This window comes from Dendropsophus ebraccatus, chromosome 9, assembly GCF_027789765.1.
Source record: "Dendropsophus ebraccatus isolate aDenEbr1 chromosome 9, aDenEbr1.pat, whole genome shotgun sequence".
Taxonomy (NCBI): Eukaryota; Metazoa; Chordata; class Amphibia; order Anura; family Hylidae; genus Dendropsophus; species Dendropsophus ebraccatus.
Window position 1 is genome coordinate 104408997 of NC_091462.1, and position 137960 is coordinate 104546956.

At 45.1% G+C, this 137960-nt stretch overlaps 7 protein-coding genes across 17 annotated transcripts; 4 read left to right on the plus strand and 3 right to left on the minus strand.

The window, feature by feature from the left end:
- Nucleotides 1–5975: 5975 nt before the first annotated feature.
- On the minus strand, nt 5976–16788 carry NUBP2 (NUBP iron-sulfur cluster assembly factor 2, cytosolic). 2 transcript variants are annotated; one of them, XM_069984163.1, is made up of 7 exons: nt 16699–16788; nt 15701–15819; nt 10581–10779; nt 8880–9034; nt 8677–8787; nt 8472–8541; nt 5976–6381 (listed from the first exon to the last, which is right to left on the minus strand). In XM_069984163.1, exons 3-7 carry the CDS (start codon nt 10732–10734, stop codon nt 6239–6241), a joined length of 633 nt encoding a protein of 210 aa, XP_069840264.1. In that variant the 5' UTR covers nt 10735–10779; nt 15701–15819; nt 16699–16788; the 3' UTR covers nt 5976–6238. The 2 variants fall into 2 exon arrangements, with proteins under 2 accessions (XP_069840264.1, XP_069840263.1); XM_069984162.1 differs by lacking the exon at nt 16699–16788 and adding an exon at nt 16445–16530.
- On the plus strand, nt 16636–26942 carry SPSB3 (splA/ryanodine receptor domain and SOCS box containing 3). 6 transcript variants are annotated; one of them, XM_069984157.1, is made up of 7 exons: nt 16636–16740; nt 18472–18615; nt 19624–19798; nt 20428–20615; nt 21390–21492; nt 22268–22393; nt 25284–26942. In XM_069984157.1, the coding sequence occupies exons 2-7, from the start codon at nt 18478–18480 to the stop codon at nt 25643–25645; spliced, it is 1092 nt and encodes a 363-aa protein (XP_069840258.1). In that variant the 5' UTR covers nt 16636–16740; nt 18472–18477; the 3' UTR covers nt 25646–26942. The 6 variants fall into 6 exon arrangements, with proteins under 6 accessions (XP_069840258.1, XP_069840262.1, XP_069840257.1 ...); XM_069984161.1 differs by lacking the exon at nt 16636–16740 and adding an exon at nt 16788–16895; XM_069984156.1 differs by lacking the exon at nt 16636–16740 and adding an exon at nt 17165–17217.
- Nucleotides 26943–29119: 2177 nt separating this feature from the next.
- Nucleotides 29120–38679, minus strand: EME2 (essential meiotic structure-specific endonuclease subunit 2). 5 transcript variants are annotated; one of them, XM_069984151.1, is made up of 10 exons: nt 38324–38679; nt 37276–37368; nt 36555–37180; nt 35069–35205; nt 34819–34911; nt 34161–34273; nt 33135–33243; nt 31904–32019; nt 29952–30141; nt 29120–29487 (listed from the first exon to the last, which is right to left on the minus strand). In XM_069984151.1, exons 3-10 carry the CDS (start codon nt 37063–37065, stop codon nt 29251–29253), a joined length of 1506 nt encoding a protein of 501 aa, XP_069840252.1. In that variant the 5' UTR covers nt 37066–37180; nt 37276–37368; nt 38324–38679; the 3' UTR covers nt 29120–29250. The 5 variants fall into 5 exon arrangements, with proteins under 5 accessions (XP_069840252.1, XP_069840253.1, XP_069840251.1 ...); XM_069984152.1 differs by having other exon boundaries at nt 37276–37372; XM_069984150.1 differs by lacking the exon at nt 37276–37368.
- An 85-nt stretch (nt 38680–38764) lies between these two features.
- On the plus strand, nt 38765–44292 carry MRPS34 (mitochondrial ribosomal protein S34). Its single transcript, XM_069984164.1, has 4 exons — nt 38765–39010; nt 40466–40669; nt 43498–43540; nt 43770–44292. The coding sequence occupies exons 1-4, from the start codon at nt 38897–38899 to the stop codon at nt 44054–44056; spliced, it is 648 nt and encodes a 215-aa protein (XP_069840265.1). The 5' UTR covers nt 38765–38896; the 3' UTR covers nt 44057–44292.
- An 8366-nt stretch (nt 44293–52658) lies between these two features.
- Nucleotides 52659–55730, plus strand: NME3 (NME/NM23 nucleoside diphosphate kinase 3). The gene is made up of 5 exons (XM_069984165.1): nt 52659–52768; nt 54466–54596; nt 55053–55154; nt 55239–55351; nt 55549–55730. The coding sequence occupies exons 1-5, from the start codon at nt 52723–52725 to the stop codon at nt 55664–55666; spliced, it is 510 nt and encodes a 169-aa protein (XP_069840266.1). The 5' UTR covers nt 52659–52722; the 3' UTR covers nt 55667–55730.
- Nucleotides 55731–61736: 6006 nt separating this feature from the next.
- On the minus strand, nt 61737–116941 carry MAPK8IP3 (mitogen-activated protein kinase 8 interacting protein 3). The gene is made up of 32 exons (XM_069984166.1): nt 115737–116941; nt 100799–100919; nt 98399–98469; nt 97252–97343; nt 93903–94047; nt 91122–91356; nt 90899–91001; nt 90696–90814; nt 90278–90289; nt 89090–89107; nt 88090–88147; nt 85856–86008; nt 85710–85764; nt 85225–85373; nt 84920–84976; nt 84130–84300; nt 80896–81022; nt 80307–80402; nt 80058–80216; nt 78211–78376; nt 77931–78116; nt 77142–77325; nt 76295–76414; nt 76125–76205; nt 74889–74956; nt 74387–74535; nt 73001–73172; nt 72533–72646; nt 70874–70912; nt 66600–66785; nt 64905–65051; nt 61737–64440 (listed from the first exon to the last, which is right to left on the minus strand). The coding sequence occupies exons 1-32, from the start codon at nt 116043–116045 to the stop codon at nt 64316–64318; spliced, it is 3987 nt and encodes a 1328-aa protein (XP_069840267.1). The 5' UTR covers nt 116046–116941; the 3' UTR covers nt 61737–64315.
- Nucleotides 116942–123062: 6121 nt separating this feature from the next.
- LOC138800451 (lysosomal dipeptide transporter MFSD1-like) lies at nt 123063–135419 on the plus strand. Its single transcript, XM_069982125.1, has 14 exons — nt 123063–123157; nt 123278–123316; nt 126237–126337; nt 127081–127193; nt 127423–127478; nt 128313–128456; nt 128625–128783; nt 130221–130336; nt 130453–130553; nt 131960–132071; nt 132171–132308; nt 132559–132698; nt 132844–132955; nt 133327–135419. Exons 2-14 carry the CDS (start codon nt 123295–123297, stop codon nt 133447–133449), a joined length of 1437 nt encoding a protein of 478 aa, XP_069838226.1. The 5' UTR covers nt 123063–123157; nt 123278–123294; the 3' UTR covers nt 133450–135419.
- Nucleotides 135420–137960: the final 2541 nt, after the last annotated feature.

The window sequence follows — 137960 nt, forward strand, 5'->3', positions numbered from 1 at the left end:
ACCTCAAAAGAGCGGCCAATCCAACCATTCACAAGCGGGAAACTCTCTGCCCCTGTATACAAGGTCTTAAGCCAATCAACAAAAACCCCCGGCAGGCCATATCTCAGAAGGACAGACCAGAGGTACTCGTGGTTAACCCGATCAAACGCTTTTGCCTGATCCAAGGACAGCAAGTACCCCTTCCAATGACCCGCCCTACCCTGCTCCACAGCCTCCCGGACACCGAGCACAGCACTAAAGGTACTGCGGCCTGGAACAGAGCAATGCTGGGCCCTCGAAAGGAGCTGGGGTGCAAACTTCACCAGCCGATTAAACAGCACTTTTGCCAGAATCTTTCTGTCCGCATTGAGAAGCGCTATGGGACGCCAATTCTCAATGCGGGACGGGTCTTTACCCTTTGACAAGATGATCAAGGCTGACCTCCTCATTGACCTCGGCAGAGTGCCCGAGGAGAGACACTCATTGAATACCTCAGTCAAGAGGGGAACCAAAGTGTCCTTAAAGGTCTTATAGAACTCAGATGTTAAGCCATCTGGACCGGGTGACTTCTTGAGGGCAAGACCATCAATAGCCACCCTGACTTCCTCTTCTTGGATCATCTCTGTCAAAACGTCAAGAGAGGGGTCTACCCCTGGTTCAGGGACGGTTTCAGTCAAGAAAGCTGAGGCCTTATCCCGATCTAGATCTTTCCTCCCCAAGAGGTGCGAGTAAAAGGATCTGACGACCTCCAGGATCCCTGATCTGGACCTTTTCAGGGATCCTGTACTATCAATCAGTCCTGAGACGATTTTACTATTCACTGACATCTTGCAGTTTCTGTAAGGGTCGGGCGAGCGGTACTTCCCGTAGTCCCTCTCAAAAACCAAAGATGCGTGTCTATCATACTGGCACCTCAGTAGCAAGGCTTTCACTCTGGAGATATCATCACGACTACCTCCAGTCGAGACAAGACGTTCAAGTTTCTTCCTCAGGCCCTGGTACAGGCGATACCTGTCCAGACTCCTGAGGCTCGAGAGCTGGCGGAAGAATCCCGCAACCCTTTTTTTGAACATCTCCCACCACTCTGACTTACTGCTACAAAGGCCCAGCAATGGTACCTGGCTCTGAAGAAAATCCTCAAAGGACTGTCTTATTTCCGCTTCTTCCAAGAGAGACGAATTGAGCTTCCAGTAGCCTCTACCCATCCGGGGGGTCTCTGTAACATTCAGAGAAAACAAAATTAAACAGTGGTCGGAGAACTCCACCTCAACAACGGACACCGCTGAAGAGACGGCTTCCTCCTTTAAATAAAACCTGTCTATCCTGGACCTACAACTACCCCTATGATAGGTGAATCCCGCGTGGCCTGGTGTATGCCGTATGTGGACATCCACCAGGCGAGCCTCACTAGCTATACTATTCAGGGCGACGCCATCATAAGTCAGCTTGTCTCTGGAACCTCCCCTATCCTGGGGCCTCGTGACAGCATTGAAGTCCCCTCCAAAGACCACCTGCCGACTTGTAAAAAGATAGGGCTTGATCCTCATAAAGAGACACTTCCGATCCCACTTGGACTGTGGACCATAGATGTTAATAAGGCGAAGTTCTTGTCCCTTCATGAGGACATCTAGAATCAGGCACCTCCCCATTTCTAACTCAATAACCCGTCGGCATTCTACCGGTGCGGCAAAAAGGACCGCCACCCCGCTATACGGCTCGGCCGCAAGAGACCAGTAGGAGGGCCCATTCCTCCATTCCCTTCTGGCTTTAAATATAGATGACATGTCTGTTAGCCTGGTCTCCTGCAAAAAGAAAATATCAGCATTAATGTGGGCAAAATAATCATAGGCCGCAAATCTAGCCGTATCTGACTTAATGCTGGCTACATTAATGGAAGCCAGCGTCAACGGAGAGGGTGCCGCCATCATGGGTGATTGAGTTAGACGGCTTTCTTTTTCCCACTATCCTTTCCATCCTGCCCGCCACCTTCCTCATCTGACGATGGTTTACCCCTCTTTAGTGAAACAGATGTATCCATATCCCCTTTATTTACATTTTCCTCGTCCCCCGACTCTGGGCAGATCCTCCCCCCAAAGGAAATACGTTCCCCAGGGAGAGAGGATTCGACGTCCCCTGCAGGCCCCTCAGTCACCGCGACAACCAGAACCTCACCCTGTGCCTCCTGCACCTCTGAGGAGGAAACATCTTCGAGGGTTTGGAACCGGTTTGAGAGACCAATCAGAGGGAGGATGGTTGTACCTTCCTTTGGCATCTGGGGGGTGGGAGAAGATCTTACATCTCCCCTTTTCTTATTCTTTTTAGTACCCCGCTTGTGCTCCACCCATCTCCCACTATCCTCATCCGCGCTCTCACCATGGGAGGACAGTGGAGAGATGGCACCTTCTTCTTTCCGAATCCTCCAAATCTCCTCATCCAGATCACTGTCCCTCAGAGCCTCAGCAGTAAGATTGGCCTCAGGGATGAGATCAGAGGTCACCACAGTTGCGCAAGGCTCCTGAGACTCCCCCATCTCCCTCTCCCTTTGGCGCTTATCCCGACGCCTCAGTTGGGCTGGCGTCTTTTGCTTACTTTTCTTCCCTGGCTCTTTTACTCCTTCACCTCCGCCAGCTGCCCCCCCAGTAGATTCCTCCTCACGACCTTTCTCCACCGGGGTAACAACTGCATTGGCAAAGGAACGAGGGCAGCGACTGAATGGGTGACCTAAGTCACCACACAGGTGACACCTAATCTCCACACAGGATGCAGCGAGATGGCCTATTTCCCCACACAATGAGCACTTCATCACTGTGCACCTAGCACTGAAATGTGTGGGGTCACCGCACCTGTGACAGAGCTTAGGCTGACCCTGGTAGAAGACCTGGATTCGATCCCTTCCTAGGAAGGTGGCAGATGGTATGTGGGTAACGGTGTTTCCTGAATATCTAAGTTTGACCATAAAGGTCCAAGCCCCTGACCAGATGCCATATTCGTCCCTGTTCTTTTTTGGGACTTCCACCACCTCTCCATACCGGCCAAGCCACGTCATGATGTCAATACAAGAGAGTGATTCATTACGGGTTAAAACGGTCACTCTCTTGATGTTATTTTGGCGAGACACCGCCTGAATGGCAAAGTCTCGCCAGCCGGGCTCATCCTTTATCAGCTCATAGTTCGACCAAAAAAGCTCAAGCCCCTCCGGCCGAACAAAGCTGATATCGAATTCAGGGGTACCAAAGGGATGTATCAAGGCAAAGATGTCGGCTGCCTTGAAGCTCATCCTCAGCAGGAGCTCAACAACTTTAGATCTTGGGGGACATGTATCACTGCCTCTCCACCTCAGACGGACCACATTCCTTCGGACACCACCCGGCCCGGCTGTTGGGAGAGACCACACAGTTTCCCTACCCCTTTCCTCTCGGAAGGCTGCAAGGCCATGCCTTTCTATCAAGAAAGACAGATCAACCTCCCTACCCTCTACATTGATTGTTCTCTCCCCTCTCTTTAAGGCCTGCAGGACACGTCGATGCAAGTCACCATCCCCAGGGCCCGAGGACGAGGAAGGCACCCCACTTCCCCCAGCGGCAACATTTGCATAGCTGCGTACCGCTGCTGCAGCCGCTGGGGGTGCAACTGGACCAGGCCCTATGCTCCCACCACTAGTCTGTGCCCCTTCACCACCCTCCTCCACATAATCCATACCCACACCAATACCACCTGTCACACTGCCCCGACCACCCTCCAAAGCCCCAGACAGATTCCTCCCCACATTCACTCCTGCTTTCCCCCCCACATTAATTCCCCCATTCACACTGGGTGGACCGGTGTTTTCTGGGACAGAAAGAGATTTTGTACCATCAGCGTCATTGGGTACCAGGACCGGAGCCACCTCCACAGGACAGGCCACTGGTCCCTTTAGAAAGGACCGAACAGCCTGCCTGGACTGTTTAGAGGCAGCCCCTGCCCTATTTCTGCTGGTACCCTCTGCCTCATCAGTACTAGACTCCTCCGCACGATCTGGTCCAGCAGCACCAATACAAAATAAAGGCTTAAGTCCAGTCTTTCTTTTGGGAGGTGAAGACATCTTAGCCCCGGCAGCATCCCGACGACGACACCGCTGCCCCAAAGGAACAGCAGCGCCAAGAGCCACCGGAGCTCCCGCAGCTGACACCGGCACACACCCGCTCCCCCCTCCCGTCAGGGAGCGAGCTGATGCACCAGTGCCTTTAACGTTACTGCCCACCGCTGGGCCACCTCTCCTGCCACTGCCCGCCACTGGGCCAATATCACTGTCCGACCTTACGGCCGGTTCCTCACCTGCTCCACCTCTGCTACTGCAAACAGAGATGGAGCTTACCGCCATACTAGACTCCATACTCTCCCCATTCTCCTGCACTGAGTCCACAACAGAACTCAGGCCGGGCTGAGATATGGGGTTCACACAGTGAGCTGACCCTGAGGCCAGTCCGGGGGGCACAGGGAGGGGGGAATATACAAATGTTACCTGCTCCTGAAGCTTGGTGGTCTTTACCTTGGTCTTTCTCCCAGGCGCCTCCTCTGGTAACTCATCTCCGAATACGAAGTCCTGGAGGCGCCCTGGTGACTCCAGGAGCTGGATCTGGGCCATCAGCGCCCCTCCCTGGTAACTGGTGTTGCTTTCATCCCCCGAACAGCGGCTAGATGACAATGCTGCTTGCCCTGCAGGGAGCCCACTGTATGGGGTCTGTTGTTGCGGACCCCCGGGTGGATTCGGCTCAACATCACGTACCTCCGCAGCGTCTCCTTCCTCCTCCACCCGGCTCTCTGGCTGGAGCCCTCTCAGCCTTCTCTGCCTTTCTCTCTCCGTTTGAGCAAAACGATCGTCGTTCTGAAGTTTCTCTTTAAACGGCCCACTGTTCTCCAAAATAAAAGTTCTCTTTTTCACTATTTTTTTGATGTCAGCTTTCAGAGATTTAATTTTCGCTGATAACTCAGCCTTTTGCTGCTTAGCAGCAGTGTCCATCAATGCTTTTACAGCACATACCTCCTCCTGGAGCTTGTACAGCTGGTTCCTGGCTTCCTCATACCCACAGAGGCTTGCAGCAATCCGTAGGCCATAGGTCTGCCCCGTCTCTTGGGACCGCTGCACCCCCCAATCTTCCTCCACACCTTCATGGGCAGACAGCCTTGCTCCAGGAGGAGTGTCACTGCACAGATTTTCCTGGCTGGTTTCCACAGTTGTTCCAGAACTTCTGGCACTTGTAGTTCCACAACTTGCTGTAGCCTTGCGGCTACCCTTTGTTACCTCAGGTTCAGGGGTGGCTGGAGAAGCATCGCTGCACCTCCTAGTAGAACGCCTCAGCCCTTGGACCTCTGATGGTATTCCCTCTGTTGGTCGCTGGATTCCTCTGCCCCCCACGGACCTGGTTCGGGGGGCAGGAGTTGGGACTCTCCTTGGCTCGCTCATGCCTGAAAACCTGCTCCCTCCCTGGGGAGGAGAGAGCAGGCCCAGGGGCAGATCTTCCTTGCCTGGAGCTCAGGAGCAGCAGACTTGCACAGCCTCACACAGCAGGACCACACCCAAAACTAATTGGATCACCACTGCAGAGCTGCACTCACTATTCTGCTGGTGGGGTCACTGTGTACATACATTACTGATCCTGAGTTACATCCTGTATTATACCCCAGAGCTGCACTCACTATTCTGCTGGTGAGGTCACTGTGTACATACATTACTGATCCTGAATTACATCCTGTATTATACTCCAGAGCTGCACTCACTATACTGCTGGTGGGGTCACTGTGTATATGCATTACATTACTGATCCTGTATTATACTCCAGAGCTACCTGTAACTAACTCATGCACCATAGATAAGCTGCCAGCCTTGTGTTTACAAGGGGAACCAGCAGAAATGTGAATGCAGCTCCTGAGTATAATACCGGCTGTAACTCGTGATCTCAGCATCTCCCGTGCTGGTAGCCCAGTTCATCCAAACATAGAAATTCTGGACCACTGGATTTTGTAGTCATGTCATTTTACTGCACTCTCTTTAAGCAAAGTATAATAGGGTAAAGGCACAAAGAAAGTAACATCCTTCTATGAAATCACAAATGATATAGAGTCCAATGCAATCTCGCTGAAGACATATTTGCAGGAGGTTCATCTAAAGTCAGGCCGAAAGATTCCCAGCAGGGGTGTGAGGTCCCCGGAGCTGATGAATGAACTGTCTGTCCTGCATAAGTGTATGACATAAGTCCTGGCATCCCTGGAATCATCAGGGTCAGGATCCTCGGGTAACGCCGTCCAGGATCTGCTGAGCAATGCTTGTGATGGACGAGTAGGCCGCACTCTTGGGGAACTCCTGAATAAAATCCTTTCCCTCCTCCAGACTTTGGGTCAGAATGGGATCAAGAGGGACACAGCCTGGAACAAACAAAAGTTATACTGTTGATATTTTTGGTAAAGTAAAAACGTAAATTACATACAGACATATTGGGGGAGATTTATCAAACATAGTGTAAAGTGAAACTGGCCCAGTTGCCCCTAGCAACCAATCAGATTCCACCTTTCATTCCTCACAGACTCTTTGGAAAATGAAAGGTGGAATCTGATTGGTTGCTAGGAGCAGCTGAGCCAATTTCACTTTACACAATGTTTAACCCTTTCACATCCTGAGATCATTGATTCCTCAATGCCCAGGTCGTTTTAGGACATCAGCTTATGGGATCATAATGATCCCATAAGCTGATGTCCCTGTGTCTGCCCCCTCTCCTCTGTCCCCTGCCGCTGTTGCTATCTTGTGACAGTGGCAGGGGAGAGAAGGGGCAGAGCTCACGGGCACATGCCCCGCGCGCCCAGCCTTCCCTCCCGACCCCTGCCGGCTTCCGTAGCCAGGAAACCAGAAGCCTGAGGCTTCTGGTTTCCATGACTACCATCAGGGCTCTGCGGTCACTTCGCAGAACCCCGATGGACAGCAGACAGAGAATTCTCCATCTGTAGAGGGAGAATTCTCTGTCAGAAGCCCTATAAATGCTGCAGTCGTGCTGACCGCAGTATCTATAGGGTTAACTGTCAGCACCAGAGCGTGTCTCCGTGCTGAAAGTTGCGGCGGGTCTCCAGCTATCCTGATACCCGGGACCCACTGCGGATGACACAGGCGTCATCCTGTGGCGTGAATTAACGTCGCTGCAGCATCAGGCATAGGCTGCAGTGACGTTAATTTACTGCCCAGCAGCAGGAGGTGGTTAATAAATCTCTCCCATAAAGCAAAGGATATATTTTTAAAGGAAATCTCCACCCTTGAAAACCAGATTTCTGATCCTGACCTACAGATCCCCTATACATAGATAAGGTGATCCCTTTCTTTCTGCCTGCAGTCACCACCAGAGGGAGCTGACTGTGTACTGTTTTATTATTAAGAACAATGAAGGAAAGAATGGCAGAATCTTATCACTTTCCACGCAGCAGCTCACTCCGCTCCTCAGCTGTCAATAAAACCTGACTATTTTCCTTCATTACAGTCTATGGGGCATAGGAGTCAGATGACCCTACCAGCTGTGGAGTGGAGAGCATAATAAACAAGCGCTGCTTACCTATCCTCATGCCACTGCATAACTAGCTTACTGTTCCGGGCCCCCCGCTGCATCTGCTTGTAAAGGGACGACGACTCATCTAATGGATTGCCTGCTAAGCCAGTCAGTGATGGGATGGGACACCACTGCAGTCACTGATTGGCTGATGGGGCAATCACAACTTGAGGGAAAATTAGTCCCGGCCAGGATCCTGGGGCCTGTGACACAGCACTGCAGTCAATTAAGGTAAATAGTGCTTCTTTATTATGTTCCCCCATGCCTCCTGGGAAATTATGCTCTTCAACTGAGTTCTCCTTTAAGTGTCAAAAAAACTGTGTTGACATGGCCTGGGAAATCTTACTGAAAGCAATGGGAGTCAGACTCCTGGCGGACATTACAGTTAAAGGAGGAGAAGTACAGTCACCTGCCTGTGTGTCTGCCTGTCCTCAATCATATCAGAAGGTAAAAGATGGAGACACTGACAGACACAGAATGAAAAACTTAAAGGGGTACTCCAGTGAAAAATTATTTATACAAATTTGTAAATTCTGTCCATTTAAAATCCTCCAGTTTTCCAGCATTTATGAGCTGCTGTATGCCCCGCAGGAAGGGGTGTATTCTTTCCAGTCTGATACAGTGGTCTCTGCTGCCACCTCTGTCCGTGTCAGGAACTGTCCAGGGCAGCAGAAAAACCTCTCCTGCTCTGGACATTTCCTGACATGGACAGAGGTGGCAGCAGAGAGCACTGTGTCAGACTGGAGACAATACCCCATTTCCTTCAGGACATATAGAAGCTGATAAGTACTGGATAGATTAAGATTTTTTAATAGAAGTAATTTATAAATCTATATAACTTAATGATACCGGTTAAAGTTAAAAAAAAAAAAAAAAACTTTTTTTTTGGAGAGCATCTTTAAGAATTTTTAGAATTTTCCTACTTACCCAAAAATGGGACTCCGGCGTGTTTCGCCAGCTCCTCACCACCTCCTTTGGAAAAGATATTAGTGCATTCCTAGGGTTAAACAGAGTAACCATTTAGAAGTACAGATAGTTCATCCTCACATATCACATATATGGGCCAATCACAGGATCTCTTATAGATGGGTGTCCCTGCATCCATATCCTTTATATTCACTCTGTAACTCACTGTGCAGTGGGGACAAACAAAGCCGCTCATATTCTCCACAATCCCGACCACCGGAAGGCCCATCTTCTTACAGAAGGTCAGCTCCCGTCTTACATCTCCAATAGATACAGCCTGCAACAAGACGCGTCGTCAGAACAACCCGATCGCTATTCCCGACAAAGTATCTATCACATAGAATAGTGCAGGGAATCAATACACAGTACCTGAGGAGTAGTGACCAACACGGCTCCCATCGGGTTAAATGGTTTTAGAGCGTCCACAGTGGAGATGTGCTCATCGGAGGTCCCAGGCGGAGTATCAATAATAAGGAAATCTAGATCTCCCCAGGACACATCACCCACAAACTGCTTTATCATAGCTAGGAGACAAATGGAGACAGACACCCTTAAAGGGCAATACCAAGATTAATACTTACCACCTATCCCCAAAAACTATCTAATCGGGGGAGGGGGAACATCCTGTTCTCAGTTCAGCCAACTTTATTTTCAATATTCTATAGGATTCCTTTAAAAGGGTACTCCAGCGGGGGGGGGGGCACTTCTTTTCTGGGACCGGTTCCAGCGGCGGGTCCTGCCCGGTACCCGGTTCCCGGCCGCTTACTGGTGTCTGACGCGGGCCCGAGACGTGACGTCTCAGGTCCACTCAGCCAGTCAGTGAAGGAGGCGGGATCCGTTTCAAGTCCGTGCAGATCCCGCCTCTGTCACCGACTGGCTGAGCAGACCTGAGACGTATCGTCTCGGGCCCGCGTCAGACACCAGGAAGCGGCAGGGAACCGGGGACCGGAGTGCCGCGATGCGGGACCCGCTGATGGAACCGGGGAGGTGAGTGGACGTCTTTTCCCTCAGCCACCTCCTCCCCAGTCCCAGCAAAAAAGTGCCCCCCCCCTGCTGGAGTACCCCTTTAAAGCGGTATGCCACTCAAACATAACTTTTGATATGTTGCTGTCCATGGTGAGACAACAATCTCATCTGTTATTATTTATTCAGTCTCCTTCCCCTAGTTCTGAGCTGCTGGTTTCTGCTGAAGACACAAAAATTTGTGTGTGAGCCTTTTTCTCTGTCTCTCCCTCCACCCCCTCCCTTCTGAGACAGCTGATGTAAACATGCCCCTGACTGGCTTTATCTGTAACATTGTAGCGTCTTTGTAATGCTGGGAGGGTTATTCTGAGGTCAAGTTGCTGATGAACTCGCTGTGATTATCCCACCTAGCATTACAAAGAAGCTACAGTGTTGCAGACACAGCCAGTCAGGGACTTGTTTGCATCAGCTGTCTCAGAAGGGGGAGGGGGAGACAGAGAGAAAAGCTCACACACAGATTTTTGTGTTTTCAGTAGCTCAGAATTGGGGGAAGGAGATAATAAGTATGCAGGTATGAAAAGAATGAAAACACAAAAATCTGTGTGTGAGCTTTTCTCTCTGTCTTCCCCTCCTCCCCCCTCCGTTCTGAGACGGCTGATGTAAACAAGTCCCTGACTGGCTGTATCTGCAACATTGTAGCTTCTTTGTAATGCTGAGAGGATTAATCATAGTGAGTTCATCAACAACTTGATGTTAGAATAACCCTCCCAGCATTACAAAGAAGCTACAATGTTACAGATAAAGCCAGTCAGGGATGTCATATCAGCCATCTCAGAAGGGAGGGGGGGGGGAGGGGGAGACAGAGAGAAAAGCTCACACACAGATCTTCAGCAGAAAGCAGCAGCTCAGAACTGGGGGAAGAAGACTGAGTAGGTAAAAACAAGTATGGAAGGAATTGTTTAAGTGAAATACCCCTTTAAGGCTCTGCAGTCTGAGTTCAATTCCCGAAGAGAACCGCATGTGCAGGGTTATGTTTATAGGACTGTAAGCTGCCCTGCTACACACAGTGATGACAAGAAGAGAATAGAAGCATAGGAGCCTCCGTACCATTCTTCTTCGGTCCCCTCCATACTATGGCATCATCAGGGCGTTCCAGCAGAAAACCAATAGACATGAGAGAGATGCTCTTCTCCTGATCCACGTACACTGGTACCCAGCCGCTGTCACACTGATGGACGTCCTTCCTGTGGGCATTCAGCATGCGGGGTATACTGGGCCCACACAAGTCCACATCCAGTATACCAACCTACAGGGAGACCCCGGATGGAGAGGTCAGTCACATTATATCACGGGCATATATGAGACACGGGGCTAAAGTGACAAATATCTGGTAATAGGGGGGTCCATCGATACGTTTCAGGATATAGTCACACACAGTATTTTGGGCATTTTAAAAAAACATCCCATAAAAGGCGGGGTTTTTTTGAGTATTAAGTTTTAACTGAACTGATCAACCCCATTCTGAACATCCCCCGAAAAAAAAAAATTATGTCTGTAGTCCTCTCCTTGATCATGTCCGCTCAGTACTTCCTGGTGGATCAGTTGTTCATTGCTACAGTTCCCAGAATGCATTGTATCCCCATTAAAGGGGTTATCCATCACTACAAAAACATGGCCACTTTCTTCCAGAGACAGCACCACTCTTGTCTCCAGTTTAAGTGCAGGTTGTGTAACTCACTTCCATTGAAGTGAATGGAGCTTAAAGGGGTTATCCAGCGCTACAAAAACATGGCCACTTTCCCCCTACTGTTGTCTCCAGTTAGGGTGGGGTTTTGAAACTCAGTTCCATTGAAGTAAATGGAGCTTAATTGCAAACCACACCTGAACTGGAGACAAGAGTAGGGGGGGAAATTGGCCATGTTTTTGTAGCGCTGGATAACCCCTTTAACTGCAAACCACAACTAAACTGGAGACAAGAGTGGGGCTGTCTCTAGAAGAAGGTGGCCATGTTTTTGTAGCGTTGGATAACCCCTTTATAGCCCTCTCAGTTCCCCGAATAAAGCTGCTGCAGACTATCTCTCCACAAAGCAACTCTGCAAGAGCTGCTGTAGTATTCCCTGTCTCCTCTTCTGCCTGTGGCATTATTTAACATAAGGCAGCATGCTGTAAACATGTAACTAAATTATATAATATATATATATATATATATATATATATATATATATAGTTACATAGTCAATACGGTTGAAAAAAGACACATGTCCATCAAGTTCAACCAAGGAGGGGATGGATACAGGGAAGGGGGAGCGGTGATAGGTTCTATACATATGCATTTATATTATTTTGGTCTAAGAACTTGTCTAGCCCTGTCTTAAAGCCCTCTACTGTTTTTGCTGTGACCAGATCCTGTGGTAGACTGTTCCACAGATTCACAGTTCTCATGGTAAAGAAGGCTTGTCGCCTCCGGAGATTGAACCTTATATATATATATATATATATATATATATATATATATATATATATATATATATATATATATATATATATATGTATATATACAGGCCCGCATCTGCCATGAGGCGAAGTGAAGTCTTCGCCTCAGGCGGCAGCTCCCACGACCCTGCAGGGGGCGGCACTGGCCGCCCCTGCACAGTGAGCTTTCATGCATATATTATATGCATGACCGCTCACTGACTACAGGAGCAGAGAGATCAGCCATAGACTGATGTCTCTGCTCCTGTATGCGTATTCCGGGGCGTGCTACGCTAATAGCGTACCGCCCACGGAATATACGTGCAGAAGCAGGGACTCCAGTGTGATGCCGGACTCCCTGCTTCTGCACTATAGGAGCGCCCCCTGCTGTCAGCTGTGTCTGTGTCCTTATTAGGAGGCACACACAGCTGACAGGAGGCTCAGAGCAGGGAACTAAGAGTTCTCTGCTCTGTGCCATTCACTTCTAGGTCGCAGGCTGTGTTAGTGCTGCGATCTAGAAGTGATCTGGAGCAGCCAGTGATGTCTTCCTGGTCAGGCTGCTCTATGAGATCTGTGATCAGCCTGACCAGGAAGCGACCAGGAAGCATCAAGGAGGCCACAGGGACTGCGTGGGAACGAGTGGTGAGGTGAGTAGCTGCTGGCCTGTTTTTTGTTTTACTTTGCTGAGATGGGGGGGGGGGGGGGGCACAGGAGATGGGGGGACACAGGAGATGGATGACACAGGGGGTGATTGTGGGGAGATGGGGGACACAGGAGAGGAATGATACAGGGGGTGATTGTGGGGAGATGGGGGACACAGGAGAGGAATGATACAGGGGGTGATTGTGGGGAGATGGGGGGGACACAGGAGATGGAGGGACACAGGAGATGGATGATACAGGGGGTGATTGTGGGGAGATGGGGGGGGGACACAGGAGATGGAGGGACACAGGAGAGGAATGATACAGGGGGTGATTGTGGGGAGATGGGGGGGACACAGGAGATGGAGGGACACAGGAGATGGATGATACAGGGGGTGATTGTGGGGAGATGGGGGGGACACAGGAGATGGATGATACAGGGGGTGATTGTGGGGGGACACAGGAGATGGATGATACAGGGGGTGATTATGGGGAGATGGGGGGGACACAGGAGATGGATGATACAGGGGGTGATTGTGGGGACTTGGGGGGACACAGGAGATGGATGATACAGGGGGTGATTGTGGGGACTTGGGGGGACACAGGAGATGGATGATACAGGGGGTGATTGTGGGGAGATGGGGGGGACACAGGAGATGGATGATACAGGGGGTAATTGTTGGGGGGACACAGGAGATGGATGATACAGGGGGTGATTGTGGGGACATGGGGGGACACAGGAGATGGATGATACAGGGGGTGATTGTGGGGAGATGGGGGGGACACAGGAGATGGATGATACAGGGGGTAATTGTTGGGGGGACACAGGAGATGGATGATACAGGGGGTAATTGTGGGGGACACAGGAGGAATATGAGGAGATGGATGATACAGGGGGTGATTATGGGGGGCACAGGAGGAATATGAGGAGATGGGAGGATTATGGGGGGCACAGGAGGAATATGAGGAGATGGTGAGACACAGGTGGGGGGGATTATGATGAGATTGGAGGATTATGAGGAGATGGGGGACACGGGGGATTATGACTACAGGAAGAGATGGGGGGATTATAACTGCCTAAGGGGGATTATGACTACATGAGGAGAATGGGGATTATAATAGTGTGGAGATGCAGAAGGGATCTTCTAAATTGTGGAGCCTAAAATGTCTGTCCAATAGATGCTGCGGGAACAAGTCATGGCTAACAGAAGTCTTCATGATGGAGTCGGATCTGAATGTAGAAGAAAAGAGAAAGTGAACAACTCTGATGAGAGAAGACGTCACTTGTGAGTCACTGGATGTAACTGTACCCTGATCACTTTACTGTCACTGTGTGGGGGTAATGCTGGACTCTATACAGTGTTTTTTATTCAGTAGCACTACTGGTGGTATTGATCAGTCAGTGGTGGAATTTTTCCCTTGTAGTGGCAATATTGGTAATAGTATTTAGTCACTATGGAGTGCTGATATGCAGTCATCATGTGGTGGAATTATTTGGTGTTTATATGATGTTGATCTCAGTTGAGGGGGGGGGGGGGGCGCTATTTCAGTTCTCGCCTCAGGCAGCAGAAGAGCTAGAATCGGCCCTGTATATATACACACTCACCGGGCACTTTATTAGGTACACCATGCTAGTAACGGGTGGTCTTCTGCTGCTGTAGCCCATCTGCCTCAAAGTTGGAGGTACTGTGCGTTCAGAGATGCTCTTCTGCCTACCTTGGTTGTAACGGTTGGCTATTTGAGTCACTGTTGCCTTTCTATCAGCTCGAACCAGTCTGCCCATTCTCCTCTGACCTCTGGCATCAACAAGGCATTTCCGCCCACAGAACTGCCGCTCACTGGATGTTTTTTTTTTTTCGGACCATTCTCTGTAAACCCCAGAGATGGTTGTACGTGAAAATCCCAGTAGATCAGCAGTTTCTGAAATACTCAGACCAGCCCTTCTGGCACCAACAACCATGCCACGTTCAAAGGCCCTCAAATCACCTTTCTTCCCCATACTGATGCTCGGTTTGAACTGCAGGAGATTGTCTTGACCATGTCTACATGCCTAAATGCACTGAGTTGCCGCCATGTGATTGGCTGATTAGAAATTAAGTGGTAACGTGCAGTTGGACAGGTGTACCTAATAAAGTGGCCGGTGAGTGTATGTATATATATATATATATATATATATATATATATATTGAGCTCAGAGACAAGATCCAGCCCAGAGACAAGATATATACCGGGACCTCGCTTGTAATCCAAATCCACTCTTAAACCAAAGCAAATTTTTCCATAAGAAATCACTGATATGCAGACAATTGGTTCCACATCCCAAAAATAATGATTTTATATTCTGAATAACATGTAGAACAGATGAAACAAACAATTATAAGCAGCTGAATATGTGATATTACGAGTTAGTATACAGTATAGTAATCAGCATGAGGAGTATAATGTATAGTAACTGCATAACCCTGATAACACAGCAGCAGTTTGTAGATACAGGATGGAGCTGCAGATCCCCATAATGCAGTAGTGTAGTACAACAAGCTAGAATAGAGGAGCAGGGCTGCTGTCAGAGGTCTGTGTGGTCACATGACAGCAATGGGGAAGGGGTGTGTGTGCTCAGCATGGACCAATCAGGACTGACAGAGACTGCAGGGAGCATGAAGGAATGAGCAGGGCAGATATGGGCACAGTATAGCAGCGCTCTCTGTCTGGGGAGAAAGGGAATATAGCTATGGAGAGATTACCTCCACAGTCATGTCCCCTGATGTAAGCCCCAGCCTGAAGTGGATCTGATATGATTTGGAAGGTGAGGGAGACCCCGCTATGCAGATCATGCCCCTCCCCCACTCGCGCTCCCACCCAGTACAGGGAGCTCTTAAACCAAAACAATGCTCTTAAACCAAGTCACAATTTTGAAAAACTGTGAGCTTTTAAACCAAAACGCTCTTAATCCAAGTTACTCTTAAACCAAGGTACCACTGTATATATATATATATATATATATATATATATATATTGAGCTCAGAGACAAGATCCAGCCACGCCTCATTTGACATCAGGAGACGATGTCTTGTCTCAATATGGACACAGTGTGTGGAAAAAGCCTTAGGCACTCACCTTCTTCCCAGCATGACGCAATGCCAGGGCAATCTGAGTGGAGATGGTACTTTTGCCAACGCCTCCTTTCCCTGATAATACCAGGAGGATATGCCGCACACCGGCCAGGTTACTGCTGTCTGCAAGTAGACATATTACACATGTAGTATTATACACATGACAGTATTCTAAGCTGTATAGAATCTTACAAACAGCTCCTCATATCTCACCTTCCTGGACTATGCTTCTGCTATGTATAGCTGGGCAATCTACAGTCAGGTCTTAAAATCAATTTAAAGGGATTGTCCAAGAGTGGAAAAAGGTCTAATTTCTGAAACAGTGCCACACTTGCCTGAAGACTGAACACGGTACTGCAGATCAGACAAGGCTACATAGAGTAGAAGCGCTCTCCCTGGACTATAGCATACCTACATGCACCCTAATGCCGTCCATATCAGTAGTGACACAGCTTTTCCAGAATCCTGAATAGTAATAGCTCCCTGTTTATGTAATAGTGGGGATGTATGGCTGAATAAGCAGACAGGAAGTGGAATTGTGGCCATGACAGTGGTCACCCAGCTTTCCCAGCATCAGATAGGATTAAGTCACTATAGAACTGTATTTTGTGCAGTGCAGCTCATAGACTTACTATATATCAGTGACCCAACCCGTGTTTTCCCCAAACTACAACTCCCAGCATGCCTTTGCAGCATCTAGGTTTGAGGCTTACTGTAATACACCACCAATACTGTAAGAAGGGCTCACCGGGTGCTGTATCCATGCTGGACACTCACTTCCGCATAGGATAAGATTGGCATACATTTTGCCCAATGAGCAACAAGTATACGATTCTACTCTTCCGCCATTGGTTTATTTCGCCAATTAATAGAAAAACGTCCTTTCAAGAGGCGGGGACTATTGTAACCAATCACGTGAGCGATTACAGTCATGTGCCGCCAATACTGTAAACGCGAAAGAGAAGGCGGTCCTTTGCTGTAAAAGGGCTTGAAAGAACTTACCAATCAGCTTCAGGAACCACAGGATGTGTCCCGCCTCCTTAGGTAGACTGGCAGCACGTTTAGCCAATAGTAAAACAAGCTTGATAGATTGGCGTTGCAGGCTGCCCAATCAGGGCCTAGTGCTCGTCGGCTGGGCAGAGGTAGTTCAGGGGTTATTGTTGACGTCTGTGCGGCTGTGGGTCCGGGCAGGAAGGCAGGTATGTGTCCGGGCTGGGTGAGGGGATCCTCCAAATTGTTGCTAGGGTGCAAAGGAATAGGCTTAAAGTAATAAGAGTGGGGGGACAGGTAGAGCTGAGGGGGAAGGGCATTTGGTCACAGCTGTTTAAGCATAGGTATAGCCATAAATAACCAGGGGGTGTTGTCATGGGGACATGGGGCTTCTTTGTATTGTAGACAATGGCTGCTACATCACCACTGACCTTTGACCCAGCTGATCTGCCACAGGTTACTATGGTCACATGATGTCACCAGACTTGGGACAATTTGGGGGTCATACAGGTTGCTATGGACGCCATTGTGGTAAAGTCGCATAGCCGGACCACAGTGGACTACAACTCTCAGCATACTGTACCAAAAGGGGGTATTCCCTCATATGGGGTGGGGGATCCTCAAAATAAGAGGGGGACCATGGCGTTTCCAGGGGGTCTGTGTTCTCTGAGCACTCAAAGTGACGTCATAGTCCAATTGCCATGACCAGAGGGGCCACCGGGTGTTTCTTCTCCCTTCTTTCTACTCCAATCACTTTCTTTGTTTATCTCATAGACAAGTGGCCCCATCCTTCCTCTTAAAGGGGTACTCAACTTAAACATAACTTTTGATATGTCGCTGCCCATGGTGAGACTAACAATTCCTTCCATACTTGTTATTATCTATTCAGTCTCCTTCCCCCAGTTCTGAGCTGCTGCTTTCTGCTGAAGACACAAGAATCTGTGTGTGAGCTTTCCTCTCCCCCTCCTCCCTTCTGAGACGGCTAATGTAAACAAGTCCCTGGCAGGCTGTATCTGCAACATTATAGCTTCTTTGTAATGTCGGGAGGATTAATCATAGTGAGTTCATCAGCAACTTGACCACAGAATAACCCTCTCAGCATTACAAAGAAGCTACAATGTTGCAGATAAAGCCTGCCAGGGACTTGATTACATCAGCCGTCCCAGAAGGGAGGGGGGAGACAGAGAGAAAAGCTCACACAAAGATTTTGGCGTTTTCAGTAGCTCAGAACTTGGGGAAGGAGACTGAATAGATAATAAGTATGCAGGTATGAAAAGAATGAAAACACAAAAATCTGTGTGTGAGCTTTCCTCTCAGTCTCCCCCTCCCCTTGTGAGACGACTGATGTAAACAAGTCCCTGGCTGGCTTTATCTGCAACATTGTAGCTTCTTTGTAATGTCGGGAGGATTAATCATAGTGAGTTTATCAGCAACTTGACCATAGATTAACCCTCTCAGCATTACAAAGAAGCTACAATGTTGCCGATAAAGCCAGTCAGGGACTTGTTTACATCAGTCGTCTCCGAAGGGAGGGGGGAGGAGGGGAGACAGAGAGAAAAGCTCACACACAGATTTTTGTGTCTTCAGCAGAAAGCAGCAGCTGAGAACTGGGGGAAGGAGACTGAATAAATAATATAGGAATTGTTAGTCTCACCATGGGCAGCAACATATCAAAAGTTATGTGTGAGTGGAATACCCCTTTAACATTGGAATCAGGAAATAAACATTTGGGGCAAAAAATAAAGTGCATGTGATTTCTCATCTATCTTTTATTTTATCCTTTAGACATCAATGCGTAATATGGCTCGCCGGCCCCGCAGTAGTCGCGCCTGGCGCTTTGTATTGAGTGGGGTACGCAGAGACCAGGACAGCAGAGCGCCAGCGCTGCCGGCAGGAGATGACACCTGGGGATACGATTCTGATGGACAGGTAATCCGCTAACCCAGTGTTCTCCAACCTGCTGCAAAACCACAACTCCTATCATGCCCTGAAAGCCGAAGGCTTTCAGGGCATGATAGGAGCTGTGGTTTTGCAACAGCCAGGTTGTTAAGAGGTTAACTCAGGTTAGAACTTTTGTATTGTATCTGGTCTACACAATAGACCAGATATCAGCATAGGTAAACGTATGAGCTCACAAAGGATTGCCCAGATGAAGTACAATTTCCCATAGAAAACCTCTCCTGCTCTGGACACTTCCTGACATGGACAGAGGTGGCAGCAGAGAGCACTGTGTCAGACTGGAAAGAATACACCACTTCCTGCAGGACATACAGCAGCTGATAAGTACCGGAAGACTTGAAATTTTTAAATAGAAGTAATTTACAAATCTGTATAACTTTCTGACACCAGTTGATTTGAAAGAAAAGAGCATTTTGCCCCTTTAACCTCTGGATGTAAACTAAAATGTTTCTATTCAGGGGATTTTTCTCTAATTTAACAAGATTATAAGGGGATGAGGGCAGAAACATGACGCTCTGTGTCCAGTAATCCTTTACTATGCTTACTACTGTGCATTGGAGGCAGACATCACCATTAAAGGGGTTGTTCAACTGGTGCCAGAGATTTGTAATTTACTTCTATTAGAAAATATCAAGTCTTCCAGTACTTTTCAGCTGCTGTATGTCCTGCAGGAAGTGGTGGATTCTTTATAGTCTGGACAGCAGGAGAGGTTTTCTGTGGGGATTTCGTACTGCTCTGGACAGTTCCTGACATGGACAGAGGTAGCAGCACTGTATCAGACTGGAAAGAATACACCATTTCCTGCAGGACATACAGCAGCTGATAAGTACTGGAAAGACTGGATATTTTTTTTATAGAAGTAAATAACAAATCTCTGGCACTTGCTGGGAACAGTCATGAAAATGTTGGCACCATATTAAAAAAAGTTATCCGTACATTAGGATCACTCCTCAGCTTCCAATTTCTTGTCTCCTACAGCATAGTAACAGCGAGTCTGAGATCGAGCTCCTCCACCTGCCGCCTTCCATCCCCAGCGCGGTGCCCGTCATGGGCGAATCGTACTGTAGCTGCGACAGACAGAATGAAGCCTTCTGCTCCAGCCTGCCCACCTTCCACCACATCAAGAACTGCCAGTGCGGAGAGGAGGATGACTGTAAGGCGTCGGTCTACAGCAGGACCCTCTCATCTGTCCTTAAAGTGTCACTGTTGTATTATTTCTTTTTCTTTTTTTTTTTCAGAAATCAATAGTCCAGGTGATTTTAAGAAACTTTGTCATTTGGTTTATTAGGCAAATATGCCATTATCTGCATTCAAAGACACTTTCCCCAGCCCCCCCCCCCCTCTCTCATTCACTGCTCATTATCAGGAAATCTCGACTCTTTTACATCAGTCGAGCCCTGTCTGTTCTATGGAGAGGGGAGGAGGGAGATTAGTCGCCAGCAGAGAACTAAGGATTACACAGCGGGAGCTGTGTGAAAGCCGGTATTCAGAGGTCAGTGCTGACTTCAGAGGAGATAGCCTAGTCATGAAGCTGTAAATTAACTCTTTGTTGTCCTATTTTGGTGCCTCATCTCCCTCAACCCCTCCCCTCTCCATAGACACCATGAATACAGGGGGGAGAGCTTCAAACTGCTTTTTCATGATAAAAAATCATTTTTCGGCTAATAAACCCAATTACAAAGTTTCTTTAAATCGCTTGTGATTTCTGCAAAAAAAAATTTAAATGACAGTGACACTTTGAGGATTTTATTTTTTTTATATATTTTTTTTTCCCTCTTGCAGATTTTGACTGGGTGTGGGACGACTGCAGCAAATCCACAGCTACCATGCTGAGCTGCGACAACCGGAAAGTCAGCTTCCACATGGAGTACAGCTGCGGGACTGCGGCAATCCGAGGCAACAAGGTGCTGGGGGAAGGGCAGCACTTCTGGGAGATTAAGATGACCTCACCCGTCTATGGCACAGACATGGTATGTACTACTACTCACATGGTATAGACTAGTCCCATCCACTATAATATTTACTGCTATATTTGGATCTGGTAAAAGGGAACAAAAGTAATAATGTGCCACATGTCTAATATACCATGGGATTAATGCAGGAATGGGGAAGCTTCGGCCCTCCAGCTTCACTTTGGCTGTCCAGACATGATGGGATAGTAGTTTTGCAACAGCTGGAGGGCCGAAACTTCCCCACCCCTGGACTAATGTGTCGCCATTTGCGGTATAAGCCTGTATAGTCACTGGCATCGCTCGGAGGTGAGGAGATAGGGGAGTGGTGCTTTCCTTATAAACACAACAGTCAGTACTGATTGAGGCTAGCCATAAGATCGGTGATAAATGGATGGCTGCTGGGACCTTCATGGAACTCTAGAACAGGGGTCCTCCTCATTGCAGCTACTCCATACTCCCCTCCTCGTCCCCACTTCACACTCCAGTATGTTTAATTGGTTAGTATAAAGGTAGAAAGGCAGGATCAGACTACACAGGGTTTGTTTGTTGTCTGTTACCATAGAGACCCATTTTTGAGGCTTTAGAGATATATATATATATATATATATATATATTATTTTTTTTTATTACCTCCTGTTACTTCTTTTCTCATTTTCGATGTTTCAGGACAATAAAACAAATGATAGAAAAGGTGGACGTAGCCTTTCAGTGATTTTTATCAGGGAATAAGGCCTGGTTTTCTAAAAAGTAGATTATTACATCTTCTAGAATATCATCTCTCTCTATTCTCAGATGGTTGGTATCGGAACTTCAGATGTGAACCTGGACAAGTACCGGCACACCTTCTGCAGTCTGCTAGGGAAAGATGCTGAGAGTTGGGGTCTTTCGTACACAGGTAATAGTAGCGCTGCATTTGTTCACCAGCACAACCCATACGTGTGAAGTCTTAGGGCCCTATTACACGGAGCGATAATCGTCTTGATGTGGCCAATAATTGCTCTGTGTAATAGAAACAATGATCAGCCGATGAAACGTTCATTGGCTGATTGTTTCTTTAGGTCCAGACCTAAAATCGTCCGACGGCCGTGCATCGCTACATGTAATAGTGATGCACCTCTGACAGCTGAGGATTGAACAAACAGTTATTACATTACCTGTCCACGTTCCCGATCTCCTCCGGTTCTCTGCATGCTTTCCGGCACCATGGCTGCAGCTTCCCAGTGGCCTCTCTGAGATGACCGACCACTCAGCCCCGGTCAGTGATTGGCCGAGCAGCCTGTCAGCTCAGAGAGGCCACTGTGAAGCTGAAGCCGCAGACCGGGAAGCATGCAGAGAACAGGAGGAGATAGGGAGTGTGGACGGGTAATGTAATAACTATTTGGCCAAGGACTGCACGGACATCACTCTTTATGTGCAGCCCTTGCTAAATGATTATCGGACTGTGTAATAGGCCCAGCCCAATCTAGCAGATCAGCGCTCATTTACATTATTGATTGGGCCTTCATCTGCCCGTGTAATAGGACCCTTAGACAGGACACCTTTCTGTGTGCCAGGGAAAAGAACCAATAGCAAGCAGAAGCTCTGGCAAATTCATACCTTGCGGGTATAGATTGCTATTCATTTCACAGCCTGCCACGTATTAGTACTGATCTCTCTTTTCCACCTTTTAGGCCTCCTCCAGCACAAAGGTGACAAAAGCACCTTCTCCTCACGCTTTGGCCAAGGCTCAATCATTGGAGTGCATCTGGATACCTGGCATGGAGTACTCACCTTCTACAAGAACAGGAAGTGTATCGGTAAGTAGGGTTTTAAGCCTTTGAGAAGTCTAGCCCCAGTCATCCCACAAACTTTTATCCAGCAGAATGTGACCTCATGAGAAGTACTGATATCCCTTCAGCTACATGTGAAGATGGGCATAGACCTTCAATAACTATCGGCCAATCCCTATTTCTCCCCATCCTTCTCGTACCCAAAAACCATTGGTGCGGCTGAATATTCCAGTGTTCTCTATGGTGAGGAATAAGCTACAGCCAGACAGCCTTGGCGGTGGCTTTTCTCTCCTAGAACAAAGGAGTCTGGTCGTAAAATTCCTTCCCCCTTGATCTTTCTCTGACATCAAATGATGTTATTTGAGTCTCGGGATAGCTCCGTACACTTGGCCGACATACGGTAAGTATAAAGGGTATGGTGACCTTACAAGGTTTATTAGGATGTCCAACGTACAGCAATATTGGATTGCCACCATATGGTGATATAAAGTTCCATTGCCAGTCAGTCCCCTCTGCTTCCCTGTTCCTGCAAAAGTGGTTTGTATAGATTGCTTTTTAGGTAATGCTAAATGGCCATTCATATGTAACAGCTGAGTGCAAACACCCCTGGAGTGCTTTGGAGTGTAAAATAATGCTGTAACAGGAAACAATGTTACTGCGAAGGGGTTGGGTTAGAGCGTTTGCCTCTTATTGTCTGGGGGGAAGGGACTGTGTGTCCATTTACCTTTAACAGCTGTTGGCTGAACGCTTGTTTGGATGACAGCTATATCCTTCCTATACATACGCGGGAAGAGAGGGGTAAGCCACTACTGAATACCTCACGTACTGTCCGCCCTGAGAACAGAAGGTTGAGATTCAATATGCCTGACCTTGTTTTGGTTGCTACATTTGTTTCTAGAATGAGACTGTCCCATAGACTTAAAGGGGTTGTCCGGCGATAAAAAATTATTCACAGAATAACACACATTACAAAGTTATACAACTTTGTAATGTATGTTATGTCTGTGAATGGCCCCCTTCCCCGTGTCCCAACACCCCCACCCGTGTACCCGGAAGTGTGGTGCGCTATACATTACCTGTCACGTGCCGACCACGGTCTCCGATCCTCAGCAGTGACGTCTTCTTCGGGAGGCCGGCGGATCTTCCCGAGTGCCGGCCACCCTCTGCAGCATCATCCGAAGCTCAGCCGCGATTGGCTGAGCATAACTGTGCTCAGCCAATCGTGGCTGATGACGCGGCCACATCATCAGCTGCTCAGCCGCGATTGGCTGAGCACAGTTATGCTCAGCCAATCGCGGCTGAGCTTCGGATGACGCTGCAGAGGGCAACCGGCACTCGGGAAAATATGCCGGTCTCCCGAAGAAGACGTCACTGCTGAGGATCGGAGACCGTGGACGACACGAGATGCGGTGAGTATAATGCACCACACTTCCGGGTCTAGTGTGGGTGGGGGGGAAACACGGGGAAGGGGGCCATTCACAGACATAACATACATTACAAAGTTGTATAACTTTGTAATGTGTGTTATTCTGTGAATAATTTTTTATCGCCCGACAACCCCTTTAAGCTCCATTCACTTCATTGGAACTAAGTTGCAAAACCTGCACCCAAACTGGAGACGAGCGGTGCTGTCTCTGGAAGAAAGTGGTCACGTTTTTGTAGCACTGGATAACCCCTTTAAATTGAGCAGCCAAGCTGCACAAATGATCCTTTTATCGTTCATGCAGTGATAGAAACTGACAGCACGGATATACATATATTCATGCTGTCAGTTTACAGATCACATAGCAGTACATACTTACCTCATGCGCTACTGCTGTGATCTGTCATCCTGCTGCTGTATCTTTAGGCCCCTCCTCCTCTGGCCTTCAGTCATTCTGGAGGAGGTGGCAGTCTGAAGATACAGCAGGTGGCCGTAAGAGGCAGAGAACAGGATTCCAGATCACAGCAGCAGCGCACAAGGTAAGTATGTACTGCTGTGTGATCTGGAAATAAACTGCTCGGATATAGGCATATTCATGCTGTCAGTTTGCCTTTGTTGTTATCACAGGAAGACGACAAAAATTTTTAAAGCCTGCTGTAAAGACCAGGCTTTTCCCCCGTTCTCAACAGATCGCTGTGCCTTTTACACGGGCCGATTATTGGCCACTTATAGCAGCGCCAACAATAATCGGCCCATGTAAAAAGCCCTTTCTACTGAAAGTCCATTTGGTCATGTGACAAGGAACAAAGTTAGTGCCCACTTCTATCCGCTCATTCTGGCCATCGGTCTGAACAGCCAGACCCTAACAGATCAAAACTTTTGTTGTCAGAAGTTTTTTAAAGTGATGGTGCCCATTTAATAGGGTATTCCACTGAAACAGAACTTTTGATATGTTGCTGCTCATGGTGAGACTAACAATTCCTTCCATACGTGTTAACTATTCAGTCTCCTTCCCCCAGTTCTCTGCTGCTGCTGCTTTCTGCTGAAAACACCAAAATCGGTGTGTGAGCTTTTCACTCTAGTCTCCCCCTCCCTTATGAGACAGCTCATTTAAACAAGTCCCTGGTAGGCTGTATCTGCAACATTGTAGCTTCTTTTTAATGCTGGGAGGGTTAATCACAGTGAGTTCATAAGGAATTCAGAATAACCCTCCCAGCATTACAAAGAAGCTACAATGTTTGTTTACATCATCTGTTTCAGAAGGGAGGAGGGGGAGACAGAGAAAAAAAGCTCTCACACAGATTTGTGTGTCTTCAGCTGAAAGCAGCAGCTCAGAACTGTGGGAAGGAGACTGAATAGATAATAAGTATGACATGGATTGTTAGTCTCACCATGGGCAAAGCACATTAATAGAGGAATATTTAGGCCTCAGTGGTCACATAAATTATGTAGTAGAACAGACTGGTTGCCTCAATTGTCCTTCTTACCTTCCAGGTGTAGCAGCCACGCAACTGCGGAACAAGAAGTTCTTCCCCATGGTCTGTTCGACAGCCGCGAAGAGCAGCATGAAAGTAATCCGCTCGTGCTGCTGCCGCACCTCCCTCCAGTACCTGTGTTGCGCCCGCTTACGCCAGCTCCTTCCTGACTGTGTAGACTCTCTGGAGGCCTTACCTCTTCCTCCAGGTCTCAAACAAGTGCTGAGTAACAAGCTGGGCTGGGTATTACAGATGGGAATCAACCCATCCAGACAGCGCAAAAGTGACACCGCAGCCACCGCCTCTTGTGGGAGCAACTCAGACAGCGGCTGCCCGATGGGACCGGAGGACTGTCAGCGGAAACGGTGCCGCAGGGTTTAGCAGCAGCAGCTAGAGACAAGAGGTGCCGCCACGGCGCCCACCGTCTGCCATAACATCCCACTGTGAACTTTTGCAAGGACAGAAAATTAAAAAAAAAAAATTAATGAAATGACCTCCTAGATGGACATAGATCATGAAAGGACTGTGGACACAGGAGCCGCGCTCTCATCATGTCATTGGGTGATCGTGGACTATAAGAATGATGGTGCTAGAGGAAGACAGCTGAAGCCTGGGGTTTGGTTTGGCTTCACTGTCTTTCTGTCATAGTTGGGGCACAAGTCTTAACATTCAACCTGCAAGTCATTATAAGGTATACAGGTCGTTGTGGTTGATCGAGATTTTTTTTTTTTTTTAAATCCTTAAACAGCGCCCCCTTCTTTTCCATTGGCTGTGTCGGGTATTTCAGCTCATCACTGTATAAGGTAAATGCTGCAGTATGGCACCCAGCGCATTGACAAGAGGGGCTTGTTCTAATCTTGGACAGATCTGTATCCTTATAAATGTGGACAACCTTTAGCTACAACCCCAGAAAAAAAAAATCTGGACCACCCTTAGAGAATGACCCCCCACAAATTACTGCTATGATACAAAACAATGTTTAATAGCGCAACATTCATCTTGCAGACACACAAAAGGAAATTTTTATTTCTTGGAATATTTTTAGCCACATCAAGAAGAGGGGGGGAAAAAAATCTGCAAGTGATGTGGAGATTTCTAATTTTCTATCATGGTTACTAGGGATTGTACCAGCACTTTATCAGGATCCTTCCCTGTGTCTTTGCTAATACAGACTGTATGAAGACTGTACCCACTGATCAGTGAACGGTTACTACTTGGACCCATCAGACATCAGCTCTGTAGACATTTCAATGGCCTGCAATACTTAGGGCTGAGCAAAAAACTTTTCTGGGACCTGCACACCCCCCATTCTCCATTAACGGGTTGCTATAGGAACAGCCTACATCATAAAGGGACAAGTGCGGCTATGAATGAGTCCCATCCAGTCACGGTAGAAACCACATCCATATACTGTATCCGAATTACTGTTCATTGTACGGACCACTTGTCCTCTCCATACCAGTATCCTATTTACAGATGTTTTCCTTACCTCCGCTTCATATGGACACTAGGAGTCGGATGGGTTTGGGTTGTGGTGTAGTCTGCTTCATATGTTACGGCTAGAATCTCATGTAGGCTTCCTATTTAACACCTATATATCAATCAATGAAAATCACGCTATGAAATTGAGCTTGGATTGCTTTATATATCTTCAATGAAGTGGATATGTTTTCTTATTCCTTGTTGTGTAGTTTGCAGGAAAAAAAAAATGGCTTGCATTATATATAGAACTGGAGATGAGTGAATCACAAGCGCGCTCCTGGCCGTTGAAAGCCCAGCATGCAGCGTTTGATAACTGGTGGCTGAAGAAGTTGGATGCAGTCCTAAGGCTGCCGGGAAAACATGGATACAGCTATAGGCCATTTTCATACGCTATAAGAGACGGGCCGTTCCGTGACCCAGCCTGGTCACAGAACGGCCAGTCTCAGCGCCGCTGAGTTCTGATGCGGGTGCATCCGTGCGTGCCTGCATCAGAACTCCCCAATTGCCACTATGGAGCGTGCAGCTGGAGCCGCTCGCTCAATTGTGTAAACTGACAGGGTTTTCTGTGGCCGCTATTCATTGAATGTCAGTTTTCTACGGCGCTACTAGGGATCCCGTCCGGAGTGTATACACTCCGGCCGGGATTCCCTCAGCCTCCAGCACTACGTAAGTACCAAAGGAATCACAGCCGTTGTAACAATGGCCGTGATTTCTGTGGAACTTAAGCAGTGTGAACATAGCTATAGGATGTATCCATGTTTTCCAGGACTCCCTAGAGCTGCATCCAACTTCTTCAGCCACTGGTATTCAAACGCTGCATGCTGGGGTTTGAACGGCCACGAGCGTGCTTGCTCATCTCTATATATCAGCAAAGATTGCATTGGACCCCATCATGGGAGTGCAGTAAAGCCTTTCCTAAAGGAAAGCAGTAGTGACGCTCACTGGTAATATTGTTTTCTTGAGCCGTGACAGGAAACCTGGAGAATAAAAGGGAAGGCCATTCTCTCCAGACCCAGAAGAGCCTTCCTCTATCACTATATATGTGTTGCAGTGAAATGATAGAATCCAGGGATTTGATGAAAAGGCCGCGCTGTTCCATCATTTCCCTGAAGAAAGTCAGGGATTTGATCAAATCACAGACCCCTTTCAGGGAAATGATGGAATGAATTCTATCATTTCCTCTTGCGACATACCTCCCGCCAGGCACCACAACAGGAGCAGGAGGGCCTGATAGCACGCCGACATCCTCTCACCTTCCAGCAGGCACCACAGCAGCAAGTGGGCAGACAGCGAGCTGGAGGACCAAGATGGTGCCGGAACACCTCCCCGGACCTCCCAGCAGGCATGGTGGCCATGGCGGATGGGGAGCAGGAAGCGATACAGTAAGCAACTTCTATGTTGCAGGGGAAATGAGCGGACGGAGAGCAGAGAGGTGGCAGAGGCAGACTGGGAGCAGAGCGGCACACCTCCCGGCAGGCATATGGCAGTGGACGGGGAGCAGAGCGGCACACCTCCCGGCAGGCATATGGCAGTGGACGGGGAGCAGAGTGGCACACCTCCCGGTAGGCATATGGCGACAGAGGTGGACGGGGAGCAGAGTGGCACACCTCCCGGTAGGCATATGACAGCGGGGCAGACGGAACAGAGCGGCACACCTCCTGGCAGGCATATGGCGGTGGGCGGGGAGCAGAGCGGACAGGCTGGGGGAGCAGGAGACTTGTTGCAGGGGAAATGAGTGGACGGGAGCAGAGAGGAGGCGGATGGGGAGCAGAGCCCCCCTGACCCCGCACACAGGTGGCCATCACCTTCTGAGCTGTCACTCCTGGTACCCAGGACCCTGCACACAGGCCACAGTCACCTCACTGTTTGCCAAACAAGAAGGAGGCTACAGTGTGTGGAGTCCGGAGGGCCAGGAGTGACGGCTGAGGAGGTAACTTGTGCATGGGGTCCAAAGGGCTAGGAGTGATAGCTGAGGAGGTGGTGGCAGTCTGTGTGCACGGTCCGGGGGGGGCTAGGAATGACAGCTGAGGAGGCTGCAGGAGCTGGGGTCAGGAGATGAAGGTTCTGCTGCGGAACCAGGACTGCACCGAGAGGTAAGGACAGCTCCAGCCCTACTACTACCCCCAAAATAATAATACTACAGCTACTACTACTGGAAGACTGAAGATTTTTAAAGACTAGTAAATTACAAATCTATATAACTTTCTTACACCAGTTGATTTGAAAACAATTTTTGCTGGAGTACTCCTTTAAGGCTGGACATAGCTTGTCTGAGACCCAGGAAGGGCTAATATATGAAACAAACATGAGGATACAAGCAATGACCCACATGAGAATATGACTGGTTATCATCCCCCACACTGAGAACTTACATAATTGCATGAATATCTTTAATTTCCTTTAGTTCTGAGGAAATCTCAGCACCAGATAAGAGACTTGTAGTGTTGTACCTACGGAGATGACATACGCCTCCCCTGCAGGTTATGTACCTAGAGCGCCATGTGCTATGAATTCAGATCCAACACTAGTTCAGGATTTGTGGCCGTCATGAACACGTAGACCCGTCGCGATAAGTCTGGACCAATCCGTCTCTCCTTCCCTGCGGCTGGTTCATCACTTTGTGTGCTGCCAGTATCCTCGTCCGGGTCATCACCCTCCTCCGTGGCCTTAGTGTTACGTGGCACCCGCAGATCAGAGAGGAGAGAGAGTTTCTCCCGTTCGGTATTACATGCTGCATAAGCCTGGAAGGGAACGAGAGACAGAGACATAAGCAATAAGAGTTATGGCTATACTCCAGGTAGGGCTGAGACTACATAGATTTATATATTGATTCCTATAGGCAACAAATGTGCAAGAGTTAAAAGGGTTCACAAAAAAAAAAAATGGTGCCAGAGATTTATAATTTACTTCTATTAAAAAATCTCCGGTCTTCCAGTACTTATCAGCTGCTGTATGTCGTACAGGAAGTGGTGTATTATTTCCAGTCTGACACAGTTCTCTCTGCTGCCACCTCTGTCCATGTCAGGAACTGTGCAGAGCAGCAGCAAATCCCCATAGAAAACCTCTCCTGCTCTCACGGCTAGAAATAACTACCACTTCCTGCAGGAAACACAGCAGCTGATAGGTACCGGAAGCCTGTAGATTCTTGATGAGCAACCCCTTTAACGCTGAGAGTTATAGTACTACAACAGCAGGAGTTTCTTGCCTGCATGAGGAGCTGTGGTGAAGGATAGGCCTCAGTTATGGCCGCTGCCATTGCCGGACTAACTCTGTTCAACTGTTGGATTTGCCTTCTCCAAACCAGAGGTAATCCTGTAAGTGATCCTCGAGGACCCCACCCACGCCAGCTCCCCGCCGAGGTGCAGAAGGAGTACGACTGAGCTTCCCAGTGTAACCTGCACAGAGAGAAGTGATTGTGTGACATAACTAAACGGGGCAGGGGCACCCCATGCCCACCCCCTACAGCCCAGCGTGGTCTTATTCTGTGCCTAATAATGTCTCCCCAAGAACAAAACAATATTATTGCAGAAATCAATAGTACAGGTGATTTCAAGAAACTTTGTAATTGGGTTTATTAGCTGGAGAGGGGAGGGGTGAAGGGAGATGAGGCACCAAAACAGGACAACAAAGAGTTAATTCATAGCTACATCAATGGGCTCTCTCCTCTGACCTCTGAATACTGACTCTCATACAGCTCTTACTGTGTAATCCTGTGTTCTCTGCTGGCGACTAATCTCCCCCCTCCCCTCTCCATAGGTTACACAGGGCACATCTGATGTAAAACAGTCGAGATTTCCTGATAATGAGAGAGAGAAGGGGGGGGGGGGCGGGGGAAAATCTTTTTGAATGCAGATAATGGCATACTTGCCTGATGGACCCAATTACAAAGTTAGAATCGTCTGGACTATTGATTTCTGCAAAAAAATAAAATAAAATATATGACAATGACACTTTAATGGCACTTTATAAACAAATTTAATAATTAGAGCAGTAATCCCCAAACCTTTGCCAGCTTTACTCTAAATACTTAAGGGGTAGTTCACCCAAAAAAAAAATACTTTCAAATCAAATTTGTAATTTACTTATATTAAAAAAAAATCTCAAGTCTTCCAGTACTTATTGACTTCCGTATGTCCTGCAGCAAGTGCTGTATTATCTCCAGTCTGGAGAGCAGGAGAGGTTTTCTATGGGGATTTGCTCCTGCTCTGGACAGTTCCTGACATGGACAAAGGTGGCAGCAGAGAGCACTGTGTCAGACTGGAGAGAATACACCACTTCCTGCAGGAAATGCAGCAGCTGATAAGTACTGGAAGACTGGAGTTTTTTTTGTAGAAGTAAATTGCAAATCTTTAGCACTACTGGAAACAGTTGATTTGAAAGAAAAGAAAAATTGGCAAACAAACCCTTTAAAGTGTACCTAAAATTTTATTCATATAATAGCGCCATGTCATTGGTGGACTGGTTACCCCCACTGATCACAAGAATAAAGGGACAGGAGCCTTTGGCTTTGGTAAGCCGAGCACATGGACTATGGATGGATTTATCAAACTGGTGTAAAGTGAAACTGGCTCAGTTGCCCCTAGCAACCAATCAGATTCCACCTTTCATTTTCCAAAGAGTCTGTGAGGAATGAAAAGTGGAATCTGATTGGTTGCTAGGGGCAACTGGACCAGTTTCACTTTACACCATGTTTGATAAATCTCCCCTCATAAGTCTATGTATCTCAGTCATGGGTCTGTACAAGGAAAACAACAGAAGGGACTAAGCTGAGTGCATGTGTTGCTTTACTGTAGTGGTCTGTGGGGGTCTTAGAAGACCCCGTAATAAGCCGAATAAAAGTTTAGATACACTGTAGGGCTGTGTTCACACCACTTAGTTTTTATGACAAGAATGGCCATTGTTTTCAATTAAAAATGTCTTTTGAACAACGGCCGTGGGAATAATTGACATGTCAATTATTTACGGTTGTTGTGCATCAATTTTAATGTAATTTTCGATGCAACAACAGCCTTTGTTTGACACTCACTACAACGGCCGTTGTCTATACCCTGTGTGAACATAGCCTAAAGAAGATTGCTTCTGTATAAAACTACCCCTTTATGTGCAATAGTCAGCAGGGACCAAAGATACCCGGTTGAGTATTTGCCCACAACTTACCGAAAGGGGCGCTGAGCCACGCTCTTGGTCACGGCACATACATGCTGCCCCAGCTGCTTCCATGTGTCCAGGTTTAGCACCTCCATGTTGTAATACAGCTGTAAAAACACCAGGGCCTGGCCCCCCCACATACAAGAAGCCAATATCACAAGTAAATTATCCATCATTCATAAAGGAGAAAGCTCCATAAGTACATACGGCCTGCAAGTGATCCATGCCCCCCTTTATGAAAGAAGACCCCATAGGCTAGCCACAACATTGCTATGGATAATGCTGCGTTTACACGGAACGATTATCGTGCAAATTCGAACAATAATCGTACGTGTAAATGCAGCGTACGATCAAGTGACGAGCGAGAAATCGTTCATTTTGATCTTTGAACATGTTCTCAAATCGTCGTTGGCAAAAAATTCGCAGATCGTTCCGTGTAAACAGTCGTTCACCGATTTAACTTATGTGCAAGATAGGCTTATGTGATCGCAAAACGATTTTTTCGTACTATATATCGCAGATAGTTATTAAAGAAAAAAAAAAATAGTTACTTCGAAATCGTTCATCGTACGATCGGGTGAATTATTGCTATGTGTAAACCCAGCATAACAGGAGCCAGGCAGCGATAGATCATGGCTGTTTTCACCAAACCCATCAACAGGTGTGCAGTATGGTGATTCAACTCACTCATTCAACCCCGTGATTCACATCAACTGAGCTGATCTGCAATGCCAGACACAACCACTGAATAGGTGTGGCACTGTTTCCAAAGAAAAGCAGCCATATTTTTCTAATCTTCTACAATGGAGGTTGTAGTCCAGGGACTGGGAAGCTTTCACCGTCCAGCTGTTGAAAAACTACAATTCCCATCATGTCTGGACAGCCAAAGCTAAAGCTTTGGCTGTCCAGACGTGCTGGGAATTGTAGTTTTGTAACTGCTGGAGGGTGAAAGCTTCCCAGTCCCTGGACTACAACCTCCATTGAAGACTATGGGGGAGATTTATCAAACATGGTGTAAAGTGAAACTGGCTCAGTTGCCCCTAGCAACCAATCAGATTCCACCTTTCATTTCCCAAAAAGTCTGTGAGGAATGAAAGGTGGAATCTGATTGGTTGCTAGGGGCAACTGAGCCAGTTTCACTTTACACCATGTTTGATAAATCCCCCCCTATGTCACAATTTCCACAACTACTGGAATATCCTATACGTATAATAAAACATGGAGAAACCAACTACCTCACCTCATCTATCTGCCTCCAGGTCACCCAGCCATCTTTCAGGTCATCTCTAGCTTTTGTAGATTTTGCCTCCAGTGAATGTCTCTCCATTTTGTGAGACAATCTTTGACACCTATGAGGGAAAACCACCCAGGGGTAAAAAAACAACAACATAACCTTCATCTAAAAACAGCACCACACTCGCCCAAAGGTTGTATGTGGTATTGCAGCTCCACCCCATGTACGTCATTGGAGCTGAGCTGCAGTACGAGACACAACCCATGAATACTCCTTCTGGAAGAAAGCGGTCATTTTTATATAAAACCTAGACAATGCTTTGTATATCAGTTACTATATATATATATATATATATATATATATATATATATATATATATATATATATATATAAAAGGGCCCAGGATTTTTATGATTTAACATTTCATTTGAAATAACTTAAAAGGGGTACTCCAGAGGGGGAAAAAATGTGGTGTCAGAAAGTAATACAGGCGTGTAAATTACTTCTATTTAAAATTCTCAAATCTTCCAGTACTTATCAGATGCTGTATGTCCTGCAAGAGGTAGTGTATTCTTTCCATTGTGACACAGTGTTCTCTGCTGCCACCTCTGTCCATGTCAGGAACTGTCCAGAGCAGGAGAGGTTTTCTATGGGGATTTGCTACTGTTCTGGACACTTCCTGACATGGACAGAGGTGGCAGCAGAGAGCACTGTGTCAGACGGGAAAGAATACACCACTTACTGCACGACATACAGCAGCTGATGAGTACTAGAAGACTGGAGATTTTTAAATAGAGGTAATTTAGAATTAATATAACTTTCTGACACCAGCTAGAGTACCCCTTTAAGTTATTTTACATGAAATGTTAAATCCTAAATCCTGAGGCTGCACTACTGGGAGTGTCTGATGACATCTGTCGCTGTCACACAGATCTTATATGTAGTTGACAAGCCCCGTTTGGAGGAGGTGCCCACGTGCTATATGATTGCTGGGCACAAAAAGGACTCCTGGGCTCCAGGACTATTACTTGCCTAAGAAAGTCTCTCAGTCCCAAAATAACCAATGTGACCTTCTTATCGGGGTTTTTTTTGCAAAATCCAAAGACAGCCCCCGGGATCTCAGTATTACTGGAGGGTACCGGCACCTGCAATATATACAGAGAAGCTATAGTATAAGGTGTCACCATAATCCTGGAGGTTACTGCAATCCCATTGGATGCTGCCCTTCATAGACAGCAAACAGAGAGCTCGAAGATGATGATGATGGATAAATCGCTAGTGATGAACGGACTTGCCGAACTGTTCAGGCTCGGCAACGATCTTCGAACCCAAACACTCAGCATTTGACTCCCAGCGGTTGGAGAAGTTGGATGCCACCCTAGGGCTGCAAGGAAAACATGGATACAGCCATAGACATTCAACTTCTCCAGAGTAGAGATGAGCGAACCTGCGGGTGTTCGGGTTCGTATGAACCTGAACTCTCTGCGTCTGATTCCCGCTGTCTGCAGGCTCTGTGAAGAGGGTGGATAAAGCCGGAGGACCTCCTGGAAAACTGGGAAACAGCCTATGGCTATGGGCTACTCCAGAGCTCGGGAGTCAATTGCAGAGCGTTGTGGTCTGGAGAACATTGCTGAACCCGAACAATCTGGTAAGCCTACTCAACACTTCTCCTCACTCATCTCCATGTTACCTGGACATAACAGTGAACGCTGGTGAGAAAATCTTTCGGCTCCATCAGGATCAGCATTTCATCTTCTTCTCCCCTGCAGAGTTCTAGACCCTCCTGCAAAACATGGTGGAGATCTATGAAAACGGTGAAGTGGAGCAGTGGTGCAACTAAACAGTGAGAAACAAGCTGGGATGATGGGCCGCTATGGGCAACTAACCCCCTTTACACCAGTTTTTATACATCCCCCCAAATGTACCAAGGCTCGGCTCACCATACAGGTCCAGTCTCCGGGCATCTCCCTCCTCCAGGTGACGCTATAAGGAACAGAGTGCGGCTCTATAGAGAAATTATAACCGGACGATCTCAAGGAGTCCAGCAGATCTTCACATCCGGCGTCCTGAAGGAGACCTGTGGAGTATAGCACATATGTCAAACTCAGGCCCTCCAGCTGCTGCAAAACTACAATTACCATCAGGCTTCGAATGCCAAAGCAAAAGCTTTGGCTGTCCAGGCATTATGGGAATTGTAGTTTTACAACAGCCGAAGGACCTAAGTTTGACACCCTTGTAATATAGCATACCATATACATCTAGATAGAGACCCCTCAGAGTCGGCCCTGTTTTGGAGCTCTTGGGTGGCAGGGGATTGGGGCGAGACTTAGCCCAAGGCCGTTTTTTAATACACATTGTGAAGAAGTTAAAGCATTACTGTGACTTGTAATAACTTTTGATATGGCCGATGCGATCAGTCATTTTTGACACGTCAAAAGTGTTAACTCAACACTAAAACCAATTAAATAGTGGATGGTTCGAGGTGCCAATCCCCAGCACCCACACCGGTTAGCTATATGGCAGAGTCATGGTGCTTGTATACGCTGTAAGGCCCCGTTCACACTGAGCAAGAACGTCGGAATTCGGCGGCGGAGAGAATCCCCCCGTGCTCTGTGTGCTCCTCCGCATTCTCCCATCTCCGCTCAAAGAAATGACATGTCATTTCTTAGAGCGGAGATGGGAGGTAGCGGACGCGTGGAATTGCATTCTGCTTGAATTCCGCTTGCATTCTGCTCCTATTCTGCCACAGCTGAATAGGCGAGGAATTTCAAGCATAAAACTTTCCTCTACAATTCCTCAGTGTGAACCTACCCTTTATAGAAAAGAAAGCGAACAGTGCCATATATCATGTAGTGGCCATACTGTGTTACTGCATCTCTGTTCTCTGAGAAGAAGCTGAGCTGCAGGATCCAGCATGGCCAATACACAGTGTATAAAGCTGTCTGCTTCTGGCTCTATTCTTTGTATATACAGGCACCACAGCTCTGCCAAACAGCTGATCAGCAGAGGTGCTGAGCATCAACATATTACCCGGCAGACATCGACAGCCTGCAGACAGGCCATCAATAAGTGTTCACTGGAAAGCCCATTTAAATGGGTTTTCCCACCTTAGGCTTCTAAGAGTTAGGGGTTGCATTCTGCCGGCAACAGCACTACTCTTGTCCTTAATTTGGGTGTGGATTTTGTTACTCCGTTCCATTGAAATGAATGGCGCCGAGTTGTAATACCACACACAGACTAAGGACAGGGGTGGCGATGTTTTTGCAAAATGTAGCTGTGGGGGGTTTTTAACCCCTTTTAGAAGAGAAAAGTAGCGAGAACAAATGCAGAGAAAACATATACCTGATAGGACTAGTTTCTATAATTCACGTTTCCAGCTTATGTCTACACTGGCCTACGAGGCTCAGAGCTCCCAGCACGTCCTACCTGCATCCAGTTGGACCGTCATGTATTTCCCGCACTGATCTGGTCTCAGGAGCTTCAGCGCCAGTGCAGACTCTTTCCGCTTCTCCTTCTCCTCCTTTTCCTGATTCCGCCTTCTCTCTTTCTCCTGCTTCTTGGCCTCTTTTTCCTTCCTCCGTTCCTCTGCTCGTATCCTATCCGCCTCCAGCTCTTCAGGGCTCTTTTTCCTTCTTGTTCTCTTACTTGGACTGGGGGTTGTGGAACCAGATGGGGGTACAGGTAACATAGATGCACTCTCAGAATTGGTTTTCAGATCAAGATTCTCTTGTCCACCCTGAGACGTCTCATAGGCTTCTGACTCTCCATGAAGACCCTCAAGGTTGCTTCTTGGCACTTCTGTAGCCTTGGTGTCATCCCTCTGGACACTAGTGGACTCTTCCTCAGTCTCAGAGTCAGATATCTCCCAGGTTTTGGCCCTTTTCATTACTTTCCTTGGGGACCTGGAAATAGATCCTTTATCCTGTTCTGATTCCATTTCTTATCTCAATTATGATAAATCGGATTTAGTATTCTGTCACATTCATTTTGTCATTCACTTTATAGCAGGATCTCAGTCATTGCTGAACCGGGTTGGTTAAAAAATAGGAAGACTAAGAGAATAAAAAATATTATATTATTGGCTAATGGTGCGTTTACACGGACAGATTTATCTGACAGATTTCTGAAGACAAAGCCAGAAACGTACTATAAACAGGGAACGGGTCATAAAGGAAAGACTGGATTTCTCCTCTTTTCAAATCCATTCCTGGCCTTGGCTTCCAGAATCTGTCAGATGAATCTGCCTGTGTAAACACACCATGAGAGAGAAAGATGAGATAGGTAGATCGATCTGCAAGTTCCAGCTAGACCACAAGTCTGATGACCTGCAGCCAGGCCATGACATGCTGCCGTAGTATGGATACACACAGATCTGTATTATGTTAGTGTGAACCCAGTCTAAGAACTGCTCTTGTATAGGAGCAGCACAGTGTAAAATGCCAGACACCTGATGGACCCCACAAAGGAGTATTCCAGCCACTAAAATCTTAGTCCCAATTCACAGGATAGGGCATAAGCGTCTGATCGTGGAGTGTCTGACCTCTGGGACCCCAACAATGTTGGGAACAGGGCCCCAACTCTCCCCCCTGAATGGAGCAGTGGGTCAGCTCAGCCTCCATTCACTCTCTATAAAATTTCTGGAGATAGTCGAGAACCTGTGTATGGTAATGGAGTCCATCAAGTGCTGCTGGTGTCCAGGGAATAAGGCAGGGGTAGGGAACCTTGGCTCTCCAGTTGTTGCACAACTACAACTCCCATCATGCTTGGACAGTAGGAGCTTTAGCATTGTCTGTCCAGGCATGATGGGAGTAGTAGTTTTGCAATAGCTGGAAAGCCAAGGCTTCCTACACCTGGTCTAAGGGATCCGACCGCACCATTATTCTCGCCTGATGGAGCAAAGTAATGAGATTACAAGACAGATGTGAACCAGGCCAATGGTAAAACATGACTGTGCATGTACGTCCTGTAAGAAGGAATGCTTATAACAACGTCACCTGATTTACAGGAGCGTATGGTCGGCCGTCCAGGTATACACTCCTGCATGATCAGGCGGTGTGAATGGAAACCATACATTATCCTAGCTGGGCGCCAGATGGTTGCCTTGGTAACCCAGCATGCAGCTGCACCTCTCTGTGAGGGCATGCCTAGACACTTCTTTAACACAAACAATTAAGAAATTATTAGCATCAACTTACAACATGGCAATATCTACAACCAAGCACCAGATGAACTCCCTTCTATTTCCTTCTTGCACAACCCCCATCATCCTCATGCTATGACTCCATTGTAGATTGGTCTTCTTCAGCCCAGAGCTCTGAAGGGCTCCATTAAAATGGCTCCTGCACAAAGACAACTTCACTCATTCTCCTCCTATACAATTAATTAGTCATGGCTGCATCACGTGACCATGAAACGGCTCTCAGCGTCCATATTTGTTGCGGGCAGGTGTTTTATTCCCCACTTTGATATCATAATTGTTATGACACATCATTCACGCGACGAACTTCTATATACAGACAAAACTGCGGGCGTGGGTTGTGAATTCTGTGTATATTTGGCGCCGTGTTTTTTCTCCCTTATTGTAAATAAAGCTCGTTGAAAGAAAAAAACAAAACAAAAGAAGAACGGCTCGATGATGCGCGACGCTGCTGGAGGAGGTCGAATCACGTGATTTAGTTGACAGCTCGCTGACGTCATCAGGCCGCGACGTTGCCGGAGATTTTTGGGGTCACCCTCACGTGTTTTGTGTTGTGATTACCGGAGTGATCATGGCGAGGAAGAAGAAGTTGGGGCTCATTGCTGAGATGGCCCGAAAGATCCGGGCGTACAGGGAACTGAAGAACCGGCCGAGGGACTCCCAGCGATATGCACTGAACTATGAGGTCTCTATATACTATACTCCAGCTGAACCTACAGCTCCCATCGCTGTCAGGGCATGATGGTGGTTGTAGTTTTGCCACTGGCTGGGGAACATACCTTTATACCAGAGATGGGGAAACGTTGGCTCTCCAGCTGTTGCAAAACTACAACTCCCATCATGCCTGGACAGCCTTCGGCTGTCCAGGCATGATGGGAGTTGTAGTTTTGTAACAGCTTTATACAGAGGGATATCCTTCAAACTACAACTCCCAGCATGCCCAGACAGGAGTTGGACGGCCAGGCATGATGGGAGTTGTAGTTTAGCAACAGCTGGAGAGCACAGAAGGCTATGCTAAACTGGGGCCTCCCCACTGTTTCCATTGACTAAGTGTGCCTTTACACAGAGAGATATATCTGACAGATTTTTGAAGCCAAAGCCAGGAATGGATTTAAAGAGGAGAAATCTCAGTGTTTCCTTTATGATCTGATCTCAGTTTATAGTCTGTTTCTGGCTTTGGCTTCAGAAATCTGTCAGTCAGATAAATCTCTCTGTGTAAAGGCAGCCTTATTGAACCGATGATCACTAATGTTAGCCAATTGTAGCAGAAGATACCTAATTGGCTTCCAGTCATGTGACCTGATGCAGGCATGTAGTGGACTGTCACGTGACGTTGATGCTGTATGATAGTCGTCATATTGCATTGATTTCCATATAGGTAGATTAAAGATTGTACATAAATTACACAATGTAGTCCACATTTTCTTTCCCTGAAACAGTGCCGCTCTTGTTCTTAGGCTGTGCCTGGTATTGCAACGGAGTTTCATTCAAATATAATCTACAGCTTCCCATATACATGCATGCTCAGCTTGAGGAAGCGTACGTGTATATCTAACAAGGAGAGGCGAATAAGTCATAGGCAGACACCTCTGTCCTCTCCACACTCCTCTAAGCAGCTTATATCCAAAGCATCGGGCTTCTTAAAATTGAGCATGGCAAAGCCCCCCGCTTCAACATCGGGATGCCCCCATACATGTTAGATCAGTGTTCCCATCCTACCCTGACAGCCTGGAAGAGAGTTGGGACACCCCATACACAGTGGAGGAGATTTATCAAACATGGTGTAAAGTGACACTGGCTGAGTTGCCCCTAGCAACCAATCAGATTCCACCTTTCATTTTCCTATCTGTGAGGAATGTATAGTGGAATCTGATTGGTTGCTAGGGGCGACTGAGCCAGCTTCACTTTACACCATGTTTGATAAATCTCCCCCTTGGTGTTTCCCAACCTGTGGCTCTCCACCTGTGGCAATACTACAACCCCCATCATGCCGTGCCAGCATTCATTCCTTGTGCCCAGTCTAATAGATGGGAGTGTCCTGGGGGTCAGGTCTTCCCATACCGGTGTATTAGCAGGTTGTGCCTGTGTTCTGGTCGGCTGCATTGTCTTACAGTTGTATCCCACCTTTTTCCTTTTACAGACCATGACTCGACCGTTCACCGGGAAACGTCTGCCCGTTCTCGCCTGGGAGGATGTGAAGAACGAGAAGAGGCTCTTCACTTTGCTTTCTGGCATAAGAGCGTTTGGAGTGGGACGAATGGTGACCAGGAAGTCGTGGCTGGAGGAGTATAGTGAGCCCTGTTACTGGACTATCACAAAGGTCAAAGTGGACTACACAGCTGAGGTGAGACTGCGGGATAGAACGTCTCACTGTTGTCCTATCACAGAGACATGGGAAAAGTTTTCATTGGTCAGGGAGAAGTATGCAGCCTAGCGCTTCACTCCCTGACTTGCTGCGATGGGGCAGGCTCCATTATAAGTCTATGGAGCTAGTCTCTGTGCTTCTCCCACTTGTTTTAGAGATCATGGAGATGCAGACGCTCAGACCCTGACCAATTAAAACTTTTTACGTCTCTGTGATGTCAAAGGCTTTTCCTTATTCCAGGTGAGATCCTCTTCTATTCATAGGATGGGTGATGGGATTCACAGGGTTTTATGGAACAACTGTATACATCATTCATCATCTATGGAACTACTCCCCTCCACTGATATCCCCCGTTCTAAGCATTATTTAGGGTCCCATCAATCTATCACATAATGCTAAATGCTTTAAGATTCAGTAGTACCCAATAATGGAGACTGAGGGTTCCAATGTGGTTACATCTGCATCCTTACTACTTATGCAAAAGAAAAGCCTGTGGAGCCTCATCAAAGAGTCTCGAAACACAGGACTAGCCAGATATCTCTCCGGGAAGGACCCAGCCAAGGGGTGTCTCCTGTTAGGAAACCACCAAAACCACCATATTAAGTGGCCCTATAAGTCAATGTAATGACAAGGGAAAAACCAAGGCCAGGGAACCATCCACATACAGCTGTTTCGGGGTGTTGCCCCTCATCAGTGTGGAGCAGGATTCTGGCTAGGTGGGAGCAATGCCCAGTAGAGCCATTAGAGAAACAGATCGCTGATCTCAGGGAGACCAGCCAAACGACAACACTGCCGGCTGCTAGTGAAAGCGCTCAATGCAGTGAAGTCCTAGGTGCATTGCCCCCTGGGAAACATGAATATGCAAAAGAAGGGCCAGTGGAGCCTCATTGAAGAGTCTCGAAACACAGGACTAGCCAGATATCCCTCCGGGATGGACCAAGCAATGGACCACTTAATATGGCGGTTTTGGTGGTTTCCTTACAGGAGCCACCTCTTGGCTAGTCCTGTGTTTTGAGACTCTTCAATGAGGCTCCACTGGCCCTTCTTTTGCATATTCATGTTTCCCAGGGGGCAATGCACCTAGGACTTCACTGCATTGAGAGCTTTCACTAGCAGCCGGCAGAGTTGTCGTTTGGCGATCTGTTTTTCTTATCATTACTACTTAGAATATGTATATATAGGAGTCCAGTTGTTTTCCCTTCTAACATTATTCTGTGATTAGACCTGAAGGAACAGAATGAAAAAGTATTTCTAGAAAAAAAAAAATATTTTATTTCTCCTAGTAACAGCACCACTCATGTCTACAGGCTACATCTGGTATTGCAGGTCAGCCTTTCTGTAACAAATAAGGCACGGGTGAAATACCAGACAACTAAAATAAAGCAGCACATGGGTTAAAGCCTCTGTGCCTTCCTCTGACCGTTCTCTTTTCTGCTACACGGAATGGTGGGCATCATTTATGTATGAGGAAAGGCACCCGAGGACTGTAGGACATTATGTTCAGACCCAGAGAAGTGACTGATCTGAGAGTTCTGGGAATTATTTATACCAGGAAAGGTTTTATCCGTAGTATTGGCTGCAGCAGAACATACCCACTCTGACGTCTTAAAGGAGAACTCTGAAATATGCAGCATAAGAGATACTGAATACTCTAACACTCTATGTGCAGATATAGTTTTATAAAGCTCCTGAGCTGAATGCTGCCGATTTCTAAATGCCCAGTCATGGTGCCAATGTAATAGTAAGACATGGCTGGAAGAGACAAAAAAAGCCTCTATCTGTACTAAAAAAGCAATTTCCAAGCCTTCCCCCCCCCCCCCCCCAACTTCTTATCTGTGCATTATCAGGCAAATCCGTCTTCATTACAGAGAAGCCAGTGAAGACGGGATCTGCTGTGTTCATTATATCCTAAGGAGGGGGGAGGTGCCGAGTGAGATGAGTGAGAAGGAAGAGGAGACATGAAGGTCAGCTGTTTGTAGACTCTCTGGGCACCTAAAATGCTGGATTCAGGGGTCAGAAAGGTCATTGCTTATCTAGGAACTTGCTGAGAGAAGATTGCAGGGTGTTGTGCTGTGCAGGACTCCTCTGTGCTCACTCACTCCTCAGCCCCTCCCCTCTCCATAGAGCATAATGGACACAGAAATCCTGCTTCTTCTGAAGTGAGGGGGGAGCTAGGAAAACTGCTTTTTCACTACAGAAGGAAACTCTTTTGAGCTTGTATTGTAGAAATTTATTGTTTTCAGAAAAATGACCCTGAAATGACAGTTACGCTTTAAGGAGTTAGGGCCCTATTACACGGAATGATGATCGGCCGATTATCGCTCCATGTAATAGAGACAACAATCAGCTGATGACAATGATTATCAACTGATCATTGGTTTAGGTTTGGATCGCTCCGTGCAATAGGGCCCTTAGTCAGAGGGACTGTATCCCTCAATAGTACCCCTAAAATACTGTAACAGGGGCTCCAATGATGTGAACATGCAGGTGTATTGGGGGGGGGGGGGTGTTGTCAGCCCATATCTCTTCTTTTATTCTGGCAGCCATAATACACCAGTACAGATGTATAACAGTGTACTATATGAGTGATAAATCCATCGGGAGGACAAGAGTGTCACTGTCTGTCTGGAAGGAAGCAGATATGTTTCTATAATCCTAGATAACCCCTTTAATACTGAGATACTAGTACTATATAATAATTCCTACTAGTACTATATAATAATTCCTACTAGTACTATATAATAATTTGGTATAATACTTAATCAATATATTATATGAACATTAATTCTCTATTTTTTTCCCTATAGAATATGGACTTTGGTCAAGCTTGGGGTTATTTAACCTTTAGGGGTAAGTCTATGCGCAGAATACATTGCTGTATACTGTACAAGATTCATTTAAATTGGGGAACCCCCAACCTGTGCTCCAGCTGATGCCAAACTACAATTCCCAGAATGCCTTGACAGCCAAGTGGTAGGTTGGCAACAGCTGGAGCACCGCAGATTTGGGATCCTTGGTCCAAGTCTTATGTTTTTTTACCATCTCTGGCACTGACTTCCCTCTCCATTCCTACAACCAGGTAAACAGGAGCCTGAGGAGACCGAAATAAGCAAAGCTATGTACCACGATTGGCGTCTTGTACCGCGCCACGAAGAGGAAGACTTCAAGAAATTTACCCCTGTGCCAGAGCCGGAAGCCTTGCCCTGTGTGCTGTACCCTCCTCTGCTGAGAGCCATGATGTTGGCCCAGATGCAGAAGGAAGGAAAACCAATAAGTGAACCTCTGCTGGATCTCCAGAGGAAACGCATCTTCTCCAGGGCAAAGTTTGAAGAGGAGAGGAAGGCTCAGCTGGGGACACCTGTATGATAAGGACTTGTATGGACATTCATGGTGCTGTGGGCCAGATCTTAACTCTGCATCCCAAGTATAGATCCTCCATAGGATGTGATCCTGTATCTGTACCTGTTACCTTCATTGGGGCTACTGTGTCCTATGTAACTGAAACCTGTGGGTTTTTAAAGCGCCCCCTGTACATAGAGGACACTACTCATCCCAGGACTGTTCATAATCACTGACCTGTAATAAACGCCATTTATATATTACGACCCTCCATGGTTGACCACATTTATAAATTAATAGTACGTTCTGGCACTTAAAGTGTCACTGTCGTCAAATTTTTATTTTTTTTTGCAGAAATCAACAGTACAGGCGATTTTAAGAAACTTTGTAATTGGGTTTATTACCCGAAAAATGAATTTTTATTAGGGATGGTCCGAACAGAGTTCGTACGAACCTGAACCATCCGCAATGATTACCGCTGTCTGTCCGCTCCGTGCAGCGGGCAGATCCAGCGGGAGGAACGCCTGGAAAACTAGGATACAGCCATAGCCATAGGCTGTATCCCAGTTTTCCAGGCGGTCCTCCCGCTGTATCCGCCTGCTGCACGGAGCGGGCAGACAGCGGGAATCCGATGCCGAGCGTTCGGGTTCAGCCGAACCCGAACCTCGGCGGGTTCGGACCATCCCTAATTTTCATCATGAAAAATGTAAAAGAGTCGAAATTTCCTGATAATGGGCAGTGAATGAGAGAGAGGAGGGAGAAGGAGGGGGACACCTGGGGAAAGTCTTTTTGAATACAGATAATGGCATATTTGCTTAATAAACCCAATTACAAAGTTTCTTAAAATTGCCTGGACTATTGATTTCTGCAAATAATAATAAAAAAACACAATTGACAGTTTAAGGGTACAAACACACTTGACGTATCCGCGGTGCATTTCTCGCTGCGAATACGCAGCGAAACTCGCTGCGGATCCCGTCCCTGTTTACTCAATGGCAGACAAAATCTGCCGCAGCCCGCCCCGTTAACCCTCTGCCGCCGGAGCTGATACTTTACCTGATCCCGGCCCCGGCTTCCTCCGGCTTGCTTCGGTGCTCCCGATGTCTTCTTGTCTCGCTCAGCCAATCAGTGTGCTGTGGCGGGGCAGCGCACTGATTGGCCGAGCGGGATGTGCCGCTGAAGCAAGCCAGAGAAAAACTCGCTGCAGATACGCCAAGTGTGTTTGTACCCTAAAGGAGTTTTCTATGAAGAATATATAGTGGCTCAAGCAACAGTTAACTGAGCCATAAGCAGATGGCTCCGGACAATGTCACTCAGCTCCCACTAAAGTGCTGTAGTAACCCAGCACAACCACTAGACAGTATATGGCGCTGTCTGCTTCTGGCTCTGGTTACTGTATTTTGCCGAAGCTGCAACTCTGGAAAACCGCTGATTCCATCCTGTATTATCCTGAGGATAGGTTATCAATATCTTTTGCCTTCAAGCAAGGAGTCTTATAGATATAAATTAAAAAATTGTCTTGATCTGAAATCCTTATACAGAGCCCGATCTTTGGGTTAACTGTGTGATTTACCAGAAAAGTTTGGTAATCTCACATAGGAAAAAACAAAATAGAGTTATCTGTTGAATGTAAAACAGTTGTCAGAATTACAGGAATACAGCTCTTGGGTATAATATTGTAATTTGGGATAGTTAAGTCAGCAAAGATAAGAAACTGTAATATATCTTATCAGACAAAAGTGCTTCCTTCTCCTGTTATCAAGCATTTTCCCCCTCCTGCTAAACTGTAATTCACTCTGAAAAAAATTCACTTTTAGTAACAATTTAGTATGCTGCTTAGTAGAGATGAGGGAACCTCGAGCACGCTAGGATTCATCCAAACCCAAACGCTTGGCATTGGATTACCGGTGGCTGAAGAAGTTGGATGCTACCTGGAAAACCTGGACTCAGGCAGGTTATGTGCTTGGAGATCTCAGCACTGACCTTGAACCCATCATGGTTCCTCATGCCCTTTTTGTATAGTCTGAAGCTTTTTCTTACATCTTATGGGGCTTCTCCTTTACTTATTGATTTAATATTTCTGTTTATATTTCTCGGTGTTATAGCTCACAAGCTGCAGGTCTGTTTTCCATTCCTATGATTGTATACACCTATCTGGATGCTGCTGTCGCCTATTTCTTTTACTGTCTACATTTGTCTCATTGCAACAACGTATTGTATCTTTAGTGCTGTGCAAGGAACTATAAGCAGAAAACAGGCAACTAGGAAAGACTGAGATTTCTCCTCTTTTCAAATGCATTTCTCGCATTGGCTTAAAAAAAATCAGTCAGATAATCTGTTGGTGTAATAGGGCCCTAATCAGTCTGTCAACATTCTAAGGGTGCCTTCAGACGTACCGGATCCGCAGCAGATTTCACTCTGTGAGTTTGCAGCAAGATCTGCTGTGGATCCTGGTATAGAGAAGGCCTATGGGGTCACATACCCACAGCGGAATTTTCATTCTACTGCAGATATGTGACCCGGCCCCTTTTTCAATGCTCGATACCAATTCGATACTTAATAAATTATATTTAAAAAAAAAAAAAAAAAACACAATAGAGATCCCCCCGACTGTCAGGTCTGTACGAACCATATTACTTTATAAATAAAGTTTCCATTATTTAAAATAAATGTTCTTAAAAAAATAGCCCTATTCTGATTCCTAACATGGCTGTGGGGCAATCTGTAGTTTTATTTAGTAGCACGTTTTTATGTGGTACTGAATTTGGTGGTTTCTCCGCTTGCACCATTTACTGTGCGTGATCAGGAAGGTGATAATCTTATAATATGCACAATAACACTTAAGCTATCAGGGGGGATGATGGGAACTGTAGTCATGTGATACACTTCAGCTACCAGGGGGGATGGGAACTGTAGTCATGTAACACACACTTCAGCTATCAGGGGGGATGATGGGAACTGTAGTCATGTAATACACTTCAGCTATGAGGGGGAGGATGGGAACTGTAGTCATGTAATACACTTCAGCTATCGGGGATGATGGGAACTGTAGTCATGTAACACACACTTCAGCTATCAGCGGGATGATGGGAACTGTAGTCATGTAACACACTTCAGCTATCAGGGGGATGATGGGAACTGTAGTTATGTAACACACTTCAGCTATCAGGGGGGATGATGGGAACTGTAGTCATGTAACACACTTCAGCTATCAGGGGGAGGATGGGAACTGTAGTCATGTAATACACTTCAGCTGTCAGGGGGGATGATGGGAACTGTAGTCATGTAATACACTTCAGCTGTCAGGGGGATGATGGGAACTGTAGTCATGTAATACACTTCAGCTATCAGGGGGATGATGGGAACTGTAGTCATGTAATACACTTCAGCTATCAGGGGGATGATGGGGGTTGTAGTTGCACTATTCCAGCTGGATTCGGGCGGCAGAGTAACGTGCAGGCTACCGCCCCCCTCCCACTTCCCTTCAGTCGCAGCCAGGCCGACCTTTTGTTCACCCCCCACATTGCTGATGCCGGCCCCGGGAGTGTCCCGACGGTCCTGCCTGCCGCCCTCACCTCACAGCCACCCACCTCCTGTCAGATCTCCTCCCCTCCCCCACCTCCAGCCTTCTCCTGCGTTCTCCTCTCCCGGACCGTGCAGCTCTCAGCCGCTCTCCTCCCTCTCCTGCCGCCGACCCTGTGCTGCCCCTCTGCCCTTTTCAGACACTCACTGGCCCAGCTGTGTCTCATGCTCGGTGCCTGTGGAGGGGGGGGGGAAGGTCCTCATCTTAGCCCATAGGACCCGCAGTTGCCAAGCCCGCAGTGAAACACACGTGTCCCGGGGCTGGCGATGTCAGAGGCAGGAGCGGGGACGGAAAATTTGCTGGCGGCAGCTGCATGGTAGGTGGAAGATCTGGGCACGAGTGAGCACGCAGGGTCCCGGGTCTGTGTCCGCAGGGGTGGCACAGAGAGAACATGACAGGCGCTCAGGTAGCCGCCTGTCATGTTCTCGGCACTATATGTTATAACTACGCTATTTTGTAGTTTAACATAAAGTATCGATACCAGGAAATCCGTTTTTTTGCCCCGAAAATCGATAGTAGTATAGATTTTTCAGTGCATCGTGCATCCCTACTGTGTATATACAAGTCCCCCAGGGGGACTTCCAGTTAATGTAAAAATGTTTTTTTATTAATAAAAAATCCCCTCCCCTATTAAAAGTTCAAATCACCCCCCTTTTCCCATTTTATAAATATAAACAAATAAACATATTTAGTATCGCCGTGCACGTAATTGTCCGAACTATTAATTAATCACATTCCTGATCTCGCACGGTAAATGGTGTAACCGCACAAAAATTCCAAAGTGCAAAATTGCGCATTTTTGGTCGCATCAAATCCATAAAAAATTTTATAAAAACCGATCAAAAAGTTGCATATCAAGTTGCATAATCAAGGTACCGATAGAAAGAACACATCATGGCGCAAAAAATGACACCTGACACAGCCCCATAGACCAAAGGATAAAAGCGCTATAAGCCTGGGAATAGAGCGATTTTAAGGAACGTATATTTGTTAAAAATGGTTTGAATTTTTTAAAAGCCATCAGATACAAGAAAAGTTATACATGTTACATATCGTTGTAATCGTAACGACTTGATAAACATGTGTAACAAGTCAGTTTTACCACAGGGCGAACGGCGTAAATGCAAAACTCCCCGAAATCAAAACCAATTCCTTTTTTTGACAGTGCAAATTATTTTTTTCCGGTTTCGCAGCATATTTTATGGAAAAATAATGCCTGTCATTGCAAATAACAATTGGTTTCGCAAAAAAATAAAAGGGCTCATATGGGTCTCTCGGTGAAAAAATGCAAGCGCTATGGACTTTTAAACATAAAGTGGAAAAAGCAAAAGTGCAAAAACGAAAATTGGCTTTGACCTTAAGGGGTTCAATAAAACCTCTACAGTGTGCGATGCACTGGATATATACTGTGTTGCACACCTCTTATATATCACTAACCTATGTGTGTCACCAAAATCTACACCATCTCCTAGATCATTTTTTAATAGAAGTAATGTACAAATCGGTATAAATTTCTGACACCAGTTGATTTAAATATAATTGAAGTATCCCTCTAAGACCAGCGTACGGGTATAAATCCCCCCATTGTCTGTCAGTAAGGAAACCCCTGCACCTCGGCTCCTCACTCTTCCATAGGTATTAGCCTAATCCCAGATGGTTTCTGCAGCTTTGCATTGGAGTATGTGTAATCCCTGGGATTCTACACACCGCCAATGGGATTAATGACAGCAGGATTGCGCAATGTGCGACCCATGGTGGGAACTGCGTCCGTGTGTGTAAGGCTGGGTTCACACTGCATTTTCAGCATACGTTTAACAGATCCTTTTTTTTCGAACGGACAAAAATAGTGTCAGCAACGTTTTTGTGTCAGTCAAATAAAACGGATCCGTTTTGATCCGTTTTTTTTTTTTTTATAATGGAAGTCAATGGAAAAACGGATCAAAACAGATGCACACAAATGCATCCATTTTTTGCAAAAAACGGATTGCAAAAACGCAGTGTGAACCCAGCCTAACCTGAACTGAACCGCAGTCACAGCTATAGGGTCCGGAATCTTGGCTAAAAACAGACAAAAAATAAGGTGTAAAGTGAAAAAACTTCAAGTATATTGATAATAAAAGACTATAACTCAGACAATCTCTGTACATCGCTACGGAATATGTTGGCACTATATGAATAATGGAATTCTAGTTTTGTATTTGGACCCCACACAGATAGAGGGGGGTCAGAGAGAATGCCAAAGACCATGTATATAACTTGCAGTATATATATATATATATATATATATATATATATATATATATATATATATATATATACATATACACTACCGTTAAAAAGTTTGGGGTCAGATTGAAATGTCCTTATTTTTAAAGGAAAAGCACTGTACTTTTCAATAAAGATAACTTTAAACTAGTCCTAACTTTAACCCCTTAAGGTCCAAGCCAATTTTCGTTTTTGCGCTTTTGCTTTTTCCATTTTATGTTTAAAAGTCCATAGCGCTTGCATTTTTTCACCTAGAGACTTATAGGAGTGCTTATTTTTTGCGAAACCAATTGTACTTTGCAATTACAGGCATAATTTTTCCATAAAATATGTTGTGAAACCGGAAAAAAATCATTTTCGCTGTCAAATTGAAAAAAAAACGAATTTGTTTTGATTTCGGGGAGTTTTGCATTTACGCCGTTCGCCCTATGGTAAAACTGACTTGTTATGCATGTTCCTCAAGTCGTTACGATTACTATGATATATAACATGTATAACTTATATTGCATCGGATGGCCTGTAAAAAATTCAAACCATTGTTAACAAATATACGTTCCTTAAAATCGCTCCATTCCCAGGCTTATAGCGCTTTAATCCTTTGGTCTATGGGGCTGTGCGAGGTGTCAGTTTTTGCGCCATGATGGGTTCTTTCTACCGGTACCTTGATTGCGCATATACGACTTTTTGATCGCTTTTTATTACATTTTTTCTGGATTTGATGCGACCAAAAATGCGCAATTTTGCACTTTGGGATTTTTTTGCGCTTACGCCGTTTACCGTGCGAGATCAGGAATGTGATTAATTAATAGTTCGGGCGATTACGCGCGCGGCGATACTAAATATGTTTATTTATTTATTTATTTATTAATTTAAATTTATAAAATGGGAAAAGGGGGGTGATTTGGACTTTTATTAGGGGAGGGGATTTTTTATTAATAAAAACACTTTTTTACTTTTTTTTTTACATGGACTAGAAGCCCCCCTGGGGGGCTTGTATATAGACAGCACTGATCTCTCATAGAGATCAATGCTGTGTATATACACAGCAAAGATCCATGAGATCGGTCATAGATTGCTATGGCCTGCTGCAGGCCATAGCAATCTACTGCCGAGCCGGGATCAGCGTCATTCCGACGCTGAGGCCCGGCACGGCCAGAAGAACGGATCGCGGGGGGGAAGTCCGACCCACTAGACACCAGGGATGTTGTGCATAAAGCACTTCAATGCAGCTGTCAGATTTGACAGCTGCATTGAAGTGCTTAATTAGTGCTAACAGAGGCACTGCCCGGCTGCACGTGTCAGCCGGGATCAGCGCCGTTCAGAGCGGGGTCCCGGCGGGACCCCGCTCTGAACACCCCCCGCGGCGCCATGACGTATCAGATACGTCATGGGTCGCTAAGGGGTTAAACAAATCCACTCTATACATTGCTAATGTGGTGAATGACTATTCTAGCTGCAAATGTCTGGTTTTTGGTGTAATATCTACATACTGTAGGTGTATAGAGGCCCATTTCCAGCAACTATCACTCCAGTGTTCTAATGGTACAATGTGTTTGCTCATTGGCTCAGAAGGCTAATTGATGATTAGAAAACCCTTGTGCAATCATGTTAACACATCTGAAAACAGTCTAGCTCGTTACAGAAGCTACAAAACTGACCTTCCTTTGAGCAGATTGTGTTTCTGGAGCATCACATTTGTGGGGTCAATTAAACGCTCAAAATGGCCAGAAAAAGAGAACTTTCATCTGAAACTCGACAGTCTATTCTTGTTCTTAGAAATGAAGGTTATTCCATGCGAGAACAACGGTGTGTAATACTCCCTTCGAGGACAGCACAAACAGGCTCTAACCAGAGTAGAAAAAGAAGTAGGAGGCCGCATTGCACAACTAAGCAAGAAGATAAGCACATTAGAGTCTCTAGTTTGAGAAACAGACACCTCACAGGTCCCCAACTGGCATCTTCATTAATTAGTACCCGCAAAACACCAGTGTCACCATCTACAGTGAAGAGGCGGCTGCGGGATTTTGGCCTTCAGGGCAGAGTGGCAAAGAAAAAACCATATCTGAGACTGGTCAATAAAAGAAAAAGATTAAGATGGGCAAAAGAACACAGACATTGGACAGAGGAAGACTGGAAAAAAGTGTTGTGGACGGATGAATCCAAGTTTGAGTGTGACTTTTCATAGAAAACACAAAATTGTTTAAATGACCCCAAACTTTTGAATGGTAGTGTGTATATGTATGTATATATATATATATATAGTGAGAGAGAGAGTAACCCTTATATTAGTATTTATTATTACTGTTATTGTCCAAGTATATAGAATCAGCCATAAATTAGATCATTGATCTCCAACCTGCTGCACAACTACAACTCCCATCATGCCCTGATGAATGGTGGTAGGCTACTATTACAATCTCACCTGTAACTGTATTTATTATATCCAGCTATTGGGGAAGACTATGGGGTACTAGTGATCTATAGGAAGGTATAATAGTAATATTACTAGTATTATAAGCAGGAGAGACCCAGGAGCCCCCCCAGGGCAGCAGCTGCTCTCTGTTATCAGCCCTCTCACCTTCTATACATGACCCACTGGTGGTCAGACAGTGTTTCTAGTGCACAGGCGGATGATACAATGTGTCAGGTGGTGGTCACATGACTTGTGATGACTGACAGGTGATGGGTCCCACTTGTCCCTGAGGTCCACCTCTGTACACTGTCTATATACCGCGCGCTGTATATATAGCCCCATCTCTATGTATGGCTGGGCGATGAGGCGTGCGCGCCCCCGGGAGCCCGGCTGTGGTGACGTGCGCGGCCCCGCCTCCTCTCCGCTCTCGCCATGATCTGCCTGGTGCTCACCATCTTCGCGCACATTTTCCCCTCAGGTGAGATGCTGGGTTTGGGGGGGTACACGCTGGCCACACCGGGGGTCCCGGTTACGGTTAGGAGTCTGCAGCCTCATATACGCAGGGCCAGTGTCTATAGGACTAACGCATTGTGTGTATAGGGGGCTGGGAGGAGCCGCCATACAGCCTTGTGGTGCCATGTGATGCCGGCCGTTAGCTTGGATTCTAGAGAAGGAATTACTGTGGAGCCGTTACCCATAGCAACCGATCTGTTCTATTTCTTCTGAGAAGTGACAAGTTGGAAGCGGTTGCTATGGTGACTGCCCCCTCGTTGTTTTGATACATTTGAATCATGTTTGTAAATAAAAAAATCCATCAGTATAAACAACCAGCACTACGTTTTTGCAATCCGTTTTTTTGTTTTGTTTTTTCAAAAACTGATGAAAAAATTGAAATTGTGTGCATCCCTATAATGGACGTCTATGAAAAAACTGATGCACACAATTGCATCCGTGTTTTTCATCTGTTTTTTTTGCAAAAAACGGATGGAAAAAAAAACAAATAGCAAAAACATAGTGTAACCCCAGCCGAATCAGCCCTCAGCTAATGAAAACTTTAATATGTGACCCTATAATGGCATTTTTGTGGTATCTATTGGGGCTACCCCCCCCCCCCCCATCATCCAGAAATAAGCCCTAGTTACAGCCAGCACCTGTGTCCTGTGACGTCCCAGACCTAGAATAGGCATAGTGTAGCTCCTGACCGTCCTTGTCCTGGACAAGTGCCCTGCTACCTCCAGCCACGGGAGGGCAAAATCCCCTCCTCTGCTTTCGAGTCCCAGGCCAGAATCCTGACTCCTGTCTCCAGAGTCGGCAGATTTGGGCTGAATGTACAAAAATATTCTCCTATCTATAACTGCTATAGTGACCAACCTGAGCTCAAAAAGAAAGAGCCGCAAGAAAGGAATTGAGCATAATGTGTGATGGTGTGATGAAAAAACAGGACCTTCCCTAAAAATAAGTTTTGGAGAAAAAAAAAAACAACGTAAGATCCTGTATTATTTGCAGAGAAACATGGTAGTTATAATAAAGTTTATTGTGACATGTGGCTCCCACCCCTTTAAAGGAGAAGTCCAGCAAAATTTTTAATACAAATACACAATATACATTTATTACGGGAAATGCACATAAAGTACTTTTTTCCCTGCACTTACTACTGCATCAAGGCTTCACTTCCTGGATAACATGGTGATGTAATTTTCTGGATAACATGGTGATGTCACTTCCTGGATAACATGGGGATGTCACTTCCTGGATAACATGGGGATGTCACTTCCTGGATAACATGGTGATGTCACGACCCAACCCCCAGAGCTGTGCGGGCTGTGGCTGCTGGAGAGGATCATGGCAGGGGGACACTGAGGGACACAGGGCACTGGAGGGTCACTGAGCATCCCTCTGCCATCATCCTCTCCAGCAGCCACAGCCCGCACAGCTCTGGGAGTCGGGTCGTGACATCACCATGTTATCGAGGAAGTGACATCACCATGTTATCCAGGAAGTGAAGCCTTGATGCAGTAGTAAGTGCAGGGAAAAAATCATTTTATGTGCATTTCCAGTAATAAGTGTATAGTGGTGATTTGTATAATTTTTGGGGGGCAATACAATACTTTAATAAAAAATTTTGCCGGACTTTTCCTTTAAGGGTGTTATTTACTATTCTGCTTTTCTCTGCAGCCTGGACGGGGATCAATGAGCGCACCTTCTTGGCTATAAAACCCGATGGATACCAGCGGCGTCTGGTTGGCGAAATCATCAGGCGCTTTGAGAGGAAGGGCTTCCGGCTGGTTGCGATGAAATTAATGCAGGTGGGTGGCACATTGTGGTCCTGTATGTATTTGTCTGTGACTCGCACGTGACCTGACTACAGGGGAGAGAAATAAGGGGCGAACGCAAAATAATCTATCGCAACATTGACTTCTATTGTGAAACACTGAGATTGAGATGGAGCCTGAGCAATGCAGCAAGTCGGTTGTGCCATGTAGCTGGTAAGACTGTGAAGAGAAAACCATCCGACTTCTTTAAAGGGGCAGTCCACAAAATAACCATTATCATATACTTTTTGTTCAGGGTCCTCTTAGTTTAGAGAGTGGTTAGAAAGAGTGACCCCCCCCCCCCCTCCTAAAGAAAAATAACCTACAGCTCATCCATATATATATATATATATATATATATATATATATATATATATATATATATATATATATATATATATATATATATTATATAAATTTATTTATATATTTTATTTTATTTATTTGCAGGCATCAGAGAGTCTATTAAAAGAACATTACATTGCTCTACGGGACCGTCCGTTCTATGATCGCCTTGTGAAGTACATGGGCTCCGGACCTGTGATAGCCATGGTGAGAGCTGGCAGCCATTATACCTCCTGTCCTTATCTGGTCCGTTATATGACATTGTCTAATGGGGAAACTTGGTTTGTACAGGTCTGGCAGGGCCTGGACGTGGTGAAGACGGCCCGCCTTATGCTTGGGGAGACCAATCCCGCTGACTCCTTGCCGGGCACTATTCGTGGAGATTTCTGTGTGGACGTCAGCAGGTATGTTGAGTTCCTATTATGTGTTACAGAAGACTGGCAGTGCGGTATGTGGAGTGCCCATGTTGCTCCATACTAGTTATTGGTTGGGTGCTTGCATTGCCAGGCTCCCCGTGTTCTCTAATTCTTTCTCCTGGCTTTCTGCTTATGGTAAAAGGGCTGCTCCATCCCTTCATGACTTTATTTCCTTCTTCCTCCAGGAATGTCATCCATGGCAGCGACTCCAGGGAGAGCGCCCAGCGGGAGATTTCTCTCTGGTTCAGACCCGATGAGATAGTCTGCTGGCAGGACCATGCCGAGAGCTGGATCTATGAGTAGAATATCACCCGGAAAGGATGGATGTAGGGCTGTTACAAAAGTTTTTTTTTTTTTTTTTTTTTTTTTAAGATCATAATTCCAATGACTTGAATGTAAAGTGTCAGACTTGTCAGGGGGTGAAGTTCACCCCAGGGCATTTATTCTGAATTCCGTCCAGGCTGCACTGATATGATCTCCAACATAAAATCTCCCCCTTAAGTTTTGTTCAGTTATAAAGTGACTCTTCAGTCTCCATTATAAGTTCTGAAATACTATGTACTGCTGTGGGTGTTAGACCACTTAAGAAGGGCCAATTGTGCCCATGTTTAAAAGGGTGACCTTTATGCAAAAGCAGTACCACCCCTGTCCTCAGGTTGTGTGTGGTATTACAATTCAGCTCCATTCACTTCAATGGAGTTGAGCTGCAAAACCTAGACCCAACCTGAGGACAAGACATACTTTTTCTGGAAGAAAGCGGCCTTGTTTTTCTAATCCTGGAGATCCCCTTAAATTGTTATTGTCTCTTCAGTTTCCTTCCCCCCCCAGTTCCCATCTGCTGCTTTCTGCTGAAGACTCAAAAATCTGTGTGAGCTTTTATGTCTCCCCCTCTTCCCCCTCCCTTCTGAGATGGCTAATGTAAATAAGTTCCTATCTGCAGCTTTGGTTAGTCACAGTGAGTTGATAAGCAACTCACCTCAGATTAACCCTCCCAGCATTAAAAGCTACAAAGTTGCAGATACAGACAGCCAGGAAGTTGTTTGTCAGCTGTCTCAGAAGGGAGAGGGGATGGAGAGAAAAGCTCACACACATGGAAGGGGAATACACAGGGGAAGGAGACTGAATAGATAATACCAAGAATTGTTAGTCTCACCATGGGTAGCAACATATGAAAAGCTATGTTTGAGTGGAATACCCCTTTAAACAATTGTTATTTCTGGATGTAAAACCCAAATTCTCCAGTTCTGCTTTTGGGACTTACATCCAAAATTCAGATAGTTAAAGGGGTATTCCACTCAAACCTAACTTTTCATATGTTACTGTCCATGGTGAGACTAACAATAAGATACACTAAGAATGAGACAGGAGAAGTCCTAGCTAAGCACTTCTTCCCTTGTCTGTCCTTGCTGCATAAGGTAAAGTCTATGGAGAGAGAAGCCCTGAGCTGAGAGCTTCTCCTTTCTGTCTAGTGACCCCAACCACTCAAAGCTTTTTATTAAAAGTTTTATTAAATGGGAGTAATATACAGCTTGGTAATCACTGCCCATTTCTACAAGACACTGAAGGCTTTTTTTTAACCCTTCACATACCTAGAAATAAGCTAGTAACCCCACTGTAGCTTTCCTATCACACTAAGCATTACTGATGTTTACTGCAAAATCAGATCTCGCCCCCTTAGACGAAGGTCATGATTTCCGTCCTCATCGCCGACCCGTGTACAAGCTTTACCATCAGCCTGGTCACTGTCCTGTTCGTATTTTAATATTGAAAGTCCTAGTACTCCATCTCGCTTTCATGGTAACTCCTGAATGTATCTAGTTCCTGGGATGTTCCAGAACTTTCCTGCTGATATGTGTTGAAGTGACGGTCTCCATATTACATATGCAGGGGTTACAGACCACTGATCAGAGCCTAGACCACCAGTCATGATCTTTATTGATCATCAAACAGCAAGGTGTAATCCTGGGCAAATACTGAAACTGTACAGACATTATAGGTCCCATTATAATCTATGGGCAAATGCACACTACTGTGGTCTGTACATTTGCCTGGAGCCTAGACTGCAAAAAATAGGCCATGCACTTATACGCTCCATATTTGCACTCAAGTAAAGTGGCCTCGACTTTTTTTTTTTTTTTGCCCAGGATCACCCTGTATATAGGGTAATTCAGACAGTGACTGTAACTTGGCACCAGTGATGTGAATGAGTGGCCACCTACCGCCTGCTCTGAGCCATGACTGTGATGAGGGGGTATATGGCACTATTCTTTCTAGGTTATAACACTCACCTATACATTGCTAATGTCCTTGGGCATCACAGGTTAAGTAGATAGAGCGCCTTTCTAAATGTATTAGGGTGGGTTCACTCTACGGAATCCGCATGGATAAGTTCCGGCTGATTCCGTTGCTTGTACCCGCTCATGGCAGTGCGCATATCCGCCCGTCCCATAGACACCATTCTATTTACGGTGGATTCTGCGGTCCGCCAAAAGAATTGACATATAATGGGTCTATGGGACGGACGGATACGGATATGCGTATCACCGTGGGTGGGTACCAGCGACAGAATCAGACGTAAGTTATCCATGCGAATTCGGTAGTGTGAATCCACCCTTAGGCGTGTCAGCCTCAGTTGTCATGCTGTGTATATACAATCCACACCACGGCCTAGTTTCTGCACTTTCTATGTAGCATGTGGAAGGGAAGGTTACAATTCCTGCCCACTTTTCCGCTACTATTATACACTACAGATTTTCTGCATGCAAATCCTGTGCAGAAAATCCTCAGTATATCAGCCCCTTAAACTAAATCAGACTTGGACTGACGTCTTAGGTGACTATAAAGGGTTAAACTAAGTACTCCCTCTGTGCAACACTCAGAACCAAGAGGGGCTATTTACTGCCCCCAGCATGCAACCTAATAGAGCACACACATTGATTCTGGCGGGGTGACAGCAGTTCATAATATGCTTTTCAGATGCTAGACATTGTATACAGCGTCTGAGTTCTTTGCACTGTTACACATAAGGGGTACACCAGCAAAAAAATGTCTTTGAAATCAACTCGTGTCAGAAAGTTATATAGGTTTGTAATTTACTTCTATTTAAAAATCTTCAATCTGCCAGTACTTATCAGCTGTTGTATGTCCTGCAGGAAGTGGTGTATTCTTTCCAGTCTGACACAGTGCTCTCTGCTGCCACCTCTGTCCATGTCAGGAACGGTCTAGAGCAGGAGAGGTTTTCTATGTGGATTTGCTGCTGCTGTGGACAGTTCCTGACATGGACAGAGGTGGCAGCAGAGAGCACTGTGTCAGACTGGAAAGTATACACTACTTTCTGCAAGACATACAGCAGCTGGTAGACTTGAGATTTTAAAATAGTAGGTAAACTACAAATCTATATAACTTTTTGACACAGTTTTATCTGAACCGTAGTATCCCTTTAAGGGCATCATACATGCCTGAACCTTATGTGAATTATTCACAAATACTATTGTGTATAAGGCACAAGGGCCAATATATAGTAGTGTTTTATTCCATATGAAGGTGTGGGCATGCTGTATGTGCACAGGACCCCTGCAGGAGAGACAGGTTACTTACTATAACTGATAGTATAAAGTGATTGTTATTGGGTCCGGAAAACGAATGTACTCTATCCTGAATGTAGGGTCTACCCATTATGTCTTCATCCACCATGATTGAGACACAGCATGGAAGCTGAAAGGGAATCGGTCTGCTCTAGATCATGCCTGGAGCTCAAGTGTCAAAGAGTCCATACTTTCTTCCTCCACTTCCTGTCTTGGCTGATTGACCTACAGGGCTCAGTGCTGGAAGCCAAGCACTGTATATCAGTCATGTAGGGCAGGGAGGAGTCCTGCATCCAGCAGCTCAGCACCACCTCTTTGACCCTTAGGCAAGATCTGGAGCCTACAGATTCCCGTGGAAGTTTCATTGTGATTCCCATGAAATACATTTTGTGACCGTGTCCTGAGGGTCTTGTTCCTGGTGCTTGATTCCCCCACAGGACAGGAATAGACATAAGGACATTGTCGTATCATTCTGACTTTTCGACATTAGCGTCCGATTCTTTTACAGACCAAAGTCTGAAGTTTACATTTTTATTGCGAATGTTCAATTAAAAAGGTTGTTGGGCATGTTGGGTGACAATGGGCCGGTGCGGGGGTGGGGATTATCTGTTTACAGGATGGGGATATGACATGTTTTCTACTGCTTATGCCCCTTTTTGTAATAAAATAGAGTTGTGAAGCTCATGGTATGAGTCTTTATTATGGCAAACCAGTATATTCCATTAATCCGTCTATTTTACGACACTAGAAGCAGAGGGAGCTAGACCAAGAATGGAAAAATGTCAGGGCATGATGGGAGCTGGGTTTGTATCAGCTGGAGAGCTGCTGGTTGGGGAGCACTGGCCCTAGAGGGTATTCTGCATTCTTGTTGCAATCTGCTAAAGGAGAAGTCTGGCCATTTTTAAAAAGGGGGGGGGGGGGAGTTAACGTAATAGTCCTCACTTACCTCTCCCGTGTCTGTGGTGAGTGGCGGGACAAGCCTTGGGACCCCTGCCAGAAGGCATTTTCCCACAAGTTGTGATGACATCACGACTCAAGAGGGGAGGGTGTTGCCTCTCCCGGCTGATGGAGTGGCCGCTCAGCCAATCAGTGACTAGAGTGGTGACTTGCTGAGTGACCAGTCCATCAGCCAAGTCGTGGCGTGTGCAGTCCTGGAGATCCCGGAGCCCAGCGGGGTGGCAATATGGGCCTTCAGAATTGTAAAGTGCTGAGAAATCTGTTGGCACTCTATAAATAAAAAATTATTATATTATTATTATGATTATGAAGAGGCACAGGGAGAGGTGAGCTAAAGAGGAACTCCAGGTAGAGGTTAAAAAAAAAGAATCTTCTGCAGAAGCATATAGCATTACTTACCTATCTATTCCAGTTTTGAAACTACCAAAAATACATTTGTTTTGGGGGATTTTCTGTTTTTCTGGATTTGTGTTTCTGTAGATTTTCTGTATTTGTGTTTCTGTAGATCCTGGTTGAGCAGTTCCAGAATGCAATGCTTTCCCTCAGCTGTTCACCACACCAACACCACACAGCACTCTGTATTCTCTACCTGTAACACCGCACAGCACGCTGTATTCTCTACCTGTAACACCACACAGCACGCTGTATTCTCTACCTGTAACACCACACAGCACGCTGTATTCTCTACCTGTAACACCACACAGCACGCTGAATTCTCTACCTGTAACACTGATATTGGAAAAAAGTAAAAAAAACTTTTATTTTTGTTTTTTTCTTTTCATTTCCATGCACATATTCTGATCAAGCATCTTTTATCTTTGAGGTTGAGCCCCACAATAAGGACTTTATCTGATATTATCTTACATGGGATATACTGTTTATGACAGCTCTGATCCTCTCTGCCGTTTATCAACATTTACTTGTGTTACTGTTATCATTTTTGTGAATACGCTGTAGTACTGCAATGACACTCCAACATGTGTGAACACAGCCCTAATTTCACTGCACAATCAGCAAAATTGCAGCAGCTGCTTCTGTTCGGTCAGAGATGGTGAATCACTCAGGAGATTGGGGGATCCAGCCCCGCCCCCTGTGACATAACACCCCGCCCCCTGTCTGCATCATCAGCCTAATCTCAGCAAACACACACAATGTGAGACAGAAGCATGGAAGACTTGTCTCCTAAGGGGGGAGAGCAGAAGGAGCAGGAGACAATGTGGATTGGCACAGTGGCCATTTTTTTTTTCACTTCCTGGATTTCTATCAGCTACCAGTGTGGCAGAACTGTACAGATATGGTAATACAATGTATAGACACATATATTTACATTGTAATATAAAACATTGATATCCAGGCAGTGTCTTCCAAGCTTTTGCAAACCCACAATTCTCATCAATTCATAATGGATGCTGTCATTTTGCAACAGCTTTAGAGACACAGATTTATAGGGTATTATAGTAAAGAAGTATTCCGCCACCCCAATATCCTGGTGAGTGCCAGGATTCTTCTTCACTAATTACTTGGATTTCGTCTGACCACCAGCACCACCACTCTGCACAGTGCCGCCCTGCTCCTATATCACAGCTATAGGGTATCATAGTCAAGAAGTATCTCGGCACTCGCCAATATCCTGGTGAGTGCCGGGATGATTCTTTACTAATTATTTGGATTTTTCCTACCACAAACACCACCAGTATACAGAGTGCCACCCTGCTCCTATATCACAGCTATAGGGTATCATAGACATTAGATATTTGTAGTCTGTGAATCTCTGTATTCTTAAAAGGGTCGGGGCCCATGACAATGACACGAGGCCGGCTTCTTGCATTCGTTTTGTATTACATTTATTACATACATTACAATTACATGGTGTTCATGTCACAAGGGGGAAGAGAGGAAGCAGAGAGCGTTATTCATACAGCTGTCTTTACATAATGCCACCGATAAGACCAGAAGACGGACGGGACACACTGCGGAGTTTACAAGACTTTGGGAGCAGACACATCAGAGCCCCCCCTTGTGACACCTTCTTTACATATGTCATGGCTGCAGGTAGAACGAGCTGTTAGAGCCGAGCACTGTATACTTTGCTGGCCGATTAGTAATGTGCTTTAGTTTTATATTGTTTAACCCCTGAACTCCCAGAAAATCCTGCAACACTTTGGAGTATTGGAGGCACTCTGGCAGTGCGGGAGCCACAGGATCACATGCAGGGGAGTCGTCTAGGGATATAGCGGTTTTAGATTCATGTCAGTCCCGGCACTACCGTTGGTCATTGAAATATAAGATATGTAACAACTATAATGCAGGTTCCTCCAAGCCTTGCTGCCTTCACCACGGAGGGCATTATACTGAGTCCATTCCTCACATTGTCTTGGTCTTTTCCTATTTGCCATTTGCAATGTTAAGTGCATAAGAAGGCTGGTAGGTCAATATAATGGTAAGTGACACTTACATCTGGCCAACGGATGAGGCACCATAGTGAAGTACAATAAGGCCCACCTCCTGGTGCAGTTTTTCTTATACTTGCCCAATACTGGCAGCACTGTGGGAGATGCTCGGTGCTATACTACCTTCATGGAAACCCAGGGGAAGTGCCCATTTGGGTCTAGGTTGAGGACGGTGGTTTAACCCCAGGTCTATATATAATTATAGGGTATGGTGACTCGCTGCAGATTTGTTATCGTTTTTGACCTATTGAAGTGTACCTGCCACTTTAAAAACTTTTGACGTGTCGAAGAGACATATGAAAAGTTTTGATCGATGGGGTCGGGGTGTTCAGACCAAAAGCTGAACGCTATAATGAGTGGGATGAGAAGTGTGCAGCTGAGAACTTTTCTCCTAAAAGGGGTTATCCAGCGCTGGAAAAACATGACCACTTTCTTCCAGAGACAGCATCACTCTTGTCTCCAGGTTGGGTGTAGGTTTTCTTAACTCAGTTCCATTGAAGTGAATGGAGCTTAATTGCAAACCACACCTGAACTGGAGACAAGAGTGATGCTGTCTCTGGAAGAAAGTGGCCATCTCTGTGCACAACTGAGATGGTACCATACATTACATTAGGAGTCCATCTTGGTCACGGGGCACAGAGCAGTAAAAGAAGTGTTTCGCATACACCTCTCGGCTCTCCAGGTTTAAACACCCAAACCCCACCAATCAAAACTAAGTTTTTTAAAGTGACAATGCTCATTTAATTAGGAAATTGTGGAAAATCTGCATCATGTGAACAAACCCATGTATGAGATTAGAAAAACATGTTTTCTTCCTTAAACAGCACCACACTAATCTATAGGCTGTGTTTGGTACTGTAGCTCAGCCCCATTAAAGTGAATAGCACTGACATCTCATGCACAGTGAGACATCGAGTAGTATATGTTTCTGTATTACCTAGCCGAGGTTTCCCATCCCATCCAACCTTAAACACATAGGGCTTATTCCCATAGAGCAGACAAGTCCGTTTGGACTGTGTTATTCCAGACTAGCGAAAATCTTGCCTGTAATACAATCTTGCCCTTAGTTTTGTATGCAGTTTATAAGAATACACTGCTCTTTCGCTATATCATCTAAAATGTGTGGTTCCCAGTAACTGGCAAGGCAGCAATGATGAGTTCTGCCCTAATGGTGGATCATGGGGACATCCATAGCCATATGGCCATTTGGTCATCCATAGGCGACCAATCAGAGACTGTATTTTATTTTCTCAGTGCATTTTGACACCTCTGATTGGTTCCTATGAGTGACTCAAGTATACATGACCACCGATCACTTAGCACACCTCAGCATCTACAATTTATCAAGACTCTTTCAGCTTTCTTCAAGGATGAGCAGTCACCTCCATCCAACTTCATCTCCTTTAATATAGAAACTTCCTTGAGATTTGATGCAATACGCCAATACTGATAAGACGCTTGGAGTTTAAGCGTGGGGTGCAGGGACTTGCTAATTTGCTTCTATCGAATATCAGTAATTTACATTATAAGTAAATGATTTGGCATAAAAACAAACAAAAATGGATGCTTGGGTCCAGTCCTGCCCTTCTTCAAACTTTTCTGTGCGCATGTTGGTGCATGATCGGCTTTAAATCAATCCCAATTGGAACACAACAAACATTTCAGCGCCAAACCGGATGTTAAGACCATGATGCCACCAGCCTTGAAGAGATGATATTTAGTCATCCAGTTTAGCATTCTTAGGCAAGCATCACAAAAATAAATAGTTTCCAGGAACCTGTGGAAATGGCACCAGGTTCTGGGATGTTCTGAGAGGGTGACGTAGACGAGATGAGAAGACCAGCGAAAGACGGGCCGAGAAATTGCGCAGAAGTTGGGTCAAAGTTCCAGTTTGGTATTTCCAGCGGGTGCAGGGAAGCAAGAGGCGTCTTGGCATTCTCAGGAGAAGGCTAAGGGTGCATTTACTCGGGTATGTAAGAGACCTGCCACACAATAATATGGCTTCGCTCTGCCTTAGAAAGTACTGGTTTGGTCTGGTTGTCACCATCTCCAGAGTGTTCTTCTGTCTCATCATCTTCTCCATCCCCTGAAGAAAAAAAATGGCACATCAACCCTTTGATCCACCAATACTTTGTATCTTCTTGTACTTTGCTATCACAGACATAAGTGGTGTCAGGTGGCCATATCTCCCTCCATAGAAATGCCAACGTGTAGGAAGATGGCTGTTGGCTGACCACCTTGTATATCTATGGTCTCATTCAAACATGAGCATTGGTCTCCAATCTATGGTCCTCCAGCAGTTGTCGAACTACTATTCCTAAAAGGCTGAGGGTTGTAATTTCATAACGGTTGAAGAGCCACAACTTGGAAACCACTGATTTACATCATCCTTGCTTTGTTTTATTGGTGGCTTTGATCATGTATCCTATAGAATTTGTAAAACCACTATTCCCAGGTGCATGCTGGTAGTTGTAGTTATACAACAGGGCATAGATGGGATTATGATAAGGACTATGCGAAAAAACACTTGTTATAAAAGTGAGGACTCACCAATGCGGAAGTCAATGTATCCTTCCCCTCCGCTCAGCACTAGCACATTCTTCAGCTTCTGTTCTTCTGTCGTCTCTGCAGATGGTGTACCTGGGTTCTCGGAGGGGCTGTCCAGCACACTGCCATTAAGTGTGGCCAGAACGTTACCTGGAAATACAGACAGTTGTTACGTTATGGACATGACATACAATCCTTTCAATGACCTGATATAGTTTGGGGGGGTGTGATCTTAAACATGACTTGTATGGCAATATTGTTTAGACCAGGTCTTCTCAAACTTTTTGTTCTTGGCCTCACCAGGCCATCCATGTTGATGCTGGGTGCTCGAGTCCATCCAAACTCGATCGTTTAGCATTTTATTAGCGGTGGCTGCTGAAGTTGGATAAAGCTCTAAGGTTGTCTGGAAAACATGGATACAGCCAATGACTATATCCATGTTTTCCACATAGCCTTAGGGCTTTATCCAACTTCAGCAGCCACCACTAATCAAATGCCGAACGATCGGGTTCGGATGGACTCGAGCATGCTCCAGGTTTGCTCATCTATACACAGCACCAATAAATACTGCTCCACCTGTATAATTCAACACAACACTGCACCAATAAATACTGCTCCACCTGTATAATTCAACACAACACTGCACCAATAAATACTGCTCCACCTGTATAATTCAACACAACACTGCACCAATAAATACTGCTCCACCTGTATAACTCAACACCACACTCCACCAATAAATACTGCTCCAGCTTTATACCCCAATACTACACTGCACCAATAAATACTGCTCCACCTGTATAACTCAACACCACACTCCACCAATAAATACTGCTCCACCTTTATACCCCACTACTACACTGCACCAATAAATAGTGCTCAACCTGTATAACTCAACACCATACTCCACCAATAAATACTGCTCCAGCTTTATACCCCACTACTACACTGCACCAATAAATACTGCTCCACCTGTATAACCCAACACCACACTGCACCAATAAATGCTGCTCCACCTTTATAACCCAATACTGCACTGCACCAATAAGTACTGCTCCACCTGTATAACCCAACATCACTCTGGTGTGTGCCGATGTTGCACCTCGCCAGTGAGTAGCACCTCATAGTTTGAGAAGCACTGGTTTAGACATTGTATAATACTCTTACTAGATATCTGTAAGTATAGGGATGCTATGTGGTCACTGTATGTTGTTATTATATGAGTGATCTATCTAGGATTATACCATGTGTGGTATATTATTATTCGCTGTATATGGTGGTGACAGCACTACGTTACACCCTCACTACACCTACTTACTGTCATTTTAGATAGATCTTATATTTACTCCAGATATCAATTGTTTTCTAGTATGATATATACTGTAGTATGTAAAGTTGTAGATATGTAGCTACTAGAGATGAGCGAACCGGGTTCGGGTTCGAGACCATCCGAACCCGAACGATCGGCATTTGATTAGTTGCGGCTGCTGAACTTGGATAAAGCTCTAAGGTTGTCTGGAAAACATGGATACAGCCAATGACTATATCCATGTTTTCCACATAGCCTTAGGGCTTTATCCAACTTCAGCAGCCACCGCTAATCAAATGCCGAACGTTCGGGTTCGGATGGACTCGAGCATGCTCCAGGTTCGCGCATCTCTAGTAGCTACTGTATATAAAACATTTTATAGTAGTTACCTGGTACAGACACAAAGAACTTGACGGCATCACGGTGACCATGGAAGCAGAGCTGGGCCTGGGCCATAGAGCAGTATGGTATGAAGCTGCCGGCAGACTTTTCGCTGTTTTCATCACTATACACATGGATTACTCCTCCACCAGCCCGGGCTACTTCTCCCGAAGATGTAGGAGAGGTCTTGTTGGCTGGAAACACATACAGATATTTAGTAACGCAATGTGGCCTCTTAGCTGGACAGCTGCCTTCAGGGAAAACTCCTAAGTGCGAAGGCCTACTCTTATGTGGTCCCCTATGGTGTCTTATAATATATGTTATGCAAGGTACGGGTAACCAGGCTGAAACTGAGGGTCCTTGTGTCCCATAGAAGATATGGGAGGCTACATATACATGAATTATTTAAATTAATAAGCTCGGGGTAGGCTCTATTCCCACTACTGCCAGAGGCTCGATTTAGCGCCTCCTCTGCGAATTAGAAGAAAAAAAAAAAAAAAGACCAGCATGCACTGTCATTCTTCTTGTCAAAATGACCAACACCACCAAGGAACTTCATCGATGTCATTGTAAGTCAACAGAGTCCGCCGGATGCCTTTGGTGTCCATAGTTTGACGGGCCCAGCACTGCCATCATGGAGTCCATTATAATGGAAACCAGGAAGGCAGTATGAACAGAGCTGTAAAAAGGAAAAACATTGAACACTGGGAACGGCAGAAAGAATCCCCTGCAATGTCCAATTTGCAGTCCCACCAAAAATTAGGACCGTGGCAAATATGCCATGACTGCAGGGAGTAGCGGGAGCAGTCGGTAATGGATGATCTTGTTGCATCCCTTGTGCCTGGCTCTAATAAAAGCTTAAAATTACAGAGGCCATACAGCAGCCATGTTGTTCTAATCCTTTACCATGCCTTTAACTTTAAGAAGGTGATTTATCTTGTCTGTGGCACTCCGATGGGGTAGAGACTGTAGACAGCTCTCTTGTAGGAGAGAGCACTGAGGCAGACTCTTTTATGGTCCGTATTATATAGTACTAGGTAGCAGGTCTTAAAGGGATGATTCCACTTCAGTTAGAATGGTTCCCTGATAATAAGCTGATTATTAGTCTTGCCCCGAGACCCCCTGAGAAAAAGTTCTACAGCGCCTCCACAGGGGATATGAAGCATTACACAGTGCTCAATGTATCTGAGGGCCCTATTCCACGGGACGAATATTGTTCAGATTATCGTTAAGTCGTTCGAATCTAAATGATAATCATTTGGTTGAATAGCAGTTAACGATTAACGACCAAACGAGAAATTGTTGATCGTTTAAGACCTGGACCTATTTTTATTATTGCTCGTTCGCAAATTGTTCGCATTGAATAAGACGTGGTTCGGTCGTTTGCAGTAGTGTTGTATCGTTTTTATCGTTTATCGTTAACGATTATCGATAACCGATAATCGTCCCATGGAATAGTGCCCTTAGTCTTGTCATTGAGTGTGATCTGTCCCCCAGAGGGAGCTTCGTAGCCGCTCTCTGCTTTGTATAATAAATAATAAACGAGGATGCTGAACACAGGATCCCCTCTATTACATCCCTAATAGGGAATTTTTTAGGTTGCTATATACTTTAGAATTCAGATTTTTTTTTTTCTAACAAAATCTCTTTGGAACGTTCCGTGAAAAACAAATCCAAAGTTCTTTAAAAAAAAAATATATTATTATGTAAAGTAAAATATTCGTCATTACAAAACAGTACATGTGTATTATTAGATACTATTATAAGCATGTTGTATTGTATCATAGGACTCAGAAATTACATGGTAACAGTGCCCCATAGGCTGGGATGGAAAGTCTCTACCATGCACCCAGGTGTGGGCAGCTCAGTAACAAATGCTATTATATCATCCTTTCTGTCTTGTCCAGGAAGCGTTATCATGAGATAACATGCAAAATATGCAAGGCCAAGAATATACATAATCTGTCAGATTATGCTCATGGTAGTTCTTTGTTTTATCATTGTTTTGCATGTGTCACCCTTGGTGATTCTGGGTAGAATCAGGCTCCTTCCCCTTCTGGCAGCTAACAATATAGTTCCTACAGAGGGGGTCTTCTCAGCTATACTGCCATGCTGCTGCAGAGGCCATTGTCCTTCCCTGACATGCGGGCAGAACACTGTTTCTGATAGGTAACATCTAGATGTGCAGTGTGGGGACTGATCGCTGGGACCCCCACCAATCATAAATGTCAAATTTCAGGGTACATGCCCGTCCACCATTCTATTCACTCTTTATGGGACTTCTGAACACGGTTGAATTCAGTGCTTGGTGTATGGAGCAGTGCTGTATTATGTGGTCTTAACGATTGGACTGATCAGCTTGTGTTACCTACTTTTAATCGATCTTTAAATGAAGTAACAGAAGCAACAACCTACTTGACCAACCCACCCCCATGATGTCTGCAGAGAGGGTACAGAGTAGAATATCATAGCCTATGGGTCACTATTACCATATAGCGTAAGAACCCCTTTAAGAAGATATAGACAGAGGAGAGACCAGGTATTATTTCACGGCTTGTCTGAATAACTGCAGATACTGGGGATCATTTATAACAAGTAATGTATAGCTGTCATCTATAATCACATTGCTTCTTACTTTTTTTGTTCATTCCCTGCCATTAAAACCACAACTGACGCCACCCTTATGTGTTATGCTCTCTATATAGCGGACCTGTCAAACTGTTCAGGTTCGGCAACATTCTCCAAATCCGAACACTCGGCATCTGCAGAAGTCGGATGCCGCCCTAGGGAGTCCTGGAAAACATAGATACATCCATAGGCCATAGGCTGTATCCATGTTTTCCTGGCAGCCCCAGGGAATGAAATGCTGAGTGTTCGGGTTTCGGAGACTGATGGCGAACCCGAACTGTTTGACAGGTCCGCTCAACACTAATTAGTAAACAGATTACTGAGCAACCAATCAGAATGCAGCTTTTATATGTTCATGAATGAAAGCAGAGATCTGATTGGACTGGAAGGATTTTTTTTAAACTAAAAAATGGCTGCCTCCACTATGTGTACATTTTAGGTGGAAAAATATAAAATGGTGAATGATAGAATGTGGTAATCTGGTGCTATATAATCTCCATACTAGAATATGATATTGGTAACCCATAGCAACCAATCAGGGCTCAGCTTTCTGTTCTTAAATCTCACTGGAAAAATGAAAGCTGTGCTGTAATTGGTTGCTATGGGCAACAAGACCAAACAAGGCCCAGTGGAAAAGGTTTATTGCCCTGTCTTATAGTCAGATTCTCTGTGTCGCCCAAAGCAATTAATCACCGTTCAGCTTTCATTATACCAGAGCAATGTGAAAAATAAAAACCTGAGCTGTGATTGGTGCCAAGGCCGATCACATGACTTTTTTAAAGTTACAAAAAATTCAACCTATTGGTGTTTTACTTTGGCTATGGCAGGCAATACTTGTAATATATCTCCATATAATATATTTTGCTCTCTGGACACCATCAGCAATGTGCTGTTGACGGATCTTATTATGACATTATGGTTTTTATTCTGATTGTGTATTGTATCATTACGCAGGACATCTATATAAACATTCGGACACCCTGAATAACCAAGGTTACGCTCCCATTGCTTTTAGTCTAGTCCCTGGAGATACATGTCAGGAGAGCTCCACAATGTTTTATTATAAAGATGCTAGAACAAAGGAATTGATGAATCATTGGTTTGCAGATCATTGCATTGTCCTGGTTTATTGCAGCCTTCAAGCCTAGAAAATACCTGGGTCTCTACTCTGAATGATGTCTGTATGATGTGGACAACTTAAATTGGAATTGGTATTCACTAAGAAAGATGAACAGAGCGACTCATGTGTGGATACATGCGGTACATGTACAGAAAGTGACGTCACTATATAATAATGCTCCTAGTATGAAGAAGCTAGCTCTTAGAGGGCAGAGGTGGCAGTCTCAGCCAGGCCCTGGTGTCTCAGGGGCCAAAGGACCCCTCTTCTACATAAGAAGGCACTGGTATTATTCAGGGCCCTGTAATAAAAAAAAAATGTATTGGGGTCCAATGTTCACTGCTTGTTACAAAGCCAAGTGACTACCAATATGGCCGCCATGATGGTCCCCCACAGCTAAGTTTATACAACTATCCAAACACAGTTGGAGAAGTTCTGTCACTTTGTGAATACCACAGAATGATGAAGAATGAGGATGGAGACAGGACATGTTGGAAAGATGGGATGAGGTGACATAGAGTCAGGTCCTGCACTTACCCCTCAGCCCCAGCAGCTGGCCCCGGTGTAGGACTACCGCTAGCGGAGGTGGAAGGGTTGGGAGTATTCATAGGCGAGAGGAGGAGGAGAGGGAATAGGAGGGGGAGGTAGGTAGGGATAAAGCATGAAGAACACAAAGAATAAATTATTGGCAGGATTTGAGGTGGGAAACCTGTATATTGGGATATTCAATACATCAGCCGGAACAAAGTGATATATACAATAGTGCTAGGACAAACCATCATACGGATCTCAGTATTCACAGTCATACCATTCATACAGTGCATAATATAATTTTATTCTTTTTATATAATTTACAGTTATTACATTCACATTTCTCACTTATACTGCAGTGGCAGTCATCCAAAATTATATCTTGCTGCTGCCTATTGCAACCTGTAGGCAATGGTTTCCTGGGGACTGATAGATGATGGCGACTACTGTTCATGTGGACTATTGGGGTATATGGACGTCGTAATAGGGTTTTCCATTCAGGACCCTCTTTTATGAGTCAAAATTGAGAGCTCCTCTGTAATAGCATCTACAGCTCTGGCAGGCCTAGATCATATATACTGTACATAGACAGCGCTCTTCTTTAAAGAGGACCTCTAACCACTCCGGAACTCTCTGTTTTAGCCAATACATGCAATGTCCATGAAATAACAATTCTGCATCACCTATTCTTATAGCTGTGTGTTGTGCCGTTCCTCTGTTATCCCTACTAGAAATATTTGATTTAATAGCCAACTGGGTGTTACCAATTGGGGGCGTGTCCCTACACTGTCTTACATTATCCAATCAGAGCTGACAGTGCTGGACCATGTGGGCACCCCCCCCCCCAATTTGCAACACCCAGTTGGTTATTGAGTCGTACATTTCAAGTAAAAATAACAGAGGAATGGCACATGACACAGCTATAAGAATTGGTGGTCTGGGATTCTTTCTTTGGGAATACAAGGATTTACAGACAGGTCAGGATGGGTTACAGGCTCCCTTTAATGGCAGCCATGTAATGCTACATTTCCTCTGCAGTGGACATTGCAGTTAAAATGTTTGCTCATGGCTTCCCGCAGCGATATGGGTAGGATAAGTTTGCATTATGATGATATACTGGGCTGCCAGACTGCTATAGTACAGCAGCTATGGGGTTAAGTGAGCAAGGGGACAGCATTTTTTTAGACTGGCCGGACAACTATTTATAGGAGGTAATGGCACTAGTGGCTAATCGCGAAACACTGGACTAGCCAGATATCCCTCCAAGGATGTACCTAGCCGAGGGGTAGCTCCTGTAAGGAGACCACCATATTAAGTGTCCCTTTCAGTCATCATCCAACTCTATTACGAGTCTGGGGATATGACAAGAAAATACCAAGGCCGGGTATCCGTCCAATCGGGGGCTGCCCTTTATCAGTGTGGCATAGGATTCTAGCTAGGTGGGAGCGTAATGGGGGTTATATATGAAAACATGGGGTGCTGCACATACCAGCCAATCATATTGCAGGTTGTTACAGGGACTCCTGGGTCAGTAGTTTGTCAAATGAGTTCTGATGATTATCGGTATCCATCCATCATATCATGCAGATACAGTGTTATAGCACAGCCGTCATATTACCACTATGGCAATGTCCCTTTGAGGATTGGTATTTAAGCATGGCTTACTTTCTGTGAGAGGTATTGAGATGACCACTCCATTTCCAGTTCCCACCCATAGTCGATTGCCGGCGATTAGCAGTGCTGTGATTCGTACGAATGAAAAACCTAGTTTTCCCGTGCCTGACAATGACAAGAAGTAACAAGTACAAGAGGTTAATGCTGTATACACCTATAATAAATACATTATGATATATGAAACCACTATACAACACTATCTGCAACACATTATATGTAAGTGCATGAACACATGAATGACAGAACACTGTGTCCTTCATCATCATTTACTGCATACACTCATATATAAATTTTAAGGGACACTCCAGACAAGCCTATTGTATGAACTGTGTGATGTTTTTTGGAGGTTTTGTCATGCTCCGCCCTGCAGTAACTATAACACAATCTATCAATAATGAATCCAACATATTATATCCAAAAAAGCTAATTCTTTATAAAGGACCTGAGGAGGTCACTCACCCAACATTTTACTGACATAAGGCTCAATATCCACATCCTGGAGATGCTGGTGGGTGTGGGCATGGTATAACCGCAGCGTGGAGTCCAACCGGATGGATACCCAAACCCCATCTCCAATCCATGCCAGCTGCCGCACTTGGCTTTCCCTTCTAGGATGGGCATCAAATGATTTCTGAAAGTAGCACATGGAGAAATCATAGTATCAATGTATCATATACAATGTATCAATACAAATACTAGGGTCCACATGTAAATAGAATTACTGTAGAAGCCTAAGATAGATTATAGATAGATAGATAGATAGATAGATAGAACATAGATAGATAGATAGATAGATAGATAGATAGGAGATAGATAGATAGATAGATAGATAGATAGATAGATAGATAGATAGATAGATAGACAGACAGATAGATAGATAGATAGATAGGAGATAGATAGATAGATAGATAGATCATAGATAGATAGATAGATAGATAGATAGGAGATAGATAGATAGATAGATAGATAGATAGATAGATAGATAGATAGATAGGAGATAGATAGAGAATAGATAGATAGATAGATAGATAGATAGATAGATAGATAGGAGATAGATAGATAGATAGATAGATAGATAGATAGATAGATAGATAGATAGGAGATAGATAGGTAGATAGGAGATAGATAGATAGATAGGAGATAGATAGATAGATAGATAGATAGATAGATAGATAGATAGATAGATAGATAGATAGGAGATAGATAGATAGATAGATAGATAGATAGATAGATAGATACAGAGGAGAAAGGAGCCGCACTTCTTCACAGGTGTAGCGGGTGCAATAGGATGTAAATCCCTTGGCTGGGGGGATCCCCAAGTATCACACGAAAATCCAAAGCACTCCAGCATAAGGTGAAAAAAGGTAGTGGTTTATTACAAAAATGTGCAAAAACACAAGATGCGAAAGATGCATCTTGTGTTTTTGCACATTTTTGTAATAAACCACTACCTTTTTTCACCTTATGCTGGAGTGCTTTGGATTTTCGTGTGATAGATAGATAGATAGATAGATAGATAGATAGATAGATAGATAGATAGATAGATAGATAGATAGATAGATAGGAGAGAGAGATAGATAGATAGATAGATAGATAGATAGATAGATAGATAGATAGATAGATAGATAGATAGATAGGGGAGATAGATAGATAGATAGATAGATAGATAGATAGATAGATAGATAGATAGATAGGAGATAGACAGACAGGTAGGTAGATAGATAGATAGATAGATAGATAGAAGATAGATAGATAGGAGATAGGTAGATAGATAGATAGATAGATAGATAGGAGATAGATAGGTAGGTATGTAGATAGATAGATAGATAGATAGATCCCACTAACCGGTATTTGCATGGTTTTAGGCTGAATCACATAGATTTTGTTCTTGTAGCCGCACCATACTCGGTCATATACGACTGCCATACAGCGGATGGAGTGATGCGTATGCCCAAGGTCCATTAAGTAATAATTACTGAGGTCCCACTGTTTGTCTTATCAAGAGAAAATAAAAACAGTTTAATAGCACATATGGACTACAGTGTTCTAAAATTATAATAACCAAGTTCACATTAGAGAAGTTGTCACAACACTGCAGGATTCCATATTTAGGGGTCATGGACAACAGGGGGAGGTGGTCTCAGGACCCCCTCTAACAAAGAAGTCCAGGCTCAGACCAGGAAGCAGCTGGGGACTGGGAACCAGAGCAGAGGACAGCGGACCCCAGCGCTGGAGCCAAGGAGGTAGGTGCATGTTATGTTATGTGTGAGTCTCCACTAAACACAACTCTACCATATCTAAAAGTGGGGTTATCTGATGATAGGTAAAAAGCTGAAAGGTACCATACCTTCTCCTCGGTGGAAGATGGCCAGTGTCCCATCTGCTAGGGCTACTAGAACCCGTCCTTTCACATGCCTGGGAGTTTCAAGAAGGATAGAGCATTTATAATAGAGGTTAATACTGAAGCTTCAAGCAGTGTTGTATAGAAAGAAAACTGCTAAATAATATTACCATGAAGTGTCTCTATACTACTATTATATGAGACTTCTATACATTACTATATAGTGACAAATAAAGGGCCCTATAGAGATCCCATATAACTGTACAACCTAATGAACAGATTTATGTGTCACATAGTGTGGTGCCCAAATAATAAAAATGCTACATATGGTCCAAATAATGATGCCATATACCACCCAAATAATACCATCATACTCATCCTAATAATGCCAGGAAGAGGCTACATGATGATGCCTTTCATCTCCATAGAACAGTGCTATTGACGTAAAACTATACAGTTCTATACAATTATATAAGTACTGTATATGTTGTGGAGAACTACCACCGTGAAGAACAACTAATGTGAAGAACTACCACCATAGAGAACTACTACCATAAAGAAATACCACCCTGAAGAACAAGCACCGCGAAGAACTACTACCGCAGAGAACTACTAATGTGAAGAACTAGCACCGTGGAGAACTACCACCATGAAGAAATTGTGAAGAACCACCATAAAGAACTAGCACTGTGAGGAACTAGAACAGTGAAGAACTACCACCATAAAGAACTAGCACTGTGAGGAACTAGAACAGTGAATAACTACCACCATAAAGAACTAGCACTGTGAGGAACTAGAACAGTGAAGAACTACCACCATAAAGAACTAGCACTGTGAGGAACTAGAACAGTGAAGAACTACCACCATAAAGAACTAGCGCTGTGAGGAACTAGAACAGTGAAGAACCACCATAAAGAACTAGCACTGTGAGGAACTAGAACAGTGAAGAACTACCACCATAAAGAACTAGCACTGTGAGGAACTAGAACAGTAAAGAACCACCATAAAGAACTAGCACTGTGAGGAACTAGAACAGTGAAGAACTAGCTCTGTGAAGAACTACCACCATAAAAAACTAGCACCATGAAGAACTAGCACTGTGGAGAACTACCAATGTAAAGAACTACCATCATGGAGAACTAGTACCGTGAAGAAATGTAAAGCAGGATCAGTTTCCTCTTTTCCCCATAACCCCGCCCTGTCCATACCACTCATGCAGTGTTGTCTATGTTGTATACTTACACAATACTCAGCACCGAGTCCTTCAGCTTTATGGAGTGCAGACATTTTTTCCAGTTGGAGACGGCAGAGTGGACGTACAACCTGAGGTATAAGGAACTCAGAACTGTCAGGGTCTATTACATGGCTATGTCATACACTGCAGGTATCAGCCCAGGGGCTCGGATACATACCAGCCATTCTGTGCTCCCAGCCACATTGTTGGTGCCGCACTACTGCCAGCAGGGATCTCATTGCTCGGCTCCGTCTCTGGCTGCGTCGTGTTCCCTTCAGGCTTTAGGTGGCCATTTTCACTAGGATTGGGTTAAAATGTTGCAATATTAGGCTGAGATTTTGCAAAATTATCTTTTCTTGCATTGTACAGTGATTTATATCCTGCTCCTTTTATAGAGCTAACATATTGTGTAACAGCATACAGAGATGTCCCATTATAGGACCTACATACCTGTGATACCAGACTATATCTATTATCAGGAAAACTACCCATTTACAGACAAATCAGAGCTGGTTTCTTTGTAATTTGTAATTTACTTCCATTAAAAAAATCTCCAGTCTTCCAGTACTTATCATCTGCTGTATGTCCTGCAGGAAGTAGGGTATTCTTTCCAGTCTGATACAGTGCTTTCTGCTGCCACCTCTGTACACGTCAGGAACTGTCCAGAGCAGTAGCAAATCCCTGGAGATTTTTTTAATAGAAGTCAATTACAAATCACTGGTACTGGATGACAATGGATGATGTAATGACATGCAGTACTCGGGGTGAAACCAAAAATGTACACATCCTTGAATAAAAGGAAAAAATGGCAGCACCTCTATGCCTCTGTTCACATTGCAGGTTGCATGCTGCATGTGGCTTACGTACAGACAAAAAAAAAAAAAAAACAGAAAGTGCAACAGCAACCTACAGGTGCAAGTGCTTACCGTTATATACTCCCCCCGGTGTACACACGATAAAAACCTGCTCTGTAGATGTTAAAAAATGAGGATCTTAGCAAACTATTTGATCACATCCTTGAATACCTGCACAGTCGGCCATTTGCTACGGGGGCAGGGTCCGTGAATACATGTTCTGTTAGGGGTCCAGGTCGAACCTGTGCTGGTTCTGCTTCGCTGATTGAGGATTCTGGTACTTCTAGAGCTTCTGTGGCTTCCTCGGCTGATTGATGCTGGGTCAGTTTGCCATTGCTTACCGTGGAGACCTCCCCTGTTAAGAAAGATCACACATCTAATGGCTATATGGCATGCTTCCTAACCATCCTCTTTTTACCAGAATTGTCTATAGTCAACACCATGGGAAGCTAAGGAGCTTAAAGGGGTAGTTCACAAAAAAAATTCTTTCAGATCAACTAATGCCAGAAAGTGCCAGAGATTTGTAACTTATGTCTATTAAAAATCCCAAGTCTGCCAGTACTTATCAGCTTCTGTATGTCCTGCAGGAAGTGATGTATTCCTTCTAGGCTGAAACAGTGCTAATTGCTGCCACCTGTGTCCATGTCAGGAACTCTCAGGAGTAGTAGCAATTTCCCATAGAAAACCTCTCCTGTTCTGGACATTTCCTGACATGGACAGAGGTGGCAGAAGAGAGCACTGTGTCAGACTGGAAAGAATACACCACTTCCTGCAGGACATACAGCAGCTGATAAGTACTGGATGACTGAAGATTTTTAAATAGAAGTTAATTACAAATCTGTATAACTTTCTAGCACCAGTTGATTTGAAAAAATTTTGTTTTGGTGAACTACCCCTTTAATGCGTACTGAGTTACTATTGAGTGCTATGTATTAACTTTATGCAGCAAGCAACACAAACCTTGATTCTTGTCCAATACTGGAGTATCACCACGGGAGGAGCAGTTACTGCGAGGCACATTGCATCTGGTGGCACACCCTACAATGGTGATTCCTGCCAGGACTCCGTCAGTACCAGCGGCGTCCTCTGTATTAGCATCTCCCTCCAGGAATATCTCACCTGGTGGGTAGTCGCTATCGCAGGCAGCTACAGGACACAGAGAAGTACAACATATGGTAATATATACCGTCACAGCCTGAACCAAGGAAAAAGATCAGGTGAGTATAGGCCATTGTCCTACCAGGGATACTGGAGATGCATAATACATGGGCATTGCAAACTGTGAACTGGTCCACCAGGGTGCCAGGCTGGTTGGCATCTATAATCACAACCTTGCTTGTTGATAGAGTGCTGGTTAGTATCCATACACGACTGGAGGTGGCATCTGCTTCATAGAGCTCCTTGGTCTGCAGATAGGGAGGAAGGAGATAACATTAGAAGCAGCACTGGAATATATACTGTATATGTGGGTGGCCCTGGCATCTATAAAGCTGGCCATACACTTCTAACTATCTCTCCTGACTATACAGAGAATGTAATGGTCATGAACTGATCCTATAAAGCAGGAATAGGGAACCTTCGGCCTTCCAGCTGTTGCAAAACTACAATTCTCTAAAGCTTTGGCTGTCCAGGCATGAAGGGTGGAGGGTGGAAGGTTCCCCATTCCTGGTATAAATGATGATACTGTACACATGTGGGGTGCTGGATCTTTGTCTTATGCATCTGTAAGGCCCCTTTTACACGCCCTGAAGAAATCCAGGTAAATTTCCGGACCCATAGGGTTCTACTGGGCACGGATGCTCTTCAGGATGTTTCCTGAAGGGTGTCCATGCTGGAAAATAGCTCTGAAAAATATTTGTCTGGAATTCCGTCAAGGACACCCCATAGAACCTTATAGGGGAATTCTGAACTCCAGACAGCTCCAGATGCACATCCAGACTCCCGGATGCATTGCATGGCAGCCTGGGCCAGCGGTAGCACCCAGACAAAAAACGCTGGGCATTTACACTGGCCCCTTTAATTGTACGTGATCCTTACCAGGAGTGCATACAGTTAAGAAGTCTGGCAAACTCTATTATTAAAGTAATGTATTGCCCCCCCCCCCCCCCCCAAAGTTATACAAATCACCAATGTACACTTATTACAGGAAATGCTTATAAAGTGCTTTTTTCCCTGCACTTACTACTGCATCAAGGCTTCACTTCCTGGATAACATGGTGATGTCACTTCCTGGATAACATGGTGATGTCACTTCCTGGATAACATGGTGATGTCACTTCCTGGATAACATGGTGATGTCACTTCTTGGATAACATGGTGATGTCACTTCCTGGATAACATGGTGATTTCACTTCCTGGATAACATGGTGATGTCACTTCCTGGATAACATGGTGATGTCACTTCCTGGATAACATGGTGATTTCACTTCCTGGATAACATGGTGATGTCACTTCCTGGATAACATGGTGATGTCACTTCCTGGATAACATGGTGATGTCACAACCCGACTCCCAGAGCTGTGCGGGCTGTGGCTGCTGGAGAGGATGATGGCAGGGGGACACTGAGGGACACAGGGTACTGGAGGGACACTGAGAATCCCTCTGCCATCATCCTCTCCAGCAGCCACAGCCCGAACAGCTCTGGGAGTCGGGTCGTGACATCACCATGTTATCCAGGAAGTGACATCACCACGTTATCCAGGAAGTGACATCACTATGTTATCCAAGAAGTGACATCACCATGTTATCCAAGAAGTGAAGCCTTGATGCAGTAGTAAGTGCAGGGTAAAAAGCCCTTTATAAGCATTTCCCATATTAAGTGTATATTGGTGATTTGTATAGCTTAATAAAGCTTTTCGCTAAACTTCTCCTTTAAATGAGATGCTTTGATTGACCAGGCGGGGGCCAGAGTGTCAATCACTCTCGTGGTCGGAGGCAACATTAAACCTCCGGCCACAAGAAGACTCTACCTCCCCCCCTTCCCCTATTGTTGCGGTTCGTGAGTGACGTCACTCATGCACACACAGAACCAGAAGAGCAAAGGAAGATTACATTACTCAATTTACCACTATATACAGTTGAACTCACCTTCTTCTTCTCTGGTGAGGTGTGGGTGCTCTTGCTCTCTCCTTCCGTTTCCCGGTCAGACGTTAATGGGTCTCGTCCAGGCGCTGGTTTCACGCCTGGTACAGTTTCCTCCTCGAATGGCTTCCACCCTGTTAAATCGACTCCGGCTGCGCACCACAACTGCAAAGAAGGCGGCAACATAGCTCAGTCATCATTTCAGTACACGCATCGGCGGAGTCATTGAGGTCCCAGACGCTACAATGGTGGTACCTTCATGGTGGGGTCTTTCTCTACAAGAGGTCTGCAGTACACGGGCACAGGCACATTCTTCATCCGGTTGTCCTCCTGACCTCCATTTGGACTCAGCTTATTAAACAACATATAAAATAGTTCTGTAAAAACGCTTGCTTATGGTAATCATGACTTCAATTGGTTTCAATGGCGTTGGCTTAAATTATTGGTTTTTCCCATTACCTACAAGCCGTAACTCTGAACTACTTATCCCACTGGTTTACATTTAGGGTTCATGGACGTTGGGAGTGGGGTCCCTCCTTAGTGCCCCTCTCTATTAGCCATAGAAGAGAAGCACTGGAAATGGACAGAGGTGGCGGCAGAGAGCACAGTGCCAGACTGGAAAGAATACACTACTTCCTGCAGGACATACGGCAGCTGATAAGTACTGGAAGACTGGAGATTTTTTAAATAGAAGTAAATTACAAATCTGTATAACTTACTGACACCAGCTTATTTGAAAGAAAGACATTTTTGCTGAAGTACCTCTTTAAAATTGGTTCTGCGGCTTTATGTAGGCAATGAGTGTACTGACCACCAGGCTAAGAGCCCATCTAAAGTCACCAACCTGCTTGTACTTAGCAGGTAGGCTCCAGCCACAGGCTTGCAGGCGACCGTCATCATTACGCACGTGCTCCCGCACTTGGCGGTACTGCTCGCGTTTTTGCTCTCGGCGAGCTGTGGAGGTGCAGTCACTGAGGAGAGAAGCCACAGTGTTACTTCTCAATCTGGAAGGAGAGAGAAAAGGGAGAGAGGGTGCCCAGCGTCAGGGGAGAGCAGAAAGCAAAGCAGCAAGGGTTAACGGCAATGTATTAGTAAGATTACTGTATGATCAAGCAAAGCAGTCTGGAAATGATGGTGTAAAGGTGTATCCAGAAGAATCTGCTGTATGAGATAGTATGAGAGTATATACAGCCACTGTGTACTATGGATAGTATATACACAGCCACTGTGTACTATAGATAATATACACAGCCACTGTGTACTATGGATAGTATATACACAGCCATTGAGTGCTATGGATAATATACACAGCCACTGTGTACTATGGACACTAGTATACACAGTCATTGTGTACTATGGATAGTATACATAGCCATTGTGTACTATGGACAATATATATAGCCATTGTGTACTATGGACAGTATACACAGCCACTGTGTACTATGGATAGTATATAAACAGCCAATGTGTACTATGGATGGTATTTGCACAGCCACTGTGTACTATGGAGAATATATACAGCCACTGTGTACTATGGAGAATATATACAGCCACTGTGTACTATGGAGAGTATATACAGCCATTGTGTACTATGGAGAGTATATACACAGCCATTGTGTACTATGCAGAGTATATACACAGCCACTGTGTAGTATGGATAGTATACACAGCCATTGTGTACTACGGACAGTATACACAGCCACTGTGTATTATAGGTAACATATGCAGTGACTCTATACTATGAATATATTGTGCACTATAGACAGTACACATATTGTGTAATGCTGTGTTTTCCAGATAGCTCCACTCGGCAGAAGCAGAATGTATGAGCAATAGGCAAGCATCGGGGAGCAGATGCAGAGGTCATAGCGTCATCTAATTCAGCATGGTTACAGCTTACTACTTAAAGGGGAAGTCCTCTTTTATAAAGTAGAGCTCCACCTCCTATGAGACCTGATATAGTAACATATATAGTCAGGTTCAGTAATAATAGAGGACCCCATTGACGTATATTTGGGTCAGTGAAGATTTCCCCTATGTGGACAGCAAGAACAGCGCTGCATTCAGCGTCCAGTGTGATGGAAACCTTGACAGAAGCCTTATACATGAGTAAAGATGAGAACAAAGCCTTGGTTAGTGGTTAGAATGAAGGAAATGAACCAGGTGCGGGGTATTGTTAGAGCTCGGGAGGGAGGTGTAAAGGAACACGGCATCACAATGAATTAATAATCGTCTCTGATTGCTCAGTAAAACATTAATATGTCCGGAAAATATCACGTCTGGCATATCCTTTATCCGTTATTTTACTATGATAGTAATATCCCTTTAAATGTCTTGTGTGACATTAGAAAAAAGGTTCTGTATTTTCTGCATTAACAGCGCCACTCCTGTCTATAGGCTGTGTCTGGTACTGCAGCTCAATCCTAGTCATATGCATGTATACACTTCGATGATCTTTGGGACGAGAATAAAATCTTATACAATCTATTTAACTCCCATAATACTGGGTGGATGCAAAGGCTCTGGACCCCTTTATATTTAAAGTGTCACTGTCATATTTTTTATTTTTTTTGCAGAAATGAGTAGTACAGGCGATTTTAAGAAACTTTGTAGTTGGGTTTATTAGGTAAATATGCCATTATCTGCATTTAAGAAGACTTTCCCCAGCCCCCCCCCCCTCCTCCCTACTCTTTCTCACCTTCACTGCTCATTATCAGGAAATCTTGACTCTTTTACATCATTCGAGCACTGTCTGTTCTATGGAGAGGGGAGGGGGGAGGAGAGAGATTAGTGGCCAGCAGAGAGCAGAGAACAAAGGATTACACAGCGGGACCTGTGTGAAAGCCGGTATTCAGAAGTCAGAGAGGTCAGTGATGACTTCAGAGGAGATAGCCCGGTGATGTAGCTGTAAATTAACTCTTTGTTGTCCTGTTTTGGTGCCTCATCTCCCTCCACCCCTCCCCTCTCTATAGAGAACCATGAAGACAGGGGGGAGAGCTTCAAACTCCTTTTAAATGCATTTTTCGGCTAATAAACCCAATAACAAAGTTTCTTAAAATCGCCTGTACTTATGATTTCTGCAAAAAAAAAATTTAAACGACAGTAACACTTTCAAAATGAAAGAGAAAATTACATATTTTTGTCATTGAGGGGGTAGAGATGAGCAAACCTCGAGAACGCTCTGGTCCATCTGAACTTGATCATACAGCATGTGATTACCAGTGGCTGAAGAAGTTGGATGCAGCCCTAAGGCTGCCTGGAAAATATGGATACAACCATAAGCCATAGGCCGTATCCATGTTTTTCCTGACTTCTTAGGGCTGCATCCAACTTCTTCAGCCACCGGTAATCGCATGCTGTATGATAGAGTTCAGATGGACCAGAGCGTTCTCGAGGTTTGTTCGTCTCTAGTGAGGGGGCCCTAAATTTCAGGCAAAAAGTTGCAACAACAACAATAAGGACTGTCCCCTGAGATGCACAGCTATTTGACATGTTCAATGTGTTGTCCATGGTGCTGACCACAGAGCTGAAGCTGAACACAGATGTTTGTTTGTATAACTTCTGAACCACAAGAGATATTGCAAATCCGATCGCGGCATTCGATATCGGAAACAATTCTGGTCTTCTCTCATATGTAACTTCCCATCGAAAAAACTCGCCCTTTAACCAGCATGGTGGCTTTCAAGATGGCGGCCATGGTCCTAACATAGCCTAAAATCTAGGCCTCCTCACATATTCGTTATTTATAAATTATCCCATATAGGCCCCCTCACCCATTACATGCTGGTGTATTCAGATATGTCATTATCCCTTTTGTCTCAGAAATAATAGGGGGGCCCTGAGACTATTGACTCCCCCTGTATATGCGATTGTATCTGCACAAAGGGGAATCAGCATGGTAGAAAAGCCCACATGATGATATTCCCCAAGAAAAATATTATCCCTGCACCCTGGAGTGGGGCTTACATCGGGCCCTGGTCTATCGGGGGCCCCCTCACAGTCCTGGAGTCCTATAGGCATGGACCTATGCCAACACTGACCCATAGACATAATCTGAAAGTACTATAGATGGACTTACTCATCAGGGAAGAATTCGATTGTGCGCCCCCCGGTGGATATCTGACACATGGTGTGACTGCGGCGTTGGCTGAACCCGGCTGGGGTGGGTGACTTGTAGTGGATGTTGACAGGGGGGTACGTCCTCTTTGCAGGAGGTGGGCTGGAGGAAGAACTGAACAACCTGCTGAAGCTGAAATAGAAAGCAGAGAGAATACAGGGTTACTTATCATTCTAGGATTAGATGAGCTGCATTTTTATGGGTCTTCATTCATAGAAGGGGCATAGAATAACATGTACCCCCCCGCCACAACCACTCCAAAGTTTTATTACTTAAAGGAATTGTCCAATGAAAACTTGACTTCTCAATGATGAACGTTCTTGTCTATACATATGCACAACCTAAACAGGATCTGTGAATATATATACCACTGATCACATATAGACATGTCCCATCGGAGCCACAGAATAAGTGTTAGCAAATAAAATGTATAACCTTGAGGTTTCAGCCATATTTCTCTAGTTCACTGGGAGATCCCCTTTAAAGAAGCACTCTGGGTTGGTTTGTTTTTGACCATATAATGCATGCCCACCATCACCATTTTATATATATATATATATATATATATATATATATATATATATATATATATATATACCAGTAGCATCACTTGGTCGTGAAAGAGGGGGGGGGGGCCAAGTTGACCTCTCGCAGGCCCAGGAGACATTAGCTACGCCCCTGAACACAGCAATGGAGGTTCTGCGACAGGGACTCAGGAGACCCCTCCTAAATGACACACACTAATACTTACAATTGCCAGATGGTGGATTTCTTCTTCTCCTGGACGGATGGATGTTCCCGTGAGGCCCTGTAATGAGATAAGCAGCATTACTTGTCATGATGGAGATTTGCCTTCTCCTGATACTCTATATCCTCCATGTCAGTGGGTATGGTGACACTATATAGCATGTACAGAATGGAATAGACAAGGTTTAACCCAGAATTGTCCAACAATAAGGGATACTAATACAGAGTAACCAAGATGGCTGCTCAGGTAATATATACATATGGTAAACCTTTATTTCTTCAGTCATAGCTGGTGACTAGGATACTCGCCTGATCATCTCCGTCCACCTCACTGCCTCCTGCAGCTCCATCAGCCTCTCCTTGTATTGGTTTCTCTCCATAAGGACACGAGCCATCTCCACGCGTGTAAACCTCCTGCGTTGCGCAATTGGGATGTTATCTTGTAAGGGAGAGGAGCTCTGCCAAAAAAAAACTAAGATCATATATTTGCCTTCGATTGCATCAATACTGGAGCAGGGTAAAATATGTAGCCTTCTTTATTGTCTGGTACATTAGGAGAGAAGACATCTGCTCATATGACATAATTGCGCCATATAGTGCTATAATATTACTGCCATACCATGTCACATATCTACCACACACAGTGCTGACACTGCAACACCCAAACTGGGACATTATACATACAGTGCTATATGATGAACTAAACTTCCTATATACTACCCAAAGTGGAGGTAATGCCAGTAATCGTAATGGAAACCCTCTCTAATAGTGAATATTAATGCAGGTATACGCACCTCATCCACCTCTTCCTTAGGCTCTTGCATAGCGACAATTGCTTCAGATCTCACCCTTCATATGACCAAAAATAAATAAATGAATGATATTAATGGAAATTGTAGGTGAAGTAGATGTTATAATTCTTCACATTGATCCTTGTTACCGTTTAAGCTCCTCTTCCAGCTCTTTGACACGGGTCTCCATTTTGATCTTGGCCTGCTTCGTGGCCTCCAGCTCTCCCTTCAGGACCTCCTGTTCTCCTGATAGCTGATCCACCTTCGCTATTAAGTCATTCTTCACCACATTTAATGCATTCCTGAAATAGGACAGAATGGCGAATGAAGGATTGTATATAACTCTAGATAGATAGGAGATAGATAGATAGATAGATAGATAGATAGATATGGGATAGATAGATAGATAGATAGATAGATAGGAGATAGATAGATAGATAGATAGATAGATAGATAGATAGATAGATAGATAGATAGATAGATAGGAGATAGAAGATAGATAGATAGATAGATAGATAGATAGGAGATAGATAGATAGATAGATAGATAGATAGATAGATAGATAGATAGGAGATAGATAGGTAGATAGATAGAAGATAGATAGATAGATAGGAGATAGATAGATAGATAGATAGATAGATAGATAGATAGATAGATAGATAGGAGATAGATAGATAGATAGATAGGAGATAGATAGATAGATAGATAGATAGATAGATAGATAGATAGATAGGAGATAGATAGGTAGGTAGATAGATAGATAGATAGATAGGAGAGAGATATGTCATGTCCCACTACAGGTGGTTCTTCTTGTCTTAGGGTCCATTTACACAGAATGATTATCTGACAGATTATCTGCCAAAGATTTGAAGCCAAAGCCAGGAATGAATTTGAAAAGAGGAGAAATCTCAGGCTTTCCTTTATGACCTGATGTCTGTTTATAGTCTGTTTCTGGCTTTGGCTTCCAATCTTTGGCAGATAATCTGTCAGATATTCTTTCGGTATAAATGGACCCTTACACACACACCAGGTAAAATTAGATCACTTAGGTGCCACAGCTAGTGCAGTTAATTGCTGTGTCCTACTGCAGCCACTAGGTGTCTCACTCCCCCTGTGCACAGATGCACTTCGTGCCTGATTTAGCCTGTTTTTACACTCCCTCACACACACACACACACACACTTCCTATGTAGTTAATAGTAGTTGCGGTTTGGCTAGAGAATAGACAACACCTGTTTCTTAAGGGACTCACAACAGCAGTTATGCACTGCTAGACCTAGACTTGGGGTAACTGGATAAATAGGACGCACCCTTGCCTAGGCCGAGGATCTTCACTTCAGGACAGTCACCCCCTAAGAAGAGAGGAAGAGGGACTGATCCGCAGTAGAGCTCAGACTGCAAGTTAGCCACTCTCTAGTGACAACGCTCGACTACGTGGGAAAACTTTAACTAATTACCTCTACCTAAAGACAGAGGCCTGGGACTTGTACTACCTCACAGGACGGTCACTGATACTGTGCAGGCAAAAGGGGGTCAGATAACTCTTCAAGATATACACTTCACACACATCCAGGCACTAATACAGCACTAACTATCCGGCCCCTATCTACTACTTCTTCTTTACTCAACTCATACACTGTCTCTTCCTCAAGTTGCCTTTTGCGACATTGCCTCTATTGTTGCACAGGACCTAAAGCACTGTGATATTTTCTGTATCGCACTGAAGCTTTTAAGCATTGTTTAAGTGGGGCTCTCTGTCGCTGCACCTTGCACCTCACGCCAGTTCTAGCAAAGGTTCGGTGCCCATGTGTCCGGGGGTGGGTATCACTACTCCTGGCCACCGCCATAGGTTGCCCCCAAAACACCAGAGCACACTGGCTGGATCAACACCAGAATCCAGCACCCCAGGCCATGGCAGATAGATAGATAGATAGATAGATAGATAGATAGATAGATAGGAGATAGATAGATAGATAGATAGATAGATAGATAGATAGATAGATAGATAGATAGATAGGAGATAGATGATAGATAGGAGATAGATAGATAGATAGATAGATAGATAGATAGATAGATAGATAGATAGGAGATAGATAGATAGATAGATAGATAGATAGATAGATAGATAGGAGATAGATAGATAGATAGGAGATAGATAGATAGGAGATAGATAGATAGGAGATAGATAGATAGATAGGAGATAGATAAATAGATAGATAATAGATAGGAGATAGATAGATAGATAGATGGAAGATAGATAGGTAGGTAGATAGATAGATAGATAGATAGATAGATAGATAGATAGATAGATAGATAGATAGATAGATAGGACATGGTATAGAAGCATTTCCTGAAAAAGCAGAAATAAAATCTATCATCTTACTTTGTTTCGAGGAGTTGGGAGTTTTCTAGGAGGAGATTCCCCACTTCTTTCTCCATTCCTGTCAGAACAGCAGAAGATTGGGCATCATCCAGCACACACTGGTAAATACAGATAAGCCCCCGACCCCTTCTCCATGGTCTCCTTACTCTCTCTATCCATCTTACATTGCACATTTTACTAGGTTATAACACGAACAGTAACCAACATAAAATAAGACTTTTCAAGAGTGATGTTACTCATGGCTGCCAGGAGAGGGCAGTACTTGGCCTGTTGGGAAAGCAGATTTTTTTCTCAATGCAAAGACCCACAAAGAAGTGATGGCTCGGGATAAGCTCTGGTGGTGACAAATCCCAGTCCCACAAGAGGACATAATATAATAAATGGCTCATGGTAGGTACCGGCCCAGTTACAGGTTTGGCTTTGGCACCCAGGAGGACATCTGTTCAATCAAAGATCTTAAGGTCCTTAAGGGGCACGGATCATGGTGATTGGCATTAATGAACCTTCATGTAGGCCTTCATGTAGATCACACTTCTTCCATTTACACAGGGCGATGTATGGCCAATACCGATCATCTGACAAACAAGCGTTTATCGTTTGTCGGTCTTTTATACAGGTAAGTTATATAGGTCTATTCGCTAGAAAAAAATTACTTATATAAAAGGGTCTTTATTATTCCTTGCAGGTCCCTGTAGTGGTAATGGCGGCCTGCCTAGAAGACAGCAATAGGCACAAACCATAGGAACTATGCTGTGATTTCACTACTTCATATTCACTCCTGAATTCACAAATGTACAGAAACTATAGAGGGAAAATGTAAATTCCCCACCCTATATCTTCATTATAAAGCTATGGCACAGTGTGCAGAATTTCCCCACAAATAAATGAACAGAAAATATATATTTTTTTATTGCAGCAGGACGAAAAATACGAACAAAAACAAACAAACAAACAAATGGGAGGCCTGGACTGATAGGAGGAGCGCAGGCCTCAGCCTTACCAAAGAAATCATCCCTCACTAGGAGTGCAGCCACATGGGAGGAAGAAAGGAAGGAAGCAAAGAGGGTAGAAAAAAACAGAGCAGCTGTTAAGAAGTGATCGGAGATACAGCAGCTATCGCCATGCAGCCCCATGGCCCGATAGTGGACACTGTTATATGTATACTCGTGAGGCCCCACCCCTGCACAGCCCATGAGGCCCCTCCCCTGCACAGCCCATGAGGCCCCCCCCTGCACAGCCCATGAGGCCCCTCCCCTGCACAGCCCATGAGGCCCCTCCCCTGCACAGCCCACAAGGACCCTCCCCTGCACAGCCCATGAGCCCCCCCCTGCACAGCCCATGAGGCCCCTCCCCTGCACAGCCCACAAGGACCCTCCCCTGCACAGCCCAAGGGGCCCCTCCCCTGCACAGCCCACAAGGACCCTCCCCTGCACAGCCCACGAGGACCCTCCCCTGCACAGCCCATGAGGCCTCTCCCTGCAGAGTCCAAGAGGCCCATCCCCTGCAGAGTCCATGAGGACCCCCGCAGTAGATGAACTCAGATTTAAAGAGGATTTCCCACCAAGAGCATGAGTCAGTTTTCCACAGGGTAGGTGATGAGTTGCTGATCAGTGGGGGTCATACAAATTAAGAAAATGGGGGTTCTTTTCCCTTCCCTTTCCCAAGCTGTGGTCAGACATTGATGCTGTTGCTCCATTCATCTTTATGGACTGCCTTTAGGAAGACAGTCAAGCTTCTTAAGGCCCACAGAGTTCAACAGAGTGCCATACTTGACTGCCATTCCATTTAAATAGGGGGGACACAAGATCCCTTCTTGTATATGCGGGGGGCCCCACTGGTTGTCCCAAACCGATCAGACACTTAACCTGCCCTGCAGAAAGGTGAGTGTTTTTGGTTAACTGGATAGTGCCCCTTTAAATTCCCCAGTTCATGCGTTATTAGGCCATTTTTCTTTTTAATCTGTACTGTTGACTTCAGTGGTTGTCACCTACTTTTACCCTTTAACAATGTACAAAGGTGCTGTCCCAGTCTTTATGTAAAGTCCTAGAAGAGCAAGTGAACTGCGGGCTGGTTAGTCAAAGCCATCGCCAAGAAAAGAGGAATCGCCATTCATACGGGGGTTAAATGGGAAATTTGGGGAAAACCGAGGAATTAACAGACAGGAGGCGCAATGATAAAGCATACACACCTGAGAATTCTCCTAGGAAAGGTGTCCAGCGATGTACAGTAACATGAGACGGGGGTGGGGGAGAGAAGGGAAACAGAGGGAAAGACCGGGTCAGTCAGTGACATAATAAGAACACTATCCTATAAACAGTAGGACATGCAAGGGACAACATAACATGCGACAAATGTCCACGACCCCTGCACTAGGAGAATGGAGACTCCGCACTAACAATAATTATATAATGCAGCTTTCCATGTCCATTCATTGGGCCACATGGCACATTGATCCATTGATCTTAATGTTGTAGCTGACCACATGATATGATCCTATAGCTTGGTGGATACACTTTAGAATAAATCAATTGCATTTCAATTGGACATGAGTAAAAACAAAAATCCATGCAGAAAACCATAGACGGGAAGGCCCTTTCTACCCTTACCAAGCAGGTCGGCTCCTTCGTCAACATCTCCAATGACCTCTGACCCTGCTGTAGATAGTTCATGGTACAGAGAATCGGTGTTAATTCCGAAGGCTTTGTTCACAATGCCTTGGGTGGGACTAATGGAAAAAAAAATATGGAATATATTAAAAAAGGTTAAATAGTGGATTGTAATATAGAATATAACATATATAGCGTCATACCTGGCCCCTGCACGTTCTAGTCGGGGGTCCTGGCACATGTCCAACTCTGGGGTTGAGTCAATGATGTCCTGGACGTCCGACCATTCATCGCTGCTACCCATACCTGGGTGAGAACCTCACCATTAGTACTATAGCCATCTTTACTAGCTTATGACTATTATTAAACCCTAGGCCTGCTACCTGGTACTGCTACGCCCATGATAGACATAAATTTAGGTCTTACCTATGCTAACGTTTCTCATTTCCTGGTTCACTTGCACCTCCATGTTGTGGCTGTTCCGCTTCTCACGCGACCTCTTGCTTTTGCTAGTCATGCCATAGTCCTGGAGGGGTTGGAGACTCTCATGCAAAGGGGTTACGGCTGCCGACGGGACGGATGAGGTGGGGGTATTAGATTTTGTGCCAGTGGTGCTTGGGGTGGCAGCCACTGATGACTGGCCAGATTCTGACATTTCATCCTGGCAGAAGATCATAGATATTAACTCGGACGTCTCGGTAATTCATTATATATACATTAATATCCGTATAATTGGTGACTGTGAGGGCACTACTTCTTAAAGGGAATGTCTCATCTATTTAATTTCTCTGGAGGCTGCCATATTAGAGACACACACTTTCTACCTGTATTATCTGTATATGCAGCACAGCAGGGCCTGTGTGCTTTATGGCAGCTGTGATAAATTAAAGTCAATCATGTCAAGAGTGTCTAGATGCAGTCTCCAAGGAGTGATGAAATGTAACCCCTCCCTGAGAGACTGACGCTCTGTCTGTATATATAGTATTACTATCCTGCCTTATATAGGTTTCCAGCAGTACAGTCATTACTAAACTCTCTAACAATAAGGATATGACTCTGCTGACTCTGTTCCTATCTATCTGGCGCAGACAGACCAGAGTCTCATCTATGTCTATAGTGTAACTTTACGACTTTGTCTAGGCCACCAGCAGTACACTGTCCTCAGTTCATCTACACTCTCTACTAATGAGGATGTGACTCTGCAGAAACTGTCCCATTCTAACTAGAAAAGTTGTGTCCCCCAGACAGACCAGAGCCCCATCTGTATATACAGTGTAACGTTACTCCTTTGTCTTGGCATCCAGGAGTACAATTTTCTCTGTCATTACATCTACACTCTCTACTAATGAGGATAAGATTCTGCAGTCTCTGTACCATTCAGACCGGCAAAGCTGTGTCCCACAGACAGACCAGAGCCTTATCTGTATGTATATACGGTAACAGAACTGCTTTGTCTAGGCCTCCAGCAATACACTGTGATCTGTCATTACAGCTATACTCTCTAGAAATGATGATATGACTCTGCAGACTTCTTTCCCATTCTAACTGGCAAAGCAGTGTCCACCAGAGAGACCAGAGCCTTATCTGTATGTATAGTGTAACATTACTGCTTTCTCTAAGCCTCCAGCAGTACACTCTCATCACAACTATTTTCTCTACTAATAAAGATATGACTCTGCAGACTCTGTCCCATTCTAACTGGCAAAGCCATGTCCCCAAGAGAGACGAGAGCCTTCTCTGTATATATAGTGTAACATGACTGCTTTGTCTAGGTCTCCAGCAGTACACTCTGACACACATCTACTCTCTCTACTAATGAAGATGCGACTGTAGACTCTGTTCAATTCTAACTGGCAAAGCTCTTTCCCCCAGACAGACCAGAGCTTCCTCTGTGTGTGTATAGTGTTACTTTACTGCTTTGTCTAGGCCTCCAGCAGTACACAGTCATCACATTTATTCTCTCTACTGATGATGATATGACTCTGTCCCAGTCTAACTGGCAAAGCTGTTTCTTCCAGAGGCCAGTGTAAAATCTAAAAATGAAAACAATCGTGATACATTCGCTATAATATACTTGAGGATGATATGTTCCCCATGACAATGAATTATTACAAATTATTGCACCCAATAAAGTTCTAAAGGTGTAGAACTAACTAAAAACGCCACAGGTTATGATAGCTAATGGAATCAATGAAATTGCTAAAGACTTGACGTGTGAATACTAGATGGAGACGGCAGCAGCGTAATGGAACATATGCCTACTAAAGTGAACATGGAGCACACAGGTAATGAACATGCAGATGCAATGTGATGCAAAGGATCCTGGGTATGGGACATGTTTAAGACTAAGTTCATGGTCCAATATCTAGGAAATCAGATCTGGTCACGGGCCTAGTACCCAGAAGCATCTCAGCAGTTTACTGATTTAGAAGGTGTACAATATGTCGCCACCATGGGTAGTGTATCCACTAGGGATGGTCCGAACTCTCCGAGGTTCGGGTTCTTATGAACCCGAACGCTCGGCATCAGATTCCCGCTGTCTGCTCGCTCCGTGGAGCGGGTGGATACAGCAGGAGGACCGCCTGGAAAACTGGGATACAGCCTATGGCTATGGCTGTATCCCAGTTTTTCAGGCGGTCCTCCCGCTGGATCCGCCCGCTGCACGGAGCGGGCAGACAGCGGGAATCATTACCGAGAGTTCGGGTTCGTACGAACCCAAACCGAACTCGGTTCGGACCATCCCTAGTACCCACCATGGGTAGTGTACCCACCATGCGTAGTATACCACATACTGATTATGGAGGTCAGTCAGAGCTCTACAATTCCCTTTGTAGTACACGCCTCTAGTGACAGAATGTTATCATTTAAAGGGGTTATCCACCGCTACAAAAACATGGCCACTTTCTTCCAAAGACAGTCCCACTCTTGTCTCCAGCTTGGGCGGGGTTTTGCTGATTAGTTCCATTGAAGTGAATGGAGCTTAATTGCACCTAAACTGGAGACAAGAATCTTGTTGTCTCTGAAAGAAAGTGGCCATGTTTTTGTAGCACTGGATAACCCCTTTAAAGGGCTATACAGGACTTGTGATGAATCAGCTGCATAAACCAGCCCCATGACCTCACAGTGACGTCCATTGCAAGGATGGATGAGATGGATTCGGTAATGAATACACATGGAAACTCGGTTCCCATGAATATCTGAGCCAACCTTGTAACTGAAGCTGGACTTTAGCTGGCTGAGGTCACTCAGGTGCCAGTGGTCCGAGCTTGGGGTGATCTTGCCACCCACCTGCCCACGTACCATTCCGTCCGCCAGTGAAAAGACGTTGAGAGAATTTGGGCGCTCCTTTCGGCTGAGGGAGAGAGGATAAAAGAGGGATAGGTGTCAGACGAATAGGAAGAAAGAACATATAGCGCAAAAGCATTATTATTTAGCAGGGCTGGATTAAGGTGGGTGGAGGTCCATGGGCGAAATATTTGGTAAAGGCATGGTTGCCACTTGAGCTCATATTACAACCACATATGGTAGAGGTTGCTGTGTATGTGCATGGTAAAGTCTATGCAACTTCCTTACAGAACTAAGCATGTACATAGACCCCTTACTCGGCTGGTTCCCCGATGGCCATCCAGTGGGTCGATGCCAGGTCCATAAGATTGAGGATTCCCAAAGGCTAATGCCTCATATGCCCTCTCCATAATCCAGCCCTGTTTCTTAGTAACACACACACACACACACATCATCTTTCAAACCTGTTATAAACAGAGATGAGTGAACTTCAAGAAAGTTTGGGTTAGTCCGGACCCAAACTCTTGGCATTTGATTACCCATGGCTGAAGAAGTTGGATGCAGCTCTAGGAAGTCCTGGAAAACATGGATACAGCCTATGGCCAATGGCTGTATCCATGTTTTCCAGGACTCCCTAGGGCCGCATCCAACTCAAATGCTGAGAGTTTGGGTTTGGACTAACCTGAATGTACTTAAAGTGCGCTCATCTTTAGTTGTTTACCCCATTGATGTATCCTGCACAAGCCTAGAAGTTATAAAAATACTACAGTCTATACAGGACGTATACAGACCAGCTTGTGTATATGGAAATGGCTAATACTGCTGCATAAACCAGTGGGTAGGGGCCCCTGCCTGACCAGGATCCTAGTGTGACCAGGATCAGTTCAGTTCCATTGAAGTGAATGGAACTTAATTGCGATACCACACACAACCTAAGGACAGGGGTGGTGCTCTTTTTGCAAAAAAAAAAAAAATAGCTAACCCCTTTAACTCCCTGATAGCGTTGATTGAAGTTGCCCAACTGTTTGGCAAAGTTCTCCAAACGCTCTACATTTGACTCCCGGTGGCTGGAGAAAATGGATGCCTATGGCTGCATCACAACTTCTCCAGCTGTGAGAAGTCAAATGGTAAACGTTCTGGCTTAGAGAACATTGCTGAACCCGAACAGTTTGATAAGTTTGCACAACACTACTGCCTGACCCTTTTGTACTTGGGGAGATAAGCCACAGCCATGGCTTAAAGGGGAACCATCTGCAGGTTAGACGACTCTAACCTACCGATAGCCCCTCACAGCGCCAGGGACGCTGCTGTTAGTTGGGGTAAACTTCGCTCCAGAGCACCATTAGGAACACTGCAGTGTCCTCCACCCCGCCCCCTCCATTGATTATCATTAGAAGGGGTGGCCCGGATGACGCAGCATCACCCCTAAGGGTGCTCCGGAGCGGAGTTTACCTCGATGTACAGTGCAGGAACAGCGCCAAAGAGGAAGGCAAGAAACATACCTTCCTCTTCAGTGTCCCCAGCGCTATAGGGGGCTATCAGCATGTTAGATTTGTCTAAGCTGCTGATAGTTCCCTTTTAACTCTCCTTTCTCCATTCAGCACACATGAACCCCTGACTGGGCCAAACATTCGTGTTTATGGGATGAACAGGAGAGATAGCATGGGCACCTTAAATAAGATGCAAAGAAAAAACAAAGTAGGGATTGCAAGATCAGACTACATTGGGCTTGCTTGTAGTCTGTAACCATGGCAATACCTAGACATAAAACAATCAGAGACCTATTTGCCGTGATGTCTTATGTTCTATTTTAGATGCAAAAGTACAGTAAAAAGAAACGGTTGTGAGGAAACTGTAGTCAACCATCTCTATAACCTTTACAGATAATCGGAAGTTAACCCCATGAGTTGACCCTTATGCCCGCTCACAGAGAGACAGCGACATTTACCTCTTCCTCCATGACTGGCGGTGACTGCAGTGAGAAGTCACAGACAAAACACCCAAAACACAGCGGCCACATCACGAGAAGCAAGACAAGAAAACAGCGGTTAGATGCCCGGTCCATGCATAAAAATGCAAAAAAAGAAATCAAATAAGCAAGCGTGACAGCGGTGCGGCATACAGACATGGCCGTGTGTCAGTTAATAGAAGCAACTAGGGGGCGCTGTCCGTACACAGAAAAATTGTGAGATTTCAAGGGGTACTCAACTGGTGTCAGAAATTTATACAGATTTGTAATTTACATCTATTTAAAAAAAATATTGTCTTCCAGTACTTATAAGCTGCTGTATGTCCTACAGGAAGTGGTGTATTATTTTCATTCTCTCTGCTGCCACCTCTGTCCATGTCAGGAACTGTAAAGAGCAGAAGTTTTCTATGGGGATTTGCTGCTGCTCTGGACAGTTCCTGACATGGACAGAGGTGGCAGCAGAGAGCACTGTGTCAGACTGGGAAGAATACACCACTTCCTGCAGGACATACAGCAGCTGATAAGTACTGAAAGAATTGAGATTTTTAAATAGACGTAAATTACAAATCTATATAACTGGAGTACCCCTTTAATTCTAGTCTCTTTGTGTATTTTGTTCTACACCATGTACTCTATACACACAGCACCCCCCAATACCTTACATGCATGTGTGTCACAGTGTCACATACAGCCATCAGTACATACAGAAATAAAACAATATGCACATGTATAGAAATAAAATTATTTAGACTGTGCAAACAAGTACTGCCTAAAACACCCCAACCCCCGCCCATACATGTAAGATGGTGGGCAGGTCTGTCAAAATCAATGCAAAAAAACAATAAATAAATAACATGGCATGCTCCATTGTATGTCATAGCATGTAGGCACCATACAGAGTGCATAATACAAACCAATCCATATGTTACTGTACAGCAAGGATATAGAACCTTCGCCCCCCCCCAGCTGTTGCCAAACTACAATTCCCATCATGCCTGGACAGCCAAAGCTTTGCTTTGGCTGTCCAGGCATGATGGGAATTGTAGTTTTGCAACAGATGGAGGCCCAAAGGTTCCCTATGAATACTGGACATGAAACATCATGCATGGACCCTAAGACATGACACTGTCTGACCATTGCCCTATAGCGCCATTCCGTCTGTTTTCCTTACTGTGTATATACAGACTCCATAGCTATAAATAGGACTCCAGCAGTGTATCCAAAGCATCCCATATAATGTACTTTAAGGTGATGTATGATATGGATTGCAATATACACGTTACAGATTCTGGAAACTCGCACCTTCTGCCCGTGACGCCGCCATCCGATTGGCTGTTGCCAGGGACTTGCTGCAGTTTGGATCGTTCGATATGTTCCATGTACGTCTGGATCATCTGTGACATAAACACAATGGCTGCTGAGATTATCTAAGACACACCATTGAATCACTTTGCACATAAATTACCCCCTACTCATCCTGAGATACAGCCTGTGTCGTACTCCAGAGCTGCATTCAGAATTCTGCAAGCCTCACTTCTGACATTCCTTGCCAGTTTTTACTGTTTGGCATTTGCAATTTTCATTCTTGTATTGAAGGGGTATTCCACTCAAACATAGCTTTTGATATGTTGCTGCCCATGGTGAGACTAACAATTTCTTCCATACTTGTTATTACTTGTAATTACTCCTTTCCCCAGTTCTGAGCTGCTGCTTTCTACTGAAGACACAAAAGTCTGTGTGTGAGCTTTTCTCTCTGTCTCCCCCTCCTCCCCCTACCTTCTAAGACAGCGGTTGTAAACAAGTCCCTGGCAGGCTGTATCTGCAACATTGTAGCTTCCTTGTAATGCTGGGAGGGTTATTCTGAGGTCTAATTGCTAATGAAATCACTGTTATTACCCCTCCCAGCATTACAAAGAAGCTATGATGTTGCAGATACAGCCTGCCAGGTATTTCTTTACATCAGTCATCTCAGAAGGGAGGGGGAGACAGAGAAAGGCTCACACACATTTTTGTGTCTTTAGCAGAAAGCAGCAGCTGAGAACTGGGGGAAGGAGACTTAATAGATAATAAAAAGTATTGAAGGAATTGTTAGTCTTACCATGGGCAGCAACATATCATGTCTCTCCTTCCTCCCTTCTGAGACAGATAATGTAAACAAGTCCCTGGCAGGCTGTATCTGCAACATTGGTAGGGCTCGCGTACCTCCGCTTCCTCTGCTCTCCACTGAAAGAATTGACTTGTCAATTCTTTCAGCCGAGACGCACGAGCCCTCCCATAGAGACGCTGTTTGATACTGAGGCAGGCAGGATCTCACAGCGGAATTCCGCCACATTTGCTCAGTGTGAACATACCCTTATTATATATACACACAACTGTAAAATGGTGGACATAATCTTTAAAAGAAAAGAAAGTTTCAGCAGACATTATTGTTATTATTTGCTGCGTTTACCTCTGTGTGTCTCTGGTGCAAGGCGTTGTATTCTTTTTTCATCTCCGACTCTCGCTCTTCTAGCCTGGAAACTGTAAGAAATAGATGTCAGCACAATAAATGAGGATTGTTACTAATATCAGGCTATCAATAAGCTTACTGAACAACATGTACAAGTGTACAAGCCATAGCTAGAGGTGGCCAATATGTGTGGTGGGCACCATGGGCGTATGGTCAGCTTTAGGCCCAGTTTACTTAAAGGGGTAGTGCGGCAAAAGAAAAAAAAAATCTTACATTTACATTTCTTTATAATGTCCTATATTTAATAAGATTATATAAGTTTGTAATACATTATTAAAGAAAAAAATAATAATAAATATACAGTGGTACCTTGGTTTAAGAGTAACTTGGTTTAAGAGCGTTTTGGTTTAAGAGCTCACAGTTTTTCAAAATTGTGACTTGGTTTAAGAGCATTGCTTTGGTTTAAGAGCTCCTTGTACTGGGTGGGAGGGCGAGTTGGTGAGGGGCATATTCTGTATTGCAGGGTATACAGCGCTGTACTCTGACCCCTGAAGGCTCCCTCACCTTCTAAATCATAGCAGATATAGCAGGCTGGGGCTTGCATCAGGGGACAGGACTGTGGAGGTAATCTCGCCATAGCTGTAACCCGTCTTCTCGGACAGAAAGTGCTGCTACATTGTGCTCACATTTGCCCTGCTCATTCCTTCAGTCTCCCTGCAGTCTCTGTCAGTCCTAATGGGTCCATGCTGAACCCCCCCCCTTTCCCTACTGCTGTCATGTGACCACACAGACCTCTGACAGCAGCCCTGCTTCTCTATTCTAGCCTGTTGTACTACACTACTGCATTATAGGGATCTGCAGCTCCATCCAGTGTAGCAGAGTGAGAGGGGATAACTGTCAGTCACCATTTGCTTTGCTACAGCACTAGTGACACAGAAATCTTCCCTATGTGTAATGTCTATTCTAACGCTAACATGTTTTATATAGATATCGAGGAGGCTACAACACTAACGACACAGACAGCTTCCCTTTGTGTAATGTCTATTCTAATGCTAAGTGTATTATATAGATATCAGGCAAGGCTACAAGACTAGTGACACAGACAGCTTCCCTATGTGTAACGTCTATTCTAATGGTAACATGTATTATATAGATATCAGGTGAAGCTACAGCACTAGTGACACAGACAGCTTCCCTTTGTGTAATGTCTATTCTAATGGTGACATGTATTATATAGATATCAGGCAAGGCTACAAGACTAGTGACACAGACAGCTTCCCTATGTGTAACGTCTATTCTAATGCTAACATGTATTATATAGATATCAGGTGAAGCTACAGCACTAGTGACACAGACAGCTTTCTTATGTGTAATGTCTATACTAATGCTAATGTATTATATAGATATCAGGGGATGTTACATCACTAGTGACACATACAGCTTCCCTATGTGTAATGTCTATTCTAATGCTAACATGTATTATATAGCTATCAGGGCAAGCTGCAGCACTAGTGACACAGACAGCTTCCCTTTGTGTAATGTCTATTCTAATGCGAAGTGTATTATATAGATGTCACATGGGCCCATTGAGCATGTATAAGTATTCCTTTAGATACCACTTCCTCTAGTGACACACAATGGGTGAATGGATTCGCGCCAGACTAATAAGTGTAAGTAATGATCTTTGCATAATGTGGTTTTAGATTTGATTGGTAAATGGGTGTATAAGTATCCTGCGAAAAGTGTGACTGAGAAATGTATGTTGGGCTTCTTACTACACACTAGGTCTGTAAATAAATTTATTGCATGTCTTATTGGTCGATATTATGGTTCTACAACTATTTGCTCAGATTATCCATAGATGTTTGAACCTCGAGCATGCCCCGCAGTGGCGGACATATCACTTGTGCAGCCTGTTCAGCTGCACAGGGGCCCAGGCCAATAGAGGGGCCCGCCAGGCTCAGACTGTAAAGTGTCAGCTCAGCATGGCACATGTCTGTAGTTGGCCCACTTAGTCACTGGATGCTGTGCCCGCCGGGGCTGGTTCTCCTCCCCTCCTGCACGCTGCTGCTACTGACAGCTGCTCCTCCTCCTGTACTCCACTGTCCAGCATACCTTGTGTGAGGAGGAGAGAGCATGTGATGGTAGGTGCTGGAGAGATCCTGCAGGGTTATGGCTGCCAGGGACGGGACTGTGAAGAGGAGCAACAGCAGCAGCTCTGACAGTGAGTGATTATTGTCAGTGTGTCTCATTCCTATTAGACCTCCTAAGAATCAGGAATGGGCACTTGGTGGTGTCGTACGTCTGTATGATTTATATTGAGCACTGCTTACATAGGTGTAAGGATGGATTTATTATAACAGTAAATGGATTCAGTGAAACCCCTTATAGGATACGTACTCTGGTCAGCGTAGTTTTTGGTCTTTAGCTCCTGCTGCCTGGACTGAAATTCGAGGCTTTCCACTTGGTACTGCAGATCCTTCTTCTCCTGCTCCAGCGCATCTTCAAATTCAATAAATTTCTGCAAGAGAAAAAATTGTACAAAGAACACTAATCACTCGTCATTTTCTGATCAAAAAAGGAATTTTTAATCCAAATGCACATTGGAGATCTCATTCATGGCGGCTGATCAGGCTGCAGTAGTCTAAGAATATGATTGTCATTAGAGATGAGCGAACCGGGTTCGGGTTCGAGTCCATCTGAACCCGAACGTTCGGCATTTGATTAGCTGGGGCTGCTGAACTTGGATAAAGCTCTAAGGTTGTCTGGAAACATAGATACAGCCAATGACTATATCCATGATTTCCACATAGCCTTAGGGCTTTATCCAACTTCAGCAGCCACCGCTAATCAAATGCCAAAAGTTCGGGTTCGGATGGACTCGAGCATGCTCCAGGTTCGCTCATCTCTAATTGTCATATTACAGCCCCTTTATTCTCATTGTCCCACATTGATCAGGTGTAAAAAGGTGATGAGAGGAATACAGGACACAACCAAAGTAACAACAAACCTTAGACTTTCCAGGAGTTACAAAACTACAATTCCCATCATGCCTGGGAAAGGTTTGGCTGTCCAAGTATGATGAGAATTGTAGTTTTGCAACAGCTGGAGGGCTGAAGGTTCCCTGGCCTATACCATATGTAGCTACAGGAGCTATTCTCCTGTAAAAAAAATACTTTGAGGACTAAGTTACTGTATACATTTGCAGTACAAAATGCCTATGCAACTATATTTCATGTTATGTATACCTCCATATAAAACAGAGGTATAGTAAAAATTGAATAAACGCCTATAAGTGCCCTATTATGGCTCCATACAAATCGTCTGTGTACATGAGGCCTAAAGAACACCAGCGTATTTTTCATTTACGTTTTTTTTTTATTATTATTTTATTTCAAATTAAGCTATAGATCCGCAAAAAAAAAAAAAAAAAAAAGTTTTCTTAATGACCACTAGATGTCAGCAGAACAGACTGGTGGAGCAAATCCTCTTGTTTTACAGCCTGTAGTAAAACTGAAATGTATCACCTTATACTCCCCATTAGGCCCCAGGTACACGTCAGAAAGATCTATTCAGATACTTTTTTTGACCCACAGGGTTCTATTGGGCACGGTCATTCTTCAGAATATTTCCGGAAGGGTGTTCATGCCGGAAAATAGGTTATGTAAATTTTTGTACATGCCATCCACATTCAGAAACTGTCCAGAATTCCGGATATACTGCTTGGCCGCCAGGACCAGTGTCAGCATTCAGGCAAGAGCCACCAGGTGCTGCACCTGGCTATTCAACTGTATGCGCTCCTAATTATTTAAATGCACTGCTGTGTTTGACAGGGCCGGAAGCAAATAGCTCCAGGCCCAGTCAAACACAGCGCCACATGTAAGTGTATCACTCCCCTGGCTGGAGGCCGCATTATGCCTCTGACCACAAGAGGCCGCTCTCCCCCCAGTGCTGCAGCGTACCAGTGACATCACTCATGTGCTTGCAGTGCAGGAAGAGAGCGGAAGAATCCAGAGCAGAGCAGAACTGCAGTAGGTGAGTATGACTTTTTTTTTTCACCTCAGTTTTTATGGGCAGGAAATACTTACCTTTTCCTGAAGCCCCCAGAAAGGCTTCCTGATCAGTATTTCCTGACTGTAAAAACGGCCACACACGTGTATGGTGACTTAGGTTGACGGTTAGGATTTCGTACTGCTGGAGCCTAGATAAGAAGGCATCCACAAAGACACTGACACCCAGATACATAAAAAATCCAGATGGAATCACTAAGGGGCCCCTGTGTCCTAATGTCTGGGGGACACATATCAATGCTGTCACTCATGGAGGTTGGCAGGATAAAGCAGAGTGACATGTGACTTGTTCTTGACATGTGCTGAGACTCTACTTCCCCTCTTAAACCACTACTTAGCGGTAATAGTTTTCGCTATTGAACGCCTGTCGATCAGCAGGTCCACTAATATCACTGCGCTTTCCAGCTATAACCGTAAACGTAAGTACATTGATTTTTATGGGACTGAATGAACTTGGGCATTGATTTGCCCTGAAGGCCATTGCTTACGCTCCGCTAGATCTTGACTTTCTATTTGATCATATCACTCCTGCCTCATCTCATCTAATCTGATACTCTGTTTTACGGCCTCAGAAGAGCTGTCGAGGATTAGAGAAACATGGCTTTCTTCCAGAAACAGCGCCATCCCTGTCTAATGGTTATGTATAGTACCGCAGTTACATGAACGGGGCTGAGCTGTGATACCTGGGGACATCTGTGACTATTCTTGTAAGAAAGCAGCCACGATAGATAGATAGATAGATAGATAGATAGATAGATAGATAGATAGATAGATAGATAGATAGATAGATTTGTACGAACCCCAATTCTTGGCATTTGACTCCTAGCAGCCGGAGAAGTTGGATGCGGCCCTAGGGAGTCCTGTAAAACATGAATACAGCCTACGGCCTGTGTCTGTGTCCATGTTTCCCAGGATTCACTGAGGCTACAACCAATTTCTCCAGTCACCAGGAGTCAAATGCAGAGAGTTCGGGTTTGGAAAAACCCAAACTTACTGTAAGTTTGCTCATCTCTAGTGCCTGGCCATATCCAGCCTGCCTGCGGCCACTGGAAATAGCGAGGGACCAATATCAGACAGCTGTATTGCACAATTTGCATAACGCTGCGCTGATAATGTAATTTCCAAATTTCCAAGAGAGCTAAGAAAGAATATAATGTCCGCTCCTTCAAGTGGATAGAGACAAGAGGTCAGCCACGTGTCAATGCTGCGTTCATCAGAAAGAGTGGCCATGCTGACTCCAGCCCCTGGGGCTTCAATATTATCGCATCTCCCATTTATGTCAACAGGACATTGCATAACACCGCCAACATGGCTGTTTTCGGGGCCTGACCTTTTCTGCCAGCTGCAAACAGGCTGGAGATTTGTGGACAAACCCTTAAAGGAGAAGTCCAGTGATAATTTTTATTAAAGTACTGTATTGCCCCCAAAAGTTATACAAATCTCCAATACACACTTATTACGGGAAATGCTTATAAAGTGCTTTTTTCCCTGCACTTACTACTGCATCAAGGCTTCACTTCCTGGATAACATGGTGATGTCACTTCCTGGATAACATGGTGATGTCACTTCCTGGATAACATGGTGATGTCACTTCCTGGATAAAATGGTGATATCACTTCCTGGATAACATGGTGATGTCATTCCTGGATACCAACGTGATGTCACTTCCTGGATAACATGGTGATGTCACTTCCTGGATAACATGGTGATGTCACTTCCTGGATAACATGGTGATGTCACTTCCTGGATACTATGGTGATGTCACTTCCTGGATAACATGGTGATGTCACGACCCAACTCCCAGAGCTGGGTGGGCTGTGGCTGCTGGGGAGGATGATGGCAGAGGGATGCTCAGTGTCCCTCCAGTGCCCTGAGTCCCTCAGTGTCCCTCTGCCATCATCCTCTCCAGCAGCCACAGCCTGCACAGCTCCGGGAGTCGGGTCGTGACATCAACATGTTATCCAGGAAGTGACATCACCATGTTATCCAGGAAGTGACATCACCATGTTATCCAGGAAGTGACATCACCATGTTATCCAGGAAGTGACATCAGCATTTTATCCAGGAAGTGACATCACCATGTTATCCAGGAAGTGACATCACCATGTTATCCAGGAAGTGACATCACCATGTTATCCAGGAAGTGAAGCCTTGATGCAGTAGTAAGTGCAGGGAAAAAAGCACTTTATAAGCATTTCCCGTAATAAGTGTGTATTGGGGATTTGTATAACTTTTGGGGGGCAATACAATACTTTAATAAAAATTCTCGCGGGACAATCGCAATGCTTCTTTCTATATGAAACCCACATGGTGTCACTTTAGAAAATCTGGCTCCCAATTAGGCTGGGTTCACAGCGCGTTTTTTTGCAGTCTTTTTTTTTTTTTCAAAATCATGATGAAAAAACAGATGCATTTGTGTGCATCTGTTTTGATCCGTTTCCCCATTGACTTCCATTATAAAAAAAATTGATCAAAATTCAACGTTTCACGTTTTTCAGTACTCTAAAAAACTCTGATCTGATTTTTTTTTATCCTTTTTTTTTTTTTAATAAAGAAAGTAAATGGAAAAACGGATGCGCACAAATACATTCGTTTTTTTGTTTGTTTATTTTCCGGCTTTTTTTTTTTTTTTTTTTAAAAACAAAACGGACTGCGAAAATGCAGTGTGAAGCGAGCCTTACTAAAGTAATGGGGAAACGTGAAACAAAAAAAAGAAACACCACTTCCTTTCTACACAGTCGACCTCTGAAGTTCCCACTGAAAGCAGCGACTCAGCAGAGGGTTCTGCCTGTGTGAACGTACACTTACACTTAAAGGAGCTAGAACTACAATGGAAGCTGCTGTACTGGTGTCTCCATATAACTTCCACTACATTACCTTGTGGAAATTACCATCCACACATCCCACAGTATACAGTAGGAGGAAGCAGCCAGTGCAGAATCCCCTATGGGAGGGATAATGCGCACAGAGGTAATATTACCTGCCCCCTATTAATAATTCACAATGTGAACGCGCACCACAGCTGCTTCCTCCAGGCGCTTTATACAGAGCAGCCCTCAGCCACCCGATGCCATTATTAACCTCTTCTCCACCATCAGGAATATATCTCCGTGCCTGGTCAATGAGCATCCTGCTCTATGTACAACTGTAGATTAGCCTGGATGGATACCTATCACCTACCATGTGTTCCCGTATTATAAAAGGTAGCAGAGGGGCCCCCTAACTTGGACTGGGGTATTGGGGGCCCACCAGAGGAAAGGATCCTGGGGGCCCACCAATGAAGAACCAGTTAGAAACAACATGTCAGTCAGTGTTTGTGCAGGTTCTAAGGCTGGGGGCCCACCGAAGGATCCTCTGGTCCTCTGATGGGCCAGTCCGACCCTGACTGTGTTCACACGTCATGGTTTTCCACTTGCAATTATTGAATACAAAGTCATCCCCCTCCAGATCAGTATACAAGGAGTAAGCTCTATTACCAAATATCTTTTATTTTTAATAAAAAAAAAAAAATCATATTAAATAAAAAAAAAAAAAAAAGATTAATACTTTATGTATATCATATACACAATAATTTATGCATGTCATATACATATACCTAAATATCTCACCTCCCACTGAGGGAAGAAGAGGGTAAGAAAAAAAAACACTATTCTTATTTTCTGTATTAAACTTATTTATATCTTTTCTCATATAACTAAACACGACATTTTAAATTCTTAAAGGGGCCACACTGTCCCGTATTCAGTCACACAGCTGATGATTTAGAACACACTTTTGCTTGCGTTGTTCAGATGAGCAGTGACCTCTCTAATCTACCCGATGGATAGCGGATGAGTAGATGAAATGGTCGCTGCCATCTAAACATCATACAACATCCATCACGACCAATACTCAGAGAGGGCAGCTACTTAAAGGGGCTACCACAGGGTCTGCAGTCAACGGACATCTCCATCACCATTAGTCATCTTTAATGTGTAGCCTCAAGCTGTTGACCATGCAACAAGCGGCAGGCGGCAGCCATTCATTACCCACAGATGGCAGGCAGCGCTGGCACTCTTCTCGCATCAAGTCGACCCCTTTAATTTATTTCTTACCATGCCACGGTGCAAATGTGCAATTCAATCCAATTCCCTTATGCCCAAGCTAAAAATTGAATTTTCATTTCTTGCGGGGGATGATAAATGGAACGCCGGTTGGGTTCAGACATTTCCATCTTGGAGAACTGAAAGAACTATTATGACCTTGAAGACTGTCACAGTGTCAGAAAACTTCCTGACTGATACACTGTACCAGAATGTATGCAGAATGTGAACATGCACAGTGTACATCCCCCCCCCCCTTTGACCTACCAAAATGTTACATACAGCAGATCCCCTGCTTAGAAGCTGGAAGATAGTATAACTGCAGAATCAGACTACACAGGGTTTGTTTGTAGTCTGTAACCATGGAGACACACAGAAATATTTATAATTATAAGTATTTACCTAGTGGCTTTATTTTCTATGTTAGATCCAAATAAAAATGGGTTGAAAAAGAGGTAAATATTCATTTTCACAGCCAGGAAAGAGGGACTGAATTAATGATCTTTGCAACACAGAGCAGGCAATGTTTACCAGGATACAGCCTTGCAGATGCAATGCAAATAAAACCTGGGTTCACGCTGAGTGTTGTTTTTAGTTTTAAAAATATAAGTCAATAGAAAATGGATTCTACTGCATGGCATGCAGCAGAATATGCTTTTAACATCTGTTGAACACATATATTTTTATTCTTCAGGCCAGGGAGTGCCAAAAATGCAGGAGGTGTGCTCCTCATAGTACATTAGGAACATTTTAGTCTAGTGTTGTTTGGCTTAAATTAGTATTCCTAATTTTTTTTCTGTGTAATTATCTGTCTGGGATAAAAAAAAAAAAAAAAATTACTCACCTTCCCCCAATGCATGTCCTTTTGTTCAGCAAAGATTTGGCACAGGAAGTCAGGATAATACTGCAGCAACTGATTGGCTAGGCAGCCACTTCCCTGTGCTGACTGATAGCATGAAATGCTGAGCATTGGGATTGGGCTCCGTCGGAAAAGTAATTCAAGAGGGCAGGGAATCAGTAAGAAGTGAGTACACTTTTTATTTTCTTTAATATCCAAGAGTAAGTGACTTGCTTGTAAAAAAAAAAAAAAGTAGTCCTCAGAATACCCCTTTAAATTTTGGTTGAGCATGTATGCTGCGGCCTCATTCACTTGCTATGGGACTACTATAGATAGTGCTGTACAGCTCTAGCCCCATAGCAGGCGAATACAAAGGCAGCATGCATGCTTGACCACCAGTGAACAAGGGACCGCATTCTCATGATCAGCGGGGGCCCAGCAGTCTTCCCCCCACCGATCAAATATTTATCACCTTTTCTTTGGATAGTGGAGAACGTATAATTTTGGGATAACCCCTTTAAGCAGCAAACAGGAACAGTGGAGATTAGGCAGACTGGCCATTCGGCAGCTGAATGACGTCCCCTGTGGGAGCTGTAATGGGCGCTATTACCCTCTAAGACAGGAGACAGATTACTGCATACACCATTTAACCCCTTGACAGATGAGGACAACCCAAGGACTAATATTCGATATATTACATGAAATGATGAAAAAAAATGGGGCTTTAAATAAACTTGTATATAATTTTCTCTCTGGATTCTGATGCGTCTGGCTCGGGCCTTGTATACTGAAAGGATCAACAATATAATAAAGACCAAACCAAGCCCGTAGAGTCTCTGGGGACTGATCCACCGACCTTCCTGCACTATGACATCATTGCTCACATTAACCCCTTCAGCCCCAGAACGCTCCACATGATGACCCATTGTCCACGTACATTCTCCTAGCTAGACCATGATGCATTGTGGCTTTTAACTGCAAACCAGATCCATATACAGTAATAGACTGTGAGAGTAACCAGATCTCCCTATAGAGACAGCAATCCTCCCACCAAGGAACAATAGATGTATGTCCGTAATGCGCACATTAAGCACATGATAATCCCCATCAGGAAATTTTATGTAAATTCGGGGATTAATACGTAAATATAACATTTTATTTAAAAAAAAGTTACCAACATTAACGTAAAAAACAGCAAAAACATCTAATATTAAAGGATAAGTACGCTTTTCATTGAATCAGGGCATCTAATATAAAAAGATAAAGCAACCTTGCTTACAGTGTTGAAGAAAACATAGTCTAAATTTCGATGCCTGTCTCCATGGCAACAGACTACAAACCAGTGTTGTGTAGTCTGACCTTGCTGTTATATATATTACACCTACTGCCCATATAATGTAGCTCTTTGAGCCTCCGATTGTATACAGAGGCCCTGTAAGGTGGCCCGAAGAGTCTCTCATTGGATCCCTGTGTCATGCTCCACCCCCTAAGGGTCATTACATAACATAGCAGTTCTGTATCCATGTACAGAATATTGCCCCAACGTCCAGTTTCAGGCCCCGTTTCTACCCCCATCATCCAACATGTAGACTTTTGCTTATGAGATGCAATTATATAATTTGTAGCGGCATCATGAGAAATTGCCACCTTGCAAAATACTCCATCAAATGAGTCCGAGCCTTACAATGATACAGCATGCATATATATTGCTCCTGGCTTCTGTGCCTGTCTAAACCACTTATCCCATCACATTCGCCTAGTTTTTCCTATTCTAAATTATTATAGATGAGTATACTGGTTAAGAAAAATGTCTCTACAGCAATGATACACAGCCGGTCCACCACCACTGCTTCTGCCGGTCACACTGTCACCCTATTGTCAGCCATATTAGCTCTCATGGAACCTTGTCAACTGGCAGGGCTACAACTAGAAAGGGATGGGCCCCATAGCAGTGTAGCATCCCACTGTAAGTAATCCCCCTGTTTGTTAGCCCTTCGCCCAGTAGATAGTATATGTTAGGCATCCGCCCCAGTAGATAGTGCCCCCATGGTAGACATCTCTCCTAGTGGCCCCCATGGTAGACATCTTACCTGGTTTTCCCTTCTGTAGATAGTGTCTCCCAAAATAAACATCTCCCCTAGTATCCTGCCACCCCCCCACCCCCCAGTACATAGTGTCCCCCATGGTAGGCATCTCCCTTAGTAGTATGATGACAGTTCAGGAGGCCCACTGTATTACAGGGATGCCCCATAGCAGTCGCTATGGCTGCTATGGTGGTTGTTACGCTCCTTACATCCGGTCATTCTTGCTTGTTCTTTGTCTATAGAGACACACGAGCTGCTGTGAGCACCTACATGTTTAATAACTTGTCCATAAGGGATGTGTCAGGAAGTCCAGAGTCAGAAAGGAAAGAAACAGCAGCAGCACCAAAGGACAACGTTATAATATGCACTGACCTTCTGCTGAGAAGCTAAGGGGAGAGGGAGATTACGCTGAATAACTGAGAACATATAGCAGTCTGTATACACAAGATACAGCTGCCCAAAGCTTTGTGGCAGAGATAAGATGGAAGCCTTGGTTTACCTTTCAGGAACAGTGTGTATTACCTTCAGCAGACAGACTGCTGCATGCAGGTACACAGCCCAGGCTTTCTCAGACTCCTTCCGGCAAGCTGCAAGCACATTCTAAGCCCTGCCCCAACTTCCTGTAATTTGTCCTGATCTATATGTTACTAGAGACAGATTGACCCTGACAACAAGCTGGAGACAGCAGATTGCAAACAAGCAAGACACCTAGTGTCAAGGACTTTAGGGTTGTTTTTCTGGGGCAAGAACTTATTTTTGGTAAATAAACTGATAAACAAACATGTTGAGAATCACATTGGCCATCAAATGACAGAAAATGGTTTGGAAAAAAGCAGCACCAATTTAAAGGCATAGTAAGGTGAATGAAGGGGATAAGGTAATTTATTGCCATACAAGGTAGCTACCTATAGGAGGCGCTATATACTTATTTCGGGAGGAGAGCTTATTTACATAGGTCAGATATACACTATAATAATATCGTATACAGTGGAACCTTGGTTTAAGAGTAACTTGGTTTAAGAGCGTTTTGCAAGAAGAGCTCACAGTTTTTCAAAATTGTAACTTGGTGTAAGAGTATTGCTTTGGTTTAAGAGCTCCCTGTGCTGTGTGGGAGCGCGAGTGGGGGAGGGGCATGGTCTGCATAGCGGGGTCTACAGCACTGTACTCTGACCCAGGAAGTCTCCCTCACCTTCCAAATCATGGCAGATTCACTTCAGGCTGGGACTTACATCAGAGGACAGGACTGTGGAGGTAATCTCTCCATAGCTGTGTAACCCCTCTCTCCCCGGACAGAGAGTGCTGCATGTATGTGCCCACATCTGTCCTGCTCATTCCTTCATGCTCCCTGCAGTCTCTGTCCGCCCTTGTGTTTCCCATCCTCTCCATTACTGTACAGTAACTTATAATATCACATATTCTGCCGTTTCTAAATGTTTGTTTCATCTGTTTTACATGTTATTCAGAATAATAAATCATTATTTTTGGGGTGTGGAACCAATTGTCTGCATTTTAATTATTTCTTATAGGAAAATTTGCTTTGGTTTAAGAGTGGATTTAGATTACAAGTGCCGTCCCGGAACGAATTATGCTCCTAATCCAAGGCACCACAGTAATTTCTCTATAGTTGGTGTGTACTATTATAATATGCTGAAATTATCCTAATATGTCATTGAGTCCTGGCACCCGTCACTGATGTCTAATGCAGCAGCAGGGGGTCTATGGGGGCTGCACTCCCCTATCGCTCCACACTGGAAGGATTCTGTACAGTTTTCTACACAGACACAGAAAAATCTGAATGTTAATGAGAATAAAGCCAACTCTCATTTGCATAATACTCACTCCGGGACTACGATTTATGTAAAGCTCCTATCCAGCCAAACACAGAGAACTGAGAGAACACAGATAGACTGGGTCACCAGACTATAAGGGACGCAGAAGAGACAGTCACACCTGGGCCCTAGTGTCTTGGGGGCCCAACTGACCTTCTGACACATAAGAAGAGATTAGTATTATACATGACACATGGTAGGTGGGGGCAGAAGATATATATATATATATATATATATATATATATACATACAATATATATATATACAATATATATATATATATATATATATATAGGCTCTGTAGTTAAAAAAAAAAAAAAAGATGCCCGACCCCTAAAAAGATCCAGTGACGTTCCATTGGAGAATCCATATTTTTCTGCAGATCTGTATTTTTACTGCGGACGTTATGGATGTAACATTCTGCAAAAATTGCGTATCCCATGAATTTCTATCGGCTTATCTGTTGCGCAGTTATGGTCAGTACTAGGACATGTCCTTTTTTTAAATAATTTTTTTGCGGTATGAATTGTAGATCCGTAAAAATAAGGATAGTGTGACTAGCGCTATAGAAATCAATGGGCGCCGATTTTGTCCGCAAATTATGGAACGTGTTAGTAAGGCCTAAGGGCCCTATTACACGGGAGGATTATCGTGCAAAAAAACGTTATACCGTTTGAATTTAAGCGATAATCTTTCTGGGTGTATGCTAGCAATAGTCAAACAACTAACAGAAATTTGTTCATATGTCGTTGATCGCATCTTTTGAGCTGACCATAGAATTATTGTTAATCATTTCTGGCAAATCTTTCAGGGTATTTACACGTACAGTGGTGCCTTGGATTACGAGCATAATTCTTTCCGGGACCGTGCTTGTAATCCAAATCCACTCTTAAACCAAAGCAAATTTTTCTATAAGAAATCATAGAAATGCAGACAATTGGTTTCAGACAAAAATAATGATTATTATTCTGAATAACACATAGAGCAGATGAAACAAACATTCAGAAACAGCAGAATCTGTAATATTATTAGTTACTGTACAGTAATGGAGAGAATGGGAAACACAAGGGCGGACAGAGACTGCAGGGGGTATGAAGGAAGGAGCAGGGCAGATGTGGGCACATACATACAGCACTCTCTGTCCAGGGAGAGAGGGGTTACAGCTATGGAGAGATTACCTCCACAGTCCTGTCCCCTGATGTGAGCCCCAGCCTGAAGTGGATCTGCTATGATTTGGAAGGTGAGGGGGACTTCCTGGGTCAGAGTACTGTGCTGTAGACCCCGCTATGCAGACCATGCCCCTCCTCCACTCCTCCTCCCACCCAGTACAGGGAACTCTTAAACCAAAGCAATGCTCTTAAATCAAGTCATAATTTAGAAAAACTGTGAGCTCTTAAACCAGAATGCACTTAAACCAAGTTACTCTTAAACCAAGGTTCCACTGTAGTTCGTTATTACTATTGCTTGTATATGAGAGTATACGAACGATTGTAATTGCAATCATAACTATCGGCTATTGTTCTGTGTACCTTATATTAGTGTTCTCCAACATGTGGTTCTTTAGCTGGTGCAAAACTACAACTCCCAGAATGCCCTATGGCTTTATATTTTGTTGTAGGACAATCACTGGAAAATTCTTGTGCTACACATTGTAATCCTACAGTTGTTACAGAGCACATTACAAGGGAATGTTCACACGTGGCAGATTTGTTACAGATATTTCTGCAGCTGTAAATTTGTTCCATACATGTGAATAGGGTTGATCTGCAGCAGCTGCACGGATGTCCAGATGAATGGGGCGGTCATAGAACGTCTCCTTATTCGCATAACTCTGGCTTGGTGGTTGCAAAACTACAACTCCCAGCATGCTTAGACGGCCAACTGCACGGGTTGGAGACTACTATTCTACAGACTACATATTGGGTGCAGTCTACATTCATAAAACAGTGTGTATTGCCTTATGTTAAAGCCACTCTGTACCCACAATCTGACACCCCCCCCCCCCCAAACCGCTTGTACCGTCGGATAGCTGCTTTTAATCTAACATCTGTCCTGGGGTCCGTTCGGCAGATGATGCAGTTATTGTCCTAAAAAAAAAATTTTAAACTTGCAGTCCCATGCCAAACGGGTGTATCTGTGCCCTAACTATACACCACCCCTCCGTCTCTCCTCCCCACCCTCTTCATCGTTAGGAATGCCACTGAAACATTTACTCTTGTCTGAACATTGCACAGGTCCTTTACAATCCAGCCCATGTTCAGTATTCACACAGGTGAGGAAAAGGAGGCAATCTTCCTGGAGCATTCCTAATGATGAGGAGGGCGGGGAAGAGGGACGGAGGGGTGGTGCCAGCCTAATGCATACACAATCTAGGCCACGCCCGTAGGGCATGGGGCTGCCAGTTTAAAAGATGTTTTTTAGGGCAATAACTGCATCACCTGCCAAACGGACCCCAGGACAGATCTTGGATTAATAGCAGCTATCCGAAGGTACAAGCAGTTTTGGGGGTCAGATTGTGGATACAGAGTCGCTTTAAGAGATTACAGAGGATATGCCATTAAATATACTTAGGCCTCTCTGGCAATCACTTGAGCCCCACCACCATCACCAATTGCAAGGGAACGTTTTTCAAAAGCACTGTAATAATACATAGTGCCGGGGGACATAATAATACAAGGCCAGGCTGGATCCAACTGCCAATACTATCTAAATATTACGGGTCGGGGGTCTATTGCATATGGATAGTGGTTGCCATCAGAACATAACTTTGTCAATTGTTTGGGAAGGCTTGGAAAGACATAGCTGTTCTCTTTTAAAAATAGTGCCATACCTGTCCATGGGTTGTGTCTGATATTGCATCTCAGTTACATAAGAGATATGCTCCAAAACCATACACAACCTGTGGACAGAGGTGGCGCTGTTTTTGGAACAAAAAATAACCATGTCCTTTTAATGTTGTACAGCCTCCTTAAAGGGGGCAAAATATAAAAGTTAGTAAATTGCCTCAATAAATAACTAGATTCCCAACCGCCCCCCTGCTGCTTCTGCTGTGGGATCCTCCGGTTCTGCCAGGTTCTGATGACATCCTGATCCCCTGCTCAGCCAATCAAAGAGCAGGATGTCATTGATAGCTGTTAGTATGGAAGTGCAGCAGGTACCGGAAGATCCCACAGCAGGAGTAGCAGGGGACGAAGGGAGCTACATATGAAACCCCTTTAACCATTGTTTTTTTTTAAAGGGGGATTCCATGTTTAGCTACCTCCTGAAAAAAAGACCTCTGAGTTCATATCTAATGGGGATCTGGGTGACACACTTGAGCCCCTTTCACTTTGATATAAGAAATTTTCCCACATGACTTCCTCGAAAGGATCACTGAGGCTTTGCTCACAATGGGCCGTATACCTCTGACCTCTAGGAGTATATGTCAGACATTGGCTGCTATATAAAACCTCCAAAAATGACCAGAGCAGAGGAGTGATGGCGCCGGGTGATGCACTTGGACCCCTCCAGCTCCACATAACAAAGGCTATGCTCACAGTGGGACGTATAGTCATGCAGTAGCCTATGTCCACCATTGGCCACAATGATGTCCAGTAAACCATACAGTGTTTTCTTGTATCTCATCACTGTATAGAAAACAATACCTTCCTATATGGTAAAAAAAATCCACACACCCCTCACTGGAGGCTAAAAGGTCACCATCTTGGCCTCTCTTGGGACAATAAGGAGGCTATGGCTATGTTCGGTGTACATATTGCGTTCACTAAACTCAGTGTGAACATAGCCAGACTCCAACCTCAGGCCGGGTTCACACTACGGAACTACGTGTCACTTCTTTCGGCGGAATGCGGAATCCGCCCGTGCATAGAATGGTGTCTATGGCACAGGTGGAGAGGCGCACGGTCGTGAACGGGTACGAGCTACGGAATCCGCCGGAAATTCTCTGCTCGGGTTCAGTAGTGTGAACCCGGCCTAACAATGTCCCCTATAAGGAACCAATACATTGTGCTTTTTGGTAACAGAAAGAGGACACAACAGCGTTACCCATAGCAACCAGACACCAGAAGTCTCATTGGTTGCCAATGGCAACAACCCCAATTGTTCCCTCAACCCATTTCTATAAATGAGGTCCCACAGTGTCTCGTATGTGATTTCTCTATAGGAGGAGATACTGTAACATTGAAATCCCCCTTGCACTGGATGTAGAAGTCCTTATATAATAGGGATGGGGAACTTTCGGCCCTCCGGCTGTTGCAAAACTACAATTCCCATGTAGTTTTGCAACAGCCGGAGGTTCCCCATCCCTTCTATATAAAGACTATAAAGCTCTGATGCCATTAACAGTCATATCCTAAATCAATGTGATATCCAGGCACCAGAACAGAGTGCTAGCTCTTGGCCCTAGCAAAGACAATGAATGACCCCAGCACCTACCTCCTCGGCCTGCTTCCTGAGGGCCTTCTCCCGCTCATATTGAGTCAGTAACTGTTCATTATCCTCCTTCAGGAGCTCCAACTCCACCTCATGTTCTTGGTTCTCCGTCAAGACGGCGTCAAGGTTCTCCAGGACGTTGACCACCAGCGGCATCAGCTCCTTCACCACCTCCTCATCGTAACATTGGATCAGGCGCTCAAATTCTCTGTAGATGCTGTTGGCCAACCCCGACACCCGTTCTGACATAACCGACCCCGAACAGTAGTCGTCCTGGTAGACCACCCCATCGTCGATCTGTATCTCCATCATCTTGAAGGGGTTTTTCTTTGACTCCACAGGCAGCTATGGAATTGGGCTACTAACTAGAATCAATGGCTACTAGGACTACCCTTTCCGGGTAGGAATCAGACGCATTGACTTTGTCTTGGTTACGAGTAATATATAGGCTGGTAATGATGGTGTCTTGGTCCCTACATCAAAGCTAGATACCTGGATGCAAGAACATTATTTACATGGATTGTGTATGCACCCAGGGCTCGGGCCTTCTGTCCCCTCCGTGTGGGTTCCTATCGGTGCCAATGCAATGCAGCACCAGTCTCCATCTGCAGAAATAAGAATGACTTCAGTGCCCAGGCCGCTCGTATCACCCCGGATGGATCTCTCCTAACGTCCTATCTGAGTCACCATTATGGCCCTGCCGACCGGCAATTGCAGATTGGAGATGACGAGGAGGATGACAGCTTTGCCTCTCAAGATATATTCTCTATATAGTACCTATATATATCGACTCGAGATCCTTAGCTTACAAGAACAGGAATCCTTCGGGAAGCCTTACTATATACATATATATCCCCCAGCATCAGTAGGGATATACTATATTGCTGATGAGCACTAATCTATAGGGGGATCTCCTCCATCCTAAAGATGGCCAGATCTCGGCCAAGAAAAATGCATTTCGCCTGCTACTCTATAGGATCTATGCACCTGATTCCTTCCTCCCTCCCCCACCCTGCAAGGATACCCTGGGTGACAACTGATTTCGCCGGCTAATATGGATTGAACACACCTGTGTTAGTCGTGGGGTGATCCTTAATGTTGATGATGCTCCCCTACTTGGATGTCAGAGGAACCCCTCCATGTCATTATAGAGGTGGTGATGATGATGATGATGGTGCTAGCAGACAGAGGCACCTCCCAGCTCTGCTGTAAGTGTGGGAATAGGAGGCAGGCAGCTCTCTCCCCCTCCCTGCCCTGACAATCTGACGTCAGGCTGTCTGCATTATGGGTAAAGAATACAGCTGATTCACTCCCTGCTGCCAACCATCGCCTGCAATGCAAACCAATAGCCTGCTGGACCACAATACAGGAGGAGGCGGGAGGAGGGGGGGAGCGAGCTGCTGGCTTATTACATGATGCTATCTAATAGGATGTGAGCTGCTGAGCAATGGCGTCACAAGTGAGATAGTGGACGGGGCTCGTCGTGGGTGCTGGCCATTATCTATGGCATCCTGTGCGGCAAACTTTGCGAGAAATGGATTTTATTGAAACTTTCTCTTAAAATAAATTGCATTTCCATTCATAATGGTCCGTTTACACAAAGCGATAATTCGCCCACTTAATCGTTTAACGATTTTGAAGCAACAATTCAGGTTTTTATAACAATCATCGTTTAGATGAATGAATCGTTGGAAAAATCGTTAGAAAAATAGTTTTAAAGATCGTTTAAGCCCATCTCACACGTAGGGTGAATCTTTGAAAGACTGTTTACAGGAAGCGATCTGCGATTTTTTTGCGAATGACGATTTGAGAACGTGTTGAAAGATCACAATGAACGATTTCTCGCTCGTCGCTTGATTATCACTCATTGATCGTTATTGCGAAAATTCGAGCGATTATCGTTCCGTGTAAACGCACCATAGGGCAGATCTATAGTACACTGGCGTTTTTCAGTGTGTTTGTAGTTTTTTTTAAATCGCAGCATTACCCCCCTCCCCCCCCATAAATATTGGTGTTTAGACTTCTATAGGGGGTATTGGTGTTTTTTTAGGCGTTTTTCCTCGTTCCTTCAATACAAAACCTGGAATCACATGATAAAGAATCACATGACTGGTACTGAAAAAAAACAACAACACAGGAGATAAAATGTGAGGTATAAAAAAACGCCTAGAATTTACATTATAGGAGAACTCAGGTGGATTATAAAAGCAGACGGGGAAATTGATTACAAGTAGTAACTTACCTCTCCCCGTGCCTGCGGTGAGAGGTGGGGCCGGGATCTCCAATGCTGACACCTCACGACCCGGCTGATGGGCTGGACGCTCAGCCTGTCAGAGATTCGGGTGGGACGTCATCACAACCCCAAGGAAAATGCTTTCTGGCAGGGGTCCTGCTGCTCAGCATAGGCACGGGGAGAGGTAAGTTACTACTTGTAATCAAGTAATCTCTCCTTTAGGGTGTGTTCACACGTAACGTATTTGCAGCGGATTTCTCGCTGTGGATCCCTGCCCTGTACAATATGGGCAGACAAACTCGCCGTGGGATGCACATCCCGCAGCCTGCCCCGTTAACCCCCCGGCCAGCGGAACCTATACTTGACCTTCTCCACGCTCCGGCTTGCTTCGGGGCTCCCGGCACGTACCGCTCGGCCAATCAGTGCGCTGCCCCACCGCAGCACACTGATTGGCTGAGCGGGACGTGGAGACATCGGGAGCCCCGAAGCAAGACGGAGCGGGGAGCAGGTGAAGTGTAGGCTCTGGCGGCCGGAGGGTTAACGGGGCAGGCTGCGGACATACAGCGGGATGTGCATCCCGCGGCAAGTTTGTCTGCCCATATTGTACAGGGATCCGCAGCAGATCTGGCTGCGAATTTGCAGCGAGAAATCTCCGCTGCGGATCTGTTACGTGTTAACGCACCCTAAAAATGAGGAAAACCTATAAATACTGCCCTGTGACTTTTTTTTTAAACCCAAAAAGACATTGGGGGAGATTTATCAAACATGGTGTAAAGTGAAACTGGCTCAGTTACCCCTAGCAACCAATCAAATTCCACTTTTCATTTTCCACAGAATCTGGTGGAATCTGATTGGTTGCTAGGGGCAACTGAGCCAGTTTCACTTTACACCTTGTTTAATAAATCCCCCCCCCCCATTGTGCAAAATTTGTAAGGGAAGCCTAAAGGGGGCATTCACATGTTCCGTAATTACGGTCTGTGCACGGACGATGTGCTATGGAACGGAATTCGGAACTCCCAGTATCATCATTCATTATGATTCCGGGAGCTCCAAAACTGTTTAAAACCTTTGCGCTTTTGTGCGTCTGTGTCAAAAACTACACCAGAGAGAGGCTATGTCCACACAACGTATTAAAAAAAGGCGTCCGCTTTTTCTATGAAAAAAGACTTCCGATTTAACTGACTGCAATGCATTCAAGTCATTGGAATAAAGGACGTTCAATGCACAGTGTATTAAATAAGGGACGTCATTTTAAAATTTATAAACGGCCAAGAAAAAACGTAGCCAGACAGTGTATGTCACATAACGCCAGGCACACCAATTAATTCTGCCAAATATAATCTTTACTATTATACATAATATACAAAAAGCAGAGCCCTAACCCTCTAAAAACACTAAAGTTTCCGTATTTTTCTGTATTTGGTGTGTATTACATGCCAACATTGTCATTTGCTCCATGTATTTTTCATGCACGCATCTTAAATGGTGACGCAGGATGCAGATTATTCAGCATCCAGAATATTTTGACTACATTTCTTGCAAAAACAGCGCCACCTCTGTCCTCAGGTTGTGTGTGGTATTACAATTCATCCCCATTCACTTTAATGGAATTGAGCTCCAAAACTTACACCCAAACTGAAGACAAGAGCGACGCTGTTTCTGAAAGAAATCAGACATGTTTATCCAAGCCTGGACAACCCCTTTAAATATAAATGATATTGCACAAGGTTCTGTACTGGCTTCCTAGTCTTGAATGGAAACCTTCCATGTGCAAGCTGTTTCTGAAAGAAAGTGGTCATGTTTTTCTAATCCTGGATAACCCCTTAGGGTGATAAGTTTCTGGCTGCGACAGGAGTCATGTGATCAAGGATGGCTGTGTCACACTGTGTGGTCAGTGAAACAGCGCCACTGTTGTGCTCAGGTTGTTTGTGGTATTGCAGCCCAATTCCTTCGATGTGAAAGGAGGTGAGTGTGTGGCTCATACTGTTACTGAAAAAAAAAACCTGCACCAAGACCAATCTTACCAAATATCACAACTGCAGCACCAAGACCACCATGACTTTTTTTCTTCTAGAGCCAAATCTCAATGGCCAATTATATTGTAGCTGTGATTTGGCTGAAAAAAACCCCAACATGGTGGTCAGTGCTGGGCGATAACCATCTGCTATACGCGGTCAAAGTTCCACCAAAGTAGGATTATGGATGGGGCTGTATTGTCTTAAAGGGGTTATCCAGCGCTACAAAAACATGGCCACTTTCCCCCTACTGTTGTCTCCAGATTGGATGGGGTTTTGAAACTCAGTTCCATTGAAGTAAATGGAGCTTAATTGCAAACTGCACCTGAACTGGAGACAACAGTAGGGGGAAAAGTGCCCATGTTTTTGTGGCGCTGGATAACCCCTTTAAGGCGACCACACTGACACTTGTCATTAAATGCGATGGCGCATGAGATCTTCGCCTCATCAGTCCAGTAATTCTCTCCTCCATCGCCCCAGTGGGGTTGGTTATAGATTAGGGATAACCCTATGGTAGAGCAGGTAAGCAAGCCACAGAATGAGGTCTCCCATTGGCCTTCCCTCCATGGCAACTCTGCACATGTGGTTACGCAGTATAAAAAGTTGGAGCAACCATAAGATCCCCCTTTCTCTCCCTGTGGCGGCCTCCCCCCACTAAATGGTTCCCCCACCCATAAGGTGAGGTAACCTATGGATCCTCAGGGGCTTGGTCCATCTTAAGGGTGGGTTCATACTGAGGAATTCTCGCGGATATTGTCCGCGGAATTCCGCAGTATGTCCTCGTGCTTTTCCGCCGGCCGAATTGACATGTCACTTCTTTTGGCGGATAGCGGAATACGCCGGCCCATAGAATGGTGTCTATGGAGCCGGCGGAAAGGCGCGCGGACATACTGCGGAATTCCGCTGACATTATCCGCGAGAATTCCTCAGTATGAACCCACCCTAAAGTAGTACTAGACCAGCAAAAAAAGGTTTTTTTTCAAATCAACTGGTGCCAGAAAGTGCCAAAGATTTGCGATTTACTTCTATTACAAAATCTACAGTCTTCTAGTACTTATCAGCTGCTGTATGTCCTGCAGGAAGTGGTGTATTCTCTCCAGTCTGACATAGTGCTCTCTGCTGCCACCTCTGTCCATGTCAGGAACTGTCTAGAGCAGTAGCAAATCCCCATACAAAACTTTTATTACTCTTCAGACTGGAAATAATACACCACTTTCTGCAGGACATACAGCAGCTGATAAGTACTGGAAGACTGGATATTTTTAAGTAGAAGTAAATTACAAATCTTTGGCACTGTCTGGAATCATTTAATTATAAAGAATTTTTCTTGCTTTAATCCATCGTACCGAGTGGCACATACGCTGGACAGAGTACCCCTTTTCATTGGCTTCTGGAGTCCCATTGCCACAGGTGTATCCAGCCCCTACATTGCAGTCTGCCTTTACCCACATCCCGATGAAGATATGTGGCCAAAATCATGTCCCCAGGCTGCGAGGTGGCTCCAAGATGTCGCAGAAAGTCCTGTCAAAGTTGCCTAGCATCGTGATTTTGGCCGCATGTGGTTACCGCTATGTGGGAACACGGCCTAAAGAAAGGCAGCAGCTCAGCCACAGAGTGGGGTCCATGTAAAGCTGCCGAGGGCTGAGGAACATAGGGGGAGATTTATCCAACATGGTGTAAAGTGACACTGGCTCAGTCGCCCCTAGCAACCAATCAGATTCCACCTTTCATTTTCCAAAGAGTCTGTGAGGAATGAAAAGTGGAATCTGATTGGTTGCTAGGGGCGACTGAGCCAGTGTCACTTTACACCGTGTTTGATCAATCTCCCCCATTGTGTATAAAAGTCACCAGCACTCAATGACTGCACCTGGTAATAAATCAGACTGTGCCCACTGGGAGCCTCAGGTTATGGGTTCCCATGGCTGAGCAGCTGCATGCACGCCTTACTTCCCCGAGCACACTGCTAGGTGTCAGATAGAGCGGTGTACAGCTGCTGTCACTGGACTGTGGAGCACAGGAGACGTGTTGTGTGCAGTGATGGATCACACTTCTCTATCTGGCATCTGATGGTGGAGTCTGGGTTTGGTGATGCCAGGAGAACGTTATCTGCCTGACTGCCTTGTGCCGGCATTGAAGATAAATCCTGAGACATTGTGGACAATTGTTGCCTCCATCTTTGTGGGCACAGTTTGGGTTCGGTACTTTTCTGCCCGAGAATGAGTGCCCCCAGCGCCTCCCTGGCACGCGGTCTATGATGAAACATGTGACCCCGCAATCTCTACTGTCTATGGAGTCCTTTATTTTGCAGTCTGGGTTTTGGTCTGTGGCCTTCATGGTCATGTGCATTGGCCCATAGATTTCAATGGGAACATAATAACAGGTGCAAATTACAGCAGGTAGCAAACAGGATTAAAAATTGCACCTTCTTAAAGGGGTAGTGTAGCAGAAAAGAAATTTCTTTCTAATCATCTGGTGTCAGAAAGTGCCAGAGATTTGTAATTTACTTTTGTAAATTCTTTCAGTACTTATCAGCTGCTGTATGTCCTGCAGGAAGTGGTATATTCTTTCCAGTCTGACACAGTGCTGTCTGCTGCCACCTCTGTCCATGTCAGGAACTGTCCAGAGCAGCAGCAAATCCCCATAGGAAACCTCTCCTGCTCTGGACAGTTCCTGACATGGACTGAGGTGGCAGCAGAGAGCACTGTGTCAGACTGGAGAGAATACACCACTTCCTGCAGGCCATACAACAGCTGATAAGTACTGGAAGACTTGCCATATAGTTTTTTTTTAATAGAAGTAAATGACAAATGTTTAGCACTTACTGACACCAGTTGATTAGAACTTTATTTTTTTTTGCTGAACTGCCCCTTTAAGGAACATAAATGCCCCCTTTAAAAGTTTTCTTACCAAGAGGACCTGTCCCCCCCTAGTGGTGGAGGAGGTGTATCACTGGCAGTGTAATACGCCGCAGCACTAGGTCACTTCGCCGCTGACTCTGCTCTCCAGCGCCCCCTGCCGCCCTTCTATGTATCGCAGACGCAGCAAACGTGTTTGTACGGAGCTCAGCGAGTGGGCGTGGCCAGCCACCTGTCAGTCACGTATCAGCAGGCGGGGCCAGAGCCTGGTCGTGCACTGTGTGTGGCTGTGGGCAGTCCTTGTGCTGGGCTCAGCTGCGGGTGAGTAGTGGAGCTGAGGCAGTGTGTGTGCCGGTAGAGGAGGGTGCACTCAGCTCCTGCCCTGTGTGCTCTTATCCTGCCTCTCTCGTTGTATCTCATCTGCGCTTTGTGTGTATACAGGGCTCTCAGGAGAAGACATGGCGATCCCGGCAGAGAAAGGTCAGTACTCCCGTCTACCGGCAGTGGAATGGGGTCCCGGGGGCCCTTTAGACTCTTATGTTTGCTATCCGTATCACGTGACTGGTTGCTCGGTCACGTGACCAGAAGAGGTGCAGGTAGTCATGTGACCAGAGAACCAGCAGGTGGTCACGTGACCCGATCTCATCATTTATATTAGACTAGTAAATGTGCATGGCTGGGATCTGCCCCTGTGGTGTCTCTAGGACAGGGGTCTGCAGCCTCTGGCTCTCCTGCTGTGGTGTCTCTAGGACAGGGGTCTGCAGCCTCTGGCTCTATTGCTGTGGTGTCTCTAGGACAGGGGTCTGCAGCCTCTGGCTCTCCTGCTGTGGTGTCTCTAGGACAGGGGTCTGCAGCCTCTGGCTCTCCTGCTGCGGTGTCTCTAGGACAGGGGTCTGCAGCCTCTGGCTCTATTGCTGTGGTGTCTCTAGGACAGGGGTCTGCAGCCTCTGGCTCTCCTGCTGTGGTGTCTCTAGGACAGGGGTCTGCAGCCTCTGGCTCTCCTGCTGTGGTGTCTCTAGGACAGGGGTCTGCAGCCTCTGGCTCTCCTGCTGTGGTGTCTCTAGGACAGGGGTCTGCAGCCTCTGGCTCTATTGCTGTGGTGTCTCTAGGACAGGGGTCTGCAGCCTCTGGCTCTATTGCTGTGGTGTCTCTAGGACAGGGGTCTGCAGGCTCTGGCTCTCCTGCTGTGGTGTCTCTAGGACAGGGGTCTGCAGCTTCTGGCTCTCCTGCTGTGGTGTCTCTAGGACAGGGGTCTGCAGCCTCTGGCTCTCCTGCTGTGGTGTCTCTAGGACAGGGGTCTGCAGCCTCTGGCTCTATTGCTGTGGTGTCTCTAGGACAGGGGTCTGCAGCCTCTGGCTCTATTGCTGTGGTGTCTCTAGGACAGGGGTCTGCAGCCTCTGGCTCTATTGCTGTGGTGTCTCTAGGACAGGGGTCTGCAGCCTCTGGCTCTCCTGCTGTGGTGTCTCTAGGACAGGGGTCTGCAGCCTCTGGCTCTATTGCTGCGTTGTAAATGTCCGGTTGGGATACACATGTCTGGCTTGGATACACATGTCCATTTGGGATACATGTCTGGCTCGGATACACGTGTCCATTTGGGATACATGTCTGGCTTGGATACACATGTCCATTTGGGATACATGTCTGGCTCAGATACACTTGTCCGGCTGCGATGTAAATGTCCAGGCATGATAGGAGTTGTAGTTGTACCACAGCTGGAGAGCCAAGGTTCCCTACCCCTGCTCTGTGAGAATAGAACTTGCAGAGATCCATATCGTTGTGCCCGAACAACCCCATTCAGATGCCCAGAACTCTCCCCCATAGACCCCTGACCCCCTGGACACACCACAGAGCCATAGTGCTGGATACTATGAGACGGCAGCAGTTTCTCCTCATAGTGGAAGTAAATGAGTAATGGAGAAGTGTGACCCCCGGCAGATGTGCATCCTGTCTGCTGTCTCAGCATCTGCCATCACATCACCGCGTCCTGACTGATCACTGCTACAGTTTCATCCTTATCCTACATTTCATAACAGAGAGGAGTAGGACAGAGGTGACAAGCCCTTCCCCTCCCCCCCCCAGTCTGACGTCACCCCATATAGTATATAACGCCCATATGAGTCCATAGTCACTGATTTGTTTTATAGATTCACTCATATCTAGTTGAGAACCTGGGATCCCGTAATATGTCAGCCGCCATGTACAGGATATTCTCGGTGCGGTGTGGGCAGGGGGTCCCCGGTGCGGTGTGGGCAGGGGGTCCCCGGTGCGGTGTGGGCAGGGGGTCCCCGGTGCGGTGTGGGCAGGGGGTCCCCGGTGCGGTGTGGGCAGGGGGTCCCCGGTGCGGTGTGGGCAGGGGGTCCCCGGTGCGGTGCGGTGCGGGCAGGGGGTCCCCGGTGCGGTGCGGGCAGGGGGTCCCCGGTGCGGTGCGGGCAGGGCGTCCCCGGTGCGGTGCGGGCAGGGGGTCGCCGGTGCGGTGCGGGCAGGGGGACCCCGGTGCGGTGCGGGCAGGGCGTCCCCGGTGCGGTGTGGGCAGGGCGTCCCCGGTGCGGTGTGGTGTGGGCAGGTATCCTCTCTCCGCTCACGTTTGTTCTGCTCTTATGGATTACCAGATCACATGGAATTTCTGAACTGCGGAAAGAAGTAGCAGATTATTAGAATGTCTCAACGACAGATTCTGGATTAAAGAAATTTTAGTGAACATTTAGTAAATCTCCTGCACACATTCCAATGTAAAATCAGGGTCAGAGGTCCCGTTTACTTACCCAGATCTCACCAAATAGGATCTGTGTATAAAAAAATCCTCTGCTGTGCACTTTGGGGTGTAACATAGTAATTCACAACTGTTATAAATATAAACCTTGTAAAACTGCTAGGCGTCCCTTAAAGGGAACCTGTCAGGTCCTCAAAGGGGTAGTTCAGAAAAAAATGGTCCCACAAAGGGCCAGAAATATGTACTTTACTTCTATTTAAAAATCTCCAGTCTTCCCATACTTATGAGCTGTTGCATGTCCTGCAGGAAGTGGTGTATTCTCTCCAGTCTGACACAGTGCTCTCTGCTGCCACCTCTGTCCATGTCCGGAACTGTCCAGAGCAGTAGCAAATCTCCATAGAAAACCTCTCCTGCTCTGGACAGTTCCTGACATGGACAGAGGTGGCAGCAGAGAGTACTGTATCAGACTGGAGAGTATACACCACTTCCTGCAGGACATACAGCAGCTGATAAGTATGAGAAGACTGGAGATTTTTAAATAGAAGTAAATTACAAACCTATATAACTTTCTGATACCAGGTGACTTGAAAGAAAAAAATATGGATTACCCCTTTAAGGTTATGTAGCAGTTACAATGACATCACTATATAGATTTTTGCACTATATACAGACTTTTTTTTTTCTTTGCAGCCTATTACCGCTTCGTGGTGCTCTTCTTTAATTGTCTGCTGACGTTCGGGTCATATTTCTGCTTTGATATTCCCAGCGTCCTTCAGGACCAGTTTCAGGGGGTGAGTGCACATTTAGCTTCTCGTATTGTTAGAAGCCCCCCACCTCCCATTCACATAGGTCATCTGCAGGCTGTGAGGGTCACTTGACAATGAGGGCTTATTAACGGAGAAGTCCATCGAAAATTTTTATTAAAGTATTGTATTTCCCCCCAAAGGTTATACCAATCCCCATTATACACTTATTATGGGAAATGCTTATAAAGTGCTTTTTTCCCTGCACTTACTACTGCATCGAGGCTTCACTTCCTGGTGATGTCACTTCCTGGATAACATAGTGATGTCACTTCCTGGATAACATGGTGATGTCACGGCCCAACTCCCAGAGCTGTGCGGGCTGTGTCTGCTGGAGAGGATGATGGCAGAGGGATTCTCAGTGTCCCTCCAGTGCCCTGTGTCCCTCCAGTGCCCTGTGTCCCTCAGTGTCCCCCTGCCATCATCCTCTCCAGCAGCCACAGCCCGCACAGCTCTGGCATGTTGTCCAGGAAGTGACATCACCGTGTTGTCCAGGAAGTGACATCACCGTGTTGTCCAGGAAGTGACATCACCGTGTTGTCCAGGAAGTGACATCACCGTGTTGTCCAGGAAGTGACATCACCGCAAGTCCAGGTAAAAAGCACTTTAGAAGCATTTCTTGTAATTAATGTATATTAGTAATCTGTATAACTTTAAAGGGGCAATACAATAATTTAGACTGCCTTTGATTTATGCTGCAGGTGGATTAATAGTAATATTCTCTTCTACAGAACCTGACATGTACAAATGGAAGCAGCCATAGTAACAGCAGTGAGAGCTGTGTGGAGGGGCTGGGGATGACCCCTGAGCAGTATAACCTGTTATATGCCATCTATGCTTGGACGTAAGTATTACGAGCCGAAAGCTAGTCCCCGCCATCTTGTATACCAGCTTCATGGGAGGCCGTGGTGAGTGTACGTGTGATGGCGTGGTCACAATGTATTAACTCCCCTCCTCCTCGCCATATTGTATACAGCCATATCACATGACCTTGTGTATGCATCTGTAATAATCTGCGAGGAACACATACAATAGTTGTCACCCTCTTCATGTCTTCTCTGTTTCTCGCACAGGAACGCCTTGGTGGTTATCATGGCCGGATTCCTCATTGACAAGCTGGGGAACAGATGTGAGTAAAGGATTATATACACAGCGGATGCAGGCGTATAATAATTCACCACAGCAGCACAGAGTGATTACAGACCAGAATACCTAGGCTGGCAGTGCATGCTGAGAGTTGTAGTGTACCACAGGCTGGAGATCATTGCTGTATGGTATACCCCCATTCAAAGCAATGATATTAGAGATGAGAGAACTTACAGTACTAGCCAATTGCTTCAGCGGTCACCCGGCTGCCTTTGAACTCCGTGCCACTCCAAGTGCCTGGAACAGCGGGATCCAGTCCTGGAAAACTTCCCCCAGTTTCCCAGGACTGTATCCAGCTTTTCCAGGCACCCGGAGAGGAGCGGCGATGAGCAGCATGGAGTTAAAAGGTAGCAGGCTGACAAGCCGACCGCCGAGCCTGACAAAGTGCTTTGCTAGTACTGCAAATTTACTCATCTTTAGTTGATATGTGTGCTCCTGTGTATGGGGGAGGGGAGGTATAATATAGTGCAGTGTATGGGGGAGGGGGTATAATATACTGCTGTGTATGGGGGAGGGGAGATATAATATACTGCTGTGTATGGGGGAGGTATAATATACTGCTGTGTATGGGGGAGGGGGTATAATATACTGCTGTGTATGGGGGAGGTATAATATACTGCTGTGTATGGGGGAGGGGAGGTATAATATACTGCTGTGTATGGGGGAGGGGGGTATAACATACTGCTGGGTATGGGGGGGTATAATATCCTATGATTTGCTGTATTCAGCCCCTTTTGCAGACTGTGTACACCCTCCCCTTATAGAGTGGTTGGGGTCATCGTCATTGTATATATAAGTAACTTTGAGTTTCTTTCAGTCGGCTTGTTCCTGTTTTCCTCCTTGACCGTTGTCGGCTCCTCCATATTCGCCTTGGGATCACATTTTAAAGGAAGTCCCTACCTCCTGCCACTAATGTTGACAGGACGCCTGTTGTTCGGCTCGGGGAATGGATCACTGACAAGTAAGAAGCCATCTTCCTGTTGTGTCCTCTCTATTCCTTTAGCCATTACACAGTTGTTACATTTCAGAAGCAGCGTCCGCATGCTTGGTGGCCATAGGCAGCTGCCCTTCGTCTTTCTCATGCACTAGTGTTGATCTTCCTCATGGGTCCTGTATTTTTTTTCCCCAGTTGTACAGAACCGGATCACAGCCTTCTGGTTTAAAGGGAAGGAACTGGCTCTGGCGTTCGGGTTGACCCTGTCTTTCTCAAGGTTGGGCAGCGTTCTCAATTTCTTCCTTACTCGGCGGTTCGAAGATCAGTTTGGAATCCAATGGACTCTTTGGGGAGGTGAGCAACTCTCTCAGGGGAAAGTGATCCAAACCTGACTGTCTATTGTTATCTCTCTTGATGGAGTGTAGAGCAGCTACCGAATGTCTTTGACCCCAGAGAACCCAACACATCAGTGCATTAAACAGACAGTCCTTGTAATGTCTCTCCTGTGATGTTGCTGCATATTATTTTTTTAAAAGACTGGTTGCTAGGCAGTCTATCCCTAGCAACCAGACTGTCAGACATTGGATTAAACTTTTCTTTTTTTTTTTTTTTAAATTCTCAATTTTATTCAATTTTTCCATTTATATAACAAAATAAGAGGCAACATGCCTCATTCGCAGGGTACACTGGCATATATACATATCACTATTGTACAGGCATGTAGTACAACCGAGCTTTGAGATATAACTGTATCCAACTTTAAGGTAAACAGCTGCTCCCGGTAATTGGGTCGGCAGAACGCATATCAACCAGGGAGTGAGCTAACGCTCAAATAACAATCAGGAAAAGGGAGAGGAATAGAGAGAACAGAGAAGAGGAGACAGAGAGAGTACAGGAGAGAAGTGAGGGGCAGGTGGGAGGGGGGGGGGGGAAAGGGGCGGGGGGGGACCATTCCTCACTGCGACAGGAGGGACCGGAATTCGGTCGTTTCGGTAAATTGTTCCCAGTAGAACCACGTCCGGAAAAATCGAGAGTTGCCGTCATGCAGTTGAGCAGTGAGATCCTCCATGCGCTTGATATCTTCTATTTTACGGATCCACATGGGGATACTCGGGGGATCGGGGTGACGCCACAGCGCAGGAATACAGGCACGGGCGGCGTTGACCAGGTGACGGAGTACCGAACGGCGGTAGGACTTAAGAGGGATCTCCGACAGGTGTAGGAGGAAAAGTGATGGGGAGAAAGGAAGCTGATAATCCGTGAACTTAGATGAGATACGCCAGACTTCCCTCCAAAAAGGTACCAGCTTAGGGCAGCTCCAGAAGGTGTGGAGAATGGAACCCTCCCCACCACAGTTCCTCCAGCAAAGAGAGAGTGTGCTGGAGAGAGTGTGGTGTTAAGATCCTCTTCCCAAGCGTTGAGAAAGGGTGGCGGGGGCTGTTCCGGAGGTGCGTTCAACATGGCATACAGAAGAGAGAGTGTATGGCGTAGAGGGCCGCTGCCCATGCAGAGGGATTCAAACTGGGTGGGTGACCGTGCGAAGCCGGAGGGGCTGGAAAGGGAGTGGAGATAGTGATGTAACTGGGCTTAAACTTTTCTAACTTCGGAGAAGGGGAGAGCAGCCTGGCAGGGCTCTTCTATCTCTTGCAATAACAGGTTGTCAATCTGGCAACACTAGAATTGTGGATCTGATGAGTATGTGATGAAAAGTTACAGCTAGAACGCTGGTAAGTGAGAATACATTGGCGCGGTGTCCTGTACATCATGTGTATTTGACGTTTTCTTGTTTAGGAACCATCTTGTGCGTCCTGGGCTTAGTGTCCGCTGTCACTGTCAGTATCCTGGATAAAGTGGGAATGAAGCAGCTCGGACTGGACGGAACAATTCAGGAAGCATCCAAGAAAGTGGTGAGTGATAGATGATGTCTCTTATTGTTACACCACCAACACTCCTCCCTCATACACACGATAGGAAACGTACTTTGTTTTTTTAAAATAATATTCTGTATTTTTTTGACTTCCAGCGAGTCCAGGACATCCGCCGATTACCGCTACGTTACTGGCTCTTGGTTCTGACTATCATGTTTTTCTACAACGGGATATTTCCTTTTGTGGCCGATGCCAGGTAAGCCATGTATTGCTGTGGTTTATGGCCTCATAGAGAGGAATTGTATTACTAGGACAGAACTTACATCCATTAAACAACCCTCTGGTTGGAGTCTGTACAGTATGGAGAAGACACATTGCGTCTGTCATCGAGCTGTCACGGGTTGGTCCTTACACTTGAATGTTTTTTTTAATAAATTGGTATAGCTGCATTTTTCATGATTTAAAGAGAACCAATCATAAGGAGTGTTTTTTTTTTTTTTTTTTTTTTTTTTTTTTTTTTTTTCTATTTAGGCTTCATTATTTTTGTGCACCAGGATATTATATATATTTATATATTTCTGTTGAAAAGAGGTGGTGCGAGCACAGAACTTCCCAGCAGAAGGGCTCCCATGAGCCTCTGCCCGCCACTCTGTCAATACACAGTGATCTTGCGCTATCCAGCACGAGATATCGCTGTTTGTTATCAGGTGTCCCTAAGTCTATGTATAAGGATACAGGCTGCCTTTGCAGTCTGTATCTAATACATTACCTGATCCTGTGTCCCGCTGCTGTATCGTCAGGTGCCCACTTGAAGTTCTGCCTGTCCTATAGGACTCATTCTATGCTCAGGCAGATTCTGCCATCTGCCCAAAGAATTGACATGCCAATTCTACATGCAGATTTCATAGTGTGCACATACCCTAAAAGAGAATCTGTCTGTTACAATTTACATTCCAAACTGCTGACCCTGTAGATGGCTGTTATGTCAAGGAGACACATAGTACCTTTCATATATCTGTCTGTGCTTCCAGAATGGAGAAAAAATGATTTTATTCTTCAGTACAAAGTGTAGGAGGTCTAGCTCCTGAGGTGCTGTAATGCCTGCCCCCCCCCAATCCCTATCCATGCTTGCAGCTCAGTTTCCAGGTGGCTGTAAATCAAGCAGGGTCCAGTATGGGAGGGGGAGCGAGGAAGGATTCCAGCTTTCTGCAGTACAGGAGCTTGGGAATGCCTCTAACACATTGCACAGGAGAATACAAGCATAACTGGCCATTCAAATATGGACACATCCATGTGCTGTATGTGTGTGATGCATGCAGTATCAGTATGGCATCCATGTGTTCAGTATTTTATCCATTGTTTAAAGTGAATATGAATGTATTTCCTACATGTCATCTATAATATGCCAACTCTGTATTACAGACCTGTACCACTACAGGGGGTCCTGATCAGAAGGTGCCAGTATGCACCAGCTGGGGGAGATTTCCACCCCAAGTGTCTGTAATAATGGTCCCTCCATCTATCTGCCTCTACTTTGTATGAGCCTGTGATTGTACCTGATGCTGCATCTCCAGTCCTCGGTTATACTATCATCATGTAGTCCTTGTAGTTTCAGGATCTTATTACATTCTGCAACTGATTCTTTATTTTCACCTTCACCAGCAAATTTATCCAAGACAAGTATGAAGGCTACGACCAGCAGACGGCGTCCTATGTGGCCGGGGCTGTGTATGACAGCTCTCTGGTGCTGAGCGCCATTGTTGGGATATTAATTGTAAGTTCTCACTTTTTTGGCGTCATTTAAAGTATTTTGTATCAATATTGTTCTTCTTTAACTTTATTACCTAACTTCAAATTCTTTTGCCTATCTTAGGACTACGTAGGCCTGAGGGGGGTGCTGGCGGTCCTCTGTGCAGTGCTGACGCTGCCAGTGTTTGCCCTGCTGGCATTCACCTTTGTCCCACCACTGGTGTCCACTCTATGGCTCGGAGTCACTTACTCCTTCGCTGCGGTAAAGTATATAATTTTTGGTATTATAAATGTGTGTGATGCGGACAATGCTCAGGTTGCATTGATGATAACATTGTGTGTTACTTGCAACCACAATTTTTTTTTTTTACAATGTGCCCCAAGTTTTTGGGATGATGCTCGGATGTCTCCTAGGGCAGTATCTGACTGGTCGGACAGGGAGAAGAGATGTGTAGTTTTGCTCAGCTCCCCTTGTAAATATTCCACACAACAGTCTGATATTTTCCCTGTAGGCGAGCATGTGGCCATCAATCCCTCTTGTGGTCCCACAAGCCACTCTGGGGACCGCTATGGGTCTCGCCACCTCCGTACAGATGATTGGCATTGGACTTTCTAACCTCATCGTTGGCAGAATTCTCGGCACCAAATCCAGGTATGGATATAAGAAATTCCCTCATGTCTGCACCGTTGCTGATCCCTCCCCAGGAAGATGAGTTGTATTATAACAAAGTAATGATAACATAGACATTCACCAACTTATGTTATTTAACCTTTTTTTATGCTTTTTTTTGTTGTAGTGAAGCAAAGATACCCTTATGGCGATGGCAGCAAATGATGATTTTCATGCTGGCAAATACCATTGCTTGTATCGTCACTTCCGTCACCTTAAATATAGTGGACAAAAAACAGGTAATTCTGCTGACCCAGATATATCTAATATGGTGCCCATAGGCATCCGTGTGACCCAAAACGGCCACCTCGAGGAATTGTCACCCAGCTTTCCCCAGACACAATGGGGGAGATTTATCAAACATGGTGTTAAGTGAAACTGGCTCAGTTGCCCCTAGCAACCAATCAGATTCCACTTTTCATTTCTCACAGATTCTTTGGAAAATTAAAGGTGGAATCTGATTGGTTGCTAGGGGCAACTGAGCCAGTTCACCATCTTTACACCATGTTTGATAAATTTCCCCCATATGTCTAGTCCTGCTTTGGGGTAGAAGAGTTGGTTCTGCCGCTTCATTACTGTTCTGATCCATCTTTCTCCTCCGCTTTTGCAGGGAGGCACATTAAACAAAATGACAAAGCGGAGACCTCAGGCGGAACAGGAGTCCCGGGAAGAGTCCGACAGAACCCCGATACTAAATGATGAAGAGGAGGATGAGCGGAGGTCTATAAACTAGCTGAGACCTATGGGATATAGATAACCTGGGTACCTAGACGCTATCTGTATTATGGTTATCCAGGTGCTAGTATAACACAAGTTTACATTCACAGTGTGGATAACAAATCACTAATCTGGAAACGCTAATACTACATGCATTATCTTCATATAGAACAGGGGGCACAGCCTGCGGCCCACCAGCTGTTGCAGAACTACATTTCCCTTCATGCCTGGACAGCTTAAAGGGTAGTTTTGCAACAGCTGGAGGGCCCCATCCATCATAGAAGAAGAAAACGGGTGTAGTAACCCATAACTGATCCCATTTTAACAGATTAAGTTTTTGGATTTAGGGCCCTATTACACCAAAAGATTATTGGCCAATAACTGGACAATTATAGTTTGGTGTAATACAGGGATGGGGAACTTTCAGCCCTCCAGCTGTTGCAAAACTACAATTCCCATCATGCCTGGATAGCTGAAGCTTTAGCTTCGGCTGTCCAGGCATGATGGGAATTGTAGTTTTGCAACAGCTAGAGGTTCCCCATCCCTAGTGTAATAGGTCAAGTTAAAAGGCAATGATCTACCGACATGCTGCACAGACAGCAAGCAGGGAAACCTCTGTATAAAGAGCATTACCAACTTTAGTTCTCAGGTCTGTAACAGACTGTAGTGCAATACATTACCCATCAATACTATTTTCTGTACCTAATAATGGTTCCTTATGGAAAACCGGCATAAGAAGTGTAAGCTAAATGAACTTAGAAGTAACTTGATAAAACAAGGAAAGGACTGAAAATTGTGCCAAGGTATCATGTGCAATACTATTATCCTGCCATGAGGTGGCAGTATAATGCATTCTCAAGAAACAGTCATGAAGATAATGGAGCATAGCCATACATATACACGAGTATTCAACTGACTATTTTCTCTCCCCATGTACATCAATTAGGCCCCTATACATATTAGATGGTCAGCTAGTCCCACCAGCACATCCAGTGTGTATGAGGGCCTTTACAGTGCTTAAAATAAGACCATACAGGCAGATTTGCCAGATTTGGAGGGAACGTCTTACCCCTAAAGCAGTCTCCAGTGATGGGTGATGACTGTCATGTCATGGGTGGATAAAGGCCCATGGGTTTTGAACGATGATGAGCTGGTAAACATTGCACAGGCAAGAATTACCAATTAGGAGTGTTATCCGGAAAATATAGCTACTTTATTCTAAAACCAGCACCACACCTCTGCTCAGGTCATGTGTGGTACTACAGCTGGGCTATAAAAGACATCCAATATTTCAGTGTAGATTATTCGTACTATAAAGCCAACATGTAAAGCACATATTGTGCAAGTGTGATACCTGGACAGTAGTGGTGCTATTTTAAAGGGGTTATCCAGCGCTACAAAAACATGGCCACTTTTCTCCCTACTGTTGTCTCCAGTTCAGGTGCAGTTTGCAATTAAGCTCCATTTACTTCAATGGAACGGAGTTTGAAAATCCCACCCAAACTGGAGACAACAGTAGGGGAAAAGTGGCCATGTTTTTGTAGCGCTGGATAACCCCTTTAAGGAAGAAAGCAACGGTATGTTTTGTTTGTTCTAAAACCGGATAATTCCTTTAAAAAAGTCATATGGACTTTGCTTATTAAAGGGAAAGCCACAATTACTCACACAAAGGTGATTAGACATCTCTAGTCTGACCTGTTTTAAATCTGGGATGAGGAACTACAATTCCCATCATGCCTGGACAGCCAAAGCCAAGCATATGCAACAGGTGGAGGGCCCCAGCTGATTTCCCGGCTTTCTAATAAAATTCCTATATTTGGTAACTATAGTTTATTCTCATATAGGTATCAGTCCAGCTGTAGCCTAATACATGCTGTGATATCCCTGATACCGAATGTAGTCTGCAGTAGAGATGAGCGAACCTGGAGCATGCTCAAGTCCATCTGAACCCGAACGTTCGGCATTTGATTAGCGGTGGCTGCTGAAGTTGGATAAAGCCCTAAGGCTATGTGGAAAACATGGATATAGTCATTGGCTGTATCCATGTTTTCCAGACAACCTTAGAGCTTTATCCAAGTTCAGCAGCCACCGCTAATCAAATGCCGAACGTTCGGGTTTGGATGGACTCGGACCCGGTTCGCTCATCTCTAGTCTGCTGGTATGTGCCAAGAGAAGATTATTGCCAGTCAAAGGGTTACTGCATGGCACCAAGCTGCTATCCTCAACTTTGACAGCCTGAGCGGATCAGCAGTGTTGCCCAAGAGAGTCTGGTTGCTATAGATAACTGCTGCCTAACAACCAAACTTTAATGGTGTTGTCAAGAAGCCCGGCTCAAGCTACAAGTGTAATAGTTCTTTTAGACACAGATTATCTGACAGATTTTTTTGAAGCCAAAGCCAGGAATGGATTTGAAAAGAGAAGAAATGTCAGTCTTTCCTTTATGACCTGTTCTCCCTGTTCTCTGTATATAGTCTGTACCTGGCTTTGGCTTCAAAAATCTGCCAGATAATCTGTGTAAAAGGAACCTCAGCCTGTGTCACAAGGCAGATTTGCCATTGACTGGAGTTCAGTGAATTTATAATAAATGAATGGGCCGTTGATTCATTTAGTCTGGAATGAGAAAGTCCAGAGTGTCAGCCCAGACTTCTATGGTGATTCGAAAAGACTTTTACAAGTTTTGACTGATGATATATATATATTTTTTTTATAACTGCGTTTGTTGACTTCTAGGGGTCAATCACTATATATAGATGATGTGCTACGTAATGGACTTCAGAACTCCTGATATAATTATTCCTGATGATGCCGGGAGCTCCAAAACTGTTTAAGTTTTCACACTACTGTACTGACACAACAACTCTGAAATTAGTTCCGTAGTACATTGTCTGTATATATGAATCGTGTGAATGACCCCCTTACTGTGCATTCACTCACTGAGTGTTGTGCGGAGTAGCAGAGCTGTAAATCCACGTCTTCTCTCACTACCACGTAAATATTTGTTAAAAATTTTTTAAATTTTACTGAGTGACTTTAGGCTACGTTCACACAGAGCAAAAGGGGCGGATTACGCGAGGAAATATTTCCGCCTGAAATCAACTGACGCCGAATTCCGAGCAGAATATAAGCAGAATGCAAGCAGAATCCCTGCGTATTCAGCTAGGAAAGTGTTCAGCTCGTAATCAGCTCTTGACAAATTCAGCGCGGAATACTCGAGGAATCCGCGCTGAATCCGCATGCATTCAGCGAGTAATCTAGACTATACCAGAATATATACTAGAATCCTCCTCCCCCCTTTTTCCCCCATTTCCGCGCTGATTCAGCGCGTAATTTCCGCTTGTATTCCGCGCTGAAACAGAAAATTAGAGCCCCATTGGTTTGCATAGGCTTCCGCTAGCGGAAGAATGAACATGTTCATTCTTCTGGCGGAAAGCGGATTAGTTCAGTGCGGAAATTCCACTGTGTGAACTGCAGAGCAGAATTTCCATTCAACACAATGGAAATTAGCTCTGCACCTATTTTAACGGCTGAAATTTCAGCGCTGATTCAGCGCAGAAATTCAGCTGCTTTTGCTCTGTGTGAACGAGCCCTTAGCTTGAAACAAAGGGAAAGGATCTGTAAGCCGATGAAGCTTCAGTTTTATAAATAAACTTACTAAAACCCATTAAAGATCTGCGTGCGGCGAGGTTTGTTTAGCGCTGGAGTTTACTATGCAGACACACACGGAAGCCAAAGTCATTAACAAAATACACTGTTTATTAAGAGGTGCAATATAACAGTATAAATGCGAGAGATGAAGCCTGCCGCAGCCAGTAACATCAGCAGGATCTGTACATTCAGAATATAGGCAATAAGCAGACGTGATGTTCCAGCCAGTGACATCACAGTCATGACGTTGTCTATAGGTATAGAGGATGGGATCTAGCGAGGGGCTGAACCCCTGCTTCATGCACTTACTGCACTGGGTTACACTTGGCAGGTCCATTGCCCCCAGAGAGTGGTGGCATTGGTCACAGCTTGAGGGGAGCCTAGGGCATGCTAGCCATAAGTCCAGAGACATAATATAGATCGTATAGCCGGTAATTTATACAGCACCATTCCCCTTCAGATATTCATAAAATGGGGCTGATGGATTAAAGGGATTATCATGCAGTAGAGAACAATGCATTTTCCAATGCTCTGGTAGTACAACTCTATACAGGAGGTTGGGCTGCAATACCAGCCATCACCCATAGACAAGAACGGTGCTATTTTTATTTTTTTTGCCCCTTTTCCTGGACAATCCCTTTAACTGCCAGGAGTACATGATCACGCAGGGATCCAAGAGCGTTGGAATTGAGTTGATCTCCTTTTCCTAGTTTTGATGTCACCCCATTAATCCATTGTCCAATGTAAACATAAACCCACATTTTATTTTATTTTTTTACATAGTCATGTGACATAAGGAGAACCAATCATGTTTAGAGATGAGCAAACCTCGACTCATCTCTAATCATGTTAGATACCTGCTGCACTTCTATCCTGCCGCTC

Bases quoted from the DNA above. Each gene is read 5' to 3' on its own strand.
- NUBP2 (XM_069984162.1), bottom strand. The intron at 9,035-10,580 runs GTACGGAGGCTC...TTTGTCTCCTAG, and splicing joins GAGGGGACCGAAGAAGAATG to CTATGATAAAGCAGTTTGTG. The intron at 8,542-8,676 runs GTGAGTTACAGA...GTTTAACCCTAG, and splicing joins TTGTTTGTCCCCACTGCACA to GAATGCACTAATATCTTTTC.
- SPSB3 (XM_069984156.1), top strand. The intron at 20,616-21,389 runs GTATGTACTACT...CTCTATTCTCAG, and splicing joins CCGTCTATGGCACAGACATG to ATGGTTGGTATCGGAACTTC. The intron at 22,394-25,283 runs GTAAGTAGGGTT...CTTACCTTCCAG, and splicing joins CAAGAACAGGAAGTGTATCG to GTGTAGCAGCCACGCAACTG.
- EME2 (XM_069984150.1), bottom strand. From the start codon at position 37,065: ATGGAATCAGAACAGGATAAAGGATCTATTTCCAGGTCCCCAAGGAAA. The intron at 35,206-36,554 runs GTAGGACGTGCT...TATACTCCACAG, and splicing joins GACGGTCCAACTGGATGCAG to GTCTCCTTCAGGACGCCGGA. The intron at 34,912-35,068 runs GTGAGCCGAGCC...CATGTTTTGCAG, and splicing joins CCGGAGACTGGACCTGTATG to GAGGGTCTAGAACTCTGCAG.
- MRPS34 (XM_069984164.1), top strand. From the start codon at position 38,897: ATGGCGAGGAAGAAGAAGTTGGGGCTCATTGCTGAGATGGCCCGAAAG. The intron at 39,011-40,465 runs GTCTCTATATAC...TTCCTTTTACAG, and splicing joins GATATGCACTGAACTATGAG to ACCATGACTCGACCGTTCAC. The intron at 40,670-43,497 runs GTGAGACTGCGG...TTTTCCCTATAG, and splicing joins AAGTGGACTACACAGCTGAG to AATATGGACTTTGGTCAAGC.
- NME3 (XM_069984165.1), top strand. From the start codon at position 52,723: ATGATCTGCCTGGTGCTCACCATCTTCGCGCACATTTTCCCCTCAG. The intron at 54,597-55,052 runs GTGGGTGGCACA...ATTTATTTGCAG, and splicing joins TTGCGATGAAATTAATGCAG to GCATCAGAGAGTCTATTAAA. The intron at 55,155-55,238 runs GTGAGAGCTGGC...TGGTTTGTACAG, and splicing joins CCGGACCTGTGATAGCCATG to GTCTGGCAGGGCCTGGACGT.
- MAPK8IP3 (XM_069984166.1), bottom strand. From the start codon at position 116,045: ATGATGGAGATACAGATCGACGATGGGGTGGTCTACCAGGACGACTAC. The intron at 84,301-84,919 runs GTAAGTATTAGT...TTTCTATTTCAG, and splicing joins AAATCCACCATCTGGCAATT to CTTCAGCAGGTTGTTCAGTT. The intron at 76,206-76,294 runs GTATGTATCCGA...CTTATACCTCAG, and splicing joins CTGGGAGCACAGAATGGCTG to GTTGTACGTCCACTCTGCCG.
- LOC138800451 (XM_069982125.1), top strand. From the start codon at position 123,295: ATGGCGATCCCGGCAGAGAAAG. The intron at 123,317-126,236 runs GTCAGTACTCCC...TTTTCTTTGCAG, and splicing joins GGCGATCCCGGCAGAGAAAG to CCTATTACCGCTTCGTGGTG. The intron at 127,479-128,312 runs GTGAGTAAAGGA...AGTTTCTTTCAG, and splicing joins TGACAAGCTGGGGAACAGAT to TCGGCTTGTTCCTGTTTTCC.